The 142,377-nt window shown below is 46.9% G+C and overlaps 2 protein-coding genes, 2 long non-coding RNA genes and 5 gene segments (V, D, J or C); 1 reads left to right on the top strand and 8 right to left on the bottom strand.

Annotated features, from left to right (window-relative positions):
- The window catches only part of LOC139682822 (T cell receptor delta constant-like), a 6,940-nt gene extending 2,718 nt beyond the window's left edge, over positions 1-4,222 (bottom strand). The window contains 1 exon segment of the C gene segment in view: positions 4,056-4,222. Coding sequence covers positions 4,056-4,125 — 70 coding nt within the window.
- Positions 4,056-29,119, bottom strand: LOC139682821 (uncharacterized). 3 transcript variants are annotated; one of them, XM_071577435.1, is made up of 6 exons: positions 28,977-29,119; positions 28,608-28,755; positions 28,217-28,305; positions 26,012-28,005; positions 23,277-25,563; positions 17,094-18,626 (listed from the first exon to the last, which is right to left on the bottom strand). In XM_071577435.1, exons 1-4 carry the CDS (start codon positions 29,032-29,034, stop codon positions 27,479-27,481), a joined length of 822 nt encoding a protein of 273 aa, XP_071433536.1. In that variant the 5' UTR covers positions 29,035-29,119; the 3' UTR covers positions 17,094-18,626; positions 23,277-25,563; positions 26,012-27,478. The 3 variants fall into 3 exon arrangements, with proteins under 3 accessions (XP_071433538.1, XP_071433536.1, XP_071433537.1); XM_071577436.1 differs by having other exon boundaries at positions 23,277-24,036; XM_071577437.1 differs by lacking the exons at positions 17,094-18,626; positions 23,277-25,563 and adding an exon at positions 4,056-4,248.
- LOC139682825 (immunoglobulin heavy variable 3-11-like) lies at positions 17,094-20,165 on the bottom strand. The segment is given in 2 exon segments: positions 17,094-19,579; positions 19,801-20,165. Coding segments are annotated over 2 exon segments (519 nt in total).
- Positions 29,120-40,207: 11,088 nt separating the features above from the next.
- On the bottom strand, positions 40,208-41,449 carry LOC139682823 (Ig heavy chain V region 6.96-like). The segment is given in 2 exon segments: positions 40,208-40,705; positions 40,921-41,449. Coding segments are annotated over 2 exon segments (390 nt in total).
- Positions 41,450-85,326: 43,877 nt separating this feature from the next.
- LOC139682647 (Ig heavy chain Mem5-like) lies at positions 85,327-102,623 on the bottom strand. Its single transcript, XM_071577122.1, has 8 exons — positions 102,441-102,623; positions 101,918-102,219; positions 97,076-97,095; positions 92,084-92,133; positions 87,729-88,004; positions 87,074-87,145; positions 86,617-86,733; positions 85,327-85,971 (listed from the first exon to the last, which is right to left on the bottom strand). Exons 1-7 carry the CDS (start codon positions 102,496-102,498, stop codon positions 86,618-86,620), a joined length of 894 nt encoding a protein of 297 aa, XP_071433223.1. The 5' UTR covers positions 102,499-102,623; the 3' UTR covers positions 85,327-85,971; position 86,617.
- A 3,294-nt stretch (positions 102,624-105,917) lies between these two features.
- LOC139682648 (uncharacterized) lies at positions 105,918-109,280 on the bottom strand. The gene is made up of 2 exons (XR_011699660.1): positions 108,653-109,280; positions 105,918-108,204 (listed from the first exon to the last, which is right to left on the bottom strand). It is a non-coding gene; the product is annotated as an uncharacterized lncRNA (long non-coding RNA).
- A 681-nt stretch (positions 109,281-109,961) lies between these two features.
- LOC139682645 (Ig heavy chain V region E1-like) lies at positions 109,962-111,774 on the bottom strand. The segment is given in 3 exon segments: positions 109,962-110,421; positions 111,251-111,398; positions 111,620-111,774. Coding segments are annotated over 3 exon segments (231 nt in total).
- An 11,167-nt stretch (positions 111,775-122,941) lies between these two features.
- Positions 122,942-124,067, bottom strand: LOC139682643 (Ig heavy chain V region C3-like). The segment is given in 2 exon segments: positions 122,942-123,366; positions 123,582-124,067. Coding segments are annotated over 2 exon segments (390 nt in total).
- Positions 123,024-127,640, top strand: LOC139682649 (uncharacterized). The gene is made up of 2 exons (XR_011699661.1): positions 123,024-124,559; positions 124,718-127,640. It is a non-coding gene; the product is annotated as an uncharacterized lncRNA (long non-coding RNA).
- Positions 127,641-142,377: the final 14,737 nt, after the last annotated feature.

Raw genomic sequence — 142,377 nt, 5'->3', positions numbered from 1 at the left:
TCATGATGGATTTTACTGCAAGCATGCCTGAGAGATAAGTCATGAAAAATCATTGATAATCCAGGTGTGACTAATTTGTATCATTATCAATGACTAACTGGTTTTTTTCTTTTCTCATTAGTTCTTGCTGTTGATTCCAAAATATCAAATTAAAACAAGAAAGGGTGTATGGAGTAGATATTTTATAGGAGCTCTAATTGCACAGGATCTCAGCTTCCTTTTGCCAAACTTGTGCTTGTAAGTGAATTTGTTCCTGTAAGTGGATTCTTTATTTTATAAGGGACCTGAAAATGAGAAAGGAACTTTTATGCATGCCACTCCAAGAGTCCAATTCCTCTGCTTTCTCAACAATTTAGATCCAAACAATGTCAGTTCTATGAGGACTGCCTTGCAATTCGAGACATGAGGGGACAACTGTTTTTTTTTCCTTTACTCTCTCTCCCCTCCCGGAATCTCCTGTTGTGGTTAAAGGTGCAACCACAGCAGCAGTGGCAGGGAGAGCAGAAGTCAGTTTGTTGCCTCGCTGCTGTGCAAGGCTCCCCCTCTGAGTGACCTGCAGAAATGAAGTCCTGCTGTTGGAGTGGGGGACAAAATTGATCTTTTCAATAACAAATGCTCAGATGTCAAAAAGGTAGGAGAGAAGCAATCAGCTGTGTGTGAATTGCATATCTCTGCACAGAATCAGAGAATCACAGAATGGTTTGGGTTGGAAGGGACCTTAAAGACCAGCAGGTTCCAGCCCCTGCCATGGGCAGCGATGCCACTCCCTTCATCAGCTCCAGGACTTCCTGACAAGGTCAAGAACTTTCATTGTGGGGGAGGTTGTCCTCTCTAGATATTGCACAAGGTGTAAGACATTCCAGCCAGACTTCAGGCAATGAGAATAGACTGGTCCTTGGTTCAACAAAAACTCCTGTGCCTCTTCCGAAAAGTGTGACCTTACTCATGCCTGTGCTGTGCCGTGTTATCAGACCCTCTCGGCTCCAGGGGCAGTGAGAACTGTAATGCAGAGTTTGTTTAACAAACTAACTGGAAGGAAAGAATATCCTGGGGCCTTTTGTTCATGGGCAAATTTTACAATATTCCTTAGGTTAGTGTAATAACCCTCCATGGTGGTCCTTTGGCACTAAGAAACCAAAAAACGTCAAGACATGGAAATGGGAGTTTTGAGAGAATCTAAAAGATGCTGCTAAGTTTTCAAAGAATTTCAGATCCGTGTTCTGATCTTTCAGAAATTTGGTTACATTGAAAATATTAAATGGTTTTTTTTTTTCAGTTTTGAAAGAATTTTAGAGTTGAATTCCCCAGGAAATACATGAATGACAAGGGATTGACAACTACAACAGGCTGAATTTCAACGGTATAGCAGAAACCTTCTCTGGGAATTTTCTGTAAGACATACAAATAATGAAATGAGATTGCTTAGACTTGCAGGAGCTGTCTTTTATGGTAACAGATGGGGTGAGAAGAATTTTGTAGCCAACAAGTCATTGTGATACCATGGGGATTTTTTTAAACAAAATGTCTTTTGTCGTCAGGTTAGATCATATGTGGAGAATCCAGGATGATTTCACATACCAATGTCAGGACTTAATTCAGATTAGAATTATAGTAAAAGCATGGGACTCTATCAACCATCTTTGCCAGGAAGGCTCAGCTGATGAAAGACCATCAGACATACCAAAAAAGATTTACATATCTAATTGACAGGAGCATCCTGATGGCTCTCTTTTCTAAAGAGAGGGGCATTAGACTTTTAATTTTGTATGGTGTCTGCCTTGCAGTCTGGTTCAGGAATCCGTCAGGTCAAATATCTTGTTCATCACAGGGCACTTCATCTAGGTTTGATCAAGGGGCTCTGATTTTACACTCTTTCCCTGTCACCCTATCAGTGAGGAACTGAGATGAAAGCCAAGTTTTGCACAAAAACAGGCTAAACTACACTCTTACCCACACCTAAAGCAACCAAATACTCAACAGAAATCATTCATTAATTAACAGGAAAAAAAGGGAAAATTCAAACAATAACAACTCAGAAAAGATAATGCATAAAAGACACCTACTTGGCTCCACTGTCAGTTGCGTTCCTTTCCCAAAGACAAGAGCAGCAGTGACACACAGTTAAAACACACAGAATAAAAAAGGCTCACTTTTCTATTCTTCCTACACACATTTCCTTCCCAGGTGTTGTAACATTTTTGTGCCAGAGCACGTTAGTCCTGTGCATTCTGTGTTATCTGAGAAGATCTTTAAAGGTCTTTCATGTTTTCTCCTCTCCAGTTTTCCAAACCGCCACTGCACTAACAAGCTGCTTCTCTGCAATAACTCACTGGGTAAGATCTTCAGCAAGAAACAATGTACACATTGCAACGATAGTTAAAAAAGCAGAATCATTTTTTTTATCAGGCCCCAGAAACCTTATCTGAGTCCCATCTGTTTGCTTTACTTGAAAATACAGCCATGAATTCCTATCACTGCTTGGATTTGGGAGGGATTTCTGTATTGTGTTCTTTCATTTTCTTAGGGCAGAAAGCTACTTCTCTTCCCTTTAGTCTTACAAAGTTACAGGAAGAACCATACATTCCATAAAGTCACCAGCCTTAGTATTCTTAATGGAAATTTTATCTGGATTAAACCAACCCACACCAAAACAAAAACTTTGTCTGTCTTTGGCTAAAACCTCAAGAGAATATGGTTGGGGTATCCTATAGTGACTACCAGTGGTTGTTATTCAATGTCCTTTTGATTTGAGGTAGTTCTCAAAAGCTTGGAATAATAAAGTATACCTGCTCTTAATATCCTAAAATGCATATGAGTAGCACCCAAAGAAATCCAAAACCAAAAGGGTGAGGTTCCTCTCATTCTGGAAATTTGGGCATCAACTTATTAAGTATTTCAACAGGCACTGAGGGACTTAGATACTTAAGGGCCAATGTCGTTTACTGTCAAACATAATCCTGATGTCTTTGTGTAGCCTTGAAAATATCCCAACTTTATCTAGAGAAAGAAAATCATCGCACAGCATAGAAAGATCTTTCTTCAGAATAGTAACTTGGCATTCCTTTGTCCCTTCAAAATTGTGAGGGGACTGAGATTGTTCCAAAATAGACATTTATTCTCATGCAACACATCCTAGAGTCGTGGGCAGATGCTGGGCAGCTCCTAAGAGAGTCCCATGCCATTCTGGGATGAGTGCAGAGTGTTTCAGGAATGTAAAATTATATGGGACATTTTTTCAGCACTTTCAGGACATGCAGACCTCTGAAAGCAGAGCAACAGGTCCTAAGGGATGCACCTGGATCTTTGGGATAACACAGAGTAACCTGACCAACTCCTCTGACACCACAACATTCACATTCCCATAGAAAAGCATTGGGTGACATCCACCTTTTTTCTACAATATAAAGACAGGAATAATTGTGGCTTGTTATAATCCCTACTCCCCACATCTGTTCTTTCAATGTCCAGACAACCTGGGAGCCAATTGTCTTTCATTCTAGGAGCTCTTGGATGTGGGCACTTGTGAAAATTGAAGCCCAAGGGTATTGAAATCCTTCCTCCTCTGTCTCCATGCCAGTGGAATTCCTTCCCTGGTGACACGATGAGTGTGGGGCCAGTGTGAAAACTTCTCCAAGCAGACAGCTAAAGATATGTCTCAAATCTTCTCCCAGCTGTGAGCTCCTCACTGAGATGTGCATTCCTGCCTAAAGGGAGTCAGTGAAGATCCACTGGAGAAGAGGACCCTTCACAGTCCATTTGGGCCAGAGTGCTGTCCACACTGACAGTGAATTAGAACATGTTCAGTACCGCACATCTGCTGTTTGGGGAACATGGAATAAAGGTGATACACAGAGTTAGCCCAGTGGCTCCTGTGAAACCTTTCTAAGCGGCTCCAAGCTGAAGATTTGGCTGGAAAGCCTGGCTGGAGAGAGAGTGCACTCAAGGGACTACTGCAGCAGAAAACTCTTACACTGAACATAAACCATTAGATTCCTTTTTCCTTCTACACCTTAATTTTAATAAAAGTTTTAGAAATAAATAAAATATGTACTTACCTGGTACAACTGTGAGAGTGGTCCCTGCTCCAAACACAAGCTTATCTGTCCTCACAGAGCTAATATTCATTCCAATAAATCACTCTTTCCTCATGGTATTCAAAAAGGTTGAAAAAACAGGAGATGAAAAGCCAGACATTTGTCCTAAATATCCATGTGGGCAAGTCCATGAGCGTATCCAGAGGCACATTTTCTTCCAAAACAGGAAAGGGAAAAACAATAGTTGAATAGTTCAGTGGTTTCAAATAGCTTGACGGAGTATAGAACTTCCAAGTTCACCCTTTCTTTCACCTTTTAGAAAGCCCGTGAGCTCTAACTTTCCAAGACGAACAGAAATATAAAAATAAAATTGTCTCTTTAATCATTACCTTCACTCACCCTTTTTCCTTCCCAAAATATATTGCCTTTTCTCCTTCCTTGGGTTTTTGTACAGGGCCCTGTGCTGTTTATATCATTGTGGTACTCCAGCTCCTGTACACAGTGATGTATTTCATTGCAAAAACGGCCTCTCTTCCATTACACAGAATTTTGGATTTTACAGGCAGTCACATGACTTCTCAAGTGGTTTAAGACCCAACATACCACATGAAGAAACATGATATGGGTTTCAAGGAACGGTCTAAGATAATATCAGAAATGTTGAATTATAAATGAAAACTTAGGGATTACATGACACCTCTTAAAACTGGAATGGAGTTAAGCAGCATAGAAGGCAGGAAAAAAAAATTAGTACTTTTAGTGTTATTTTGAAGTATTTCTGAGAATTTTTCTGACTTGCAGGAAGCTGTCTATTTTGTCACCTTTCCTTTGGTGTCAGTGCTCATTAGCAAAAGGACTGAAACTCTCTCAGCTCTTAGAATGGATGTCTGGGGGTCATTTAACACCTTAGAAAGTCTTTACACTGTTTTAGGTAAGATGGGAAAGTCGGCAAAAGAACAGTTTTTTGTTCAGTAGAGGCACTGTACCTGTGGGAGTGACTATCACAGAGGGAAGGAGCTGTTGCAGATTGATCAAATCCTTCATAATGATCAACTTCTGCATTGTTAACTTGATCTGGACTTTGATGGGAAGAGATGGACTCAACCACTGAGACTCTGCAGCTTCAAGAGCCCACTCCCTTTGCTAACAAAGAAGAGGCAGGTTGAGTCTATGCCCATCAGGATGGGAAATGGAAGTTCCCATGATGACAAAGGCTGGAAGCTTCTGGCACCAAGGTGAAGGCTTTTGCTTCACATGAAAATTTGCAGCCGCAGAGTAGACTCAGTGCTGTCCTGGCAAATGAGGAGTTGAGATCTCTGACAAACAAGGTGTCTGAGCCCATCGACCACAAGCCAAACAGGAGCACCAGAAAAAGTGGTGAGTGACAGAAATGGAAGACTCTCCATGCTGCTGGACTAGTCATCTCTTTGCCATGGACTAGAACTGGGGATGCTTTTAATGGACTTGCCAAACTCATTGCACTTGCAGTCTATTCTCCCTCCTTCTCTTCCTTGGGGGTATTAATGACAGTGTCACAGGAGTTCTGGGAAGTAGCAGGCAAGCTCTGGGAGTGTTGGGAGCAAAGGGATAAAAGCATAAGACTGGTGAGAAGGATTGCAAATCACTCAAGTGACCTTGCAGCTGAGAATAACCCTTGATAACCCAGAGTGAACTGCAGCTCCTGATCTTCCAGCATGGACCGAGTTCAGAGGCCATGTCTCTGTTTGCGCCTCCCTGGGTGTTGCTTCAGGATTCCCAGGGCTATCAAGATAATGGAAACAAATTTACTCTTTTTTGTTTAGTCCTGAGTTTGTGACTGTTCCAGCTGCCTGTCTGTGCTGACTCACATCGGGTGATGGCCCAGGGCACGTGGGCCCAGATGGGATTCTTGTTGATCCTGCTGATGAGGAGGGAGGTGAAGAGAAGGAGTAGTGGATGAATCCAGCTGGTCAACAGTTGGTTACATAGCTGGCATTGACAAATGGACTTGGTTTCTATGATGATGGGATCCTTTTTGAGGACTGAGAACTGTTTGGAAGAGATGGGACCCACCTGATTCAATAAGACAAAAATGTTTTTGCCAACAGGTTGGCCAACCTGGTAAGAGCTTTAAACTGGGAACGACAGAGAAGGAAGAAGATGATAAATAATCAAGGGAGAAAGTCATTGGAAATACTGGTACAAAACATGGGAGGAATGGGACTATCAGGACAGGTTTCATAATAAAAAAAGAAAAAAAGGCTAAAAGGGGTGCACTTCAGGAGCATGCACTAAATAAGGAACTATCTATGGGGAAAAAGAAATTGCTCTGGGAAATTAACATGACTGGGTGCCTCTTTACAGTGCCCGTGCAGGAGTGCATGCAGTATGGGGATCAAGCAAGGGAAATTAAGCTCCAACAGCAGCTGCAAGTCCATAATCTCATTGACAGTAGAGATGTGGTGGGACAGCTCACCAGACCCAAGAACTGGAAGGGGTGATGCAGTGCAGGTTAGTGCACATTGCCTGGGCTCCTCTCCAATAGGGAATCCTAGAATGGTGTGGGTTGGAAGGGACCTTAAAGATCACCCAGTTCTGACTGCCTGATGTGGGCAGGGACACCTTCCACTAGACCAGGTTGCTCCAAGCCCCATCCAACCTGGCCTTGAACGCTCCCAGGGATGGGGCAGCCACAACGTCACTGGGCAGCCTAATATCCCACCTATCCCTGCCCTCTTTCAGTGGTAAGGCATTCCTTACCTGCTGTCAGTCCAGGCCCTTTTCCAAAGTCCGTCTCGAGCTCCTTTGGAGCCCCCTTAGGCACTGGAAGGGGCTTGAAGGTCTCCCTGGATCCTTCTCTTCCCCAGTCTGAACAAGGCCAGCTCTCCCAGCCTTTCAGCTTTAACACTGGTTTCAGAGCTGCGGGATCATGGAGATGTGGAGGGATACCATTCAGCAGTATTGTAGTGACTGAAGTCAGGCTGATTATGAAAGTCAGACTGGGAAGGCAAGTGAGTTGCAGAAGCTATTGAGAGACAAGGTGGATCAGGTCAGATTGCAGAGCTGCAGGCTATCCAGTTGGCTTTAGATGTCACTGAACAAGAAAAATGGCCAGAGCTCTACCTCTCACCTGACTTGTGTATGGTGGCAGATGCTCTGTGGGATGGCTGGAACAATGGAAAAACACAAACTGGCAGCACAGAGGGAAACTCATCTGGGCTGCTGAATTGGGGCAAGACATCACTGCCTGCACAGAGAAGCTGGCTGTGAAAGTCTGTTGTGCAGATGCACAGGTACCCAAATCAGGCTACTGAAGAGCATTGCAACAGTGGACAGGTAGATTGAGCTGCCAAGATCAAAGTGTCTCAGGTGGATCTGTTAATTATTTCTGGCTTAGTGGGCCCAAGACCCCTCAGGTCATCAGGAAGGGGTGCAACATCCAAATGGGCTTGTGATTGAGGTGTGGATTTAACCATGGACTCCATCTCTCAGGTTATACACAACTGTGACACGTGCTGCAATGAAGCAAAGTGAGTGAAGCCCCTGTGGTGTAGTGGACAAGAGCTGAAACATAATCTGGGGAGGCCTGGCAGATTGATCCCATCACACTCCCCAGACCAACCAAGGCAAGTGCCACATGCTGACAATGGTGGACACAAACCCTGGATGGCTGGAGACGCATCTTGTGCCTCAAAGCACTGCCTGGTACACCATACTGTGCCTGGAAGAGCAAGTCCTGTGGTGACACGTCCACTCAGAGAGAATTGTGTCACACAACAGGACTCATTTTAGAAATAGCCTCATTGACACCTGGGCCAAAGAGCACGAGACGGAGTGAGTGTATCATATTCCCTGTCATGTACCAGCCTCTGGGAAAGTTAAACAGTAAAATGGGCTGTTAAAAACCACATTGAAAACAATGGGATCTACATTTAGTAAAGGCCACCTGGTTACTCCACACCTGAGGCTCCACCAGTCGAGCTGGGCCTGCCCAGTTCAATCCTCCACATCCCACTGCTCTGAGTGGATGGTTTAAGCAGGAGGATTAAATTGGAGAATACCATTCCTAAACTGTGTAGTTTGGGATTATTATCTAAATTCTCTCCCCTGCCACTTAACTGCCCAGGCCAGCGGTTAACAAAAGAAGCAGTTAACTGTTGATTGCTCGGGTGGGGGCAGGTTTGTCTCTTTTGGGGTTTTTTTTGGATATTCTTCCTTGTCTTGGCTCGGCGGAACGCGGGAGTGGGGGCTCCAAGGAGGCAGGCTGCCCTGCTGGTTACTGCTGGGTTTTTCCTGGCTGTCTGGCTGCTGCCTACTCCGGACTACTTTTCGTGCCACGCTGCTGCTGCTGCCTGCCTTGGATTTGCTTCTGGTTGCTCGTACCTTTCTGCTTCTTGGACGGGGAACACAGGGGGAAGAGACTGAGTCCATCTGAAAGCTCACTGCTCGTCTGTCTCGCTGGAGAGGGACTGAAACTCACTCTGCAGCCAGCCGGGCTGTGACATGGACACTTAAGTATAATCTTTTCTCCCGGAGGAAAACCTGCTGGGTTTTGTTGTTGTTTTGTTTTTTTTTCTTTCTCTTGTGGTGTTGAGGAAAGTGGGTTGCACTAGTCTGTTTATATATATATATATATATATATATATATATATATCAGTTATCCTTCTTGTATTAAAATTCCTTTTCTTAAATTTGATAAAGAGTGGTGTGATTATCGTGGAGGAGGCCCCTCCCCTGCTTGTGGGTAAAACATTTTGGTTTTTTTCCCCTTCAAACCGAGACATAAACCATGACCACCTCCTACTTCCAAATGAGAAAGAATTTCTGGTGGCTGCGAGATGCTCAGGGGCAGCAATGTTTGAGCTCAGGATCCAGAGAGTAGAGAGCAATGCAAAAAAGAGGAGTGAAGCCCTGGACTTCAGGAGAACAGAATCTGGGCTCTTCAGGGATCTTTTTGGAGGAATCCTGTAAGTTTTGGTCCTGGACAGAGGAGGGGTCTAGGAGACCTGCTCATTTCCAGAGATTAGCTCTTTCAAATTCAAGAATGATTCATCTTGACAAAGCACTAAGTCAAACAAAGGTTGCAAAAGGCAAAATGATGAACAAAGGGATCCTGAATAAACTAATAAATACAAATCAACTGTACATGGTTCAAAGTCCTTGCTCTGATGTTTCTAGCTGGGACATTGCTAGTGGAAAGTGCCCTTTCTGGCCTCCTGTTCTTGTTCCTCATCCATCTGCTTCTGGCCACTGTTGGCTATGAAGGTAAAAGGATCTTTGTTCTTGCCAAAAACCTCTTCTGTGCTCTGAGATGAAGAGAAGAACATAATGCTGAGCTTTAAGGGAAACATCTAAATACACTAAGTTAATGCCCTCTTGTTCAACTTCACAATCAGATGTCTAAAATGACATCAGATCCAAACCTTGAAGAAATTGGTCTTGCATAAAAATGTTTTTTCTGCTGTTTGAGTAATTCTGGATGTCAAATTTTTCTTTGTCCACACAGTTGTCTGAGGAAAAATAGACCATGTAAGGCACCATGTTTTCACATTCAGGAGAAAGGAGTGAGAGGACAATTCATGTGTGGTGGTTCAGTCACTTTCAATCACTGTGGTACGTAGTTCACACTGTGGTAGACAGTTCTACAAAAATATTTAGGGGGTCTTTTTTCAGTGCCAGGTGATGTCTGCTCTTTTATGTCTTTGAAGAGCTGGCTTTTATTTTCCTGCTCCTCTACAATGTTCTACTTCTGAACATCTAATACAGTTCTAGAGGATGCTCTGCACTACAAGTAACATTATCATTATAGTTTTATTTTCTGACAGACAGCATTGTTAGCTTTAATCTCACTAAAATATTGTCCATACTTCTCAAAAAAGAATATTACTGTTAGACTTGTTCTCATTGATAGGATCTGATTACTTGCTTGTGTTTTAACAAACACCAAGAGAATTAGGGTGAAATATTCCAGAGTATCTGTAGCATCTAGGTATTATCTGTAGGCTTGCTAATTTTCAATTTATTTTCATTCTGTATTTCCTAACTGTTTTCGGGCCTCTAAGCATATTTGTTCTCAAAGCCCATTTGCATGACAAACTAATAATCACTCCATGTTTATGAATTCTTTAGAAGTTATTTTGGTTTAGCTGATGGTGGTTCAATGGACTCCATTTACCTTAATGTGCTAACGTTGCTTATTTACTCAGATATTGTACTTTTAGTGTTTCTGAGTATAGTTTTTGTAAGGGTCACATAATTTTTTTTCCTGATTGTATGCACCATTCCTTTTTCTAAGTCTCTTTAATCTCATGAACTGATTATTTGACCATGGAGTTGTCCGTGGTTCAAAGTTTTGATTTATTTGTATGTGCCTTTCACTGAGTGTGAAGTTGAGGAACATCTGGTTTTTGTTGACTGAAGCTGGCTTATAATTTGATTTTTGTCTTACTTTAATGATCTTGAATGATAACTTGGAATTGTGTAGCAGTTTCCTAGTCCTCAGATCCAGTTCTAGGACATGAAAAAGAAATAGCATTATTTCATCCAGTTTGCATTATTGTTGTCATTGAGTACAAAGGTGTATTTCTCATTTTTAATCACTGTTCTAAATCCCAGTCCTGCTATTTTCCATTGTTAACATAAGCATGTTCATCTGCTATTTCCTTGAGTGTGTCAAATTGTTTTCTCCTCCTTATTGCTTCTCTCCTGCATGAAAGCTGTAGAATGTGCTGACCTGACCCTTTCAGCCTGTTCAGCTGTTGGCATGACAGAGAGAACAAGCTCTAAATACCTCCTCACCCTGCTTGTCTCCGAGATCTCAGAGGCCATTGCACAGCCTGTTTCCATTGCAGTGGCCACAGAGCACAGCTGTGCTCACAGACTCCCACAAGCCACGTGCTTGAGTCTCTTTGGCTTAAAAATTGAGTTCTGCCTTTCTTCTTTCCATCTCTGTCCTGGTGCAGGTCCTTCAAAACATTCCAGGAGATGCTCCAATACCATCAGTGATGTGCTGGAGAGAATGTTTAAGCTGTGTTCCACTAAGTCACACTGAAGACCCGTATTTGAGTTCTGCTTCAGAGGAAATGGGAACAGAGGAAGTCCCCCTCTCCTCCAGAAGAAATGTGTCCTAGGCAGATGAAGACACATTTCAGAGGCTGTTTGAATTCCTTCAGCCCTTGCTGAAAGGTGTATGTTGGAAGAAATTTGAACTTAGAAGCTTTTGTGCACAGCCCAGGCCATGGAGAGGGAAACGAGGCCTCTGTGTCCTTGAGCCTGCTTCAAGAAGAGCAGGAAACAATAGATAGAATGCGGCAGCCGTTGGGAGAAGCAGGTAAACACATTGATACAGAAAGGCATAGTTTTGAGAGAAGCACCAACCCGGCTGGTAGCACGCCCTGGCCACTGACCAATAATATTCCTGTACTATTTGTAGACTGAGAGAATATGCGATATGTGTGTGTGTAATGTAAACAATAAATCAGAGCACAGATCATACTCCTATGGAGGTTACATCGTGATTCTCGCGCCGGAACCCGGGGAGCTCAAAAAACCGACATTTTTTACTTTAATTGGTGGAGAATCGCAGGCTTAAATGCGGTGATTGCGGATTCTTACATGTCGGTCGGAGTCTGGACCAGGTAGCTGAGATCGGTACCGGTGGAGCTGGGCTGATCGTTCACGCTGAGGAGGCGGGGTAGGAGAGGCTGCTGACGGAGCGAGGTGCACGGACCGTGGTAAGCAAAAGCGACGGTCGCTCCCTCCCTCCTACCGGGGGTCTTGGCTTACTGAACAGATGGAAGCCGAGACAGCTGCTGCGATCTGGCTTTTGCTAAGCATACTAGCTAAGCGAAGTGAGGCAGTCAGTGGACAATTCTTTAAAAAGCTCGTTGTATGGGCTAAACAGCAAGGCTTTTTCCAAAGCCCACCCACGTTATTTATGTGGGAAGCTATGAGAAAGAACCTCTGGTATGAACTCAGAACTAACAGGAAACTTGCAAGGGACGCGTGGCAGAACGTAAAAGCCGAAAGGACTGGTGCGTTTTTCCGTACTAGCTGCGATCGGCTCCTGTTCCCGCCGCCGCAGCCCCCGCTGCAGCCACCCTGGGGGGGACACCTTTGGAAGTCGCGCACAACTGCTGGCTTTCCCCTCGCTCCTGCTGCTGGTTCTCGCCGGCCTGGAGCGGGCGTTGCGGGACCGGCTCCGGTCTCTGTGGAAAGCTGCTGCCACCTCTTTATGCCCTCAGCCCTGGCCAACACCGCTGCGGCTCCGGCTTTCGCCGTTTTTGGGCACTGCTGCGCGACCGCCCCACGCCGCTCCCGCCCGCTGCGGTTTTCTTTTCACTGCCTTGGGATCGCCGCTTTTCCCCTCCCGCCACCCCTCCCTGCATTACACACAATCCCAGAGTCGGCACAAGAAAGAGAGCACAGAACGGGACACGGGACACGGGTCTGTACTTGCAAAGGACAGTGCAGCCCGATCGTACCACGTGGGCTTTGTTCTGTGTGGTCTCCGAACTCCACACATTCTCTTCAGCCTGCAAAAAGCCGTGAGTTGCCAAAAACTGCTCTCTTAACTCTGTTTTGCTTCGTTTTCATCTGTGGAGGCTGCAACACCTGCTGCCAGTTGTATTCCAGCTTTCCGATGCAAGAGAATTTTTCCCGCGTAGTTTGAAAAAGGCGCTTCCTGCTCCGGGATGGGAGGGGTCGGCCGGCCCCCCCTCCGATGGGGAGGGGAGTCTCGCAAAGGACTCTGGTTGTTGTGGTTTCAGCTTACCCCTGACAGTCTGCAAGCCTGTCGGTTAACCAGAAAGCAAGAACTTGAGTGACCTCGCTTTAACAAACATCACCCCAGCTTGCCTTTGAGACAACGGAGCACAGGCACCCGATGCCCTGCGGTCACAGCCTTACAATACATCATGCACAGACAAAATGCAGCATCTTTCTCCAGCAATTCAGAGAGCAGCAGAGAAGCCTAGGAGAGATCTGTTGAACTGATTTCTCTGTTAATTTTTGGCTTTTCTTAAATGGTTATAGAGTGTTCTAAGCATTTAATAATTTGGAGAAAAGTTTCTATTTTTGTCTCCACAGGTTGAAGTCAGCGATGGATAAGAACAGCCAAGTTCCTCTGACTGAATCAAGATCAGTTAGCTGAACATCTGAGTGGCTGATTAAAGGTTTAAGTTTGATCCCTCAGATTCAAGATTCATAACGCCTGGTGATGCTTGATGTGTCTCCATCTGTTAGTTTTAAGCATTTTCAAAACAAGCTCTTTTTAAAGTGCAAAAGTGAATTAAGACAAATGATGGTTTTAATTATAAAGCATTAAATTGGTTAAGACATGTTCTTTTAAATACAAGAATGCATATTTACCATAACACTGGGATTGTAAGACTTAGAAGTGTTAAAATCTGTTTTTATGAATGTAAACCCCAATGCGACATAACCAGTTTATAACAGTAATGTTGTGTAGTGTTGTTATATTTCTGTTAAAGTTTTTAAGTTTTTCTTGATGCATCAGTGGCAGTGCCTGCAGAAATGTTTTTTCATTTGTTACAGATAATGATGTTAAGCAAATAGAATAATGTTTGGGTTTTTTCTTTTGTTAAGACAATTAATTTGTTAAGCTGATAGAATAATATTTTTACTTTGTTAGAGGGTTAAGATGTTAAGCAGAATAAGTTAAGAGGGTGTTAATTGAGTTAGCAGAGTAATGTTAATTTGGTAATGGTTTAAGTCATTACAGTAAGGTTACATTTATAGCTTTGACTGTGTTGTTAACTGGTACTTTTCCTATTTAGGGTTAAGCTTGCTACATTGCAAATAGAGCAGCATTTAAGTTACTTGTTCTAAAAATAAAAAGGGGGAGAGGAGTGACAGTAAAAGTGAATGACAGACTGAATAATAGAGTGAAAGATAAATAAAAGTAGCTAAACAAATTGCTTCAAAATAGACTATAGATAGATTATAACTAAAAAGTTTTTATCTATAGTGAGAACTAAATTGGAGATTTTTTGTAATTGTGACACTTGTGCTGTAGTTAACACCAAGTGCAACTGGTCTTCTGCAAGGGCCCTGCAGAAAGCTGTTGTTGCTATTTTTTTATGGCACAATTACAAAAAGGGAAAATTGTCAGAATGACAGTATGTGTGTATCTATTTTCTGATGTTTGTAATGACTGATGAATGTGTCTTTAAAAGGCCAAAGAACTACCTGAAGAATTTAAATGCCCTGCAGATGGACTCAAGCTGCTCAATCTGCTCCTGCTGCCCCATCTTCAGATGAGCCTGTTCACACTCCCAGCGACAACGAGGAGGACGGCAGCTGGACGTGACCGAACCCACGGCTCTACTAAGCCCCTCAAGTGGAATCCTCGTTGCTGTGAGTTGCTGTGACTGTATAAGATCCTTGGTCATAGGGGACTGGGTGAAGTGTGGGAATTCAGCATCTGGTAACAGTTGCCATCCAGGGTAGCCTCTGTGAAGAGTGTTTTTGAGAAAAGCCTAAGTTCTATAGTGCATCCACAACTTCCTGTAATATCCTAATTAGAGTAGTTGAAGTGAGTTTGTTTTTAGACGCAATGGGTAAGGAAATTGTTAGTTGCTTCTGTTGTGTATATCTGCTGTGTGTTTTAGTTAGTCCCGGTACAGCCTCAATCCTTCACAAAATAGAGCCTAATAACAACATTTGGGTTACTATTGCTAAGGAGACTGGAGAAGATTCCTTCTCCACACCCAGAGACCCGTTTAGGACCTGCCTGATAGTAGACCCAACATTTGCCCCAAAATGGTTTAAGGGATATGTAAAGAATGAAACACTGTGCACAATGAGTGATGCCACAGCCAAGGCCACCAAACCAATATTTGCGTACAATTACACTGCTTGGTGGCAAGGCGTGTTAATTATGTCATTAAATAGAGCCATAGCAGAACCCCAGGAGTTAGACCTCATGGCATCAGGTCCCCCAAGTTTTGGAGCTGTGCTGTTCAAGGGAAATAAAAAGACTGCTACCCTGCTGAAGTCCAGTAAAGTTCAATTGTCATCTGTGCAGACAGTATCACCGAGGCCTTCTGTCTATAGAAAGGTTCAAGAAAACAACTACTGTCCTCCAAAATGTCTGTATTCCGACGTTTGGGGGAATAACACTATGGGTCTAGCCTTGCCAGAAGGTCTGTTTTTAATTTGCGGAGATAGAGCATGGCCTGGTATCCCCAGTAATCCAGTTAGAAGCCTTTGCTATCTTGGTAAACTTACTCTGTTCAACCCTACCATAGCTCAAATGCTGAACAACACCTTATGGAATCGCACCAAAGCATTACATAGTAAACGATCAGTATACCAACCAGGGCCAAACTCTGACAGCAGGGTAACCTTTTGGAGCACTCCCGTCAATATCATCACATCGATAATAGCTGGAATAGGTACTTCGAAATCTTTACGGGTAATTCGACAGCCTGCTGGACTGGGAAAAAACTAAACATAACATTCAAAGTCCTTTCGGAATTGACCACTGATGTAGATGGCGACAGGCATGCAGTCCTGCAAAATAGGGCAGCCATGGACTTGCTGCTGTTAGCTCAAGGACATGGGTGCAAAGACTTTGAAAGAATGTGTTGCATAAATCTATCTGATCATTCCCAATCTATACATAAAAGCCTTGAGCAGTTGCAAGAAGGTTTCAAACAACTGACAGTTTCAATTTCTCCTTTCAGTGATTGGCTGAAATAGTTGGGTATTAGCGTGTGGTTACAAGATTCACTTAAGTAAAGTGTTGTGTGTTTAGCTACTATTGTAATCTGCTTGCTTGTGCTTAGCTGTGCCTTAGGTTGTATAAAACGGCTAGTGGTAAAGTCAGTCAACCAGGCCTGAGCTGTGCAAAAAGAAAAAAGGGGATTTGTTGAAAGAAATTTGAACTTAGAAGCTTTTGTGCACAGGGAGAGGGAAACGAGGCCTCTGTGTCCTTGAGCCTGCTTCAAGAAGAGCAGGAAACAATAGATAGAATGCGGCAGCCGTTGGGAGAAGCAGGTAAACACATTGATACAGAAAGGCATAGTTTTGAGAGAAGCACCAACCCGGCTGGTAGCACGCCCTGGCCACTGACCAATAATATTCCTGTACTATTTGTAGACTGAGAGAATATGCGATATGTGTGTGTGTAATGTAAACAATAAATTAGAACGCTGATCACACTCCTATGGAGGTTACATCGTGATTCTCGCGCCGGAACCCGGGGAGCTCAAAAAACCGACATTTTTTACTTTAGGTGTACACTGCTGCTTTCCAAAAGGAACTCCTGGCCCTTCCAGCATAATTATTTTTATCCCCCCTGAAATCTCCATTTGTATTTTAACAAAATTTTCTCCTTTTTTGGCAGGGAGATGTGGGGGTGAACAGCTCGCTCTGAGCCTGTCTCCCAGCACATCCACCTGATTTCATCAGACATTTACAAGAGCTTTTGTCCATGGCTTTTTTATTGATGGAGAACTAGTTCTAGGATACCTTGGTCATGGAAGTAACTTTTCTCTTAAAGGCTGTGTGGGGATTATGTTCTTCTGTTGAGAGAACCATCCCATTAAACCTTTCTTCCAAATAAGGGATGTTACTGGTCACAGAGTAACAGGTGCTCATAGGAAACTAGATATTTAGATATTGAGCATAAAACAGTAACTCACAATGTTCCTTATGGAGAGGACACTTAAAAGCAGTGATTTGAAAAGTGAGCTACAGTATCTGCTTGTGGAAGTCCCCGAGCTGCTGATACCTACAAGAAAAGAAGGAGGTAACAGAAGAAATAAAGTGGCCTTTCCTTTGTGTCTGTAGCCTTTGCAAGACATTTGACGTTGGCCTGACAGGCAGACTCCTGTGATGAATGGCAATAGATTAATGCACTGCAGCAATCCTTCCCTAGAGTCAGATGTGGTAATCGGGACAAAGTCTGAGAACAGCTGACTCTCTGGCATATGCAGCTCTTGTATAGGATGCCTCGGGCACTCTGCTTGTGAACACAAGCACATGGATGCATTTGCTTAAGTCTCCAAACATCTTCCATGAAAATCTATACTTCCAAATAAACAGTCAATCCCGAGAATAAGAAAAAAGTTTTTATTCACATGAACCCAAATTTAGGAGTGTAGAAAAGGAATTTTTCATCATGTCCTGGGAAAAATCATCTTGGCAGGGCAGCTCCTGGTGCAGTGCCACTCTCAGATACAATTAATTGACTTTTGCTACATGTTATGACAACATTACTGTGAGACTCCCTACACAATGTGAAGTATCCAAATGCAGTTGAGTTCTGCCTTTCCACTTTAAAATTTTAACTCCTTCCATGCTCATTGTGTTTCATTGTCATGGTTTCACCACAGGTGGCATCGAAGCTCCTTTCCTTCTGGTTGGATGGAGGAGAGAGTAAAAGTGAGTAAATTGTGAGTTTAATAAATGACTCATCAGTCTCATAAATAAAACAAATACTTTGTGTACAAGCAAAGCAAAGCAAGGAATTCATTGCCTTCTTCCACTGAGACACACTGCTCAGCGTATCCAGAAAAGCAGGGCTCCATCATACAGAGCAGTCACATGGAAATACAAATGCCATCACTCAGTGTCTCTCCCTTTCTCTTTCTTCACCCATCTTTATATGCTGCCCATGATATGATGTGGTCTGGAATACCCCTTTGGTCAGTTAGGGTCAGCTGTGGGCCATTGACTTAGGAGTTGGACTCGATGATCCTTGTGGGTCCCTTCCAACACAGAATAGTCTGTGATTCTGATTCTGATTCTGTGAACCAGCTGTGTTCCCTGCCAAATTCTGTGCACCCACAGCTATTCACTGGCAGGGGGTATGAGGAGCAGAAGACGCCTCAACTCTGCCAGCTCTGCTTAGCAGTAACTAAAACATCCCTGAATTATCAACATTGTTTTCAGCACAAATTCAAAACATAGTCCCATTCTAGGTACTGTGAAGAAAATTTACTCCAACCAAACCCAGCACATTCTTTAATTAAAAACAAAACCAAAACTAACCAGCCTCTTTCTCTGGCTCCTTCTGCCTGTAGAAGATACTGAAAAGGAAGGAAGAAGTTAACAACATGTTCATGGTTTGGGGTGTGCTTGTGGAAGGCTGCTGCTGCTATTGTTATTATCGTGTCTGTTTCTGGGGAAAGAAAGCACAGACTAGTCTTGAGAAGTTTGGGATGAGCCTTGCCTTGCAGCAACCACAAAAGACCTTGCTGGATTAAAGCCCCTCCTTCCAGTTCTGCCCTGGCCCTGCCCGTTTTTTAAGCACTGTGCCCTTTTCAAATTCTCTGGTGCTGCAGAAATAGGTGGCCGTGTCTGCAGCTGCTGGTGAGAGTATTTCCAGCAACAGCTGGTTTCTAGAGGGGTCTGCAGAGCTGGAGACTCGGGTCTGGAAGGATGAAGCGATGTGCTGGAGTTCTGTGTAAGGATACTGCAGTGCTATGTGCTGCAGCTCTTTGCCAGGAGTCTGCCGGATCCAGTCCCATGCATAGCTGCTATCAGTGATGGGGACACCAGAGATGTAACAGGTAAGCAAGACAGATTCTGAGGTCTTCCCTAATGTAGGGCCTGAGGCCTCTGTCTGCACCCGGGAAATGCCATCTGCAAATCCAGGAGACAAAGATGAACAGACAGGTACAGTTGCAGCAATCACTTCAAGTACTCCACCACCTCCCTGGCTTTCTGCATGTGATCTCCAGGATCCAGCAGCAAACAAACACACTTTCAAACCCTTGCTTCCTTTAGAATCTCAGATCTGGGAAAGAAACATAGGCTTCCCTATTCTCCCACTAAGCTCCCAAAGGAGCTTCTTGAATTTCCCCATTTCCTCTGCTTACCCCTCAGGGAGCAAAACTCATGGGCTGAACTCAGTGGACTTGAGCTGTGCCCAAAACCACAGCAGGGCTGTTCACACACCTCAGCATTTGCACTGGGTGCCCATAATAGTGGGAAACGAGGGGAACTGGAAAAGTTTCCAGAGGTGAAGCAGTTTGGGGGGATGGGTGGTGAGTTGACAGGACGCATGAGAAGACGACAAGTGTAAGTGTTAGAGCTCATATGGGGACAGCAAAAGGTAGGACGTCCCTACTAGAATCAAACATTTGCAAACTCTAAGCTGTGATTACAAGACTCTTTGGGAGCAACCCTGTATATCTGTGGGATAAAGCCCTTTCCAGCTCCGAGGCAGAGAGCCGGGACACTGACGGGTGGTTTGTGTTCAACCTCAGTCGGATTTCGTGTCTCTGTGCAAACAGCACAGAAGTAGCAGGCACAGTCCCCAGCGTGCAGGAGATGCAGGTTGAGAGATGCCTCAGAGCGGGAATTGTCCCGGGAGGCTGTGGCTCGACCCTCCACTGCTGGACTAAACTGAATATGTGATGAATAATGGCTTATCCAGGACACCCACTCGAAGTCCCCTTTGGGTGCCTGGCGGTACCAGCGAATATAATGATTCTCGAAGGTGATACCGGACCCACGGCAGGAGAGGCGCACGGACTGCCCGGGCGCTCGCAGCCCCCCGCCGGCTTCCTCCAGACTCAGCTGCGCCCGCACCCCTGCAGAGGGAGAGCGCAGGCACCGGGCAGGGCGCGACCACGGGCCGAGGATGTTCCCGCACTGCCCCGGAACCCCCGGCGCCGGCACAGCCACAGCCACCACCCTTCCCTTCCCCCCGCTTTTGTTCCAGTATCTGTCCTTGTCCCTGCTCCTGCCGCTCCCTGTCCCGCTTTCTCCTCGCGCAGCCCTGGGCTCGCTGCCCTCCCCGCCCGGCTCTCACCTGCCGGCCCCAAGGCCAGGGCCAAGCCCAGCAGCCACGGCCCCAGCCCGGCCGACATCGTGCCCGGCCGCGGCCGAGGGCTGTGCTGGAGCCGCACACGAGCCGAGCGGAGCCGCGCTCGGGCACCTCCTGCCCGGCCCCGCCTCGCCGGGGCAGCGCCGGCGCCTCTGCCCGACCCCGACAGAGCCGCCCGGCCCGCCCGGGACACGAGAAGGGGCGGGCACGGGATGCCGCGGACACAAAGCAGCGCCGAGGAGGTGGAGAGCACATTGTCAGAAAAGGACCCGAGAGCTCTTGTGGACAGCTTGCCCAGAAATTTGCTCTTGGAGCAAAGAAGTTCAACGGGATCCTGCGCTTCGTTAGGCAAAATACTGCCAGCAGGTCAGGGAGGCGATGGGTTCTCCCTGCTCAGCCCTGCTGAGGCCACAGCTGGAGTATGGGGGGCACATTCTGACTCCCACAACGAAGGAGAGTTAGATCTGCTGGAGAGAGGCCAGGGAAGGGACTGGGGTACCTCTTGCAAGAGCAGTGTCTGAGGGACTGGGACTGTTTACCATGGAGAAGAGAAAGTCTGGGGTTTGGAAAGGGGAGATGTTCTTTCATAAATATATAGAAAAAGAGTTTTAGATCACAGACTAGTTGGGGTTGGAAGTGAAATTTAAAGGCCATCTAGTCCAACCCTCCTGCAAATATCACACACATCTTCAACTTGATCAGGTTGCTCAAGCCACACCCAATCTGATATTAAATGTATTCAGTGTTGGAGCAGATCCACTTACAGGGGGCAATTTGTTTAATCACCCTCATTATAAAAGATTTCTTCCTTGTACCTTGCCTGAATCTACCCTCTTTTTGTCTAAAACTGTTACGACTTGTCCTATCACTATAGACTGTTTTAAAAAGTCTTTTCCCATGTTGCTTTTAAGCCTTCTTTTTATAAAAGAGACATCTTTCCAACTCACCCTTTCTGTTATCCTATGAAATACTCACAGGCCCATTCACACCTCTGTAGGTGATATTGGCTCCGGGCAAAGGAGAAAACTTACTTTGCAATGTCTGTCAGTTCCATGCCTCCCGAGGGGAGAGGCAAGGACACTTAGCATAGAATTACCATTAGAAATTATTTTTTTTAATAATTCAGATATGCACATGACTTTGGAAAGATGGGAAAGAACATTCTTATTTGACTAGTCACATGACTGCTTCCTGGAGCCCAAGAGGTCTATTGCTGGCCATGGCATATTGCTAGAGGCTGTGTGACTGGGCAGAGTAGACAGGAGGTTATTCAATCAAGAAATGATGAGAAGAAGCTCTTCCTTTCCCCCTCACAGCCACTTAAAGGTCACTGGTAGAGGATTGCTGGAGGTACATGTGACAAATTTCTCCCACAGCAACTTCTTCTCTACACTAAACCAACCCAGTTCTCCCAGGCTCTCCTCATATATCAGCTGCCCCTTTCCTTGTCTTCATGGTTCTTCATTGCATTGGTTTTTGTATGTCCATGTCCTCATCCTGGGAAGTCCATGAGGGGACACAGGAGTCCACAGTCTCACCAGTGCTGAGTACAAGAGGATTCTTCCCCAGTGAGCAAGGAGTCAGGTCAGCATGCCAGGAGGCTTCTTGGATAAACGAGGCCAAGGAAAATGCAGGCCCACTGCTGAATGGGATGGGGATCTGGTGACACAGGACATGTGTCCGAGTTTCAGCCAGGAGAGGGTTAATTTTTTACCATAGCCGGGAGGGGGCATGGCCAGCCCCTACGGTTATTTTATACCATCTGAAGTTCCTGTACTCAAGTAAGGCTTTCCCTCCCTCATTTCCGGGGGAAGGGGAAGGTGACATGGAGGTGAGCAGTCAGAATATGGGTGAAATGGTCAGATAGTGTTTTACTGTCCACGTAAATTGTTTCTTTGTCTCATACCATTTGTTATTAATATTGTTGCTCTTACTGGTCCTTTCTTATCTCTTTGCTGTTTCCAGTAAATATATCTATCTCAACCTGTAATTATCAGCTTGTCTCCAATTCTCAACTCCATCCCAGGAGCCAGAAGCAGGAGAGCAAGAGGGAGGAGCGAGCAAGCAGCATCTGGTTTAGGAGAGTCTCAGTGTGGGGCAATGAACTGGGGGGTACTATTCCTAATTCACAACAATGTGGAAAAGGGCTGAGGTACTGAATTTACCTCAGGCTTTACCAGACAGAACAGTCTTCAGGAATCCCAGGTCCCAGAGTCCAGTGGGAGAGGCTGAAGCAAGGAACATGTACCCTGGAACAATTCATGTCACTGAACCCTTTCCTAGGCCATAGTAAAGGACATTGTCCACATCGTGTCCAGGGAAGTCAGTGCTGAAAGCAGAACTAAATGAAGAATCCACAACATCCACTCCCTCCTCAGTCTAGTGACAGAGAAGACTGCAACCTTCAAGTTCAGTGTGAGCGCTTGTGGAACAAGTAGAAAGTTCAACAGCACAACTATGACATATGAAAATGAGGTACTCTATTTCAGACCTGGCAATGATACACCAGTGTCCAAAATGAAATTTGTCTGCTTGTATGCAGTCAAGCAGACTGTTGGTGTCTAATACAAATCTAAGAAGACCCCACTGCCTCATATTAAGCCAGGGTTTGGCTCTCTTGCTCTTTCAATGAAGATTTTCAAAGAGAAATTGTATTCAGAGCCCTACCAGGAATGGAAATACCCTGTGGTAAAATATTTGAGGGGGTCACTGTATTTTAAAGTTGAACTGCTCCAGCCCAAAGACGCAAGACTGGAGCTGAATCTGGATGACTGTCAGGTTACGAACTCCCAAAGCCAGGTCAGCTTTCCACAGTGGCCCATCCTTAAAAATGGGTGTGAAAACAGTGAAGACTCCTATAGAACTGTCTTCCATGAAGTCAACTATAGCCTCAGAGCAGAATTCCCTCAGCACCTAAGGAGATTTGAAGTGAGGATGTTCACCTTTGTACAGGGCTCAACTCTGTTACAGGAGCAGCTGTATTTCCACTGCAGTTTGGTGATCTGCAACACTAAGCAACAGCCTTTAGACTTTCTTTGTCCAAGGAGATGCAATCCTGGGAAACATGGATTTGCCCGCACTCTCCACCAATTGAAAACCTGTCTTGGTTTTGTCCTGGTCTCCAGCTCAAGCCGCCCCCCTCACCCCTTCCCTCTCCTTCTCCCTCTGCTCCCCGAAGCAGGGAAAAGCAAAGGAAAAAAACTTGAAAGAAGCTGAGCCAAGTCAAAATATATATATGTATATTCTCTAAATACCTACAATTATATGTATAAAATTTACACCCACAATAGGGAAAAGGGAAAGGGGAGGGGAAAGGGAAAGGGGAAAACAGGGGCGACAAGAAGAGAGAGAACAAAAAACAACAATGGGTGAGGAAGAACACCCCCGCCCACCCACCAAGTAATCCAGTACAACACAATCCCACCACCACTCTTAGAAAAAACCCAGCTTTTTCCTCTCACTTGGGAGGGTCTCACTCATGCTACTTCCCCGATCCTCTGTGTGGCTCTGATAAGGGACTGAGCAGTAGCAGGGAGACGTCTGCCCTTCATCTCCACCGGAAACCCAAGTGAGCTAAACTGCTTGTCCTCTGTTTCTCATCCAGTGGGAGGGGAAAAAATGAGTGAGGAATACCTGGGAGATAAGCCCCTCCCTAGTTACATCTGATTACCAGGGAAGACCCTGTCTTAAACTATTACATCCACCAACACCCATTGTCTGATTTTAGGAGGCTGTAAATGTAGTTGAGCACTATTTCCACTTCAGAAAGCCATGGTGACTGTTCATGAGGAAGGAGGGGCAGGAGGTGCTCCAGAGGCCAGAGAGATTCCCTGGCTGCCCATGATGAAGACCAGGGTGATGCAGGTTGTCCCTTTGCAGACAATGGCAACTGATGGTGGAGCAGATATAGACCCTGCAGCCTGTAGAGGAGCCCACACTGGAGCAAGTGGACATACTCTGGAAAGATCTGTGACTTCCTGGAGAGCACATGCTGGAGCAGGCTCCAGGCAGGAATGATGCTCCCATGGAGTGAGGAGCCCACACTGGAGGAAGTTTTCTTGCAAAACCTGTACTCTGTGGGACCCGTGATGCAGCAGGGGGATACTGAAGGACTGCACCCTGTACACGGGACTCAGGATGGAGGAGTCTGTGAGGATCTGCAGTCAGAGAGAAGAACCCAAGTTGGAGAAGTTTCTGGAGAAAGGTCTTCCATGGGATGGGCTCCACAATGAAGGAAAAGAGCATGAGAAGGAAAAAGCAGCAGAGAAAATGTGTTATAAACCAACTACAAGCCCTATTCCTCAACTCTGCAATGATTAGGAGAAAGAGACATTTCTGTATTTGTCCTCATTTCTCATTATTCTACTCTGATTTCATTTGCAATAAATGAAATCTGTGAGGGTCAATAAAACTACTTGACCCCAGATATGGGGGTAGAAAATGGAAAGGTTTATTGAACATGTAACATGCAATTTAAAGGCACTGGAGCCAGGATATGTTAATAAGGAGGATAGACTATGGTAACATATGTTAAATAGGGGATTATACAAGTTTCGTCTATGTTGCACAATTAGTTAATAATTTTTTATACCCTGGATTTATTGGGAGGAAGAAAACAAAGGGTTTTAACATGAATTGATAATAATAATCTTAAAGTCCATCTTTATCTTGGAACCAGAGACAGTTAATCTACATGGCTGAACATCAACAGGCCTTGTCGTCCTTAGTGATGAGATTTGCCTCAGCCTCTGCTGACCAAAGGTTACTGTTGAAGCTTGTCAGTTCTTTTTGTGCTTATTCTTAAAAATTTCAATTCCTACAAAATCCTTTTTCCCAAATGGAAATTTCCCAAAATTTCTTTGCCTATGATGGGAACTGCTGGGACATCACCCTTTCTGTATCTTTGCCAAAAGCCTTAAATTGCATGTTTTCCCCTCTGCTTAATTGTAGAGGGGAACTGAGAGAGTGACTTGGTGGGCACCAGGGGAACAGACAAGGTTAACCCACCCCACCTTCTCTACTTCTTTCTAATCAGGTGGCCTGCAGCAGCCACAAAAAGCAGTGGTATTTCTGCTTATCTGTCTTTCCGAAACAGCCTGTCTCCATCCCACATAGCATTCTGAAAGCTCCTGCAACACAACTCCATCATCCCATGACTGCAGCCAAGCCACAGAGGAAAAATGGGGCTGTGCTGGAGAGGAGCCCAGGCAACACACACTAAAACTGCATTTTCCTAAACAGCTTCTGAAGTTCTCAGAATAGATCCTCCTGCATCATAAATGGTATCAGACCTTCTACCACACTTCCCTCTTTTAACTGCCACCTTGCCAGAGGTCAGTTTCGTGCATCTACCATTGCCTGACAACAGCCCCTGGTGAGCAGCTGCCAGAAAGAAATGCTGAGAGATCTGTCTTCCCATCAGTCAGTTTTTGTTCCGCTCTGCTGCAGAGCTGCTCCAGGGTGATGCTACTCCACAGTAGTACAATCCTGCATCCTCTGGCTTTGCAGCCAGGATCTGCAGTGTGAAACTGTAGCTCTCCACTGATCCCTTAAAGCGATCTTGGAAGCCTTCTCCATAGCTATCACCCTTCATGTAAATCCATTCCAAAGTGCCATGTGGGCCCTGATGGTACCAGTACATGTTGTAATTCCACCCCAGGGTCATACTGCACTGGAAACTGACTCCACCTCCTTCTTGCACAGCCAGTTCCCTGGGGTGTTTCTTCAAGGCTTTCTGGCCAACTACTGCTGTGGAGAGAGAGAACATTCCAACATCCCTTCAAGACGACTCTTCTGTCAATGAAACTGCTCTGAATGAGCACAGGAGGAATAAGAACCTCTCCCAGGCAAGTGGGGCATAGTCCCTGTGCTGCCATCCCCAAGCTGGGCTTTGCAGGATGGGTGGCAGTGCCCCATGAGCAGAGTGTCCAGTGCAAGCACAAAGCGTTTGGCCCCAAGAGCTGAGTGCAGCAGGGACGTGCCCTGCCTGTCCCCACCCTGCAGAAGAGGCAGCTTGGATGGAGGTAACATGGTCCCAGCTAGAAGAGGAGGAAGGTGGTTCCCACTGTGCTCCCCAGGGATGGTGGAACACATCAGGCCTGGAACATGTCAGGCTGCAAGCACAGCTCCACAGAGACATGCAGAGCACACAGGCATGCCCAGATCCTGGGGCGCATCACCCCTTCCTTTCACTTACCTAAAATGGGCAAGAACCCCATACACAGGACAGTCCACATGGCCGGGCCAGCTCTGTCTTGCCTCTCTCCAGCTTCTCTCTGCCTGCAGTACAGCTCTGCCCACACCTTCCCTGCCTCTGCCTCTGTCACTGCACTCAGGCTCAGTCCCTCCCAGTCCCTCCCTGTATCTTTGACATGAGTGAGAGTGAGAGGTGGGGACTGGAGGAGCAGAAGCTTAAGCTGTTGGGGCACTCCCGGGTGTCTCTCACCTTGCAGGGTGTAAGAACAGAATTCATTTGGCAGGAAAAGCTCTGGTGTGCAAAGGGTGATGTGTTGCCATGGTGTCACCCCTGATCTTTCTCTGAGGAAGTTTTGCAGGGTGATGCTGGGACTTTGGAGCTGACCTGGCAGGGTGACACCTTGTCCTTCCCCTGGCCTCCTGGCTCTTGCTGCTTCTGAGCTGCTGCTCCTACATGAGACCCAGAATCCCAGCTCCACCTGGACAGGGCATCCTGAGGTAAAAGTGCTCCTCACCCTGCTCCCTCCACTCTGGCCCAGCACTCTACTCACTCCCATGATGACATTTCTCCAGCTGTCTCTTCTTGTCAAAGCTCTCCAGCTCTCCCAAGGCACAAAGAGAGCCCAGGACTCAGCCAGGACCAAGCTGAGGGGACTGCTCAGCAGAGCCAGGACACTACTCAGCAGGAACCCAAATCCTTCTCATGACCATAGAATGGGACACCTATGACCCTGACACAGTGTCACCATCCTGGTTGTCACCATCATTTTAGGGAGCATTGCCCACTCCACAGTGGTGCTATACAGACTGGCTGAATCCTTTCCTTTCCCCCTCTCTTTCTGGGTACTTCAATTCCCCTTGTGCAGGGGATCCTGAGGACAGAGATGGGAAAGGGAGTTGGAGAGGGTAGAGAAGCCCACTGAGAGTGAAGGCTTGAGGCTTGGAGAAGGAGGGGGATGCAGAACCAGGCAGAGCTATGTTGCCCTGGGATATGTGGGGCTGTTGCAGCATTGTAGCAGTTACTCTGAGATTAGCTCAGTTTGTTAGGGCATGGTTCTAATAGTGCCAAGGTCACGGGTTTGATCCCTGTACAGGTGGACTTGATGATCCTTGTGGGTCCCTTCCAACTGAGAATATTCTGTGATTCTGTGACATCCCAGATTCTCTAATGCCTCAAGCCCATTGAGGCCCCTTAAACTTCCCTCAGCTTGTGGGGAGAAAAAGCAGAGAGGGAATTTCTCCCTGTTACATACTGAGAGAACATGTGGCAATGGTTCAGAGCTGCACCAGAGGAGATGAGATACAGGCTGGATATTAGAAGGCATTTCTTTACTGAGAGGTTGATCAAACATTGGAACAGGTCTCCTGGATACGTGGTCAATACCCCAAGACTGACAGTGTATAAAAGGCATTAGGAAAACACTCATTCAGTAAAACAACTGGCACTACATTTGGTTGAGGCCAGTCCTTATAGCTCACTTTCAGTTGTCTCTCCTGTGCCCCTCTCCCCCTTTCCACTGAGAGCACCAAGGCACAATGTGACCCCATTTTCTTTGATCCCAGGCACAACTGTCTCACTGACTGCCCCCTTGCATGGGCTGTGTCCCGTGTGAACATGCAGGAGGGGAGGGCAGGAGGGGAGGAAGTTGATCTTGTTCAGGCGCACCCCAAGTGTCTCTTGCTGTGGTCCCTGCAGGCTGCAGTAATAGAGTGCACTGTCCTCCAGCTTCAGCCCTGTTATGCTCAGTGTCCCAGAGCTCTTGTCAGCCTGGCAGGAAAACCTCTTATGGACAAAAGGGGCTGTGTGCCTGTAGGAGCCTCCACGGCCCTGGCACTGCAGCAAGTACTGCAGGGGTCCACCAGAACGCTGCCGATACCAGAATATGTAAATATAGGAGGCACTGGAGCTGTAAGTGCATCGTAAGGTCCCAGAATTCCCTGCTGGCCACCACACTGCAGACCTTGTTGCTTGGATCTCATTACCCTGAAATGCACCTGAAACAAAAGCCAGCCCATTCTCATCAATGTTTTTCTCTCCCTGATGCCAGAAGATGGCCCATAAAAGGGTCAAAGGAAGCAGGCAAAGGTGTTGTCAAAGCCCATGGGCTCTTAGTGTCCCAGGGAAGAAGAGGACCAAGAAAGGCAGAGAGGGGCAGGAGCCAGCAAGTCATTTGGCTTTTTGGATGACTGAAACACTTTAACCTACCTCTACAGAACGGAACACTGCAACTGGGACTCGGGTGAAGGAAATTGTCAGTGTTAGGAAAGGAACTCTCACAGAAAGTCCAAGACCACCTGCAATGTGCAGGAATAGCCTTTGATTCTTTGGGAACAGCCCTGAACAACCACGGAATTCTCCATGTCCAAATCTCGTGGACCCTGTGCCAGGCCCCAGCAGGTTTTGTTAAAGCTCAGCTGGTTTCCCTGTCCCCGTGTGAACCGCACAGCAGTATCGGGCAGAGTCCCAGGACTGCAGGGCCCACAGGGACAGATAAGCCTCGAACTTGGAACTATCCCAGAAGGCTGAGGCCCGACCCTCCACTGCTGCCCCATACTTCTGTATAGTGCCCAAGGGGGAGTTGAACAGGGACACCCACTCGAGGCTTCCTCCGAGTGCCTGGCGGTACCAGCGAATATAATGATTCTCCAAGGCGATACCGGACCCACGGCAGGAGAGGCGCACGGACTGCCCGGGCGCTCGCAGCCCCCCGCCGGCTTCCTCCAGACTCAGCTGCGCCCGCACCCCTGCAGAAGGAGAGCGCAGGCACCGGGCAGGGCGCGACCACGGGCCGAGGATGTTCCCGCACTGCCCCGGAGCCCCCGGCGCCGGCACAGCCACAGCCACCGCCCCTCCCGTCCCCACGCTTTTGTTCCAGTATCTGTCCTTGTCCCTGCTCCTGCCGCTGCCTGTCCCGCTTCCTCCTCGCGCAGCCCTGGGCTCGCTGCCCTCCCCGCCCGGCTCTCACCTGCCGGCCCCAAGGCCAGGGCCAAGCCCAGCAGCCACGGCCCCAGCCCGGCCGACATCGTGCCCGGCCGCGGCCGAGGGCTGTGCTGGAGCCGCACACGAGCCGAGCGGAGCCGCGCTCGGGCACCTCCTGCCCGGCCCCGCCTCGCCGGGGCAGCGCCGGCGCCTCTGCCCGACCCCGACAGACCCGCCCGGCCCGCCCGGGACACGAGAAGGGGCGGGCACGGGATGCCGCGGACACAAAGCAGCGCCGAGGAGGTGGAGAGCACATTGTCAGAAAAGGACCCGAGAGCTCTTGTGGACAGCTTGCCCAGAAATTTGCTCTTGGAGCAAAGAAGGTCAACGGGATCCTGCGCTTCGTTAGGCAAAATACTGCCAGCAGGTCAGGGAGGCGATGGGTTCTCCCTGCTCAGCCCTGCTGAGGCCACAGCTGGAGTATGGGGGGCACATTCTGACTCCCACAACGAGGGAGAGTTGGATCTGCTGGAGAGAGGCCAGGGAAGGGACTGGGGTACCTCTTGCAAGAGCAGTGTCTGAGGGACTGGGACTGTTTACCATGGAGAAGAGAAAGTCTGGGGTTTGGGAAGGGGAGATGTTCTTTCATACATATATAGAAAAAGAGTTTTAGAATCACAGACCAGTTGGGATTGGAAGTGAAATTTAAAGGCCATCTAGTCCAACCCTCCTGCAATGATCACACACATCTTCAACTTGATCAGGTTGCTCAAGATGCACTCTATCAGTTTTATGGATTGGAGCAGATCCATGTTCAGGGGGCAATTTGTTTCATGATCTTCATTAAAAACAATTTCTTTTTTGTATCTTGTCTGAAACTGCCATATTTTTGTCTAAAGCTGTTACACTTTGTCCCATCACTACAGTCTGCATTAAAAAATCTGTCCCCTGTTCTTTTAAGCCCTCTTTGGATAAATGAGGCATCTTACAAATTCACCCTGTCTGTGATTCTGTGGAAGCCTCACAGGCATATTCATGTCTCCATGAATGATATGGATCAGGGGAAAAGAGAAAACTGACTCTGCCATGTCTGTCAGTTCTTGGGCGCCTGAGGAGAGGAACAAGAACTTTTAGCATAGAATTACCAAGGGAAGTTATTCATTTATACTTTAGAGCTGTGCCCTTGCCTAGTCCATAGGAGATCCTGATACAGAGAAAAGCAGGTTAGATCTGTGTCTGATTAGCCACTATTGCTCACATAATCAATATATGCTTGTCCTGTGCTGGATCTGCACATACTTGTCCTGTGAAGTGGTACAGACAATTGATCACTGGTATAGGAATCTTCATTTTTCCAAACCTAGGCCTTGTGTAGAGAGTGGGTCATGCTTGAAGTCTGGTTTCATTGAGGGGTAAATCTTCTACTGTTTTTTGTGTTGTTTTTTTATGGGGTATTCTGAGTTGGGAAGAGCTGCTTTCAGGTACGTGTTGAAAAAACAACCCTGAGGTAAGAGCTCTTAGTCTCAGGTACTGCTCATTATTTTAAGCAAGAGAATATTGCAGTTTGCATCTTCCCTTTCACAGCTGCTCCCCTAAGGACTTCCAGAAACACTCTGTGTTATAGTAGTGTTAAGGAAAACTTTCTGTCCTCCTTTGGCTACAAGTTTCAAAGCTGGAAAGGAACAGAGAAGCACTCAAGGGATACAAAAGTAATTTTGGTGGTTAAACCAGTGGCACATAAAGGAGTGAGGAGAGCTATTGAGCATGGGGTTGTTTTCTGTATTTCTGTTGTTTGGTGTATTTATGCTGTGTGGTCTTCTATTAGAACTTACAGTGTGCTGTTCTTCTGTAAGGCTGCAGATAGAGGTAGAGGCCCATGTGACAGGGTTGTACAACTCTGTACACAAATCCTGATCCTGGCTTTGGAAGGATGGGGAGTAAGATACATTCTCATTTGACTGGTGGACTGACAGGCTGCTACCTGTAGCCTGAGAGGCCTACTGTTGTCCATGGCTTGTTGCTGGAGGGTGGGTGAGGAGGATGGGAATGAAGAGGACAAAATTTGTTTTGGAAAAAGATTAGTTCTCCTTTTCTCTCTCACAGCCACCCAAAGGCCACTCTCCTGGGACTGTAGGGGGCACACGTTGGTGTGCTTGCAGTGCATGAGGTCAAGAGGAAAGACTGGACACCTTCCTCATTAGAAACTCAAGAACTCAAAAGCACTCCCAAACAATTTCCAGGTCCCAAAGTTCTCTCATAAATTCTCTGACAGGGCATCAGACCTGATTCTGGCTCTCCAGAAAGGACGTAAGTGTGTTGGTTTAAAGGTAAACTGGCCAGAGATATAAACCCAACACAAAGGAGATTATAATTACAGTTTAATAAAAATATTACAATAAATGCAATAATACAAAGAGAAATTAGTTTTAATCCACAAAACCCAGAAGTATAACCCAGCGCTCCAGGGTACAAACAGAATGGTGTTCTTTAGCCCCAGTGCTGAGACCCACCAGTCCAAAGTAAAAGGAAGGGAAAAAACCTGTTGGTCCAGATGAGGGTCACTGTCTGGTCGAGAGTGGTGGTTGCAGTCCTGTCGAGGTTCTGGTCCTTCTCTGGATCCAATGAGTGGTACCAGAAGTCACCAAACCCCAAGATTATATATCCCCTGGTTCAGGTGGGAACATCCAGTACCTCCCCCAGGGCAAGCAGTTCCACAATGAGTGACCTGACTCTGTGAGTTCTGGGATAGTTTTGGAATCGTTGCTGGCCCATTAGCAGACATGGCCCCTCAGGCTGGGTGTGAAGGTGCTAATGACTCCTCTGAGGAGAGTTATCCCAGCTCCTGTCTCACAGGTCTCTTTAACACCCAGCTTGCAGCCTGAGGGGTCAGGTGTGCCCTGGGCAGTTGCTGCAAGTGGTCCATTGTTAACAGTTCACGAGAAATGGCACAGAGGGTGTGGAATACACAGTTTAGATTGTGGCAGAAGACCTTGATTATGAACAGTGGAAGAGGTTCCAGGAAAAATGGGTTTACAGTGATGATGACCATGTGGATGCCAGTTCCCCAGAAGAGGACCAGGAAAGAGATTTTAATATAATATAAAACTGCACTGTAACATGGCTTCCTTAGTTCTATTTTCCCCTTAGTAATTCCCCATCCAAGTTCTTCTTCCAATAATCCCCTTAAGGCTCCTTTCCCACCAATTTCAGCCTGCCATTCTGCAATTGTCTGCTATCCCTGGTATATTATTGGTTTGTTAATGTTGCATTCAGCTTTGTCATTGTTGTGAATCTCAATCCTCCTATCATCCAATGAGGATTAGGGTTCCACCTAGTTTCTGGAAGTTTCCACCCCTGAACACTATTTAAGGCCGTGTTTGCCTTCAATAAAAGCTTCTTCTGGATCCTTCATCCTTGGCTCTGGTTGTCTCTGCAGTGTATCCTTGGGAGCAGGACCAGGGCAGCCATCCCTTCACCCTCATCGAACCAGTGAACCTTGGATCAACGGCCCCACATTTGGTCATGCCCACACAGTGATAAACTGGTCCTGGCTGCTGAACTAGGACATTAAGGAAAGGGGAGTAGAAAAGGAGCCAATTTTGCTGCTGGGATGGTAGAAGTTTTGAGGCTGTAATGAATTTCTAGGAAAGGACTCGTTCAACCCTCCTGCTTGAAGCAGGGTCAGCCAGTGTAGGTGTGCTGGGTCTGGTTTGGTGGGAGCTGATTTCTTCATAGCAGTCCATCTGGGCAGCTGCTCTGTTTTGTGCCCAAAGCCATGTGGATAACACAGCGATGACTTAGCAATTGCTGAACAGTGCTTACCCGGCACCGAGTCTTCTCTGCTTTCCATGTTGCCTGCCAGCTGTACAGCTGACCACAGCTGGCCAAGGGACAATTCCAGACTACATGAAATTGTGTCATGCAGGAAATCTGGGGGAAAGAAGGAGGAAAGGGGGAAATTTGGAGTTATGGCATTTGTCTTTCCCACTTAAGTGCTATACATTGTGAGGGCTGTCCTAGAAATGACTAAGCATCTGCCTGCAAATGGGAAGCCAGGAATTAATTCCTTATATTGTTTGGTTGCTGTGTGCAGCTTTTACTTTGCTTATTAAATTCTCTTTGGGTCAACACACACATTTTCCCAGTCTACCCTTCTCTCTCCCAATCCCACTGCAGGTGACTGAGGAGCAGCTGTGTGGGGCCAAGCTGCCTAACGGGGATAGGGACAGTAGGTGCCTATTCAGTTCTGAATGTGCTCAAGAATGGAAATTACACAGTCTCGGGTATTTAAACAAAGTGACTAATCCGCCCCAGCAACTTCTTCACTACACTAAAGAACTCAGATCTCTCAGTCTCTCCTCATATATCAGTTGCCCCTTTCCTTGTCTTCATGGCCCTGCCCTTCATTTGTTCCCATATGTCCATGTCCTTCCCACGCTGGGAGGTCCAGGAGGGGACACAGTAGTCCACAGTCTCACCAGTGCTGAGTTCAAGAGGATTCCTCCCCAATGAGCAAGGAGTCAGGTCAACATGCCAGGAGGCTTCTAGCATAAACAAGGCCATAGAAAACGCAGGCCCACTGCTGAATGGGATGGGGATCTGGTGACACAGGACATGGAAAAGGGCTCAGGTACTGAATTCTTTGTTTACCATAGTCTTAAACAGTCTTTAACTCTCTTTCAGCCTTCAAGAATCCCAGTTTCCAGAGTCCAGTGGGAAAGGTTGGAGCAAGAAAAATAAACCCTTGTACAATTCCTGTCACTTTTCTAGTCCATAGTAAAGGAATTTGTCCACATCACGTCCAGGGAAGTCACTGCTGAAAGCATAACTAAATGAAAAATCCACAACATCCACCTTTTCCTTATCCATCAACCCCCATCATCTTACTGTAGAAGGCTGTAAATGTGGTTGAGCACTATTTCCACTTCACAAAGACATGGTGACTTTCCATGAGGAAGGAGGGGCAGGAGGTGCTCCCAAGGCCAGAGAAGAGATTCCTTGATGAAGACCAGGGTGATGTAGGTTGTGCCTCTCAGCTGATGTTGACTAATGGTTGAGCAGATATTGACCCAGCAGAGAGCGGAGGATCTAATGTCACAACCATTGGACATGCTCTGAAAAGATCTGTGACTCCCTGAAGAGCTCACACTGGAGCAGGCTCCTGGCAGGAATGGCGGTTCCAAGGAGGGAGGAGCCCACACTGGAGGAGGTTTTCTTGCAGAATTTGTGCTCTGCGGGGGACCCTCAGTGCAGTAGTGTGTTCCTGAAGGACTGAACCCTGTGGAAAGGGCCCAAGATGGAGGAGTCTGCAAGGAACTGCAGTCAGAGGGAAGAACCCAGGTTGGAGAAGTTCCTGGAGAAATGTCTTCCATAGGTTGGGCTCCACAATGAAGAAGGAGAAGAGCATGAGAAGGAAAAAGCAGCAGAGAAAATGTGTTATGAACCGATTACAAGCCCCATTCTCCATCTGTCTGAAATGGCCAGGGAGAGCAGAACTTTTCTGTATTTGTCCTTATTTCTCATTATCCTGATTTAATTTGCAATAAATCAATTGATTTTCCTAAGCCTCTCTGTTTGTCAGGATGGGAACGGTTGGGACATCTCCCTGTCCTCATCTTGACCCACAAGACTCAAATCGAAATTCTTTGCCCTGTCCCGTTCTGAAGGAGGGAAACTGAGAGAGTGGATTGGTGGGCATGTGGGGAACAGAAAAGGACAACCCTGCTCTATTTCTTCTTCCTGATCAGATGACCTGTAGCAGCCAGCAACAACAATGTTATCCATGCTGATCTGTCTTTCCTAAATAGTCTGGCTCCATCGCCCACAGCTACTGAAACACATCTCCCGGATCTCATGACTCTGCAGCCAAACCACAGAGGGAAAATGAGGCCATGCAACGCTCACTAAAATTGCACTTTCCTAAACAGCCTCTGAAGCTCTCAGAATAGATCCTCCTGCATCATAAATGGTACCAGCCCTTCTACCACACTTCCCTCTGCTGCCTTTTGCTGCCACCTTGCCAGAGGATTGTTTCCTGCACCTGCCATTGCCTGACAACAGTCCCTGGTGAGCAGCTGCCAGAAAGAAATGCTGAGAGATCTGTCTTCCCATCAGTCACTTTTTGTTCCACTCTGCTGCAGAGCTGCTCCAGGGTGATCCTTGCTCCACAGTAATATAATCCTGCATCCTCTGGCTTTGCAGCCAGGATCTGCAGTGTGAAATTGTTGCTCTCCACTGATCCCTCAAAGTGATCTTGGAAACCATCTGCATACTTATCACCCTCCATGTAAATCCATTCCAGAGTGTTATGCGGGCTCTGACGGTACCAGTACATGAAGTAATTCCACATGTTGCCTCCACTCATGCTGCATTGGAAGGTAACTCTATATCCCTCTTGTATGGTCAGTCCCCTGGGGTGTTGCTCCAAGGCCACTTGGCCAGTGACTGCTACAGAGAGAGAGAACATTCCATGATTACTCAAGACATTGAGGAACAACCCTCATCTCTCCCTGAAACATCTGTGAAGGCACCTGAGAGAGAGAAGGACCTCTCCCAGGCTAAGTGGGGCATAGTCCCTGTGCTGCCATCCCCAAGCTGGGCTTTGCAGGATGGGTGGCAGTGCCCCATGAGCAGAGTGTCCAGTGCAAGCACAAAGCGTTTGGCCCCAAGAGCTGAGTGCAGCAGGGACGTGCCCTGCCTGTCCCCACCCTGCAGAAGAGGCAGCTTGGATGGAGGTAACATGGTCCCAGCTAGAAGAGGAGGAAGGTGGTTCCCACTGTGCTCCCCAGGGATGGTGGAATACATCAGGCCTGGAACATGTCAGGCTGCAAGCACAGCTCCACAGAGACATGCAGAGCACACAGGCATGCCCAGATCCTGGGGCGCATCACCCCTTCCTTTCACTTACCTAAAATGGGCAAGAACCCCATACACAGGACAGTCCACATGGCCGGGCCAGCTCTGTCTTGCCTCTCTCCAGCTTCTCTCTGCCTGCAGTACAGCTCTGCCCACACCTTCCCTGCCTCTGCCTCTGTCACTGCACTCAGGCTCAGTCCCTCCCAGTCCCTCCCTGTATCTTTGACATGAGTGAGAGTGAGAGGTGGGGACTGGAGGAGCAGAAGCTTAAGCTGTTGGGGCACTCCCGGGTGTCTCTCACCTTGCAGGGTGTAAGAACAGAATTCATTTGGCAGGAAAAGCTCTGGTGTGCAAAGGGTGATGTGTTGCCATGGTGTCATCCCTGATCTTTCTCTGAGGAAGTTTTGCAGGGTGATGCTGGGACTTTGGAGCTGACCTGGCAGGGTGACACCTTGTCCTTCCCCTGGCCTCCTGGCTCTTGCTGCTTCTGAGCTGCTGCTCCTACATGAGACCCAGAATCCCAGCTCCACCTGGACAGGGCATCCTGAGGTAAAAGTGCTCCTCACCCTGCTCCCTCCACTCTGGCCCAGCACTCTACTCACTCCCATGATGACATTTCTCCAGCTGTCTCTTCTTGTCAAAGCCTTCCCAGACCCCCAAGGCCCAAGGACAGACCAGGACTCAACTGCTCAGCAGAGCCAAGACACTCCCTTCTCTGTGTCCTCCTACTCAGTGGGAATCCAGATCTCTTCCTGCAACCACAGATGGGGGACACCTGTGAGCCCTGACACAGTGTGATTACCCTTTTGGGGAGCATTGCCCACTCCACAGTAGGCCTGCACACTGTCCCTCCACAGACTGTACTGGGTACTTAAATATGGCCCCTTGCAAAAGGGATTGTCAGGACAGGGTTGGGAAAAGGGAATTGGAGAGGGAAGAGGGGCCCACTGAGAGTGGAGGCTTGAGGCTTGGAAAAGAAGCAATGGGATACAGAGCCAGGGAGATCTGCAGTCCCCTGGGACACCTGGGGCTGGTCCAGCATGGCAGGAGATTAAAAGTTCCCTCGGCCCAAAGCCCAAGTTTGGAGAAGGCTGAGGGACTCCCTCATCCTCCTCTCCAGTTCCCGAGGAGAGGAAGTAGAGAGGAAGGTCCTTTTTCGTATATAGTGGTAGAACATCTGGCAGTGGTTCAGAGCTGCATTAGAGGATTTTTAAGCTGGATACAAGGAAGCATTTTACTGCGAGAGTGGTCAAACAGAACAGGTGTCCTGGAGAGGTGTTCAATGCCCCATTCTGACAATGTGTAAAAGGCTTTTGGACAACATCCATGCAGTACAAGCACATGCTTTACCTTTGATTCATGGCTGAGCTCATCAAGCATTTGGACTAGATGGATGTTGTAGCTCCCATTGAACTGAGACAGTTTTTTCTCTCGTCTCCCTTGCCCTTCTCTCCTCTTCACTGAGAGCACCCAGGCACAACGAGACCCCGTTTCTCTGACCCCAGGCATAGCCCACTCACTGACTCCTCCCTTGCATGGGCTGTGACCCACATGAACACACTGGAGGGATTGTACCCCAGCCCAAACCAGCACAACAGTGCTGAGGTCATTCTGTTTTACTCACTGCCTCAACAGTAAGATGGGGTTGGGCAATAAGCAGGGATGGGACACCACAGCACATTGGATACTGTTATTGTTTCGAAATCTTTCAGGGAATTTTTCTCTCCCTTTCTATCACAGATGTTTTGGGAGCTGAAGAGCCAGGACAGATAACAAAGAGGTGCTTGACAGCTCTGCATTCCAGCTTGATGGCAGGGGGAGGTGAAGCGGGGAGGGAGAGAGGTTTCTTCCTGGTGCTGGCCACACTGCTCTGGCTGCTGTGCAGGTGCCAGCCACAATTGCTGGGCTGGTGCAAGCACTTGGAGGGAGCTCTCCTGGCTCGGGCCCCCAGCTCTGCATGGCCTGAGCTGTTCTCTCTCGAGAGAGGGAGCAGTCAGTGCTAGCTGGATTTGCTACAGACTCCCTGAGGGCCGAAGCCATCTGCAGTGGAGTTGCTAACCCTCCACCCCCTGCCAGTGCTTTCAGACGAATGATGAAAAGAGAGTCTCTACACTGTCCACGGGAAAGGTTTCACCCCGTGACTTCCATTTTCCCATGTGAGTTTTTTGGAACTACTCTGGCGGGAGCCCGGGAGTGACTTTCGTGGCCACTGCATCCCGAGGGGCGGTATCGTCCCCTGCCGTCCGTAAATATAACTGTACCAAAAGGGGAAGAGAGAAAGGACTTAACTGGTTTGAAAATTTTGGTTACGGTGGTGTTGTTTGTTCTGTTCTGGTTTTCGTTATGTATATATTTGTGGTTAAGAACTGTTATCCTTCTCTACACATTTTCTGAGTAAAGTATTTTAATTTCAAAGGTTGTGGTGGTTTTTGCGAAGAAGCCCCGTTTCCTAGTCCAGATAGACATCTGAGTTTCTTTTAAACTGAGACAGATACCGACTGAGCAAAGGATTACTTCACATGTGTCATAGGTTTACCTAAGTGGGCCTAAATTTAGGCTTTAGATCTAGAAGTGGGCTTGGAGCTGTCAGCTGACTGGAGTCAGGCTGGGCTAGCAGCTGACAGCTTCTGGCCAGTAGTATTGTATTCCATACCATATTACGACATCCTTTCCAAAGAGAATAAGAAGCAGTGTAGGAGTGGCTTGGGGCAGTTGCTTCATGGCTGTGGTTCCTGGGACGGTGTGCTGTGCTGTGCTGTGCTGAGAGAGATGGGGGAAGCCCGGGCCGACAGCATCGGCTGACCACCATACAACCCTAGGGAAGTAAAATGTTTGTTCTTGAGTCTGTCTTTTTGAAGATTAAGTCTTTTAAAAGTGAGTTGGGGTTAAAACTGTATGCTTTGTAGTTCACTAGAAGATGAAAGATTGTGCCTTGCTGTTTTTTTAACTTGTGTAAGTGTGTATCTGTACCTCTTTCTAGTTCTCTCTTTCTTTTCTGTGAAATATATGTAGTTTTAGCATAAATGTAGTTTGAAGGGTTTTTTCCCCCCTTCCCTCTTCTCTTTTTTCCCTCGGCAGGCAGAAGACAGCTTTTCTCTCTGTACTTGGGGGGGAGGGTTGGCACTTAGCTAACTCAGACCAAGACAACACGTAACACACCATTCTCAGAAATAAACCTTAGGGAAAGAAATAAGATACTGGGATGTTTTAAGTTACAGACTTTGCGTTCCAAAGCAGTTGTTCAATGTGAAGAAATCTGAATTTCCTGCAAATGGCTGAACACCTGCCTGCCAAGGGGAAGAATTGGCTTGGCTTGTGAAAATGACTTGTTTTTCACCCCTTAATCTGACTTGATTTCAACCCACAAGTTTTCTCTCTTCTACCCTTCTGATTCTCTCCCACATCCCTCTGAAGGGACAGGGTGTGAGCAGCTGCACAGGGTTTGCTGCCAGGGCTTAACCCACAATAGGAGGGAAAGGCAATAGTGGCAATATGGCCAGGCTCTTCTCAGAGATGCCCGGGGACAGGGCAATGGGCACAAACACAAAATTGCAGGATGTTTTCTCTGAACATCAGAGAACACTTTTTTCACTGTGTGAGGGTGGCTTAGGTTGCCCCAGCACCTTGTAGAGTCTCCATACTTGGAGATCTTCACAAGCTCTTTGGTCATGATCCTGGGGAAGTGGAACCTGTGGAGAGCCCAGGCTGGAGTGGATTGACTCTTGTGGGGGTTGGGAGGGCCGTGCACAAGAAATGGTCGAGGAGGTAAATGGTTTGGAAACTTCTCTTTGCTCAGGAAACCTGTTGTGGCTAACAGAAACATACGTTGAGAGAACGTGTGAGAACAACTACTCTTTGTCTTTCCCTCAGAAACTGTTTCTCAGCTAAGCTAACTCTTCGCAGCATAAGAAGCATTCCTTTGCTCACAAGTGGAGGAAGAGAAGAGAAGGGAAGTGGTATAGCTCAGGAAAGCAGCACTGAGCAGGTCAGAAAGCCCCTTCATATTTATAGCCCCGAAGACCTGCAGCCTCTGTGTGTGTTTTTACCAGCCAGCTGTGAATTCTGGCAGCTGTGTAGTGCTCCCAAAATAAACTTTCTTTCTGTTTTAAAATTCAATGGCTTAGCTCTGAGATTACCTGGGTGAACATTGAAGCCTGCAGTTCTGAAAGACTGCAGCCCTTGTGAAGGAACCATGGTGAAGCCATTTCTGAAAGATTGCAGACTGCAGGAGGGAACAAGAAGCAAGTGATGAAGACTAGGGATTAAATACTAAGAAATGACTCCATGCCCCACTCCCAATTGCCATTAGTCTTTTGGGGAATAGAAGTAGTGAATTAATGAACTGATTGAGGGTGAGCCTGGGAAGAAACAGGGATAAAGTGGGGGCAAGGCATTTTAAAGTTACTTAAAATTCTACTCTTAGTTAAACTGGCAGTAAATGGGAATCCCTGCAGTGTGCAGTAAGGGCCAGGAACATCTGTGGTGCACAGTGATGGCACCTGACTCCTTGAGAACAGCCCATTAGCTACTGGCCTCTGGCAACTTCACCTTCCCCTCATCCCCTGTGTCAGGCCTCAGAGGGTTTGTGTTAAAGCGCAGCTGGGTTTCCTGTCCCTGTGTGAATGGCGCAGAAGTATCGGGCAGAGTCCTGGGGCTGCAGGGCTTGCAATGACAGGTATGTCTCAGACCGGGCATTGTCCCGGGAGGCTGTGGCCCGATTCCGTACTGTTGCCCTGTTGTGCTGTTCATGGCCCGAGGGGCTGATAAAGGACACCCACTCGAAGCTGCCTCTGGGTGACTGACGGTACCACCAAACGGTCCCCAAGTTGAAGCCGGACGCGCGGCAGGAGAGGCGCACGGACTGTCCGGGCGCTCGCAGCCCCCCGCCGTCCTCCTGCAGCCTCCACTGCGCCCACAGCCCTGCGGGGGGAGAGCGCAGGCATAGGGCAGGGCGCGATCACGGACCGAGGATGTTCCCGCACTGCCCCGGAGCCGCCCGCGTTGGCACAGCCACCGCCCCTCTCGTCCCCACGCTTTTGTCCCAGTATCTGTCCTTGTCCCTGCTCCTGCCGCTGCCTGTCCCGCTCCCTCCTCGCCCAGCCCCGGGCTCGCTGCCCTTCCCGCCCGGCTCTCACCTGCCGGCCCCAAGGCCAAGGCCAAGCCCAGCAGCCACGGCCCCAGCCCGGCCGACATCGTGCCCGGCCGCGGCCGAGGGCTGTGCTGGAGCCGCACACGAGCCGAGCGGAGCCGCGCTCGGGCAACTCCTGCCCAGCCCCGCCTCGCCGGGGCAGCGCCGGCGCCTCTGCCCGACCCCGACAGACCCGCCCGGCCCGCCTGGTACACGAGAAGGGGGGATTCAGGAGAAGGGGGCACTCAGCGGAAGGAGGTCCCAGCGAGGGACGCGGGCAGGGCCGTAGGACAGAGGGGCAACGGCGCCCCGGGAGTTGAAGGCTCCTTTCCCGGGTCTCCCAGCCCGGCTCCAGCGCTGTCCCAGCTTCTCGCCCTGTGAGCCCCTCAGAAGGTGACCACGCCTCGGGTCGGTGCAGCCGGGGCGGACCCATCCCTGGCCCCAGCGAAGGAACGGGCTGTCGGCCAACAGCGTCCCCTCCAGGTCCCTCCCCGAGCTCTCATCCCCGCCCGCCCTGGCATCGTCCCATCCCCTGCCCGTGGGGACCAGGAGACAGGTAGGTTTATGCTGCAAGTCAGCGATAGTCAAGACTTCTTACTGTGGAGAGGGGAGGGCATCTTACCACTGTATAAAAAGGCGTGAAGAGGGAGTGCAAAGAAGACGCGATCAAAGTGTTCCAGTGGTGCTCACTTACGGGTCAAGGGGCAGTGCACACCAGCTGAAACACAGGATGCTCCTTCTGAACATCACCAGGCACATTTTCACTGTGATAGTGACTGCAGACTGGCACAGGTTGCCCAGAGAGCTTGTGAAGACTCTGTGTTTGAGATATTCTGTAGCTGTCTGGACATGGTCTTGGGCAACCACCTCTAGCCGAGCCTGCTTAAACAGGCAGGAGGGACCAGATGATCTCCTGAGGTACTTTCCAACTTCAGTCTCCCTGTGATTCTGTGAAGCTCTCATAGGCGCATTCAAGGCTTTGCAGGTAAATTGTGCAAGGTGTGGCAATGACCCTCCCACTCCTACCCCTTGGCCCACACACCTTCTTCCCACAGGACACAGATACCTGTCCACCACCCAGCCCTCAACTACTAATCTTCCCTCCGATATTTTGCTACATGTTGCCATCTTTGTTTCCTACAGGTCTGTCCTGATGGGGATGACTGCCACCAGGCTGTCTGTTGCCTCATTCCATACAGAAAAAACAGCAGGTGTGGGTGGACAGTGGGGGATGCTGATAGGGAGGTGCTGAGGCTTCATGGACATGCCAAAATCCTTAGGAGCTGTGTCTCCCCATCCTGTTTTCCCAGGGTGGAAAAACCTCCACAGAGATGGAAGTCCATGTAGCCACAACTGCTTCCTCTCACCTTCCATAACTTGTGACCACATTTTGCCTGTCTGCACCCCTCTCACCCCAGCCTGGCCCACCATCACCCACGTCCATGCTCCAGGCACAGCCTCATTACTGCCTTGGCACTGCTCAGGCCTGTGACAATTCTAATGCCAGGAAGTGCTAACGAGCAAGTAGTTGACATCGTCAGGGCACCCTTGGGAGTCCTCTCTGTCGATCCCACCAGGACACTAGAAGGTGTACTTCTGTTCCAGTGGGGTGACGCCCAGCATAGGGCAGTTATGGTCAGCCTTGTGGGAAAACTTCTTGTGAGCAACAGGACCTGTGAGGCTGCTGGAAGACCTTGGCCCTTCCTCAGCATCATGTTCTGCATAAACACATTGAGATGTTTCTAGGACCAGGTCTCAGCAATATAGTAGATATTGGACCTGAAAGTACATCACAGTCAGGACAGGCTCATTCCTGCATGGCAGATCCCATCACCCTGAAACATGCCTGAAAATGCAGCAGGGGTTTACACCCATCACTTCACTCCAACCTGCTCATGGCAACAGACAAAGTGCTTTGGGTGCCTTCAGTGGTCCTGACCAGAAGACCGTTTTCCAGAAACAACTTTGCGAAACCTTTAGTAAGATGACAAATGGGAGGGCACAGGCTTTTATTGGATTGCACCGAGCTCAGGACAATCTGCAATGAACTGTGCTGTAGATTTCCCTGACACGGGATGAACTCAGCTGCAAATCTGAGTGGAAGTACCTGAAACTGCCACCCACGTGGTGTCTGTCCTGACACATGCTCTTATCTTTACCACAGTTTCAGATGCTGAGGGACTGTTACCCTGGTGCATTAGCTGGCTGGCTGAACAGTTGTCACTGTTTCACAGATCGATGCCACCTGTAATGCCTGCTCATCCCACAACTGCCCTGTCCACATGGGAAATTGCTGAAAAGAAAACAAAGGCAATGTTTCCTGTCATTGAAATGTCAGTGCCCATTTCTCCTCACAATGGGTCAGTTTGTTGGTGGCAAAGCAAATCCAGAGATTGGCACCTGCAGCGGTCAGACTGCGAACAGCTGCCTTGGCAGCATCTGGCAGCGTGTAGCCCAGAGAATGCGGGGCTGAAGGGGCGTGTGCCAGGGCATCTGACCTAAACAATAGTCACAGGTGCTGCATGTCGAAGTTTGCAACTGGCTGCTGTGAAACAAGAGTGTCCAAGCTGTGGAAGTCACCACTGGTTGGTCTCTCCAGGATTTGGAAAATGCTGCCTGCATCTGTAGGCCAAGGGCTTCTAAGCCAAATTCTTCTACCAACACAACCTCAATATCAGGAACCTAAGGGACTGATCAGCTTCTGTGGTCACTAAGTTCGTGTAGGCATTGTCCTGCAGGTGACATTTGCATGAAGTCTTTGGGCACATGCATTACTTATTACATGGATAGACTCTTCTACACTATCTCAGTAGCCATTTAAAGATGTCAGTAAGGAGCTGTTGCTACAGGCTCTTGAAATGGTGCCACAGAAGACCCTTGCATATCCTGCACCAGGCAGCAGACATGCACCTACTGGATGAAACAGCATCACACAGAAAGGGAAAATTGCTACTGCAATCTTCCTCTGTTAGTCTAGTGATAGTCAGACTTCACCCATATTGCACACAGGGACCTACTGTGGCCACGAGAGAACCTTTACATACAGAGAGAACAGTAATAATGATAGAAAAATAGATCCAGTCCTAGTAATGTTAGTAAAATAGCAACCATTACTATAAATAGAACTATAGAAATCATGACAGTGCCATCAGTTAATTAAGCTGTAATGATCTCTCCTCAAAATGTTAGGCACTAGAGGCTTCTTAAACAATATACTTCCTTTTTCTAGAAATTTGGACCATGAAACACTGTCCTTGCAGGAACTGATGAACAACACAATAAGGAAGAGGTGTTAAGTCTGCTGAATGAGCAGCTCACATTGCTGTTGACAGTTGGTGGGCCATCTCTGGTGGTTTTACTTCCAGCACCACTGACATTCCACACCTGTTCTCATGCCCATTATTTGTTTCACTTGCCACTCTACTGGTGTAAATATTTACAGCAATTGCTCCATATGTAAGAAACCTTTTGGCTGCCAACAAGAGCTGGTAGTTTCTCCATCTAACCTGCAAATTACAGTACCCTTAAACAGGTCAGCAGTGTGAGAAATAAAGAGAGAGGGTTCGTTGTGGGAGGTGTGGAGTGAAGGGGTTTTGGTTAATGATAACAGTTGAATTAAAAAGTTCTGTGTTAATTGCTTTTTAGGAAAAGTGGGACTGGCCCTTTAAGGGGGGATTTCTCCACATACAGGTTAGACAGGCGAATGTGGCGGGAAGTCTGTGAGGCAGCAGTCCCAGCAGGGGAGGCTGTTGCCAGGGCTTGCGGCCGGTGTGAGGGCCTGATAGGGTGACTGGACGAGCCAATCCGCGTTGATGGCGCAGCAAGAAATTGCCCAAAGAAGGCAGTGAAGAAGTGAAGTGATGGTGTAACCTCGAATCAGCGTGCAAGGTGTCAAACATGGACTACGGAGGGCTGGACTCCAAGAGAGGAGGGAAGGGGGTGTTGCATGAAGGAAATAAATTGGGGTGACCCCCCCTCCTCCGTGTGCTCCCCGGCGACTTCGCTGTGGCGAGGCACCCTGTGCGTGCAGTTTGGTCAAGAAACCCTATTTTGCTTTGCTCCTTCAACTCGTATCTCTAAACATTCTTCGAGCCAAGATTTTTTTCTCACAATTTTGGGGGCTCGTCCGGGATCCAAAGTCCGCCGTCCTGAGTGGGGATTTGATGAACCCCTGGAAGGCACACCCCGCCGATTTCGGCGGTCTGAGGACCCAGGTCCTCTGCCAGGAGGGGAGCGACAGAGGACCTGAGACAGACGAGGCAAAGGAAAAGGCTAAAAGAAGACTGGATCCAGCAATAGGGGAACCCGCAGGCAACGAGGGATAGGAACACCACCTTCTGGAGTTATTTGGTGAGGCCGGGACAACAATCCCTGAGTCGTACTGGGGAGAGAAGGTGGGGAGGGAATAAGAGGGAGTGTGCGTGAGTGTGCCTGAGGGGGGGATGTAGTCCTCAAGCGAGTGTGGAGCTCTTCTGTACCCCGCAGACGGGCTTGGTCAGCGAAGGGGCAAAGCGACTCCAGTGGGGTGGTTTGAGTGAGACTCCTCAGGGGAGGAGGGAGAAGGGAGGGGGCCCTTCAGAGCTGTTTTAGAGCTGTAAAGATTCCCAGCGGGGTGCCTGAGGACCCGTGAGGGGGAAGGGTGTGCCCTTGATAGCGGCAATTTACGCCACTAATCGAGCGGTTTTGGGAGCGGCGCAAAAAGGCGCCGTGCGAGTGGTTCGGGGAAACTGCAGAGGAGGGGGGGCTTGTGCCCTTGCCTTGATCGCTGTGTTCTGGGGAGAAGGTTCCTGAATGGGGGACAGAGCCTCTAGAGTTGGTTGCTCGGTTACCGAGAGAGGCAGTGCCTGGGGAGGAGTTTGGTTGCTCAGATACCAAGAGAGGCGGTGCCAGAGGAGGAGTTTGGTTGCCCGGTTACCAAGAGAGGCGGTGCCGAAGAAGGAGTTTGAGGGTGTGGTCACTGGAGGGGTGGCGACGAGAGGCGGCGATGTCGCAGTGGGCGGTGATTCAGACAGTCAGGGGCGTGTCTGGACCCCGTGGGGTGGAAACTCAGAGCGTGGGAACCGGTGGGCGGAGACTGATAGGTTCCAAACCCTAGACGGGAGGTGCCGTACCTTGCTGGTACCCCGTCGGGCCCTGGTAAGGGGGAGATGCTGAAGTAGAGAAAAGCCAGAACCTAGGGGATTTTACTGAAAGCCCCCAACTTTCCGGGGAGTTTCCAAGAGATAAGGTTTAATTTACGGAAGACATCTAACTCTCAGTGAAGTCATAATTAAAGATCCATTTAGCGAACAGGTTAATCCCAAGAAAGAAGCCAGAGCACCAAGTTTGGCAAGACCCACTGCAAGAATCAGCAAAATCAGACCGAGTTGAAAAGTTCATGAGGCTGAAGAGCAAAAATACGACCACCACCAGATGAAGTAACAGGATCTCCCCTCATAATATTCCTCAAAATGGACAGCTCCGCCCCAACTCCGCCTGCTATGAATATTATAACTAGATATTGCAATATTATAATTGTGCATGACTATGTAGGTAAAAATATTGTAATCCCTCACTAGAAATGTGTAAATACTGTAGCTTCTCACTGTAGACTTTGGAGCTCTTTTGTCCAATACTAATCGGAGGGTTCCCCAACGTTGTCTTAATAAATACCTTGCTGTTTATTGACTAAAACTTTGTCTCTAAACAGTTTGTTCTGCCTCTTTGGGCATCATATTCTGGCGACCCAGATGGGACCGTCCGGCTTCATCGGTGCTGAAACCCGAGGGCTGGGGACGCTGCAGGGGGCCCCACGACCGAGTTTGCTGTTGGACAGTCTCCCCGACGCCTGGTCTCATACACCGGTGAACAAGGACCTCTCAAAGGATCAAAAGATATTTATAACTGTATTTGAATGAAGGAATAAAGGTGCACTATAAAACTAAATTGAACAGGACAGGGAGGTCGCTCCCAGGTCTGGGGTTAGAGTCCCCAGAACCTGAGTCCTGAAAGGGGTTAGAGTCCCCGATTTTAAGCTTTTTTGGGGGGATTGGAGTCCCCTCAAGGACATGGGTTAGAGTCCCATTAAACTTATTACCATATGTGATGTTGCTCTGTTTGAACCATATGTGATGTTGCTATGTATGTTGAGTGTAGTGCTGATAATTGTGTTGATTTAGCTGTTTGAACTATATGTGATGTTGTTATGTATAGTGTGGTGTTAATAATTGTGTTGTTTTAGCCTTTTGAACTACCAAAAAAAAAAAAATCTGCTAACTAATTCCTGTAAGCTATTAGATTTCAATAGTTCTGTATGGGAAAAGGCACTGAAAAGCTGACTGTAGAAGGACTTTTTTCCTCTGAGCCTCTGATAAAAATTTGTCCTATCTGTGACTGTTCCCTGTTTATGATTGCTAGATGTAATTTCTGCAGTGGCTTGATCTTTGAAGAAAGTCATTTACCAGGAGTGTCATATATAAGGTGTGACCATTGTTTCTCAGACCAAGCTCTGCATACGGTTAAGTGGGTGGAATATTTCTGTGAAAGAACTCGAGGTTTAGTGTTTGTTCAAATACTTCCAGACTTCTTGTAATTCAGGAACACGCTGCACATTGCCAAGAGACCACCTGAAAATCCTGCGGTCTACAGCGACATCTTGTGGCCTCTCCTGGTAACATCATTATTTTGATCCAATATTAAGGGGGGCTCAGGGGAGTACGAAAGAGTGCGAAAGTGTGTGAAAGAGACGCAGTCTGACTGAGAAGTGAGTGCGGAGTTCCAATCTGCGTTTCCGTGCTCTCTGAGAGGAAGCTGGCCAGAGACGAACGAAAACGATTGACAATCTAGTGGGAAAGTGAAGTTATATAAATATTGACAATGGGCAGTCAACCAAGCAGGGAAAGTAAAGAAATGAATTTAAAATCCCCCCCTTGGGTGCATTCTGAAACACTGGAAAGAGCTGGGAGGGGTCCCAGGCAAAAACATGAGTAAAAAGAAGTTGTTAAAATGCTGTCAAGACTGGTGGCCGTTGTATACCTTAGATGAGGGAGAGAAGTGGCCCCCTGAGGGTAGCTTGAATTATAATACAATGCTGCAGCTCCTTCTGTTCCTCCGTAGACTCGAAAAGTGGGATGAGGTTATATACTGCCACATGTTCTTCACGTTGAGAGACAAACCAGAATGGCAGAAAGATTGTAGGATAAATATCCCACCCCATGACCCTTTCGTGTTAGCACTGGAAAAGGATCAGAAGAAATCTAGAGAAAAAACCACTGTTGCAATGCCTGTAGTATTGGAAAACAATGTCTCAAATATAGAAAGAGACGAGATAGCGATAGTGAAAAGGAAAGCCTGATGGACATAACAGACTTGATACAGAGATTTCAGATATTTGAGGCTGCCACAAAAACAAAGACAATAAAAGGTGCTCCTGTAACGCCGAGGATGGTAGAAAAACAGGATAGTGAGGAGGACACTTCAAGCGACACACCACAGGAAGAAGATAAAACAGAAATTGCTAATGCTGTAGAAATTGGGACATTACCAAAAATCCCTAAAACAAGGAGAACAAAAGACAAAACAGAACCTGAAAGCAGCAGTGACAGTGACGAATTAGAAGGTACAAGCCATTCATATCAAACCAGATCAATGAAGCGAAAACGCAGTAAAGGAAAATCAGGAAAGAAAGCAGATAATCATTTAGTTGCGCCTCTTAGGCAAGTAATAAATCTCAAAGGAGAACAAGGAAGAAAAAGGTCCCCTTTTCATCAGGAGAGCTGGATAGATGGAAGGAGGCTGTGAAGAATTTCAGGGAAGAACCAGAAAGTATAGCTCAGAGATTTGAACTAATAGCTAGAAACCAAGACATTGATTGGGAGAATACGGACCTGTTGTTAAATGCACTCACTCCCACCGAAAAGGAGTTGGTGCTAAATGCGGCTAGGACCCATGAGAGGTCCTTACAGGGAGATTTAAGAGACATTTTCCCTAGAGAAAACCCGAGATGGAACGTGAACCAACCAGAAGACTATGCAATGTTGAAACAATATCGAGAAATCATTGCAGAGGGTTTAAGGAATGCAATTCCTAAGGCAATAAATTGGGCGGCCCTATATCAAATCAGACAGGAGACAGGGGAATCGCCTACAGACTATCTAGATAGACTTAGAAAGGCAATGAGACAATATCTTCCCTTGGATTCCGCTTCAGAAATAGGTATAGCACAACTGGTAGGGCTATTTATAGGGCAAAGTAATCCAGACATAAGAAGAAAACTGCAAAGATTAGGTCACCCAGATGATAAAAATCTGGAAAAATTGATGACGGAAGCCTGGAGAGTGTATAACAATAGAGAAGAAATGAAACCAGCAAGAAAACCACCTCATTTGGTAGCTATGACCCAGGAATTCCCTGAGATATATGGTCAATACCCTGCAGGGCCCGGGGGCAGGGTCCCTAGACCTAACATAGGAGGAAGGGGTCGTGGTAACTTCATGCGAGGAAGGGGAGGTGCACAAGTATCGCAAAGAATAGGACCAAATCAGTGTTCCCACTGCCTGCAAATAGGTCACTGGAAGTGGGACTGTCCCCTTCTGGCAATAAAGAGTGAGAATTCTGCCACCACCATTGCACATCAAAGTAATCAATGAGGAGGACCGGTGGGCTGTTCCCTGGTGGACCCACTGGTTAAAATAACGCTAGGGGAGGGTAACAAAGAACTGGATTTTTTAATTGACACTGGAGCAACGTTTTTGGTTTTAAATCAAAAATTGGTACCAAAAAGTGACGAGTCTGTAAGGGTCATAGGTGCAACAGGCCAACCAGAAAAGGCATTCTTCCTAAAACCTCTAAAGTATAAAATTGGGAAAGAGATGGGAATACACCAATTCTTGTATTTACCTAATTCTCCTAAGCCTTTATTAGGGAGAGATTTGTTGGAGAACTTGGGAGCAGTCATTAAATTTAGTAAAGGAGAACTGGAATTTTTAGTTGATGAGGACAGACGGATAGCTGCTCTTAGCTTAGCTATGAGCAGCGTTGAGCCAGAGCGAAACAATGAAAATAACAAGCGAATCATGAACGAAGTGTATCCCTTAGCTTGGGCAACGGACACACCTGGGAGGTCAAAACAGGCAATACCCATAAAGATCGAATTAATACAAGGGGCAAAGCCAGTAAACAAAAACCAATATCCACTAAGGCTGGCAGACAGAGAGGGAGTAACACCCATAATAAAGAAATTTTTAGAATTAGGATTGTTAATAGAATGTGAATCCAAATTTAATACACCCATCCTGCCAGTAAAGAAACCAAATGGAACATACAGATTGGTACAGGATTTGAGAGCTGTAAATGAAATTACAAGAACTATACATCCGGTAGTGGCCAATCCATATACCCTTTTAACCAAATTGAAAGATAACTTAATCTGGTTTACAGTGTTGGATTTAAAAGATGCATTCTTTTGCCTTCCCTTAGCATCAGAAAGTCAGAAAATCTTTGCTTTTGAGTGGGGATCTATTGAGGGAAGAAAATTAACTTGGACGGTGTTGCCCCAGGGTTACAAGAATAGTCCCACAATTTTTGGGAACCAATTGGCTAAAGAGCTAGAACAACGGGAACGGCCACCAGGAGATGGCGTTCTTCTACAATATGTCGATGATCTGATCCTAGGAAACGAGAAAGAAGATTGTGTTCAATGGACAATTTCACTTTTAAATTTCTTGGGATTAAATGGATACCGAGTTTCCCAACAAAAAGCGCAGCTAGTACAAAAACAAGTCGTGTACTTGGGATATGAAATCTCAAAGGGACAAAGGTCTCTGGGAACAGCAAGGAAAGAAGCTATATGCCAGATGCCTAAGCCAGAAACACCTAGAAACTTACGAGCCTTTTTAGGAATGACGGGATGGTGCTGGCTGTGGATATACCAGTACGGGATACTAGCAAAGCCACTATATGACTTACTCAAAGACACCAAAAAGGCTGTCGAGTGGACTCCTGAAGCCGAGGCAGCATTCAAAAGATTGAAACAAGAACTCATGAGAGCCCCGACCCTGGGTTTGCCAGATGTGACAAAGCCTTTTTGGCTGTATTCTCATGAATGCCAGGGAATGGCCCTGGGGGTGCTAGCCCAACAGTTGGGACCATATAAAAGGGCTGTGGCATATTTCTCAAAGCAACTGGATGAGGTGAGCAAAGGATGGCCTACATGTCTAAGGGCAGTGGCTGCTGTAATTCTGAACATTGAAGAGGCCAGGAAGCTCACCTTGGGACAAAAGATGACAGTGTTAGTATCTCATACTGTATTGGCAGTATTGGAACAAAAGGGTGGGCATTGGCTGTCACCCTCGAGGTTCCTGAAGTACCAGGCAATACTGGTCAAATCTGATGACATAGTAATTCAGGTGACTAACATTGTCAATCCAGCTTCATTTTTAGAAGGAAGGACACCAGAGAAACCACTTGAACATGACTGCATAGAAACTATTGAAGCAGTATATTCCAGCCGTCTGGATCTCAAAGAGGTACCAATCCCAGAAGCAGAGAACTGGTTCTCAGACGGCAGCAGCTTTGTGAAGCAAGGCGTGAGGATGGCCGGATATGCGGTAACCACTACGGAACAGGTAATCGAATCAAATCCTTTACCTGTGGGGACCTCTGCACAGAAGGCAGAGCTGATAGCCCTCACCCGAGCTCTTGAATTAGCAGAGGGACAATGTATAAATGTGTGGACGGACTCTAAATATGCCTTCTCTGTAGTGCATGCTCACGGAGCGATTTGGAAAGAACGGGGATTATTAACTACCCAGGGGAAAGTTATAAAACATGCAGAGGAAATCCTACGACTGCTGGAAGCCGTCCAGCTCCCGGAGCAAGTGGCTGTAATGCATTGTAAAGGACACCTGAAAGGTAACACCGTCCCAGAAATAGGTAATGGGAAAGCTGACGCGGAAGCCAAGTTAGCTGCAACAAAGGATCAAGAGCTACTAGTAACTGCATTAGTACCTGGAGAGTTGGATACTGACTTCCAACCGGAATATCGAGAAACAGATCATAAGTGGATACAGAGAAATAAGGGCAAGCTATTAGATAGTGGATGGGGTCAATTGGAAACAGGGCAATTAATATTACCAGGAAAATTAATGTGGCAACTCGTAAAGACGTAGCATGAGAAAACTCACTGGGGTTTGGATCCCCTCTACCAGTATCTTAAAGCTAGAATAGCAGGACCAAAATTATATACTACCGTAAAACAAGTGACCTCCTGGTGTGAGCGCTGCCTGAAAAACAATCCAAACACTGAAACAAAAGTACACTTGGGAGCAATTAACAAAGGGAAATTCCCAGGGGAAATGTGGCAAATTGATTTCTCTGAACTCCCAAGAAAAAGGGGGGGTATCGATATATGTTAGTTTTAACTGATACATTTTCTGGATGGCCTTGAAGCCTTTCCATGTAAGACATGTAAAGAGAAAGAAGTGATTAAAGTGTTACTGAATGAAACAGACCGGGGAACACATTTTTGTGCAAAGATTGTTAAGGCAATAAGCAAGGCACTACAAATCAAATGGCAATTACATACACCCTATAGGCCACAAGCCAGTGGGCAAGTAGAAAAAATGAATCATCTTCTTAAACAACAAATTGCTAAAATATGTCAGGAGACCAACCTGCACTGGTACCAAGCCTTGCCTATTGCCTTGATCAGATTAAGGGTAAAGCCGAGATCAAAAGAGAAGCTGAGCCCATTTGAAATCCTGTATGGGCGACCCTACGCAATGCAAATTGTAAACAGTGAAGCTATAGATCAGATAGGCAACCAATATGTATATGATTACATTACTGCGATAGGGAAACATTTTGACCAAAATGCCACTATAGTAATAGGACAGTAGCCTAAACAACCTGACAGCAAGTTGCATCCCTTTAACCCTGGTGACTGTGTGTATCTTCAGAATCTTTTAGGAAAACCCCTACAAGAGAGATGGGAGGGACCATTCCAGGTATTGCTGACCACCTTCACGGGTTAAGAAAGCCTCGGAACCTAAACAAGAAAACTCTCTCTCAGAAAATGGAACTGGAACGGAATTTGACTAAAATACAGAGGCAATGCTGGATAAGAGCCCTGTCACCAATAGTTAAAGAAGTTAAGCCAAATGTAAAAGCATGGGGAGTAATATCCCTAGCTCAAAAATTAGCCCACACGGGAGGAAGGAATTGGTCAGAATCATCACAGATCAGAAAAAGAATATCAGAAAGACCAAAATATTTTTGTGGATGTGGGAAGGATGGGTCCCCCTACCTCTGGTACAAAGTGTTTTGTAGTGGGTGTCAGAAAATTGGGTGGGTACACCAAAATCATTACAGAAACTATGGTACATGTGTGAGTTGTGACCGTGAATTTAACCGGGCTTTCATAGACCGCTATAGAGATGTGTTACAACAACATTGGTCACTGCTAGATGTGGAGAATTTAGATAAAATGTCAACATTAGTAGTAGAAAACATGGATCATTGGTATTTAATGAATCTAGAACACTGGACTAGGAAAGCGGTGCGAAGGATTCTTAGTGAAGATAAAACCTGGGCAATAGCTGAATATTGTGGGGCAGGAGTCAGGGCTTACTATTGGCAAAATTATGATGAAGAAACCTGGGAAAGAATAACGGGAATGCCTGTTTCAGGAGTAACTGTTTTTGCCCCCTCAACTCCCTGTAGCCTGGACCAGGACTTTCAAGGAATGACTCTCGACTAAAGGAAGAAGAATCCAGAACGACGATCCTTAAAGATGGATTTAACCATGCTCCTCGCAATAATTTTGGGACACTGGATAAGTATAACTTTGTCATTGCAAGAATTTGAATCAAAATGGCCCTGGTCTAATGCACGAATGAAGAAGGCGCTTATGTGGTCTGATGCGGATGATCCACAGGCTAGCTCAGAATCCGACCCGTTTTTAGCTATTTATGTCTTGCATAACAACCAATCATATACGCCATATGATTGGCAATACACCGAGAGTCAAGGAAAACTAATGAGTGTAACTGGGAAAAGAGGGGAAGAGATACAGATAGGATGCAAACCTGCCAATTTGGTAAGTCAGGATAATGGACAAGTTAGACTAACCATAACCCCAAAGAAAGGATCAATCCTTACATTTAGTAAAAAGATACAACATCCAGTATGGATCGAGAGGGAAGGATCGGCTAGTTGCTCATGGGAAACAGCAAGAAGCAGTGGGGAGGAAAAATGTGAACTCAAAATGATTTTAACTCAGTTTGTCACAGTAACTTGTATATGGTTAAATAGAAATCGAATGGTATCAGATCAGTTTATGATCCTGGTTGCAGAGGACACCACTACTACTATTCCTACAGAAACTCCCAAAACTCCCGCAACTTCAGTACTTCTTAGTCCAAATTGTAGAAGGATACATAATCTAACTTTTATTGGACCCCAGGTAATAAGGCATTCAAATGGGCAGAAATTGTTATTAGACCCCGCATACTCACTAAAAAGAATTCAACTTAATGTCCAGGTAAATGTTTCACAATTACAAGGGGAATGCCAGCCCTTTATTCAGCAGAGCCTCACAGGCTGGAATGCATGGCTGGCAGCTAGATCCTATCCCCAGCGAGTCCGTAGAGATGTAACTGGATGGTTAGGGACGGGATTAGGAGTACTGAACATGATTGATCAGGAGGTATTAGTAAATAAGTTGAGCTCAGTAACTTCAAATCTGGGGGAACTTAGAGTTCCAATAAGCTCATCTATGTTGGCCTTGGCCGAAACACAATCAGTAGCAGTCCAACTGTTAACCCTAGTAGCTAACCACATGGCTGAGGATTTCCTTAAGATTGCAGACTATGCTGGGGATATTGGTAGGACAGTTGCACTTGCTGTCCAGTGCATCCAAACACAACAATGGGTACAGTCCGTAACTGCTGGAATTATAAGGGAAGGAGTCTCAGGAATTTTGCCTCAAGAAATAAGAGAACTAATAGCTAAAAACAATTCCACTACTCAATTCGAAAGAGATCATCAAGCCTGGTGGCACCTAGTGAATTTTACCTACAATCCCCAACATGAACAAATTGAAGCATATGTGCTCACTATTAGTGCTGCCAGGGAACAAGCTATTTTTCCTGTCCTGACTCTAGGAACAATGCACCAAAACATTTTAGTTTGACCAATTAATCATAACCTCTGGGCCAGTTTTGATTACATTAAGGGGAAATGGATAACAGTCAGCTTAGAAACATGCATCTCTAAAGGACACTTAGGTTATGTCTGTGAGAATACTATTGTAGAGGGAGAAGACCTGTGCTTGGACACTGAAAATAATGTATGTACCTTCGAGATGCTACCCCAGAATCAAACAAAATCGCAGGTATATTATATCGGCAATGGATGTGTATGCCTTAGGACCCTCTCTGCTGAACTCACAATTGACCATTGCCGAGAAACAACTAATGGTACTAACTTTTGTGTATGTAATTTTAGTCACATTATAGGTTGTATTTTAACTACACTGTTCTGATAACTACTAAACAGTTGATAGAAGTAGAATATAGTCTGTATCATAATATACCACACTTGCAAATAGGTATGGATACTGAGCTTCCTAAGAAAATGCTTAGACACCCTGTTATGGGTTCACCTAGGTGGGCCTAGATTTGGGCTCTGAAGTTTGGATTAGGCCGAAGCTGTCAGCTGACTTGAGCTGGGCTGAGCTAACAGCTGACCTCTTCTAGCCAGTAACTTTGTATTCCATACCACATTATGACATCATCTCCAGGGAAGTAGGAACCAGTGTGGGAGTGGTTAAGGCAGTGACTTCTCAGCCCTCCTCTTGGGAGGACGCACGATGCTGTCCCAGGGGGGATGGAGAGGACCAGGCCCACCACTGGCTCACAGGGTACCTCAGGAAAGTAAATTGTGTTGTTCTGGGTCTCTCCTTTCTGCTTGAGTTTGTCTCCCTGGGGAATAAGCTTCTTCTTAAGTAATGTGTAGTTAGGACAGTAAAGTTTGTGTGTTCGTTAAGAAGTGGGAAATTTGTTGTGTGTTGCAGACTTGTGTGAGTGTATATTTGTACTCTCTTCTAATTGTCTCTTCCTTTCTGTATAAATATATGTAGTTTTAGTATAAACGCGGTTTGAAGTGTTTTTTTCTTTCCCCTCTCTTTTCCTCCCTTTCCCTGGTGTTAGGAGGGAGGCTTTTCTCTCTGTGCTTGGGGGGGTTGGCAGTTGCTTATCTCAAACCAAGACAGTTAATGGTGCCGAAACCCGGGAATGAAGGAGGACCTTGGCGGGTGTCCCAGAATCTTGGCAGGCTTCCCGGGAGGATTGTTGTAGAAACATAGATTGATAATTGCCTTGTTTAGGTACATCCAGAACGGATAAAATACACAACTCTCCCTTACTGCTGAATGCTCGTTTTCACTGTTTCACTGTCTTTGTGAGTTCAAACAGCTCGACTGGTGCCTGCTGTGAATGTAGCCACTGCAAAAAGAGAGGCCCATGTAAGCTGTTCGTGTGTGGCAAGACACGGCTGTTTGAGTTGAATCCCTGAGGACTCATCATGTGAATGCTGATGTGCCCAGGAGCCGAGCTGATGAGGAGCATCTCACCTGGACTGGCATGGGGAGGTGTTGTTCCTGGCTCAATGGCCCCATGGTGCCTCAGGCCACCTGTAGGTGGATAAAGTCGAGGGGTGGATTTAACCGTGAACACTATTCTTAAGGTTATCCACAGTTGTGAAGCGTGTTTGCCGTTGTGAGACCCCAGTGAACAGGGAAAAGAGGAGCTGCGGAACCCCCTGCAGAGAACCCTACAGATGCGGCGCCTGGAACCAGCGCCCGCAGTGCTGAGCGACCCGCAGGAGCCAGAGCTGTCACTGGCGGGGCTGCTGCCAGGGCTGCGAGTGAGCCGGGGGAGGCTGCGAGCCGTGAGAGGCTGTGAGCTGTGAGTGGCTGTGAGCCGTGAGTGGCTGCAAGCCGAGCCAGGGCTGCGAGCGAGCCAGGGCTGGCGAGCCGCCGGGGCTGCTCCTGCCTCTGCTGCTTGCTTGTGCTGCTGTCGGGACTGCTTCCGAGGCTGCCAAAGCTGTTAGGACTGCTGCTAAGGGGGATGGGTCACATGGTGAACTGTAGTAACTTCTGTGTGACCGAGGAGAAAGACATGAAGAGAAGCCTGCGTAAGCTGTTGATGTGTGGTGGGACACTGCTGTTTGAGTTGAATCTTTGAAAACCCGTCGTGTGAGTGTTGATGTGCCCAAGAGCCGAGCCGATGAAGAACATCACACCCTGGACTGGCTGGGGGAGGGTTGTTCCTGGCTCAATGGGCCTATGATGCCTCAGACCACCTGTAGGTGGATGAGGCCAAGGGGTGGATTTGACTGTGAACACTATTCTAACCCCAGTGGGAAACTAGAGACTCCTGAGGAGAGGATGGTAACCCTACTGAAAGACATGAATCATCAAATAAGATGACCTGAGTTGAACTGCTTTGTTCCCATCTGAAATATCTACCCCATCCTAATGGACTCTTAGCCACATTATGGAGGGGTGGGAAACAGCCCTGGAAAAATAAAGAGTGTTTAAGCATGAGAACCTAAGATATGAGTGACATAATATGGTATGGAATAAGGGGTGGAGAATTTTATGGGTTCACCTAGGTGGGCCTAGATTTGGGCTCTGGAGTTTGGACTAGGCCGAAGCTGTCAGCTGACTTGAGCTGGGCTGAGCTGACAGCTGACCTCTTCTAGCCAGTAACTTTGTATTCCATACCACATTATGACATCATCTCCAGGGAAGGAGGAACCAGTGTGGGAGTGGTTAAGGCAGTCGCTTCTCAGCCCTCCTCTTGGGAGGACGCACGATGCTGTCCCAGGGGGGATGGAGAGGACCAGGCCCACCACTGGCTCACAGGGTACCTCAGGAAAGTAAATTGTGTTGTTCTGGGTCTCTCCTTTCTGCTTGAGTTTGTCTCCCTGGGGAATAAGCTTCTTCTTAAGTAATGTGTAGTTAGGACAGTAAAGTTTGTGTGTTCGTTAAGAAGTGAGGAATTTGATGTGTGTTGCAGACTTGTGTGAGTGTATATTTGTACTCTCTTCTAATTGTCTCTTCCTTTCTGTATAAATATATGTAGTTTTAGTATAAATGTGGTTTGAAGTGTTTTTTTCTTTCCCCTCTCTTTTCCTCCCTTTCCCTGGTGTTAGGAGGGAGGCTTTTCTCTCTGTGCTTGGGGGGGTTGGCAGTTGCTTATCTCAAACCAAGACACACCCGGACATAGTACAAGAAGTAAACAGAAGTACACAACGCACCTTATGGCATGTAGAACACGATACGGCCAAGATAAAGACTATCCTGACAAAGGCAGAGCGAGAGGGAGAACAGCATTGGTGGGATATTCTAACAGGACGTTCCCCTACTGCAACTCAGGTATTCAATTCTCTAGTGCATCCAATGATAGCTATAGCCATAAGTACCATCCTGCTAACACTACTGAACGTGTACTTGTGGTACAAGATAAGCACCGTCATTAAGAGAACCCAAATTTTATGGATTATGATGCGAACAGCGCAGAATTCTTTTGGGCTTGGCGGAACAATCCACAAGCCCTAAGAAAAAGGGGGGAATGAAGTAGAGAAAAGCCAGAACCTAGGGGATTTTACTAAAAGCCCCCAACTTTCCGTGGAGTTTCCAAGAGATAAGGTTTAATTTACGGAAGACATCTAACTCTCAGTGAAGTCATAATTAAAGATCCATTTAGCGAACAGGTTAATCCCAAGAAAGAAGCCAGAGCATCATGTTTGGCAAGACCCACTGCAAGAATCAGCAAAATCAGACCGAGTTGAAAAGTTCATGAGGATGAAGAGCAAAATTACGACCACCACCAGATGAAGTAACAGGATCTCCCCTCATAATATTCCTCAAAATGGACAGCTCCGCCCCAACTCCGCCTGCTATGAATATTATAACTAGATATTGCAATATTATAATTGTGCATGAATATGTAGGTAAAAATATTGTAATCCCTCACTAGAAATGTATAAATACTGTAGCTTCTCACTGTAGACTTTGGAGCTCTTTTGTCCGATACTAATCGGAGGGTTCCCCAACGTTGTCTTAATAAATACCTTGCTGTTTATTGACTAAAACTTTGTCTCTAAACAGTTTGTTCTGCCTCTTTGGGCATCAATACTTACCCGGTGGTGCGTCACCATTAGGCCTGTGAGGAGGGGATATAATAACCTTGGCGGTGGTGGACAGACAGCACCACCGATAACGTGTCTGGGGTCCTCTGAGAGGGGGAGATACCGGGGCTCTTCCGAGAGGGGGAGAATATTGGGCTCCTCCAGGGGGGAGGGGAGGATAGTTGGGCCCCGTGGTGAGGGGGGGGTATAATCCTTGCCAACTGATAAAGTTATGGTGCGATTGTGGGAATAAGTAAGATGGGTTTGTCCAAAAGTAAGGATGCGGAGGAAGAATGGGAAGAGGAAATGACCATAGATAATATTCCCCCAGATAGTCCACTGGGACAAATGTTGGAAGCATGGCATAGGACTCAGTGGACTAGGGATTTGGATAAGGCAAAGATGATAGACTATTGTGTTGTGAAGTGGACAAAATATCCCATCAGAAGAGATGGGATTCGATGGCCTCCCTATGGGTCCTTTGAGTTCTGGCTGTGTCAGTCTTTGTATACCTATGTGCATAAGAAGTGTGCTCGAGAGGATGCAGAAATTGGATATGCAGAATGCTGGACTAAAAGTGTTGGAATATTTGCGGTACAGGAGGAAAAGGGAGACAGTGAAGGAGAGAAGGGGACAGGACCCAAGAAGAAGGGGACCAGATGGGACCCCTTGGAATATATGGAGAGTGGGAATTTGTTTAATCCTCCACCATATAACCCTGGGGCGGAGGGGGGCAGGATTTGGAGGAGGAAGCTCCAAGGCCCCCAAGAACACAGAGCATAACTCGATGGGAACGAGAGAGAGAACGGGACCCAGAACTGTATCCCCTAAGGGAGGTCCCCATGCAAGGAGTCCAAGGGGGAATCGGGTTTATAAATGTACCTCTGACCAGCTCAGAGGTACGGGAGTTTAAGAAATCGATGAAAAAACTGCTGGAAGATCCTGTGGGATTGGCTGAGAATCTGGATCGGTTCTTAGGGCCTAACATGTACACATGGGAAGAGATGCAGTCTATATTGACCATTTTGTTTTCAGGGGAAGAAAGATGATTAGGCAGGCTGGTGTCAGAGTATGGGACAGGGAGCACCCTGGTGGTGTTGAATGTCTAAGGGAAGAGCACAAGATGCCTTTAGCTCGCCCCCAGTGGGACCAGAATACAGTTGAAGGGCGATGGAATATGTCAGAGTACAGAGCACGTATTGTAAGGGGGATAAAGGAGATGGTGCCAAAAATTAGTAACATGTCAAAGGCACTTGAGGAGCAACAAAGTAAGGATGAGACCCCTACTGAATGGTTGAACAGGTTGAAAGCTAGTATGCAGAAGCATTCAGGGTTGGAAATGGGTTCAGCAGCTGGTCAGGAGTTGTTAAAGATGATTTTTGTGACGCGGTCATGGCTTGATATAACAAGAAAGCTAGAAAAAGTGGAGAATTGGCACGAGAAGGAGTTAAGTGAATTAGTGAGGGAAGCGCAGAAGGTGTATGTGAGGCGTGATGAAGAAAGGTACAAGAATAAGGCTCGAGTTATGATGGCTGTAGTACGTGAAGTGAATGGACAGGAAGGGGTTATGGGTAAGGATGTATTTGAGGATGGGAGTGAGAGCAAGAGGTCTATGGGCTCTGAGAAGAAGGGAGGCGGAGACAGGAGGAATAGGAGAGTAACAGATGGAGAAGTTGGATGTCTGAAGGCAGAGGGCTGGTGCTTCTTTTGCAGAGAGCGAACTCATACTAAGAAAAACTTTCCTAAGATGAGGAAGGAAGCCAGGGTCTACCAGGTCCAGGATGAGACTGATGATTAGGGGGGTCAGGGGCTCCATTTAATAGGGGCAGGAACACCACAGAAGCCCTTGATAAATTTGAAGGTTGGGCCCCAAAAGGAAGAAATTTTGTTCTTGGTAGATACAGGTGCACAGCACTCTTGTGTTGTAAAGTTACCTAAAGGTTTGAAGTTATCCAATAAGAGTGTGTGGGTAACCGGGGCAAAGGGGGAAAGGTTTGAAGTACCATTGTTAGAAGAAGTTGAAATTAGAGGAAACGGAAAACAGGTGATAGGCAATCTATTAGTGGTCTCTAACGCTGGAGTTAATTTGTTGGGGCGAGATTTAATGGGACTGTTAGGGGTTGGAGTTATTCCAGAGGGAGATGGAGTAGCAGTAAAGTTACTCATGCTGGAAGAAATCTTGGGAATAGACCCTAGGATTTGGGCCGAGTCGGGAGTAAGAGGAAAATGGATATTAATCCTATTAGAGTGAGTTTGTATATGCAAAGGCCAGTGAAAATTTGACAGTATCCGATACCCCTTGACGGACGGAAGGGCTTGAGTCCTGTTATTCAGGGACTCTTAGAAGATAAACTAATAGAGCCATGCATGTCTCTGTACAACACCCCGATATTACTGGTACGGAAGGCTGATGGGACATATCGGCTTGTGCAGGACTTGAGGGAAGTTAATAAAGTGGTCAGGACCAGACACCCTGTGGTACCCAACCCCTACACAGTGCTGGGGAGAATTCCTGCTGGCAGCAGGTGGTTTTCAGTGTTGGATCTTAAGGATGCTTTTTGGACTTGTCCACTAGAAGAGAGGTCTCGAAATATTTTTGCTTTCGAGTGGGAGTGTCTGAAAACTGGGAGGAAACAGTAGTACCGGGGGACAGTTCTTCCTCAGGGATTTTCTGAGGTGCCCAATTTGTTTGGGCAGGCTCTGGAGCAGGTCCTAGTAGGGTTCCAGTTGGAGCATGGGGTGGTAGTGACTTGCAGATCACTTGCTGTTGGCAGGAAAAAGTGAAGAAATTGTGAAGAAGGAAACTGTTAGGCTCCTGAATTATCTGGAGGAAAAGGGATTGAAAGTATCAAGGAGAAAGCTTCGGTTCATGCAGAAAGAAGTTAGATATTTGGGACACATACTGACGGAAGAGGGAAAGTGGCTGTGTCCGGAAAGGTTGCAAGGGATCTTGGCTGTCCCAGTTCCTAAGAACAAACGAGAGGTTCAGAAATTTCTGGGGTTACTCGGGTTCTGTCGGATGTGGATAGAAAATTTCAGTGAACGGGTCAGATTTATGTATGAGAAATTGACAGAGGATGTAGGAGAGACAGAAGAAATAATCTTTAAGACAGAAGAGGAGTGTCCTAGGTTGAGCTGGCAAAACGCCAACTGTCCAGGACAGGGTGAAAAGGGTTCCTCCCCCCCCTCCGACCAGCCAAGGGAAGAGAGGAGGGAGAGAGGAAAGAAAACTTCCAAAGTCAGGTTTATGCTGAAACTAACTACATGTATTTATACAGAAAAGAGAAAATTAAGAGGAAACTACAATATCACATACAGTTACACAAGTTACATATATATAACAAGGAATAACTTCCCACTCTCCAGTTAATACAAAGCCCATTACTCTAAATTCATAAGCACTCCAAAAGACACTCAGGAAGAAAGAGAAAGTATAACAACAAAATATTTCTACTTCCCTGAAGGCAAACAAAATGCAAGCAGAGGCAACAGAAGCAGGGCCTAGCATAGTAGAGGAGCTGCTAGATGTCTTCCTCTTAGTGCAGCCATGATGCAACTAACTAAGCCACTCCCACACACTGGATTTTACACCCTTTGAGATGATGTAGTATGGCATGGAATACAATATTATTGGCTGGAAGAAGTCAGCTGTTAGCTAGCTCAGCCCAGCTTAAATCAGCTGACAATCCTAGGCCTAGCTGAACTTTAAAACCTAAGTTTAGGCCCACCTGGCTAAACCCATAACAAGGAGAAATGGTTTGAAGAGCTGAAAAGAACTTCCCTAAAGGTGCCCGTGTTGGCCTTGCCAAATTTGGACAAAGTTTTTGATCTGTTCGTGAATGTGGATAGTGGAGTTGCGAAGGGGATCGTGACACAAGATAACGGAGGGTCTAGGAGACCAGTGGCCTATTTGTCTAAAATCCTAGATCCGGTGGTAAAGCGGTGGCTGGTTTGTGTACAGGCAGTGGCAGCAGTTGCTGAACTTGTGAAGGAAACCAGGAAATTGACGTTTGGGGCAAAGACAATCGTTCATACCACTCATAATGTGAGGGCTATTCTGAACCAGAAGGCAGGGAGATGGATGACCGATACATAGATATTGAAATATGAGGCCACCCTGATGGAAAAAGATGACTTGCAGTTGGTAAGCAGCAGTGTTGTCAATCCCTCACAATCCTCACAATTCCTATATGGGGAGAGTGAAAAGGAAATGGGACAGCTGGGACATGACTGCTAGGATCTGGTAGAGTATCAGACCAAAGTTAGGGAAGATTTATTGGAGGAGCCAATTGGTGAGGGGAAACACCTATTTGTTGATGTATCAGCTCGGGTAATTGAGGGAGAATGAAAGAATGGTTATGCTGTAATAGACGGGGACAGTTTGGAAGTGGTGGAAATAGGGAAGTTGCCTAAAGCCTGGTCAGCTCAGACATGTGAAATCTATGCATTGATAAGTGCCATCTGAGCTGTTGGTGAAGGGGTAGGAACCATATACACAGATTCCAAGTATGCTTGGGGTGTAGTTCACGTATTTAGGAAAATCTGGAAGGAGAGGGGGATGGTTACATCCCAAGGGAAGAGGTGGCTCATTGGGATCTGTTGGAAATGTTGCTGAGGAATTAGCGGTGGTCCACATAAGGGGCCATCAAGGCAGAAAAACGTGGATCGGAAGGGGAAATGAGGAGGCTGACAGAAGGGCAAAGGAAGCGGCGACCAATGAGGAGGTACCAGAGGTGCCCATAATGGTGCTGGTTGCAGATATAAACCAAGTTCCTCATCAGGTATTCTCCCAGAAGGAGGAGGAGATATTAAAGAAAATGGGGCTGAGTGTAACCCAGAAGGAGAATGGAGAATGCAGGATGGCTGGTTGGTGTTGTTGAGTGCCATGGCCTGAGAGGTGGTGAAAACCATGCACAACGGAACACACTGGGGAGTTCAGGCCTTGGTAGATGCATCCCTGAGGGAATTTGTATGCCTGGGAATATATACAATAACAAAACAAATACTTGTGGGATGTTTAGTGTGCCAAAAAGTTAATAAGCAAGTTCAAAGGAGTGGTCAGAAAGGTGGAAGAGGGCTGGCACTGAGGCCCTTCCAAAGCGCTCAGGTGTATTTCACAGACCTGCCCCCACAAGAGAGGTGGAAGCATCTACTGGTTATTGTGGACCATTTGACCCGTTGGCTGGAGGCCTACCCTGTGGTGAAAGCGGATGCTAAAACGGTTGCAAAGATATTGGTGGAACAAATAGTTCCACGGTTTGGGCCACCGGAGATTGTGGATTCTGATCAAGGACCGCACTTCGTAGCCAAGTCATTGAGAGCCTTATGTGAAGCTCTGGGAACTAGATGGGAACATCACACTCCCTGGCACCCTCAGAGCTCTGGCAGAGTGGAAAGAATGAATCAAACACTGAAAAATACTCTGACTAAACTGATGATGGAAACTGGGTTACCTTGGGTAAAATGCCTCCCCTTGGCATTATTCAGGATTAGAACTGTGCCTCGAAAGGACCTCGGTGTCTCTCCGTATGAGATGCTGTTCAGTATGCCATACCCTCTGGTGCAGAGACAGATGAGAATGCCCAGTTTGGAACTTGGGCAATAGTATTTGAAAGATACTACAGGTGATATCAACCAGACTGGAAAAGTTACGGGAACAGGGTCTGTTGCCTCAGACTGTGCGGGTGGAGGGTAAGGTGCACAGAGTGAAACCAGGTGACTAGGTATTAATATAGCCATGGATATAGCCATAATATAGCCATGGGTATTATAATATAATATAGCCATGGGTATTTATATAGCCATGGAAGGAAAAACCTTTGGAGCCCAGGTGGGAGGGTCCCTATGAGGTATTGTTACCAACTGAATCAGCAATAAGGACCAAGGAGAAGGGATGGACTCATCATACTAGAGTTAAAGGTCCGGTAAATCCCACAGTGAATAAAACTGAAGACTAATCAAAATTCTATAGTTGACAGGTGACAAAGCAAAGGAGTGAGACAAGAGGTCTCAGCTGAATAGCAACATGGAAAGATTGTGATGCGAAAGGTAAAAAGGTATCCACTACCCTGGGAAACATACTTAATTCGGCCACGAGGAAGGAGGGCAAGACGGGATTGACCTCTTCCCCTTGCCGCAAGAAGATACACAAACCTGGTGTTGGAGGCAACCCAATAGCCATGATAGGCAGAAGGGAATGTCATACCAGACCTCCTTTGAAACTCCTAGTATCATTAGTGTTATTAGCTGGAATCTTCCGAGTGACCGCAGGAAAATGTCACCGGTGTTATTATTATAAAGGCGGGGTAGTGAAAACCTTTAAATCCCACACCCCCATATAAGCCGGTCTTGTTATGACCAACACTTGAAGGCTGGGTGTGAGGATGGGAATGTTCAATATAGGATGGCTGGAAATCTGAAGCCTAAACCTGGAGATGAGCCCGAATTGGAATGTCCGCAGAATAAAGAATAGTTCTGCTGGTTCATTTACCAGAACAATGAAGCAGAAGAAACAGAAGACAAAGTCAGGTATAGGACGGCCTGGTGGAAAAAGGCTGGAATTACTGTTCTCTGTGTTTGTCCAGGATTAGTATATCTCCCCTGTTTGATCCCTTAGTTTGTGAGATTAAATATATCAGTTGTTCAAAGCACACAGGAGGTCACGATGGCTGAAAGCGATGGCCGAAAGCTCAGCAGAATCCCAGGTCCGGAAATCCTGAAGGCAGAGACTGGTCAGCCAAAAAAAAAGAAAAGAGCAGAGAAGCTTCTCAAAGTGTGGGAAGATGAGCGGCAGAAGTGTGAAAATGAAGTTTAATACTCCAAGACCAACAACGAACACTATGATGAAAAGCAAAAGGGGGAATCTGTGAGAAATAAAAAGAGAGGGTTTGTGGTGGGAGGTGTGGAAGGAAGGGGTTTTGGTTGATTTGAACAGTTGAATTAAAAGGTTCTGTGTTAGTTGCTTTTTGGAAAAGTGGAACTAGCCCTTTAAGGGGGGGTGGGATTTCTCCACATACAGGTTAGACAGGCGAATTTGGCGGGAAGTCTGTGAGGCAGCAGTCCCAGCAGGGGGGCTGTTGTCAGGGTCTGCGGCCGGTGGTAGGGCCTGATAGAGCGACTGGATGCGCCAATCAGCGTTGATGGCGTAGCAAGAAATTGCCCAAAGAAGGCAGTGAAGAAGTGAAGTGAGGCAGTAACCTCGAATCAGTGTGCACAGTACCATACATGGACTACGGAGGGATGGACTCCTGGAGGGGAGGGAAGAGGGCGTGGCGTGATGGAAATAAATGGGGGTGACCTCCCCCTCCCCCAGGTGCTCCCCGGTGACTTCGCTGTGGCGAGGCACCCTGTGCGCGCAGTTTGGCCAATAAACCCTATTTTGCTTTGCTCCTTCAACTCGTCTCTCTAAAAATTCTTTGAGCCGAGATTTTTCTCACAATGGTGATCAGTGGCATGAGGTGTAGTTGGAAGCCAGGATGTAGCAATGCACCCCAGGGGTCAGTGTTGGATCCAGCCCTCTTTAAGATCTGCAGCCGTGACTTGAAGGACAGAAATAAAGAACCCCAACACATTCCTTAATGAAACCAAACTGAGGAGACACTGCTACATGACATGGTTGTGCTGCCACCCAGAGGGACCTTGGCAGGCTGCAGAAATGGTCAGGAACCTGAGGCAGTTCAACAAGCTGTGCTAGTTTTTAGTGGGGTAAAGTTTTTTACATAGTAGCTTGCACAGTGCTGTGTTTTCTATTTCAGATCAAACAGCACTGGTCACACTGACAGGGGGATGTTTTCACTGCTGCTCTGTAGTGCTCAAGGCAGTTAAATGCCACCCTGACTCCTGATCCCGTCAGATCTCAGAAGCTAAGCAGGGTCAGGCCTGGTTAGTACTTTGATGGGACATCTCCTGGGAAAACAGGGTAGTGTAGGTTCAAGTGCCGAGGACTTCACTGTCACCATCTAAGGTCACTCAGCTGTGGCAAATGAACCTTAGGAGTTAAAGGGTGTGGCCAGTTTTGTGCACACTGTGCCTCACCTAAAAACTCCACTGTGCAGGCTCGAAGGACACACCTACATGGGTGGAGTCCTTCCAAAATCTTCGTTCTCAAAGCCTAGCGGTGATGATGATAGTGCTCACAGAAGATCAAGGCATTCTCTAATTTTCTTGCTGCCCCAACAGGTACTCAGCTCTGGATGCAGGACACACTTAGAAGAGAAACAGCCAGGACAGTTGATGCCAGCTGAGCAAAGAATTATTCCATTCAGTAATACATCAGTGTCGCCTCCGGGGACACCCCCTTGTTGCAGGGGAGAAGCTTGCGTGCCCTCTTGAGGTTGAGAGCTATGCTGGAGGTGGTTTGTGCCGCCGGTAGGGTCTCCCATGCCAGACAGGTCTCAGCTGAAGGGTCAGACAAAGTGTGTCCACGGGCAGGATGGGCTCGCTAGCTGTCTGGCAACCATCCTAGGAGAAGGACAACTCCAAACCCAAACCCGGGCAGATGGAGCTCACTTAGCCCTGTAAGGCCATCCATTTAGAGAAGGATACTCTAACCAAACCTACGTCCTGAGGTATTCGCTCTCACTGTCCAAGCTCGCTAGGCCGTGGCAGATGAACCTTAGGAGTAAAGGGTGGGGCCAGTTCTGCGCACGCTGTGCCTCACCTAAAAAATCCATTGCGCAGGCTCGAAGGGTTCACCCACATTGCAAAGCCCTGTAGCGACAGGTGAGGGTCGAAAACGGCAGGTGATAGGAAGCAGCTGGAAGCCGCAGACCCAACCCTGCATGCAGGCGGTTCAGGATATTGGTCATTCGAGACTTGACCCTGGAGATGACAGTCTCTTGAGGCAGCATCCTGAATGACCAAGCAGCCTTTTCTAGGGACAGCACTGCTTGCTCCACACGGAGAGGGGCCTAGCAAGGGTGGCCAAAACAAATCTCATCTCCACACTGGTTGGATAACTGCGGCCAACCGGCATCTTCCATGTGGTCAAACAAAAACTAAGAGATTTCAAAGGCATACACCTGTCTGTAAAGGTGTGTTCAAACTAACACTTGCATGTTGGAACATCAGAACTATGCTTGATACTGGGGATAGTGGACATCCTGAGCGTCGTTCTGCTCTAATTGCCCACGAACTGTCACGGCTCAACATCGACATTGCTGCTCTCAGTGAAGTTCTTCTTCATGAGGAAGGGGCAGCCTTAAAGAACATGGTGCTGGCTACACACTCTACTGGTCAGGCAAACCCAAAACTGAAAGACACCTTTCAGGAGTTGGCTTCATGATTAAAAACTCCATTGCCTCCAAACTTGAAAATCTGCTGACAGGTCATTTCGATCGCATTATGTCCTTACCCCTCCCTCTACACAACAAGCAACATGTTGTTCTTTTTAGCATATATGCCCCAACTCTCTAAGCTGTCCCAGCAGAAAAAGACAAATTCTACACAGACCTGTGCCGCCTCACTCAAAATGTTCCTGCAGATGATAAGTTCATAATCCTTGGTGACTTCAACGCCAGAGTAGGTAAGAATTCTGAAGCCTGGAAAGGAGTCCTGGGCAAGCATGGCGTTGGAAACTGCAACAACAACGGACGCCTCCTGCTAGAGTTTTGTGCAGAACGGCAGCTCACCATCACCAACACTATCTTTCAACAGAAAGACAGCCTGAAGACAACCTGGATGCATCCTCGATCCAAGCACTGGCACCTCATTGACTATATCTTAGTACAACAGAGAAATGTCAGCGATGTCCGTCATACTCGTGTGATGCCGAGTGCAGAATGTCAAAGAGACCATCGCCTTGTGCATTGCAAACTTAACCTCCACTTCAAGCCCAAACCTAAGAGAGGCGGCATTCCAAGGAGGAGGCTCCAAGTCAGCAATCTTCAAACAGCCACAGTGAGAGACAGCTTCCAGGGAAACCTTCAAACTAGACTTAAAGATAATCCCATAGATCCCTCTCCTGAAGCCCTTTGGCAACATATCAAAAATAGCATCCTGCAGGCCTCTGAAGAGTCCTTAGGGTTCTCCTCCAAGAAAAACAAAGACTGGTTCTATGAAAACAATCACGAGATCCAGGAATTGTTGAAGAAGAAGAGAACTGCTCACCAAGCACACCTTGCTCAGCCATCTTGCCATAGAAAAAAAGCCGCCTTTCGTCTTGCATGCAGTGAGCTCCAACAGAAACTTCGAGACATCCAGAACAAATGGTGGCTCAACCCAGCAGAAAAGGCACAACTATGCACAGATTTAGGTGACCAAAGAGGTTTCTATGAGGCCCTGAAAGCAGTGTACAGACCCATACACCAGGTTCAAAGCCCCCTACTTAGTGCAGATGGTCAAATGCTTCTAACAGATAAAACCTCCATCCTGAACCGATGGTCTGAGCACTTTCAGACTGTCTTCAGTGCCAACCGTGTAGTCCAAGGCTCAGCAATTCAGCACATTACACAACAACCGGTGAAAAATGAATTGGATGCAACCCCTACTATGGGAGAGATACTCAAGGTCATACAACAGGTGAAAACTGGCAAGGCAGCTGGGGTTGATGGAATTCCACCTGAAATCTGGAAGCATGGAAGTCAAGCACTCCATGCCAAACACCACGAGCTTGTTGTGTGTTGCTGGGAACAAGGGGAACTACCATCAGATCTCTGTGATGAAGTCATCATCCCCCTAGAAGAAGAAAGGAGAAAAATCAGACTGCTCAAATTACCGAGGTATTACTTTGCTCTCCATTGCTGGTAAAATCCTTGCAAGAACACTTCTGAACAGATTAGTACCCACTATTGCACTGAAAGCCAGTGTGGTTTCAGAGCCAATAGGAGCACCACAGACATGGTGTTTGTTCTCAGAAAACTGCAAGAGAAGTGTAGGGAACAGAACAAAGGTCTCTATGTAACCTTCGTTGACCTCACCAAAGCTTTTGACACTGTGAGCAGAAAAAGCCTGCGGCAGATCTTGGAACATTTAGGATGTCCTCCCAGGTTCCCCAAAATGATCATCCTGCTACATGAGGATCAGCATGGACAAGTCAGATCTGGCGATGCACTCTCTGAGCCCTTTCCAATAACCCATGGTGTGAAACAAGGTTGTGTTCTTGCACCAACTCTATTCACAATCTTCTTCAGCATGATGCTCCAAAGAGCCACAGCAGACCTCGATGTAGCAAACGGCATCTACATCCGATATCGTACCGATGGAAGCCCATTCAACCTAAGGTGACTGAAGGCCCACACCAAGACCCTGAATCACCTTGTCCATGAGCTGCTTTTTGCTGACGATGCCGCCCTCGTTGCTCACACAGAAGCAGCTCTGCAGCGCTTCACATCCTTCTTTGCAGGGGCTGCTGAGCTTTTTGGGCTGGAAGTCAGCTTGAAGAAGACAGAAATTCTCTACCAACCTGCACCTCAAGAAGTCTTCCATCATCCTCACATCACCATAGGCAATTCAGAGCTTAAGTCAGCCCAGCAGTTCACCTATCTGGGAAGTATCATTTCCTCAGATGGTAAGATTGACAAAGAGATAGACAACAAGCCAGCAAAGGCATACAGAGCCTTCAGAAAACTCCATAAAAGAGTCTGGTCCAATAAACACCTGAAGAAAAGGACAAAGATCAGTGTCTACAGAGCCATTGTACTGTCTACTCTTTTATATGGGTCTGAATCCTGGGTCATCTGTCACCACCACCTGCAGCTCCTCAAACGCTTCCATCAGCGCTGCCTCCGTTGAATCCTAAACATCCAGTGGTCTGTTACGTGACCAATGTGTCCGTTCTTGAACAGGCAGGGGTCAGCAGTATCGAGGCCATGCTGATGAGAACGCAGCTGCGCTGGGCAGGGCACATCTCCAGGATGGAGGATCACCCACTGCCTCCTGAAGATTGGCCTTTTTAGGCTTGCAGCAAGGGTAGTGCCCTTCCCAAATCTTCATTCACGAAGCTTAGCCATGATGATGATGATGATGATGATGATGATGATGATGATGATGATGATGATGATGATGATTTCAATGCTGGAAAGAGGAATTAGGATTTCCTATCCTTAACTCCTTCAGGCTTTCTTCTTACCTGGTTTCACTGTCAGTTGCCTCCCACTTCCAAAGATCGCTTTCTTGTTAGGTGCTGAATTCACACAGTAGTACATTCCCTGACAAAAACCACACACAACTGTTGGTCCACAGAAATATAGGTGTTTTTTAAAAGAGTTCAAGAGGGAAAACAGATGTCACCCTTGTCACATACCTTTGACTCTAAACTAAGATGTCTTTCTAGCTGCATACCTCTGATCTTTCCATGGAATTCCAATAGAAACAATTCTGAATGCAGTAGAAAACCAAGCCCAGTTACCTCTTAGCGTAATGCAGCTGAAGTTCTTGCACAGTTTTTAAAGCAGAACAATTTTTGTCAGGATTAAGATGTAGGAGAACCTGAGCTTTGAACTTATAATATCAAATAACTATTTGTTTTAAGATATATTTGATTTCCGAATCAGTTTTGTGCCTCTCCTGCAGGCGAGTTTCCAGGAAGACTCTGTTATCCCACAGTAACCAACTTTTATACAAAAATTCTAAGGGAGAGAAACTTCAGTCTTTAATAGCCAGAGCAGGCTGATAGATATTTCAATGGGGGATGAAATTTCCACCACTTTTTAAACAATTACCATAGCTTTATCCAAAACTTCTCATGGTCTAACAAAGGATTCAGACAGATCAGCCAGCTAGTTAAGCTCAAAAGCTAAGCAAGGGACTACATCTATAAGAGAAAGAAGCCACGAAAAATTAAACAGAAGGAAACTTACAATGGAAACTAATCTAAGGTCCTGTTTTACTTGTTTATTTCATTGCTAAAGAACCCAGTAAGGGATTTAAACCCTTACTTGGTTTTATAATAACTCTTGTTCCTTGTCCAAAAGATATTTTCCCAAATTTCCTGTATTCACACACCCAGAAAGTGCTTTACAAAAACTATCCAGAGTAAGATTTGATTTTTTAACTCCTCCTTTCCTAGAAGATAAAGAACTGCAGATGGGAGTAGTAAATTGTGATATCCACAGTTTATTATGGAATGAGCCTCGTGGCTTAACTAAAGACATCACCATCAACCTGTTACACATAACTGAACATGTCCCCTTCTTTTCTTTCCCCTTTAAACTGGAAACTTATTTCTTTGACTAAGGAGTAATTATCACTCCATCTTGGTTATATATCTGCTTTAAGCTATAAAAACACTTGCAAGACCATTCCTCACTCAGAAAAAATACCTGTTTTCACCATTAATTTATCCACATTCCTGAGGGGGAGTTACCAGGGGCAAGGAGAACTCAGAGTAATGATATATACAGTATTAAAAACTTCAATGGACTCAGTTTCTACTGGTACCTCATTTGCTGTAAAACACATGATCAGCTCTGGCTTAAAATTCAAAGCCAGCTGCTCCTTGTGAACTTTGCCAAAACATGCTGCAGCAAAATGCTTTCCCTTCTGTGTAAGGATTGTGGCACGTCCAGTCACACAGGCAGGAATAGTCTCATCCAAAATATTGAGTTATTGTAATTGAAATGAAACCAATTTTGGAAAGTCACCCAGAGAGAAATGCAGGTGGGTACTTCTGGAAAACACTAAGTTCTTACCTACATCTGTGTCCAGTATGGTTATCTGCCTTGGGACACAAACCATGGACACTGGTATTTTCTGAACACTAAAAATGCTTATTGTCAAAACACTAAGAAAAATTGTTGGAGGATAAAGAGACTCAGCAACAATTTTTGTCAATAGATTTCAGTGATCAGGGACAGGCAAGGACATGTATAAATTCTTCACAGCCTCTGATATCCCAGTGCTTTTGAAGCCTAAGTAATATATATATTAAAAGTGAAATTTCTTGGACTATTGAAATGTAAGTACTCACATGCCAATCTCCATTTCTATTCTGGAAACTTAGAATAAAAAATTACCCAAATCATCAGTTAAACTCTGTGGGGAACTGCTGTTGGACATCTGTGGCCCAGATCTACCTCCATGCAATCCTCAGAACCACAGGCACTTGCTTCCTAAAGCCTTTTGCAATTCTTTTAGGCTGACATGGCTTAATTTTATGTGCATTCCTCATTCCCATTCAAGCTCTTGATTTCCACCTCCAAAGTTACACCTTGGAAGAGCTTTGCAAAATCTTGGCCTTGGAAACTTCTGATCCATTACACACTTTCTCTCTACTTATTAAATGCTCTTTCATTTTCTACATGTAAAACTCATCAAGACCTTCATTTGAAAAGAACCTGACACTCTGAACTACAGGTTCAGGAAAATGAGCTGTCCTGAGATGCCAGGAACACATCCTACACACATGAGGTATGTAAACTTACTACAGATGTCCCAGTGTTCCTTATAACCAATAGAAAAATATGGGCATTTTTCAAGCACGTTCTTTTCTTGAAGATATTGCCTCAAAAAAAAAAAAAAACAAACCAAAAAACCCAGAAAAACCGAAAACAAACAAACCACAAACAAACCAAAACAAAAACATACAAAAAAAAACACTTCAAAAAGCACTGATAAAAATGGAAGGAAAATCCCCTTGGACTGGCAGATTTGACCTTGAATGTTTTGTATGGAAGAGAGTAAACTGGACTCACAAGTCTGACAATTTTGAGATGAATATTCTTATTCTTTATAGGAAAGATGACACATATACTAACAATTGGTAGTCAAAAAGCTTGTAGTCAAGGCGAAAAATTATCTTTAAATCACTAAATCATAGAATAACAGAAAGGTCATCTCTTTTCAGCCCCCTGACATGGGCAGGGACACCTTTCACTAGTCCAGGTTTCCCAGAGCCTCATCTAGCCTACATTGAACACTTCCAGAGATGGCCAAAGCTCAGCTCAGTATCATCAAGCTCAGCTTTGTGACATTTATTTCTGGAACTTACTTGGATGAACACACAGTTTTGTCCCTTTTCCAAAAGTCAGATCTTTGTAGGTGGCTCTGAAGATTCACTGTGACAGAGAACTTTACCAAAACAGCTGGCGGTAGCTTTTAACTAAGGGGAGTTTCTTGACTTTGATGGGCATTCATAGATCTCTCAGGCTCTTTCTTCTCAAGATTCCTAGATCAAAACCCAGTGAGTAATCGGGTCTAGAGGAAGGTGTTCCTGCCCATGGCAGGGGTGTTGGAACAAGGTGATCTTTAAAGTTGCTTCCACCCAGACCACTCTATGATTAAAATGCTTGAAAAAATTCTGCTGACAATTCCCTACATGAAACCCAGAGCCATGGGATCCTATCTCACCAGCCCAACTCACATCTATCACAGAGGAAATTGCAGTTCCATCCTTCTGTGTTAACAGCAACTGTAGAAGTCAGAATAATTAACTGTGAGTGGAAATTTCCCTACAGCACTTGGTCTGTCCACCTCAGTGCTTATCTCATCCCAGCTTGCACCAGCCTGCAGCATCAGACACCTCATATCAAAACTGTCTAAACTCATGCAAGTGTTTCCCATCCCCTGCACAACACCAAAAGGATGATGAAGCCTTAAGGATTTACTCCTCTCTAAGATATGAATATTGAGTGATAAAGCACTAAAGTAACGTTAAAAGCAGTACAAACTTGGAATTTCCAGGACACTGGGTTATTGCTAATGATTTACTGAGGACAACAACTGATTTCTTTTGCTCCTGTCTGTCTAGCTTAGCTGTAAACCAAGAGATTTTGAGGAGCTATTTTCCCCATTTGGACTTACTTGGAAGTAATTGATCCTATAGAGTTCTGCGTATATCTCATATTTTATAAGAAATAGCCAGTCTTTTAGGCAAAACAACAAACCAAAAAAATCTCAGGAGTTCTTATGCTGAGTGGGATTTGGTGTCAGGTACATCCCCTTGACAAAAAGTTGGTTGGAATTTGCCCCACGAGTTTTCAGTACTATAGAAAGATTTGCAAAAAAAAATTTATTTGAGCTAAAGAAAAATAAAGAGGAGGAGACTGAAGAATCTCATTATTTTTTCATCTTCTGCAGTAGTTCTAAGGGTTTTTTGAACCTGCTGATGTCCAGAAAAGGAGCATTGTAGGATTTTAAATCCCAATTTTCCTTACTTAAATGTAACTTCAAATCCTTCCATGGAGGACAAACCACTCTATGTGGTGTCTCTGCCTCTGAACAGGCAGAAGCTTCCAACCGCTTTCTCATGTAAGGCTGGACTGGCAACCACAACCAGTTTGTCCAGGCAGAAAACAGGCCTGAATTTGCAGAATAACATCAAACTGAAAACACAGAATTCAGTAGCAAGAATCTCAGCTGTCAATGGTCTTCAAAAGTTAAATGAACTTGAATAAAAATAAAATTTAATTAAAAAAATCTAAACCATAATTTAAACATTTAAATTATAATTAAGAATAAGTTAATTAAAATAACATTAACTCAAAATTAAATTTTGCATCTGTGTATATTAAGTTCATTTAAATGCACAGGGAATAATGTTATCTAATTTCCTCACATCCGTTCATTTGCAGTGGGTTTTCCCAATCTTTTTTATCTGCATTTTCTGTTCTGAATGGCACCTCTGGAGAGCTGCTTCATGGATTTGTTAGAAATAGCTTTCAAAGCAATTGCTGCAAGCAGGATTTTACTGATTATCTGCTTTTTATTTCCCCAAATTGGCTGCTATAGAAAGCAGGGCAGGGATCTGTGCTTTAAAAAATCAATCTTTTCACGTTTTGCAATTGTAAATAGGAGCAAGACCCTTGAGAATGCCATCCTCGTGTTCCTCCAGCTAAGCAGGAGCAGCTCATCTGAAGACACTGTCAGCTGAAGTCCAGGTACAAACTTGAACCTCTCAATGAACACGCCCACAGCAGCTCAGTCCTTTACAAAAACACCACCTCCAGGCCCTCCTGAAATGTAACATTTCCCCAGCACATTGGGATTTTTAACTATTCCTTATGACATAGAAATACCAATGATGATTACTCTAAAGCAACCTGATAATTATGCACAGGGATTAAATATTCAAAGCCATGAAAATCTACTAACACATTTGGCACCTCTAAAACCAGCCAAAACCCCCCATTTGTCTGTGTGGTAACACTGATTCGATGAAATCAAATAATTTGGTTTGATTTGATGAAATCAAGAACTCTATACTAGTTTCTAAAATAACTGAATACGTGCAGATTTCCCTTAGAGCAAAAAGAACATTTATTCAAATCTTTTACTTTTCCCAGGAAAGCAATCTTTCTCTGTCCCACTCCATAGAGAATAAAAACATTTTGAATGGATTTTTAGGATCAGATGAAAAGAAATCTGGGCATCCCCTCCAGAGTATTTTCATCTGTCACATCCACTCCAGTCAAGTCTCAAGCATGTTTACTTGAAGCAAATTAAAAACATTAGAACCAGCAGCTGATGGTATTTTCTTCTCTGTGGCAAGCACAGCAGGGATTGTGTCTCTATTCGGAGTGACAGTGGCTAAATTAAAGAGTGTTTGTGGTTGTTGCAGAGCAGTCACTCCCAGCATCACAATGGGACAGCATTTCACTAAATAATCCTTTATTCCCAAGTCCAGATGAGTTTTTCCCTATAAGTCACCACAGCACAACTGGCATTTCAAATTTTTCCTTTAAGTGACATTGCCAAAATTATTGTACAGCATGGTGAGGAAGGAAGAAAGGCAGGAGGGAAGGAGGAAAATAAGGAAGAGAGGGAGGGAAAGAAGGTGGAATTACTATTCAAATTGTAAGTTCAATGCTGGGAGACCTTTGTGCCTGTCCATGGAGAAATGATTTCTATGCAAACTCATTAGCTTTTCAGGCTTCTCTGTATGTGCAATTCCTACTAAAGTCAAATATTTTCAACAAAAAGCTGGCTGAGATGAGGGAGAAAAAACTACCCAGTTCACCAGGGGCTGAAAAGCAGCAGCTCATGTCACTGAACAGTTTTAAACATCTCACCCAGAGTTCTGAACACAAACTTGTTCAACAAATGGAAAGTCTTCCACTGCTGATACTGTAACATATAATGGGAACACTTTGCATATTTATCTAAAATAGACAGAAAATTTTACATTCATTTAAAAACAAGAACAGACCAATTCTGTCTCTGTAAGTCATTCATCCTCCTCCAAGTCCTTGCAGCATTTTGGTACAGAGGAAGTTTAATGTCTCTCTCCTATTCACAGAGTGGATACCAAAGGATAAGATATTTTAAACCCACCCTCCCCTTTATTGTCTGTACCGTGGACACCCTCACACCTATTCAAAGCACTCGCTCAGGATTCTCTCCTAAACAAGAGAAGGACTCCACGGTATGGCACCCTGAATTCCCAGATGGATTAAATTAAATTATTATAGCCCCAGGTATGTGCCATGCAAACAGATTTACTTGTGTGCAGAAAGAGCCAGGTCCACGGGCAGAACCTGATGTGAGAAACCCCCTCCACAGACCTATCATAGCTCGAAGAACTGGAGCCTCTCCAGGGCACAGCTCCTGAGGGCACCTCAGCTGCAGCCTTCCTGCATGGAACAGCTTCCCACAGTTCCCTTACCCCAGGACATCAGGCACTCTGGCACTTGCACTCTCCCATCTTCTTATCAGCCTCTTCAGTGCCTGAAGCCAGAAAGCCTGTGCTGCATTCCTTGCTGGCTCAGACTTTCTCCTTAGTTAGCAAGACATCCAGACCTCTGGAAGACCTGAGTGAGACATATCAGTTTTTCTGGGGCACACACACATCCCTTTAATCCCAGCAATACATCTTTCCTTCAGCCTAGGGCATCTTAAGCACCACGTTCTTGAATAACTTACAGTTTAAAGCTCCTTTAGAAATACTAATGAATTGTGAAAGCAGTTCTGCACCTGCTTTAGTTTGTATCTCCAAATAAAGCTTCTCTGAATCTTACTTATTCATCTTCTTTCAGTGTCCTGTGCCTGCACTTCCCAAAGCCTCTGTGTCACACAGCAAGAGTTTCCATCTGCACCTGCTGCCAAGGCAAGAGTGCACATGAAGAGCAAAGGAGTTCGATCTGTGGCAAGTGCAGAATAGACACTTAACTGTGGGGCTCGGTTGTTTGGGTTTTTTTTGGTTGGCTGATTGGTTGGCTAATTGGTTGGCTTTTTGGTTTTGTTTTTTTTTTTCTTTCTGTTTGACCTATCTACTGGCTGTCACTAAATGGAAAATGTTAAGAGAACTATAAAGACCTTGGCCAGCAGGTAGCAGGAGAGATCAGAGAAAGAAATTCACTTTCTATCAACAGATGCAATTTTATCAGGAACTTTTCAATATTTTGGGGAAACAGAACAAACGGCTGAGATTACAGCCAGCAGATGCAGAAATATGATTATTGCATAGTATTTTTGATGCTATGTAAGACAACAGAAAGATTCAGCTGTAGAAAAAGCTATTTAATATTTACTATTCTCATGAAGTTTGATATTGTCTAAATTAGAAACAAATAAACCATAAGTTAATAATCTTATAAAAATATCTCTAAAGGGTTATATGACCAGAAAGTGGAATAAAGTCTGTTTTATCACCTCAACTATAAAGCTGAAATTGAAAAGTATATTCTGAATAAAGTTGATTTTAAAAAAGGGGAGGCATGGGGTGTGATACTTTTTTTCACCTCATTCCATATACTCCGACTGCATGTATGAAATAAATACTCACCAAAGTTTTGAGATTTGCTTTGAGTATCCTTTAAAATACATGTACACTGTTCTTTCCAAAGGCAGACCTTGCACAGGGGTTCCAGCAGACACAGTGACAGGCACAGACAGAGCTCTGACAATCAGCCATGGACACAGTAGGAAGAAATGAGCAGCACGAGCCACGTCACAGCCAGACCTACTTTAACAGCAAATGGGAGCAAAATTCCCACTCTCCTCTGGCAAAAGGGAACTAAATAAAGCTCAGGGCAGGGTGCTGTGCAGGGCACAGAAGAGACTCTAGGGGGAGGAATTCTGGCCCTACAGGACTGTGGGGGATCACATGAAAAAATCCCAAAGCTTTCTGCAAGGGTAAGACTGAGGCTTTGATCTGTGTGTGTTCAGAGGACTGAGCTGGAAAGGGGAACAGGCAATACAGAGATGTTGATCCAGTCCCTGAACTTCTCTTTCTGGGACATTCTCACTGGCTCTGAGAAAGCCAATACACTGAGGAATGAGACTGGGAATCCTGCCTGGTGCTGCCAGAGCCTTTCTGGCTATGAAGCTTCACTATCCTTTGTGTCTTGGGCACTGAAGCCTTTCACATATTGAATATTGATTGGGTTATTCCCATACATTTCTGCAGAAGTGAAATGTGTAGACTGGAAGCATAAACACTCCTCTCCCCATACATAAATAAAAATAAGAAAGAAAATGCAAAGTATTCTCTCTGCTATTTGGATTTCCTTGTTCTTTGTGACACTTTTCCACTTAGTCTCTTGGAAAGGTGTTGTAGTAGTTTTGGCTTTAGTTTCAGCTCGGCCTTAGTTAGGCCTCAATTCAGCAAGCCCAAAGGATGTGACATAGATCAGAAAGGACAGGCATCATCTGACTTAATAACCCAAGAAGTATTTCACATCATTTGACATCATCAAGAAGTGTCAAGAAGTATAAAAAGAGAGGGAAGTAAAGCTTCTGCCTCTTTTAGTCTTTGCCTCAGACCTATGAAGACGAACTGCCCTGCCCTACTGACATCAGGCCTTGCTGCCATCTGCACAGTGTTATCTAGGGAGGTGAACATTTTCTTGTTAATTTTTCTCCTCTCTTGCTGGGAGTTTTCTCTGAAAGAGTTTTTAAGAGGTTTTGTGGGGTTCAGGTGGTTAAAATCTGTATTATTTAGTTGGGTGACTCAGTAGCTATTGTTGTTAATTTGTTTTTTCTCACATTTGTGTATATATATAATATATCATATTCTATTTTTAATTGTCTTTCTTCTGTACAATATAAGAAGCTTGCTACTACAGGTTTTAGTTTTTTTCCTCTCCCTCCTTTTTCCCTGGCTGGGGGGGGGGACCCTTTCTCTCTGTGTTGGGCAGTTGGCATTTTGCCAGCTCAACCTAACACCGATGTTTATTCTTTCAGAGTGTTTTTAATGTTCTCTGCCACAGGAGAATGCACAGGAAAATGCTCTCACCATTTTGACTTGCTCAGCCGGACAGACCTTAGATACTTGTCTAATAGGGAGCAAGATTAAACTTGGTGTGCTGGATGTGAAAATTTGCCTAAAAGTACTTAAAAGGTTTTATTTAAGTTCACATTTTGAGTGGTATGTGTCCTTTTAAAATAAGAAGCCACAAAACATACTGTGCCATGACCTGCTGGCAGCAAAAGGGCTGAGAAGGTGTTTGGAGGTGTTTTGAGAGTCAAGTCTACAAGTTTGTGGTGACTGCAGCAGATTCACCCTCTGTAAAACCAGAAGAGGCTGAAAAATGAATGGCAAGACCTTGGTTTTCCCAGGCCACGATTAGCTTTCCAGCAGTGATGAGTGAAGCTCTTGTGTCTGATAAACTGCACATGCCTCTAGTCCATAAAAATGCAGGTGTTGCACCTTCTGAGCCCTCCTGGGCTCTGTGACCTCTCTGCATTCCCACCCTGTCCACAGTAGCCCTGAAGGATAAAGGCTTCTGAGAAACATTCCCAGCTGGAGGAGAAGCTGCCAAAGTGCCAAGCAGCAGATCCCCAGGAGGAAGGTGAGGGTGGAACATTTGCACACAAGGAGCTATAAGCTTTTGCCAGAGAATGCCCTGAGGCTTGGTGGCCCGCAGAAAAGAACTGCAGACTTAAATTTGGATAAGACACTGTTTTCAATGGGGATTTAATGCTTCCAACAGTTCAAAGTGGTCTGAAGTCTCCCTGATCCCTGATCTAGGATGTGAGTTGAGGACTACAAAGGAGTAAAACAATGACTGAGCACAACATGTGGACCTTACTAGGTTAAAATAAGAAAACAACCAAAAACAAAAAAAGAAAACAGATTGGAGCAGAACAGTCATGACAAAATACCAAGCAAAAACACAAATCTCAAATTTCCTTGTGTTGACACTTGAAGTACTACTGGTAATGAAATGTTAACCAGCTCAGCCTATCTAAAACTGCTTCCAGTAGTGTCCAAGTGAAGAGATTTTCAGGAGCTACTGAAGTAGTTTAGATTTTCACTTGAATCTTGACATCTTTATCATGTTAGTTAACTCTTCCAGAGAAATGCAAATTAGTTTTGTGAAGAGCTGGACCGTAGAAATTATTCTACAGCTAACATTGCTCTAGTTACACAAATGGCCATGCTTAGACAAACATGAGAGACCCTGAAAGAAAATAAAATGCACAGTAAAAGCCTATACAACCATTTGAAATATTCAACCAAATTACTTAAATGTACCAAAAGTCGTCATAAAATGTAAGTTGACTAAATATTGTAAATATTGACATTGTGTGTAAATAAAAGTGCTGATGGTGAAATTGGTTCCCTGTGCTCTTTTTCCAAACTGGGACTGTATTGCACCTGATAAGATATAGAAATACTGAGAAAAAATACAGCAATTACGGTCTGTGATAGTAAAAAGTGCCATACTTTCTTCCACATACTTAGTAGGGGATGGTGTGTTAAATGCTCTTACCCCTAAACCACCTGACTCACTTGGAATCCTTTGAGAAAACCCTGAATTATCCAACAGGTTGGGCCAAGTATTCTCTAAAGTTTTGACCCTGAATCTGATGCTGAACACCCTGAGGATGCAAGAGATCCTGAACTTGAAACTACCAAATACTTTAACTGCCACTTTACAACAGACCTTGAGGGTTTTTAAGGTGTCTCTTTTGCACATCATAGGGGTGAACATCTCAGATCACCAAGGTACACAGAAGGAAGAATAACTCTTCTGCAGGTGAGTCCTCTCCCAAGATGCCAAAGTAGATACAGACATTGTCCACACTCCGGGTCCCTCCGGATGTCTGTGACTGCCCAGCAGCACCAGCTGCAACACTGAAAGGTCAGTGTGCCCCTGGGATGCTGTGGCTGCTCTGGGATACCTCCTGTTTGCATCTGGCTTGGACTCCTGGGGGCTTCCTGTGCTGCAAACTTGTCTGTTTTCCAAAAGTGCCTGGCTCCTGGAATTGGGAAGTAGGAAGTAGCCAGAGAAGGGCAAGCAACCGGCCTGCTTTGGATAAGAATAACAAATACATGAACATCTGACTTTTTCCTACCATTAACTGAAGATAAAAAGCTGCAACTTGTCCTGCAGGAGGCAGACAGGAGGTTTCATAAAGCAAAGTAGCAGGGAAGGGAAGCAAAAGTCCCTTGCTGACACATGGCAGAGAAGGAGGGAAGTATTTTTGAGGAGCTGTTCTGAGCAACCCATACAGAATTTCACTGGCAAAGGACTTGCCTTATTGTGCCTTATTTCTTGGGTAACCAGCTGTAATGTTATATCAATGGGGTCCAATCCAAGGGCTTTTAAATTCATCTAGGAAGCAATGCACTTTGTCTTATTCAATGCAGTAAGTATCTAGAACTTCATTTATAGCTCTGTGAGTTCCGGGCCTGCTGCTTACTGGTATGGACCAGAAGGACATCTTTTGTGACTCAGGTTTCTTAGGGCTACATTAAAAGAAGAATTGGTGTGAATCAGAAACTTAAGCAAGACCCCACAGGCCGACAGGAGTTGCAGAGAAGAGGTGAGGAGAACAACTTCCAGGCACGTGGGTCCTTAGTCTGACACACATATGACCTTTACCTACTAAGATGAAGGCATGTTTATTTTGTGACTCAGTATGACCCAGATCTGGTTAACAGACCTTTAGGGCCAGGGGTGAGAAGGGCCAAGAGCATTGAGAAAATGGAAGTCCACAGACTCTGCAGCTTGGACATGAACACTTGCATACAGAGCCATGTGTTCACATCAGCTGTTTCCAGTCTCTGTCACTGGGAAGAGAGAGGCTTGACTTGGGGGAGTGGATCTCTGAAGGTTTTTCTTATTCTGAAATGGTGACATCCCAACACAGGTTCCCCAGAGAAGCTGTGGCTGCCCCATCCCTGGAAGTGTTGAAGGGGCTTTCAACAACCTGGTCTAGTGGAAGGTGTCCCTCTCCATGGCAGGGGGCTGGAACAAGAGGAGCTGTAATGTCCATTCCAACCCAAACTATTCCAAGATTCTATGAAAACAGCAACAGTCTTGGGAGAAGTTTTTAAACAACTAGGCTGGCCTTTAGTGTGAAGAATACTCCCTTAGACAAAAATGGTGCAATCAGATGGACAGGAGGGAAAGGTCAAAGCACAGTCAGCATTAGGGATTTTAGAATCATTTTCTGTATTATGAAAATGCTCATTTATACCTTTGAATAACTACCAGCCCTAATAATTGCAATCTTAAGCTAGAGGTTCTTCTTTGAAATTTCTAGACAAAATTATTTGTATAAGAAAGATATCACAGTAATACAGAATGATTGAGGTTGGAAGGAACCTCAGGGGGTCATCTGGTCTCTCCTGCTCAGGCTGGACTATCTGGCACTGTTCGCTGAGGATCATGTCCAGGTGGCTTTTGAATATCTCCAGGGACAGTGGCTCCAGCCGTGGTAATATTCAAAGGCTCTCTGAACACAATCAAATAAGGATGCAATTAAATCTGAAGGACAATATAGGTAGTGCTATTAAAAGGTATTGTGCTAAAGCCTTCTGCTTGTAATCATCCTCCATTATTTCTGGTATCATTGGATCTCTTACAGGGCAATATGTCTTTTTCTGATTCAGGAGTAATTCCAAATGCAAAGGTGCTTGTTTTGATAGACGGTATTTTACTGTAAAGCACAATTTCTCTACACATTTTCCTTAGCTCATATCACCTGGGAGAGCTGGAACCTCTATCCTCTTCTGTGGAATTAGCCACACAAACACAATCTTAATATTGGACTGTACAAAATCTCCCCATTGTGGGATTTCTTCTGGAGAAATTATATTCCCCTGGGTGTTTTAAGTTGTATGTTCTGCATTGCAACCGTAAAGAGTAAAGCCACTGCTCAGTGGGAGGCAATCAGGAGCCTTTCATGAAATGAGTGGCTCAGATCGATTAAACACTCACTGTCAAAGGTGTCACCAAAAGCAGGTTTCATATAAATTTGCAAAAGCTCAGCAAAGTCCAACAGTAACACTCACTCTACTGCTTAATACAGGGATGAAACATACACAGTAATATTGAATTAGAATTAATTTAGAATGATTTATGTGGAGACTGGGGGCAAAAAAAGAGGTAGAAGTATCGGAGAGAGACCCTCCCATTGAGTTATGAGGTACAGACAGGACCCCCTTGTTTTCTAAACTCCTTCTCAGAGGAGGTGTGGATCAAGCCAATGCTAGTCCCAGACTTGATAAGCAGGTTATGCAAGGGATTATGGCAGCACTTAATCATTGACCTTTCTCTCCTCTCCACCTGATTACATCATTTTTTTTGTCCAAAGGAGTATTTTTCAAATTTAAATGTGCGTGAGAGATTGGGAAAAGGTGTGGAGTGCAAGATAAAAAGGTTCAGGGTGTTATCAGAAAGGCAGGATAAAAACTGGTGAGCAGTTCCTGCTGATTTACATTGTGATGATAAAATGCACTGAATAAGCATTTTGCTGGATTTGGATTTGCCATGCAAATTTCACTTATCTGCTGCATAGGGTGAGGGTCTTGCTCCAGGTGTCTGCAGGGTCTGAGGAACTAACCTGACAAAGCTCAAGAAAGCACACCTTGTTCTCTGCAGAGCCTGTCTTGAGGCCAGCAGTACCTCGGTCAGTATGAGAAAAGCCTTATTTCCCCTCCAGGATGTGGTTAACTTGTTTTTCCAAACAAGGGGAGGGTTTATCTTGCATGGTGTGACTGAGTCAGAAATGTTGACCACAACATCCTGCCTGCTGCTTGTGAGAGAAAGATGAGATGGGGAACGTGTGTGATGGGGTCTATTAGTTCGTAACCAGGTTGCTGTGGAAACTATCACCCCATCAAACCTCCTCACATTATTTCCTGTTGGCCTCTGCCTTGTATTGCTGATTGCAAAAAAGCAGCATGTGTTCTCTTCTGCTCTGTATATTACAGCAAACTGCCTCAACTGAAGCTTCTCAATGTCCAAGGACATTTTCCTTCACAAAGTCTAGAAAAGACAAATCCACCCAAGGGGAAATCTGGGTTGTCAAAATCTTGTTTCTACTCTCAGTAGTCATTAGGACAGTTGGATTTCAGCAATGTCCATTCCAAATTCCAAAGAAAAAGCTCAGAACAAACCACAGCTTTTTGGCCTAGGAAAACTTTATTTTGGTCACTATTACAGGAACAAAAAATGCATATGAGATATATTTTGCAGAAGAAATACAGGTTTAATAAAGAAATGTTTCTATGGTTGAACCTTGTCTGGTTGAATTGAATCACTTCACGTCCAACAGAGGTCTTCTCAGCTACAATAGGAAATTATTGTTATTAAATGTATCTAAAAACAGAGCCATAAATGGCAACTACCGTTCTTAAATTCCCTCAGTTCTACAGAGAGTTACACAACATGCCTGTGAAAAGTACTTTTAAAAAGTAATCTATATCTATATCCATATATATAGTGAGTATGGGATTTTTCTAAACTGTTGAAGCAGGTTGGACACTTCTATGCAAATGCCAGAATAGCGGTGAGATCTATTCCACAGGAGTATGAAGAGAAATACACTCTCCTCAGTGCACCAAGAGAAAGAAATAGCAAAAGCAGTTATGACTCTTAAATCTAAATGGACAGGATGGGCAGGATTGAACTGTATCAACTGTCTACAGGGAAAGGGATGTGTTATGTTCTGGGTGGCCACTGTCAGGAGATCTGGCACTGGTTGTTCAGGCCATTGTGCTGCTGATTCACATTCTTTCCAGCTGTTCTTCACGTTCCTGTTGCCTTGATTCCCCCTGTCAGGAAGAGCAAAGCATGTTTTAAACTACATTTAATGAAATTGGGCCTAAACACCACTGTTTGAGAGCTGTCAGAAATAACACAGGTACACTCACAGAACTTAGGCCAGACTATATTTTGTGCCTATTTGGACACTTTAATTTAAAAGTCTCCCCTACCTCCCTTTTCTTTACTTTTACATGTTTATGTTTCAGGATCATTGTTTTTGAACCCTTATTTGTATGGATTTTTTCACAGGCTTTGTGCTCTGTCACTTGAAATAGTCATGGACTCACCTCTTAGGACCTTCAGTTAATAATCTGAGTTGCTCTGGCAAAGAAAATTTGGGAACGAGACATGAAGAACTGAGCTCTGGATACAGAAAAGTGCTGTTTTCTTTTTCATTTATGAGGCAGGGTGGGCTTTTCTCAACCTTTTTTTTTTTTTAGTGGGGGGAGGGGGAGAGGCCTAGCGGGGAGTTGTGGGTTTTGAGCATCATTGTTGGTTTATTTCCCCAGAAACCTTCAAGAGCTGATCAATGGAATTAGGAGCAGATGAACAGACATCATTACCTGTGGGGTTAGAGAATTACACACAGACAGGCAGTCGCTCCTGGCATGTGCTTCCAGTATTTCTACAAATCAAGCTGTTTGCTTCCTTACCTCAGAAAAGAAACAACTTGATACTCATGAGTGTATTGAAGGCGATGCTTTTGGCCAGCAGGACTCTCAAACCCAGCACAGTCATAGACAGCATGTTCACTGTCTCCACTTTGGTACCTGCTCAGTGACAGAGGAAAGGGAAGAGATCACAGTCTAGGCTTGGATGTTGTGACCTTGGCAGAAAGTGGAAAAATCCACAGGTAATAGTTTTGGGGCAAGGAACAGCAGCAGAGGAACTGATGACAGAGAACATGGCAACAACAGGGGAGGAGGGTGTCTGTCTCCATTGTTTTTTGCTTCCTGTTGCTTGTGTGTTCCCACAGCAACAACTTTGAAAAAGCAGGTCATGTTTGATGAATATGTTGTATTCTGATTCCTCTGCCCCTGAGAAAATATATTTCCATGCATTTATCCCTCATGCAGCAATGTAACTTCGTAATCTATTTTGATCACTAACCTTGGGCGGAGATGTCTGTGCTGTTGCAAAACCTGCTACTGGTCCTTGTTACTGGTTCTTCAGCCTTCTTTTCTGTATCATGATAGGAAAAAAGAATTTTAAACTGTATCTAAATTTTATAAGGCATAAAAAATCATTCATATGACCCTTCTCATAGGAATATGTGGGAAGTACAATCTGGGGCTCAGATGATCAGTCCCTAAGTATTAACTTGAGGAGAGGATTTCTCCATGCAATTGCAGAAAACAAAAGAATTATTGAATTGCTTTGGGTTTACTATTTGAGTGACTTTCAGTATGACAAAAACAAGCCCACAAAATCTAAAAAGAAAAGCTAATCACACCACAGTTTGAACTTTTTCTTGGTTTTAGAAAGGTTGTTTCAGGTTTGCTGAGGGAAGTTTGCTGCTGCTTGGTGAAACATGAATCATTTCCAAAAAATAGATTGTGCCTTCCCTCCTCCCTCCAAAAAAATTTAATAAACAGTTGAGATCATTTATTTTAGATGCCTTTAAACAGCGTTCATCTCTTCCCTGATTGAGTACCAAATGTCTGTCCCCGTTCTGCTGCCTACCCAGGGTGGTGCTGACTATTCGGGAACAGCAGCACCACAGGACACTGCACAAACCCGTTCCAGCTGTGCCACCAAATTGTACCTGGTAATGCTGTAAAGGTGCTGTTGCCAAAATGGGCCTTGCAGGTCACCTCTGTGTCTTTTGCCACACTGACCACCTTCACTGCACTGTACAAACCCTCTGACGTCAGAACGGGTGTGCTCTGTTCATACGTGACCTCATCAGAGGACATCTCCAAGCTCATGTTCTTTGTATCGGAATTCCTTGCCAAACAAGCTGCTTTCCCAGTGCTGCCACCTTCTTCCAGTTTCTTTGATTTCATCATAATGACTTGTGGGGTGGAACTTTTTTTATTGTCTGTGGAAAAAAGCAAGTTTTCCACATGCTTGCAGTAAAATCATGATGGATTTTACTGCAAGCATGCCTGAGAGATAAGTCATGAAAAATCATTGATAATCCAGGTGTGACTAATTTGTATCATTATCAATGACTAATTGGTTTTTTTCTTTTCTCATTAGTTCTTGCTGTTGATTCCAAAATATCAAATTAAAACAAGAAAGGGTGTATGGAGTAGATATTTTATAGGAGCTCTAATTGCACAGGATCTCAGCTTCCTTTTGCCAAACTTGTGCTTGTAAGTGAATTTGTTCCTGTAAGTGGATTCTTTATTTTATAAGGGACCTGAAAATGAGAAAGGAACTTTTATGCATGCCACTCCAAGAGTCCAATTCCTCTGCTTTCTCAACAATTTAGATCCAAACAATGTCAGTTCTATGAGGACTGCCTTGCAATTCGAGACATGAGGGGACAACTGTTTTTTTTTCCTTTACTCTCTCTCCCCTCCCGGAATCTCCTGTTGTGGTTAAAGGTGCAACCACAGCAGCAGTGGCAGGGAGAGCAGAAGTCAGTTTGTTGCCTCGCTGCTGTGCAAGGCTCCCCCTCTGAGTGACCTGCAGAAATGAAGTCCTGCTGTTGGAGTGGGGGACAAAATTGATCTTTTCAATAACAAATGCTCAGATGTCAAAAAGGTAGGAGAGAAGCAATCAGCTGTGTGTGAATTGCATATCTCTGCACAGAATCAGAGAATCACAGAATGGTTTGGGTTGGAAGGGACCTTAAAGACCAGCAGGTTCCAGCCCCTGCCATGGGCAGCGATGCCACTCCCTTCATCAGCTCCAGGACTTCCTGACAAGGTCAAGAACTTTCATTGTGGGGGAGGTTGTCCTCTCTAGATATTGCACAAGGTGTAAGACATTCCAGCCAGACTTCAGGCAATGAGAATAGACTGGTCCTTGGTTCAACAAAAACTCCTGTGCCTCTTCCGAAAAGTGTGACCTTACTCATGCCTGTGCTGTGCCGTGTTATCAGACCCTCTCGGCTCCAGGGGCAGTGAGAACTGTAATGCAGAGTTTGTTTAACAAACTAACTGGAAGGAAAGAATATCCTGGGGCCTTTTGTTCATGGGCAAATTTTACAATATTCCTTAGGTTAGTGTAATAACCCTCCATGGTGGTCCTTTGGCACTAAGAAACCAAAAAACGTCAAGACATGGAAATGGGAGTTTTGAGAGAATCTAAAAGATGCTGCTAAGTTTTCAAAGAATTTCAGATCCGTGTTCTGATCTTTCAGAAATTTGGTTACATTGAAAATATTAAATGGTTTTTTTTTTCAGTTTTGAAAGAATTTTAGAGTTGAATTCCCCAGGAAATACATGAATGACAAGGGATTGACAACTACAACAGGCTGAATTTCAACGGTATAGCAGAAACCTTCTCTGGGAATTTTCTGTAAGACATACAAATAATGAAATGAGATTGCTTAGACTTGCAGGAGCTGTCTTTTATGGTAACAGATGGGGTGAGAAGAATTTTGTAGCCAACAAGTCATTGTGATACCATGGGGATTTTTTTAAACAAAATGTCTTTTGTCGTCAGGTTAGATCATATGTGGAGAATCCAGGATGATTTCACATACCAATGTCAGGACTTAATTCAGATTAGAATTATAGTAAAAGCATGGGACTCTATCAACCATCTTTGCCAGGAAGGCTCAGCTGATGAAAGACCATCAGACATACCAAAAAAGATTTACATATCTAATTGACAGGAGCATCCTGATGGCTCTCTTTTCTAAAGAGAGGGGCATTAGACTTTTAATTTTGTATGGTGTCTGCCTTGCAGTCTGGTTCAGGAATCCGTCAGGTCAAATATCTTGTTCATCACAGGGCACTTCATCTAGGTTTGATCAAGGGGCTCTGATTTTACACTCTTTCCCTGTCACCCTATCAGTGAGGAACTGAGATGAAAGCCAAGTTTTGCACAAAAACAGGCTAAACTACACTCTTACCCACACCTAAAGCAACCAAATACTCAACAGAAATCATTCATTAATTAACAGGAAAAAAAGGGAAAATTCAAACAATAACAACTCAGAAAAGACACCTACTTGGCTCCACTGTCAGTTGCGTTCCTTTCCCAAAGACAAGAGCAGCAGTGACACACAGTTAAAACACACAGAATAAAAAAGGCTCACTTTTCTGTTCTTCCTACACACATTTCCTTCCCAGGTGTTGTAACATTTTTGTGCCAGAGCACGTTAGTCCTGTGCATTCTGTGTTATCTGAGAAGATCTTTAAAGGTCTTTCATGTTTTCTCCTCTCCAGTTTTCCAAACCGCCACTGCACTAACAAGCTGCTTCTCTGCAATAACTCACTGGGTAAGATCTTCAGCAAGAAACAATGTACACATTGCAACGATAGTTAAAAAAGCAGAATCATTTTTTTTATCAGGCCCCAGAAACCTTATCTGAGTCCCATCTGTTTGCTTTACTTGAAAATACAGCCATGAATTCCTATCACTGCTTGGTTTTGGGAGGGATTTCTGTATTGTGTTCCTTCATTTTCTTAGGGCAGAAAGCTACTTCTCTTCCCTTTAGTCTTACAAAGTTACAGGAAGAACCATACATTCCATAAAGTCACCAGCCTTAGTATTCTTAATGGAAATTTTATCTGGATTAAACCAACCCACACCAAAACAAAAACTTTGTCTGTCTTTGGCTAAAACCTCAAGAGAATATGGTTGGGGTATCCTATAGTGACTACCAGTGGTTGTTATTCAATGTCCTTTTGATTTGAGGTAGTTCTCAAAACTTGGAATAATAAAGTATACCTGCTCTTAATATCCTAAAATGCATATGAGTAGCACCCAAAGAAATCCAAAACCAAAAGGGTGAGGTTCCTCTCATTCTGGAAATTTGGGCATCAACTTATTAAGTATTTCAACAGGCACTGAGGGACTTAGATACTTAAGGGCCAATGTCGTTTACTGTCAAACATAATCCTGATGTCTTTGTGTAGCCTTGAAAATATCCCAACTTTATCTAGAGAAAGAAAATCATCGCACAGCATAGAAAGATCTTTCTTCAGAATAGTAACTTGGCATTCCTTTGTCCCTTCAAAATTGTGAGGGGACTGAGATTGTTCCAAAATAGACATTTATTCTCACGCAACACATCCTAGAGTCGTGGGCAGATGCTGGGCAGCTCCTAAGAGAGTCCCATGCCATTCTGGGATGAGTGCAGAGTGTTTCAGGAATGTAAAATTATATGGGACATTTTTTCAGCACTTTCAGGACATGCAGACCTCTGAAAGCAGAGCAACAGGTCCTAAGGGATGCACCTGGATCTTTGGGATAACACAGAGTAACCTGACCAGCTCCTCTGACACCACAACATTCACATTCCCATAGAAAAGCATTGGGTGACATCCACCTTTTTTCTACAATATAAAGACAGGAATAATTGTGGCTTGTTATAATCCCTACTCCCCACATCTGTTCTTTCAATGTCCAGACAACCTGGGAGCCAATTGTCTTTCATTCTAGGAGCTCTTGGATGTGGGCACTTGTGAAAATTGAAGCCCAAGGGTATTGAAATCCTTCCTCCTCTGTCTCCATGCCAGTGGAATTCCTTCCCTGGTGACACGATGAGTGTGGGGCCAGTGTGAAAACTTCTCCAAGCAGACAGCTAAAGATATGTCTCAAATCTTCTCCCAGCTGTGAGCTCCTCACTGAGATGTGCATTCCTGCCTAAAGGGAGTCAGTGAAGATCCACTGGAGAAGAGGACCCTTCACAGTCCATTTGGGCCAGAGTGCTGTCCACACTGACAGTGAATTAGAACATGTTCAGTACCGCACATCTGCTGTTTGGGGAACATGGAATAAAGGTGATACACAGAGTTAGCCCAGTGGCTCCTGTGAAACCTTTCTAAGCGGCTCCAAGCTGAAGATTTGGCTGGAAATCCTGGCTGGAGAGAGAGTGCACTCAAGGGACTACTGCAGCAGAAAACTCTTACACTGAACATAAACCATTAGATTCCTTTTTCCTTCTACACCTTAATTTTAATAAAAGTTTTAGAAATAAATAAAATATGTACTTACCTGGTACAACTGTGAGAGTGGTCCCTGCTCCAAACACAAGCTTATCTGTCCTCACAGAGCTAATATTCATTCCAATAAATCACTCTTTCCTCATGGTATTCAAAAAGGTTGAAAAAACAGGAGATGAAAAGCCAGACATTTGTCCTAAATATCCATGTGGGCAAGTCCATGAGCGTATCCAGAGGCACATTTTCTTCCAAAACAGGAAAGGGAAAAACAATAGTTGAATAGTTCAGTGGTTTCAAATAGCTTGACGGAGTATAGAACTTCCAAGTTCACCCTTTCTTTCACCTTTTAGAAAGCCCGTGAGCTCTAACTTTCCAAGACGAACAGAAATATAAAAATAAAATTGTCTCTTTAATCAATACCTTCACTCACCCTTTTCCTTCCCAAAATATATTGCCTTTTCTCATTCCTTGGGTTTTTGTACAGGGCCCTGTGCTGTTTATATCATTGTGGTACTCCAGCCCCTGTACACAGTGATGTATTTCATTGCAAAAACGGCCTCTCTTCCATTACACAGAATTTTGGATTTTACAGGCAGTCACATGACTTCTCAAGTGGTTTAAGACCCAACATACCACATGAAGAAACATGATATGGGTTTCAAGGAACGGTCTAAGATAATATCAGAAATGTTGAATTATAAATGAAAACTTAGGGATTACATGACACCTCTTAAAACTGGAATGGAGTTAAGCAGCATAGAAGGCAGGAAAAAAAAATTAGTACTTTTAGTGTTATTTTGAAGTATTTCTGAGAATTTTTCTGACTTGCAGGAAGCTGTCTATTTTGTCACCTTTCCTTTGGTGTCAGTGCTCATTAGCAAAAGGACTGAAACTCAGCTCTTAGAATGGATGTCTGGGGGTCATTTAACACCTTAGAAAGTCTTTACACTGTTTTAGGTAAGATTTTGTTCAGTAGAGGCACTGTACCTGTGGGAGTGACTATCACAGAGGGAAGGAGCTGTTGCAGATTGATCAAATCCTTCATAATGATCAACTTCTGCATTGTTAACTTGATCTGGACTTTGATGGGAAGAGATGGACTCAATCACTGAGACTCTGCAGCTTCAAGACCCCACTCCCTTTGCTGACAAAGAAGAGGCAGGTTGAGTCTATGCCCATCAGGATGGGAAATGGAAGTTCCCATGATGACAAAGGCTGGAAGCTTCTGGCACCAAGGTGAAGGCTTTTGCTTCACATGAAAATTTGCAGCCGCAGAGTAGACTCAGTGCTGTCCTGGCAAATGAGGAGTTGAGATCTCTGACAAACAAGGTGTCTGAGCCCATCGACCACAAGCCACACAGGAGCACCAGAAAAAGTGGTGAGTGACAGAAATGGAAGACTCTCCATGCTGCTGGACTAGTCATCTCTTTGCCATGGACTAGAACTGGGGATGCTTTTAATGGACTTGCCAAACTCATTGCACTTGCAGTCTATTCTCCCTCCTTCTCTTCCTTGGGGGTATTAATGACAGTGTCACAGGAGTTCTGGGAAGTAGCAGGCAAGCTCTGGGAGTGTTGGGAGCAAAGGGATAAAAGCATAAGACTGGTGAGGAGGATTGCAAATCACTCAAGTGACCTTGCAGCTGAGAATAACCCTTGATAACCCAGAGTGAACTGCAGCTCCTGATCTTCCAGCATGGACCGAGTTCAGAGGCCATGTCTCTGTTTGCGCCTCCCTGGGTGTTGCTTCAGGATTCCCAGGGCTATCAAGATAATGGAAACAAATTTACTCTTTTTTGTTTAGTCCTGAGTTTGTGGCTGTTCCAGCTGCCTGTCTGTGCTGACTCACATCGGGTGATGGCCCAGGGCACGTGGGCCCAGATGGGATTCTTGTTGATCCTGCTGATGAGGAGGGAGGTGAAGAGAAGGAGTAGTGGATGAATCCAGCTGGTCAACAGTTGGTTACATAGCTGGCATTGACAAATGGACTTGGTTTCTATGATGATGGGATCCTTTTTGAGGACTGAGGACTGTTTGGAAGAGATGGGACCCACCTGATTCAATAAGACAAAAATGTTTTTGCCAACAGGTTGGCCAACCTGGTAAGAGCTTTAAACTGGGAACGACAGAGAAGGAAGAAGATGATAAATAATCAAGGGAGAAAGTCATTGGAAATACTGGTACAAAACATGGGAGGAATGGGACTATCAGGACAGGTTTCATAATAAAAAAAGAAAAAAAGGCTAAAAGGGGTGCACTTCAGGAGCATGCACTAAATAAGGAACTATCTATGGGGAAAAAGAAATTGCTCTGGGAAATTAACATGACTGGGTGCCTCTTTACAGTGCCCGTGCAGGAGTGCATGCAGTATGGGGATCAAGCAAGGGAAATTAAGCTCCAACAGCAGCTGCAAGTCCATAATCTCATTGACAGTAGAGATGTGGTGAGACAGCTCACCAGACCCAAGAACTGGAAGGGGTGATGCAGTGCAGGTTAGTGCACATTGCCTGGGCTCCTCTCCAATAGGGAATCCTAGAATGGTGTGGGTTGGAAGGGACCTTAAAGATCACCCAGTTCTGACTGCCTGATGTGGGCAGGGACACCTTCCACTAGACCAGGTTGCTCCAAGCCCCATCCAACCTGGCCTTGAACGCTCCCAGGGATGGGGCAGCCACGACGTCGCTGGGCAGCCTGTGCCAGGGCCTCCCCACCCTCACAGAAAAGAATTTCTTCCTAATATCCCAGCTATCCCTGCCCTCTTTCAGTGGTAAGGCATTCCCCCTTGTCCTGTCAGTCCAGGCCCTTTTCCAAAGTCCGTCTCGAGCTCCTTTGGAGCCCCCTTAGGCACTGGAAGGGGCTTGAAGGTCTCCCTGGATCCTTCTCTTCCCCAGTCTGAACAAGGCCAGCTCTCCCAGTCTTTCAGCTTTAACACTGGTTTCAGAGCTGCGGGATCATGGAGATGTGGAGGGATACCATTCAGCAGTATTGTAGTGACTGAAGTCAGGCTGATTATGAAAGTCAGACTGGGAAGGCAAGTGAGTTGCAGAAGCTATTGAGAGACAAGGTGGATCAGGTCAGATTGCAGAGCTGCAGGCTATCCAGTTGGCTTTAGATGTCACTGAACAAGAAAAATGGCCAGAGCTCTACCTCTCACCTGACTTGTGTATGGTGGCAGATGCTCTGTGGGATGGCTGGAACAATGGAAAAACACGAATTGGCAGCACAGAGGGAAACTCATCTGGGCTGCTGAATTGGGGCAAGACATCACTGCCTGCACAGAGAAGCTGGCTGTGAAAGTCTGTTGTGCAGATGCACAGGTACCCAAATCAGGCTACTGAAGAGCATTGCAACAGTGGACAGGTAGATTGAGCTACCAAGATCAAAGTGTCTCAGGTGGATCTGTTAATTATTTCTGGCTTAGTGGGCCCAAGACCCCTCAGGTCATCAGGAAGGGGTGCAACATCCAAATGGGCTTGTAATTGAGGTGTGGATTTAACCATGGACTCCATCTCTCAGGTTATACACAACTGTGACACGTGCTGCAATGAAGCAAAGTGAGTGAAGCCCCTGTGGTGTAGTGGACAAGAGCTGAAACATAATCTGGGGAGGCCTGGCAGATTGATCCCATCACACTCCCCAGACCAACCAAGGCAAGTGCCACATGCTGACAATGGTGGACACAAACCCTGGATGGCTGGAGACGCATCTTGTGCCTCACAGCACTGCCTGGTACACCATACTGTGCCTGGAAGAGCAAGTCCTGTGGTGACACGTCCACTCAGAGAGAATTGTGTCAGACAACAGGACTCATTTTAGAAATAGCCTCATTGACACCTGGGCCAAAGAGCACGAGACGGAGTGAGTGTATCATATTCCCTGTCATGTACCAGCCTCTGGGAAAGTTAAACAGTAAAATGGGCTGTTAAAAACCACATTGAAAACAATGGGATCTACATTTAGTAAAGGCCACCTGGTTACTCTACACCTGAGGCTCCACCAGTCGAGCTGGGCCTGCCCAGTTCAATCCTCCACATCCCACTGCTCTGAGTGGATGGTTTAAGCAGGAGGATTAAATTGGAGAATACCATTCCTAAACCATGACCACCTCCTACCTGCAAGTGAGAAAGAATTTCTGGTGGCTGCGAGATGCTCAGGGACAGCAATGTTTGAGCTCAGGATCCAGAGAGTAGAGAGCAATGCAAAAAAGAGGAGTGAAGCCCTGGACTTCAGGAGAACAGAATCTGGGCTCTTCAGGGATCTTTTTGGAGGAATCCTGTAAGTTTTGGTCCTGGACAGAGGAGGGGTCTAGGAGACCTGCTCATTTCCAGAGATTAGCTCTTTCAAATTCAAGAATGATTCATCTTGACAAAGCACTAAGTCAAACAAAGGTTGCAAAAGGCAAAATGATGAACAAAGGGATCCTGAATAAACTAATAAATACAAATCAACTGTACATGGTTCAAAGTCCTTGCTCTGATGTTTCTAGCTGGGACATTGCTAGTGGAAAGTGCCCTTTCTGGCCTCCTGTTCTTGTTCCTCATGCATCTGCTTCTGGCCACTGTTGGCTATGAAGGTAAAAGGATCTTTGTTCTTGCCAAAAACCTCTTCTGTGCTCTGAGATGAAGAGAAGAACATAATGCTGAGCTTTAAGGGAAACATCTAAATACACTAAGTTAATGCCCTCTTGTTCAACTTCACAATCAGATGTCTAAAATGACATCAGATCCAAACCTTGAAGAAATTGGTCTTGCATAAAAATGTTTTTTCTGCTGTTTGAGTAATTCTGGATATCAAATTTTTCTTTGTCCACACAGTTGTCTGAGGAAAAATAGACCATGTAGGGCACCATGTTTTCACATTCAGGAGAAAGGAGTGAGAGGACAATTCATGTGTGGTGGTTCAGTCACTTTCAATCACTGTGGTACGTAGTTCACACTGTGGTAGACAGTTCTACAAAAATATTTAGGGGGTCTTTTTTCAGTGCCAGGTGATGTCTGCTCTTTTATGTCTTTGAAGAGCTGGCTTTTATTTTCCTGCTCCTCTACAATGTTCTACTTCTGAACATCTAATAGAGTTCTAGAGGATGCTCTGCACTACAAGTAACATTATCATTATAGTTTTATTTTCTGACAGACAGCATTGTTAGCTTTAATCTCACTAAAATATTGTCCATACTTCTCAAAAAAGAATATTACTGTTAGACTTGTTCTCATTGATAGGATCTGATTACTTGCTTGTGTTTTAACAAACACCAAGAGAGTTAGGGTGAAATATTCCAGAGTATCTGAGTAGCATCTAGGTATTATCTGTAGGCTTGCTAATTTTCAATTTATTTTCATTCTGTATTTCCTAACTGTTTTTGCGCCTCTAAGCATATTTGTTCTCAAAGCCCATTTGCATGACAAACTAAAAATCACTCCATGTTTATGAATTCTTTAGAAGTTATTTTGGTTTAGCTGATGGTGGTTCAATGGACTCCATTTACCTTAATGTGCTAACGTTGCTTATTTACTCAGATATTGTACTTTTAGTGTTTCTGAGTATAGTTTTTGTAAGGGTCACATAATTTTTTTTCCTGATTGTATGCACCATTCCTTTTTCTAAGTCTCTTTAATCTTATGAGCTGATTATTTGACCATGGAGTTGCCTGTGGTTCAAAGTTTTGATTTATTTGTATGTGCCTTTCACTGAGTGTGAAGTTGAGAAACATCTGGTTTTTGTTGACTGAAGCTGGCTTATAATTTGATTTTTGTCTTACTTTAATGATCTTGAATGGTAACTTGGAATTGTGTAGCAGTTTCCTAGTCCTCAGATCCAGTTCTAGGACATGAAAAAGAAATAGCATTATTTCATCCAGTTTGCATTATTGTTGTCATTGAGTACAAAGGTGTATTTCTCATTTTTAATCACTGTTCTAAATCCCAGTCCTGCTATTTTCCATTGTTAACATAAGCATGTTCATCTGCTATTTCCTTGAGTGTGTCAAATTGTTTTCTCCTCCTTATTGCTTCTCTCCTGCATGAAAGCTGTAGAATGTGCTGACCTGACCCTTTCAGCCTGTTCAGCTTGTTGGCATGACAGAGAGAACAAGCTCTAAATACCTCCTCACCCTGCTTGTCTCCGAGATCTCAGAGGCCATTGCACAGCCTGTTTCCATTGCAGTGGCCACAGAGCACAGCTGTGCTCACAGACTCCCACAAGCCACGTGCTTGAGTCTCTTTGGCTTAAAAATTGAGTTCTGCCTTTCTTCTTTCCATCTCTGTCCTGGTGCAGGTCCTTCAAAACATTCCAGGAGATGCTCCAATACCATCAGTGATGTGCTGGAGAGAATGTTTAAGCTGTGTTCCACTAAGTCACACTGAAGACCCGTATTTGAGTTCTGCTTCAGAGGAAATGGGAACAGAGGAAGTCCCCCTCTCCTCCAGAAGAAATGTGTCCTAGGCAGATGAAGACACATTTCAGAGGCTGTTTGAATTCCTTCAGCCCTTGCTGAAAGGTGTATGTTGGAAGAAATTTGAACTTAGAAGCTTTTGTGCACAGCCCAGGCCATGGAGAGGGAAACGAGGCCTCTGTGTCCTTGAGCCTGCTTCAAGAAGAGCAGGAAACAATAGATAGAATGCGGCAGCCGTTGGGAGAAGCAGGTAAACACATTGATACAGAAAGGCATAGTTTTGAGAGAAGCACCAACCCGGCTGGTAGCACGCCCTGGCCACTGACCAATAATATTCCTGTACTATTTGTAGACTGAGAGAATATGCGATATGTGTGTGTGTAATGTAAACAATAAATTAGAACGCTGATCACACTCCTATGGAGGTTACATCGTGATTCTCGCGCCGGAACCCGGGGAGCTCAAAAAACCGACATTTTTTACTTTAGGTGTACACTGCTGCTTTCCAAAAGGAAGTATCCTGGCCCTTCCAGCATAATTATTTTTATCCCCCCTGAAATCTCCATTTGTATTTTAACAAAATTTTCTCCTTTTTTTGGCAGGGAGATGTGGGGGTGAACAGCTCGCTCTGAGCCTGTCTCCCAGCACATCCACCTGATTTCATCAGACATTTACAAGAGCTTTTGTCCATGGCTTTTTTATTGATGGAGAACTAGTTCTAGGATACCTTGGTCAAGGAAGTAACTTTTCTCTTAAAGGCTGTGTGGGGATTATGTTCTTCTGTTGAGAGAACCATCCCATTAAACCTTTCTTCCAAATAAGGGATGTTACTGGTCACAGAGTAACAGGTGCTCATAGGAAACTAGATATTTAGATATTGAGCATAAAACAGTAAGTCACAATGTTCCTTATGGAGAGGACACTTAAAAGCAGTGATTTGAAAAGTGAGCTACAGTATCTGCTTGTGGAAGTCCCCGAGCTGCTGATACCTACAAGAAAAGAAGGAGGTAACAGAAGAAATAAAGTGGCCTTTCCTTTGTGTCTGTAGCCTTTGCAAGACATTTGACGTTGGCCTGACAGGCAGACTCCTGTGATGAATGGCAATAGATTAATGCACTGCAGCAATCCTTCCCTAGAGTCAGATGTGGTAATCGGGACAAAGTCTGAGAACAGCTGACTCTCTGGCATATGCAGCTCTTGTATAGGATGCCTCGGGCACTCTGCTTGTGAACACAAGCACATGGATGCATTTGCTTAAGTCTCCAAACATCTTCCATGAAAATCTATACTTCCAAATAAACAGTCAATCCCGAGAATAAGAAAAAAGTTTTTATTCACATGAACCCAAATTTAGGAGTGTAGAAAAGGAATTTTTCATCATGTCCTGGGAAAAATCATCTTGGCAGGGCAGCTCCTGGTGCAGTGCCACTCTCAGATACAATTAATTGACTTTTGCTACATGTTATGACAACATTACTGTGAGACTCCCTACACAATGTGAAGTATCCAAATGCAGTTGAGTTCTGCCTTTCCACTTTAAAATTTTAACTCCTTCCATGCTCATTGTGTTTCATTGTCATGGTTTCACCACAGGTGGCATCGAAGCTCCTTTCCTTCTGGTTGGATGGAGGAGAGAGTAAAAGTAAGTAAATTGTGAGTTTAATAAATGACTCATCAGTCTCATAAATAAAACAAATACTTTGTGTACAAGCAAAGCAAAGCAAGGAATTCATTGCCTTCTTCCACTGAGACACACTGCTCAGCGTATCCAGAAAAGCAGGGCTCCATCATACAGAGCAGTCACATGGAAATACAAATGCCATCACTCAGTGTCTCTCCCTTTCTCTTTCTTCACCCATCTTTATATGCTGCCCATGATATGATGTGGTCTGGAATACCCCTTTGGTCAGTTAGGGTCAGCTGTGGGCCATTGACTTAGGAGTTGGACTTGATGATCCTTGTGGGTCCCTTCCAACACAGAATAGTCTGTGATTCTGATTCTGATTCTGTGAACCAGCTGTGTTCCCTGCCAAATTCTGTGCACCCACAGCTATTCACTGGCAGGGGGTATGAGGAGCAGAAGACGCCTCAACTCTGCCAGCTCTGCTTAGCAGTAACTAAAACATCCCTGAATTATCAACATTGTTTTCAGCACAAATTCAAAACATAGTCCCATTCTAGGTACTGTGAAGAAAATTTACTCCAACCAAATCCAGCACATTCTTTAATTAAAAACAAAACCAAAACTAACCAGCCTCTTTCTCTGGCTCCTTCTGCCTGTAGAAGATACTGAAAAGGAAGGAAGAAGTTAACAACATGTTCATGGTTTGGGGTGTGCTTGTGGAAGGCTGCTGCTGCTATTGTTATTATCGTGTCTGTTTCTGGGGAAAGAAAGCACAGACTAGTCTTGAGAAGTTTGGGATGAGCCTTGCCTTGCAGCAACCACAAAAGACCTTGCTGGATTAAAGCCCCTCCTTCCAGTTCTGCCCTGGCCCTGCCCGTTTTTTAAGCACTGTGCCCTTTTCAAGTTCTCTGGTACTGCAGAAATAGGTGGCCGTGTCTGCAGCTGCTGGTGAGAGTATTTCCAGCAACAGCTGGTTTCTAGAGGGGTCTGCAGAGCTGGAGACTCGGGTCTGGAAGGATGAAGCGATGTGCTGGAGTTCTGTGTAAGGATACTGCAGTGCTATGTGCTGCAGCTCTTTGCCAGGAGTCTGCCGGATCCAGTCCCATGCATAGCTGCTATCAGTGATGGGGACACCAGAGATGTAACAGGTAAGCAAGACAGATTCTGAGGTCTTCCCTAATGTAGGGCCTGAGGCCTCTGTCTGCACCCGGGAAATGCCATCTGCAAATCCAGGAGACAAAGATGAACAGACAGGTACAGTTGCAGCAATCACTTCAAGTACTCCACCACCTCCCTGGCTTTCTGCATATGATCTCCAGGATCCAGCAGCAAACAAACACACTTTCAAACCCTTGCTTCCTTTAGAATCTCAGATCTGGGAAAGAAACATAGGCTTCCCTATTCTCCCACTAAGCTCCCAAAGGAGCTTCTCGAATTTCCCCATTTCCTCTGCTTACCCCTCAGGGAGCAAAACTCATGGGCTGAACTCAGTGGACTTGAGCTGTGCCCAAAACCACAGCAGGGCTGTTCACACACCTCAGCATTTGCACTGGGTGCCCATAATAGTGGGAAACGAGGGGAACTGGAAAAGTTTCCAGAGGTGAAGCAGTTTGGGGGGATGGGTGGTGAGTTGACAGGACGCATGAGAAGACGACAAGTGTAAGTGTTAGAGCTCATATGGGGACAGCAAAAGGTAGGACGTCCCTACTAGAATCAAACATTTGCAAACTCTAAGCTGTGATTACAAGACTCTTTGGGAGCAACCCTGTATATCTGTGGGATAAAGCCCTTTCCAGCTCCGAGGCAGAGAGCCGGGACACTGACGGGTGGTTTGTGTTCAACCTCAGTCGGATTTCGTGTCTCTGTGCAAACAGCACAGAAGTAGCAGGCACAGTCCCCAGCGTGCAGGAGATGCAGGTTGAGAGATGCCTCAGAGCGGGAATTGTCCCGGGAGGCTGTGGCTCGACCCTCCACTGCTGGACTAAACTGAATATGTGATGAATAATGGCTTATCCAGGACACCCACTCGAAGTCCCCTTTGGGTGCCTGGCGGTACCAGCGAATATAATGATTCTCGAAGGTGATACCGGACCCACGGCAGGAGAGGCGCACGGACTGCCCGGGCGCTCGCAGCCCCCCGCCGGCTTCCTCCAGACTCAGCTGCGCCCGCACCCCTGCAGAGGGAGAGCGCAGGCACCGGGCAGGGCGCGACCACGGGCCGAGGATGTTCCCGCACTGCCCCGGAACCCCCGGCGCCGGCACAGCCACAGCCACCACCCTTCCCTTCCCCCCGCTTTTGTTCCAGTATCTGTCCTTGTCCCTGCTCCTGCCGCTCCCTGTCCCGCTTTCTCCTCGCGCAGCCCTGGGCTCGCTGCCCTCCCCGCCCGGCTCTCACCTGCCGGCCCCAAGGCCAGGGCCAAGCCCAGCAGCCACGGCCCCAGCCCGGCCGACATCGTGCCCGGCCGCGGCCGAGGGCTGTGCTGGAGCCGCACACGAGCCGAGCGGAGCCGCGCTCGGGCACCTCCTGCCCGGCCCCGCCTCGCCGGGGCAGCGCCGGCGCCTCTGCCCGACCCCGACAGAGCCGCCCGGCCCGCCCGGGACACGAGAAGGGGCGGGCACGGGATGCCGCGGACACAAAGCAGCGCCGAGGAGGTGGAGAGCACATTGTCAGAAAAGGACCCGAGAGCTCTTGTGGACAGCTTGCCCAGAAATTTGCTCTTGGAGCAAAGAAGTTCAACGGGATCCTGCGCTTCGTTAGGCAAAATACTGCCAGCAGGTCAGGGAGGCGATGGGTTCTCCCTGCTCAGCCCTGCTGAGGCCACAGCTGGAGTATGGGGGGCACATTCTGACTCCCACAACGAAGGAGAGTTAGATCTGCTGGAGAGAGGCCAGGGAAGGGACTGGGGTACCTCTTGCAAGAGCAGTGTCTGAGGGACTGGGACTGTTTACCATGGAGAAGAGAAAGTCTGGGGTTTGGAAAGGGGAGATGTTCTTTCATAAATATATAGAAAAAGAGTTTTAGATCACAGACTAGTTGGGGTTGGAAGTGAAATTTAAAGGCCATCTAGTCCAACCCTCCTGCAAATATCACACACATCTTCAACTTGATCAGGTTGCTCAAGCCACACCCAATCTGATATTAAATGTATTCAGTGTTGGAGCAGATCCACTTACAGGGGGCAATTTGTTTAATCACCCTCATTATAAAAGATTTCTTCCTTGTACCTTGCCTGAATCTACCCTCTTTTTGTCTAAAACTGTTACGACTTGTCCTATCACTATAGACTGTTTTAAAAAGTCTTTTCCCATGTTGCTTTTAAGCCTTCTTTTTATAAAAGAGACATCTTTCCAACTCACCCTTTCTGTTATCCTATGAAATACTCACAGGCCCATTCACACCTCTGTAGGTGATATTGGCTCCGGGCAAAGGAGAAAACTTACTTTGCAATGTCTGTCAGTTCCATGCCTCCCGAGGGGAGAGGCAAGGACACTTAGCATAGAATTACCATTAGAAATTATTTTTTTTAATAATTCAGATATGCACATGACTTTGGAAAGATGGGAAAGAACATTCTTATTTGACTAGTCACATGACTGCTTCCTGGAGCCCAAGAGGTCTATTGCTGGCCATGGCATATTGCTAGAGGCTGTGTGACTGGGCAGAGTAGACAGGAGGTTATTCAATCAAGAAATGATGAGAAGAAGCTCTTCCTTTCCCCCTCACAGCCACTTAAAGGTCACTGGTAGAGGATTGCTGGAGGTACATGTGACAAATTTCTCCCACAGCAACTTCTTCTCTACACTAAACCAACCCAGTTCTCCCAGGCTCTCCTCATATATCAGCTGCCCCTTTCCTTGTCTTCATGGTTCTTCATTGCATTGGTTTTTGTATGTCCATGTCCTCATCCTGGGAAGTCCATGAGGGGACACAGGAGTCCACAGTCTCACCAGTGCTGAGTACAAGAGGATTCTTCCCCAGTGAGCAAGGAGTCAGGTCAGCATGCCAGGAGGCTTCTTGGATAAACGAGGCCAAGGAAAATGCAGGCCCACTGCTGAATGGGATGGGGATCTGGTGACACAGGACATGTGTCCGAGTTTCAGCCAGGAGAGGGTTAATTTTTTACCATAGCCGGGAGGGGGCATGGCCAGCCCCTACGGTTATTTTATACCATCTGAAGTTCCTGTACTCAAGTAAGGCTTTCCCTCCCTCATTTCCGGGGGAAGGGGAAGGTGACATGGAGGTGAGCAGTCAGAATATGGGTGAAATGGTCAGATAGTGTTTTACTGTCCACGTAAATTGTTTCTTTGTCTCATACCATTTGTTATTAATATTGTTGCTCTTACTGGTCCTTTCTTATCTCTTTGCTGTTTCCAGTAAATATATCTATCTCAACCTGTAATTATCAGCTTGTCTCCAATTCTCAACTCCATCCCAGGAGCCAGAAGCAGGAGAGCAAGAGGGAGGAGCGAGCAAGCAGCATCTGGTTTAGGAGAGTCTCAGTGTGGGGCAATGAACTGGGGGGTACTATTCCTAATTCACAACAATGTGGAAAAGGGCTGAGGTACTGAATTTACCTCAGGCTTTACCAGACAGAACAGTCTTCAGGAATCCCAGGTCCCAGAGTCCAGTGGGAGAGGCTGAAGCAAGGAACATGTACCCTGGAACAATTCATGTCACTGAACCCTTTCCTAGGCCATAGTAAAGGACATTGTCCACATCGTGTCCAGGGAAGTCAGTGCTGAAAGCAGAACTAAATGAAGAATCCACAACATCCACTCCCTCCTCAGTCTAGTGACAGAGAAGACTGCAACCTTCAAGTTCAGTGTGAGCGCTTGTGGAACAAGTAGAAAGTTCAACAGCACAACTATGACATATGAAAATGAGGTACTCTATTTCAGACCTGGCAATGATACACCAGTGTCCAAAATGAAATTTGTCTGCTTGTATGCAGTCAAGCAGACTGTTGGTGTCTAATACAAATCTAAGAAGACCCCACTGCCTCATATTAAGCCAGGGTTTGGCTCTCTTGCTCTTTCAATGAAGATTTTCAAAGAGAAATTGTATTCAGAGCCCTACCAGGAATGGAAATACCCTGTGGTAAAATATTTGAGGGGGTCACTGTATTTTAAAGTTGAACTGCTCCAGCCCAAAGACGCAAGACTGGAGCTGAATCTGGATGACTGTCAGGTTACGAACTCCCAAAGCCAGGTCAGCTTTCCACAGTGGCCCATCCTTAAAAATGGGTGTGAAAACAGTGAAGACTCCTATAGAACTGTCTTCCATGAAGTCAACTATAGCCTCAGAGCAGAATTCCCTCAGCACCTAAGGAGATTTGAAGTGAGGATGTTCACCTTTGTACAGGGCTCAACTCTGTTACAGGAGCAGCTGTATTTCCACTGCAGTGTGGTGATCTGCAACACTAAGCAACAGCCTTTAGACTTTCTTTGTCCAAGGAGATGCAATCCTGGGAAACATGGATTTGCCCGCACTCTCCACCAATTGAAAACCTGTCTTGGTTTTGTCCTGGTCTCCAGCTCAAGCCGCCCCCCTCGCCCCTTCCCTCTCCTTCTCCCTCTGCTCCCCGAAGCAGGGAAAAGCAAAGGAAAAAAACTTGAAAGAAGCTGAGCCAAGTCAAAATATATATATGTATATTCTCTAAATACCTACAATTATATGTGTAAAATTTGCACCCACAATAGGGAAAAGGGAAAGGGGAGGGGAAAGGGAAAGGGGAAAACAGGGGCGACAAGAAGAGAGAGACCAAAAAACAACAATGGGTGAGGAAGAACACCCCCGCCCACCCACCAAGTAATCCAGTACAACACAATCCCACCACCACTCTTAGAAAAAACCCCAGCTTTTTCCTCTCACTTGGGAGGGTCTCACTCATGCTACTTCCCCGATCCTCTGTGTGGCTCTGATAAGGGACTGAGCAGTAGCAGGGAGACGTCTGCCCTTCATCTCCACCGGAAACCCAAGTGAGCTAAACTGCTTGTCCTCTGTTTCTCATCCAGTGGGAGGGGAAAAAATGAGTGAGGAATACCTGGGAGATAAGCCCCTCCCTAGTTACATCTGATTACCAGGGAAGACCCTGTCTTAAACTATTACATCCACCAACACCCATTGTCTGATTTTAGGAGGCTGTAAATGTAGTTGAGCACTATTTCCACTTCAGAAAGCCATGGTGACTGTTCATGAGGAAGGAGGGGCAGGAGGTGCTCCAGAGGCCAGAGAGATTCCCTGGCTGCCCATGATGAAGACCAGGGTGATGCAGGTTGTCCCTTTGCAGACAATGGCAACTGATGGTGGAGCAGATATAGACCCTGCAGCCTGTAGAGGAGCCCACACTGGAGCAAGTGGACATACTCTGGAAAGATCTGTGACTTCCTGGAGAGCACATGCTGGAGCAGGCTCCAGGCAGGAATGATGCTCCCATGGAGTGAGGAGCCCACACTGGAGGAAGTTTTCTTGCAAAACCTGTACTCTGTGGGACCCGTGATGCAGCAGGGGGATACTGAAGGACTGCACCCTGTACACGGGACTCAGGATGGAGGAGTCTGTGAGGATCTGCAGTCAGAGAGAAGAACCCAAGTTGGAGAAGTTTCTGGAGAAAGGTCTTCCATGGGATGGGCTCCACAATGAAGGAAAAGAGCATGAGAAGGAAAAAGCAGCAGAGAAAATGTGTTATAAACCAACTACAAGCCCTATTCCTCAACTCTGCAATGATTAGGAGAAAGAGACATTTCTGTATTTGTCCTCATTTCTCATTATTCTACTCTGATTTCATTTGCAATAAATGAAATCTGTGAGGGTCAATAAAACTACTTGACCCCAGATATGGGGGTAGAAAATGGAAAGGTTTATTGAACATGTAACATGCAATTTAAAGGCACTGGAGCCAGGATATGTTAATAAGGAGGATAGACTATGGTAACATATGTTAAATAGGGGATTATACAAGTTTCGTCTATGTTGCACAATTAGTTAATAATTTTTTATACCCTGGATTTATTGGGAGGAAGAAAACAAAGGGTTTTAACATGAATTGATAATAATAATCTTAAAGTCCATCTTTATCTTGGAACCAGAGACAGTTAATCTACATGGCTGAACATCAACAGGCCTTGTCGTCCTTAGTGATGAGATTTGCCTCAGCCTCTGCTGACCAAAGGTTACTGTTGAAGCTTGTCAGTTCTTTTTGTGCTTATTCTTAAAAATTTCAATTCCTACAAAATCCTTTTTCCCAAATGGAAATTTCCCAAAATTTCTTTGCCTATGATGGGAACTGCTGGGACATCACCCTTTCTGTATCTTTGCCAAAAGCCTTAAATTGCATGTTTTCCCCTCTGCTTAATTGTAGAGGGGAACTGAGAGAGTGACTTGGTGGGCACCAGGGGAACAGACAAGGTTAACCCACCCCACCTTCTCTACTTCTTTCTAATCAGGTGGCCTGCAGCAGCCACAAAAAGCAGTGGTATTTCTGCTTATCTGTCTTTCCGAAACAGCCTGTCTCCATCCCACATAGCATTCTGAAAGCTCCTGCAACACAACTCCATCATCCCATGACTGCAGCCAAGCCACAGAGGAAAAATGGGGCTGTGCTGGAGAGGAGCCCAGGCAACACACACTAAAACTGCATTTTCCTAAACAGCTTCTGAAGTTCTCAGAATAGATCCTCCTGCATCATAAATGGTATCAGACCTTCTACCACACTTCCCTCTTTTAACTGCCACCTTGCCAGAGGTCAGTTTCGTGCATCTACCATTGCCTGACAACAGCCCCTGGTGAGCAGCTGCCAGAAAGAAATGCTGAGAGATCTGTCTTCCCATCAGTCAGTTTTTGTTCCGCTCTGCTGCAGAGCTGCTCCAGGGTGATGCTACTCCACAGTAGTACAATCCTGCATCCTCTGGCTTTGCAGCCAGGATCTGCAGTGTGAAACTGTAGCTCTCCACTGATCCCTTAAAGCGATCTTGGAAGCCTTCTCCATAGCTATCACCCTCCATGTAAATCCATTCCAAAGTGCCATGTGGGCCCTGATGGTACCAGTACATGTTGTAATTCCACCCCAGGGTCATACTGCACTGGAAACTGACTCCACCTCCTTCTTGCACAGCCAGTTCCCTGGGGTGTTTCTTCAAGGCTTTCTGGCCAACTACTGCTGTGGAGAGAGAGAACATTCCAACATCCCTTCAAGACGACTCTTCTGTCAATGAAACTGCTCTGAATGAGCACAGGAGGAATAAGAACCTCTCCCAGGCAAGTGGGGCATAGTCCCTGTGCTGCCATCCCCAAGCTGGGCTTTGCAGGATGGGTGGCAGTGCCCCATGAGCAGAGTGTCCAGTGCAAGCACAAAGCGTTTGGCCCCAAGAGCTGAGTGCAGCAGGGACGTGCCCTGCCTGTCCCCACCCTGCAGAAGAGGCAGCTTGGATGGAGGTAACATGGTCCCAGCTAGAAGAGGAGGAAGGTGGTTCCCACTGTGCTCCCCAGGGATGGTGGAACACATCAGGCCTGGAACATGTCAGGCTGCAAGCACAGCTCCACAGAGACATGCAGAGCACACAGGCATGCCCAGATCCTGGGGCGCATCACCCCTTCCTTTCACTTACCTAAAATGGGCAAGAACCCCATACACAGGACAGTCCACATGGCCAGGCCAGCTCTGTCTTGCCTCTCTCCAGCTTCTCTCTGCCTGCAGTACAGCTCTGCCCACACCTTCCCTGCCTCTGCCTCTGTCACTGCACTCAGGCTCAGTCCCTCCCAGTCCCTCCCTGTATCTTTGACATGAGTGAGAGTGAGAGGTGGGGACTGGAGGAGCAGAAGCTTAAGCTGTTGGGGCACTCCCGGGTGTCTCTCACCTTGCAGGGTGTAAGAACAGAATTCATTTGGCAGGAAAAGCTCTGGTGTGCAAAGGGTGATGTGTTGCCATGGTGTCACCCCTGATCTTTCTCTGAGGAAGTTTTGCAGGGTGATGCTGGGACTTTGGAGCTGACCTGGCAGGGTGACACCTTGTCCTTCCCCTGGCCTCCTGGCTCTTGCTGCTTCTGAGCTGCTGCTCCTACATGAGACCCAGAATCCCAGCTCCACCTGGACAGGGCATCCTGAGGTAAAAGTGCTCCTCACCCTGCTCCCTCCACTCTGGCCCAGCACTCTACTCACTCCCATGATGACATTTCTCCAGCTGTCTCTTCTTGTCAAAGCTCTCCAGCTCTCCCAAGGCACAAAGAGAGCCCAGGACTCAGCCAGGACCAGGCTGAGGGGACTGCTCAGCAGAGCCAGGACACTACTCAGCAGGAACCCAAATCCTTCCCATGACCATAGAATGGGACACCTATGACCCTGACAGTGTCGCCATCCTGGTTGTCACCATCATTTTAGGGAGCATTGCCCACTCCACAGTGGTGCTATACAGACTGGCTGAATCCTTTCCTTTCCCCCTCTCTTTCTGGGTACTTCAATTCCCCTTGTGCAGGGGATCCTGAGGACAGGGATGGGAAAGGGAGTTGGAGAGGGTAGAGAAGCCCACTGAGAGTGAAGGCTTGAGGCTTGGAGAAGGAGGGGGATGCAGAACCAGGCAGAGCTATGTTGCCCTGGGATATGTGGGGCTGTTGCAGCATTGTAGCAGTTACTCTGAGATTAGCTCAGTTTGTTAGGGCATGGTTCTAATAGTGCCAAGGTCACGGGTTTGATCCCTGTACAGGTGGACTTGATGATCCTTGTGGGTCCCTTCCAACTGAGAATATTCTGTGATTCTGTGACATCCCAGATTCTCTAATGCCTCAAGCCCATTGAGGCCCCTTAAACTTCCCTCAGCTTGTGGGGAGAGAAAGCGGAGAGGGAATTTCTCCCTGTTACATACTGAGAGAACATGTGGCAATGGTTCAGAGCTGCACCAGAGGAGATGAGATACAGGCTGGATATTAGAAGGCATTTCTTTACTGAGAGGTTGATCAAACATTGGAACAGGTCTCCTGGATACATGGTCAATACCCCAAGACTGACAGTATATAAAAGGCATTAGGAAAACACTCATTCAGTAAAACAACTGGCACTACATTTGGTTGAGGCCAGTCATTATAGCTCACTTTCAGTTGTCTCTCCTGTGCTCCTCTCTCCCTTCCTTTCCACTGAGAGCACCAAGGCACAATGTGACCCCATTTTCTTTGACCCCAGGCACAACTGTCTCACTGACTGCCCCCTTGCATGGGCTGTGTCCCGTGTGAACATGCAGGAGGGGAGGGCAGGAGGGGAGGAAGTTGATCTTGTTCAGGCGCACCCCAAGTGTCTCTTGCTGTGGTCCCTGCAGGCTGCAGTAATAGAGTGCACTGTCCTCCAGCTTCAGCCCTGTTATGCTCAGTGTCCCGGAGCTCTTGTCAGCCTGGCAGGAAAACCTCTTATGGACAAAAGGGGCTGTGTGCCTGTAGGAGCCTCCACGGCCCTGGCACTACAGCAAGTACTGCAGGGGTCCACCAGAACGCTGCCGATACCAGGATATGTAAATATAGGAGGCACTGGAGCTGTAAGTGCATCGTAAGGTCCCAGAATTCCCTGCTGGCCACCACACTGCAGACCTTGTTGCTTGGATCTCATTACCCTGAAATGCACCTGAAACAAAAGCCAGCCCATTCTCATCAATGTTTTTCTCTCCCTGATGCCAGAAGATGGCCCATAAAAGGGTCAAAGGAAGCAGGCAAAGGTGTTGTCAAAGCCCATGGGCTCTTAGTGTCCCAGGGAAGAAGAGGACCAAGAAAGGCAGAGAGGGGCAGGAGCCAGCAAGTCATTTGGCTTTTTGGATGACTGAAACACTTTAACCTACCTCTACAGAACGGAACACTGCAACTGGGACTCGGGTGAAGGAAATTGTCAGTGTTAGGAAAGGAACTCTCACAGAAAGTCCAAGACCACCTGCAATGTGCAGGAATAGCCTTTGATTCTTTGGGAACAGCCCTGAACAACCTCGGAATTCTCCATGTCCAAATCTCGTGGACCCTGTGCCAGGCCCCAGCGGGTTTTGTTAAAGCTCAGCTGGTTTCCCTGTCCCCGTGTGAACCGCACAGCAGTATCGGGCAGAGTCCCAGGACTGCAGGGCCCACAGGGACAGATAAGCCTCGAACTTGGAACTATCCCAGAAGGCTGAGGCCCGACCCTCCACTGCTGCCCCATACTTCTGTATAGTGCCCAAGGGGGAGTTGAACAGGGACACCCACTCGAGGCTTCCTCCGAGTGCCTGGCGGTACCAGCGAATATAATGATTCTCGAAGGTGATACCGGACCCACGGCAGGAGAGGCGCACGGACTGCCCGGGCGCTCGCAGCCCCCCGCCGGCTTCCTCCAGACTCAGCTGCGCCCGCACCCCTGCAGAAGGAGAGCGCAGGCACCGGGCAGGGCGCGACCACGGGCCGAGGATGTTCCCGCACTGCCCCGGAGCCCCCGGCGCCGGCACAGCCACAGCCACCGCCCTTCCCTTCCCCCCGCTTTTGTTCCAGTATCTGTCCTTGTCCCTGCTCCTGCCGCTCCCTGTCCCGCTTCCTCCTCGCGCAGCCCTGGGCTCGCTGCCCTCCCCGCCCGGCTCTCACCTGCCGGCCCCAAGGCCAGGGCCAAGCCCAGCAGCCACGGCCCCAGCCCGGCCGACATCGTGCCCGGCCGCGGCCGAGGGCTGTGCTGGAGCCGCACACGAGCCGAGCGGAGCCGCGCTCGGGCACCTGCTGCCCGGCCCCGCCTCGCCGGGGCAGCGCCGGCACCTCTGCCCGATCCCGACAGAGCCGCCCGGCCCGCCCGGGACACGAGAAGGGGCGGGCACGGGATGCCGCGGACACAAAGCAGCGCCGAGGAGGTGGAGAGCACATTGTCAGAAAAGGACCCGAGAGCTCTTGTGGACAGCTTGCCCAGAAATTTGCTCTTGGAGCAAAGAAGGTCAACGGGATCCTGCGCTTCGTTAGGCAAAATACTGCCAGCAGGTCAGGGAGGCGATGGGTTCTCCCTGCTCAGCCCTGCTGAGGCCACAGCTGGAGTATGGGGGGCACATTCTGACTCCCACAACGAGGGAGAGTTGGATCTGCTGGAGAGAGGCCAGGGAAGGCCCACAAAGACGATTATGGGACTGGGGTACCTCTTGCAAGAGCAGTGTCTGAGGGACTGGGACTGTTTACCATGGAGAAGAGAAAGTCTGGGGTTTGGGAAGGGGAGATGTTCTTTCATACATATATAGAAAAAGAGTTTTAGAATCACAGAGCAGTTGGGATTGGAAGTGAAATTTAAAGGCCATCTAGTCCAACCCTCCTGCAATGATCACACACATCTTCAACTTGATCAGGTTGCTCAAGATGCACTCTATCAGTTTTATGGATTGGAGCAGATCCATGTTCAGGGGGCAATTTGTTTCATGATCTTCATTAAAAACAATTTCTTTTTTGTATCTTGTCTGAAACTGCCATATTTTTGTCTAAAACTGTTACACTTTGTCCCATCACTACAGTCTGCATTAAAAAATCTGTCCCCTGTTCTTTTAAGCCCTCTTTGGATAAATGAGGCATCTTACAAATTCACCCTGTCTGTGATTCTGTGGAAGCCTCACAGGCATATTCATGTCTCCATGAATGATATGGATCAGGGGAAAAGAGAAAACTGACTCTGCCATGTCTGTCAGTTCTTGGGCGCCTGAGGAGAGGAACAAGAACTTTTAGCATAGAATTACCAAGGGAAGTTATTCATTTATACTTTAGAGCTGTGCCCTTGCCTAGTCCATAGGAGATCCTGATACAGAGAAAAGCAGGTTAGATCTGTGTCTGATTAGCCACTATTGCTCACATAATCAATATATGCTTGTCCTGTGCTGGATCTGCACATACTTGTCCTGTGAAGTGGTACAGACAATCGGTCACTGGTATAGGAATCTTCATTTTTCCAAACCTAGGCCTTGTGTAGAGAGTGGGTCATGCTTGAAGTCTGGTTTCATTGAGGGGTAAATCTTCTACTGTTTTTTGTGTTGTTTTTTTATGGGGTATTCTGAGTTGGGAAGAGCTGCTTTCAGGTACGTGTTGAAAAAACAACCCTGAGGTAAGAGCTCTTAGTCTCAGGTACTGCTCATTATTTTAAGCAAGAGAATATTGCAGTTTGCATCTTCCCTTTCACAGCTGCTCCCCTAAGGACTTCCAGAAACACTCTGTGTTATAGTAGTGTTAAGGAAAACTTTCTGTCCTCCTTTGGCTACAAGTTTCAAAGCTGGAAAGGAACAGAGAAGCACTCAAGGGATACAAAAGTAATTTTGGTGGTTAAACCAGTGGCACATAAAGGAGTGAGGAGAGCTATTGAGCATGGGGTTGTTTTCTGTATTTCTGTTGTTTGGTGTATTTATGCTGTGTGGTCTTCTATTAGAACTTACAGTGTGCTGTTCTTCTGTAAGGCTGCAGATAGAGGTAGAGGCCCATGTGACAGGGTTGTACAACTCTGTACACAAATCCTGATCCTGGCTTTGGAAGGATGGGGAGTAAGATACATTCTCATTTGACTGGTGGACTGACAGGCTGCTACCTGTAGCCTGAGAGGCCTACTGTTGTCCATGGCTTGTTGCTGGAGGGTGGGTGAGGAGGATGGGAATGAAGAGGACAAAATTTGTTTTGGAAAAAGATTAGTTCTCCTTTTCTCTCTCACAGCCACCCAAAGGCCACTCTCCTGGGACTGTAGGGGGCACACGTTGGTGTGCTTGCAGTGCATGAGGTCAAGAGGAAAGACTGGACACCTTCCTCATTAGAAACTCAAGAACTCAAAAGCACTCCCAAACAATTTCCAGGTCCCAAAGTTCTCTCATAAATTCTCTGACAGGCCATCAGACCTGATTCTGGCTCTCCAGAAAGGACGTAAGTGTGTTGGTTTAAAGGTAAACTGGCCAGAGATATAAACCCAACACAAAGGAGATTATAATTACAGTTTAATAAAAATATTACAATAAATGCAATAATACAAAGAGAAATTAGTTTTAATCCACAAAACCCAGAAGTATAACCCAGCGCTCCAGGGTACAAACAGAATGGTGTTCTTTAGCCCCAGTGCTGAGACCCACCAGTCCAAAGTAAAAGGAAGGGAAAAAACCTGTTGGTCCAGATGAGGGTCACTGTCTGGTCGAGAGTGGTGGTTGCAGTCCTGTCGAGGTTCTGGTCCTTCTCTGGATCCAATGAGTGGTACCAGAAGTCACCAAACCCCAAGATTATATACCCTCTGGTTCAGGTGGGAACATCCAGTACCTCCCCCAGGGCAAGCAGTTCCACAATGAGTGACCTGACTCTGTGAGTTCTGGGATAGTTTTGGAATCGTTGCTGGCCCATTAGCAGACATGGCCCCTCAGGCTGGGTGTGAAGGTGCTAATGACTCCTCTGAGGAGAGTTATCCCAGCTCCTGTCTCACAGGTCTCTTTAACACCCAGCTTGCAGCCTGAGGGGTCAGGAGTGCCCTGGGCAGTTGCTGCAAGTGGTCCATTGTTAACAGTTCACGAGAAATGGCACAGAGGGTGTGGAATACACAGTTTAGATTGTGGCAGAAGACCTTGATTATGAACAGTGGAAGAGGTTCCAGGAAAAATGGGTTTACAGTGATGATGACCATGTGAATGCCAGTTCCCCAGAAGAGGACCAGGAAAGAGATTTTAATATAATATAAAACTGTACTGTAACATGGCTTCCTTAGTTCTATTTTCCCCTTAGTCATTCCCCATCCAAGTTCTTCTTCCAATAATCCCCTTAAGGCTCCTTTCCCACCAATTTCAGCCTGCCATTCTGCAATTGTCTGCTATCCCTGGTATATTATTGGTTTGTTAATGTTGCATTCAGCTTTGTCATTGTTGTGAATCTCAATCCTCCTATCATCCAATGAGGATTAGGGTTCCACCTAGTTTCTGGAAGTTTCCACCCCTGAACACTATTTAAGGCCGTGTTTGCCTTCAATAAAAGCTTCTTCTGGATCCTTCATCCTTGGCTCTGGTTGTCTCTGCAGTGTATCCTTGGGAGCAGGACCAGGGCAGCCATCCCTTCACCCTCATCGAACCAGTGAACCTTGGATCAACGGCCCCACATTTGGTCATGCCCACACAGTGATAAACTGGTCCTGGCTGCTGAACTAGGACATTAAGGAAAGGGGAGTAGCAAAGGAGCCAATTTTGCTGCTGGGATGGTAGAAGTTTTGAGGCTGTAATGAATTTCTAGGAAAGGACTCGTTCAACCCTCCTGCTTGAAGCAGGGTCAGCCAGTGTAGGTGTGCTGGGTCTGGTTTGGTGGGAGCTGATTTCTTCATAGCAGTCCATCTGGGCAGCTGCTCTGTTTTGTGCCCAAAGCCATGTGGATAACACAGTGATGACTTAGCAATTGCTGAACAGTGCTTACCCGGCACCGAGTCTTCTCTGCTTTCCATGTTGCCTGCCAGCTGTACAGCTGACCACAGCTGGCCAAGGGACAATTCCAGACTACTTGAAGTTGTGTCATGCAGGAAATCTGGGGGAAAGAAGGAGGAAAGGGGGAAATTTGGAGTTATGGCATTTGTCTTTCCCACTTAAGTGCTATACATTGTGAGGGCTGTCCTAGAAATGACTAAGCATCTGCCTGCAAATGGGAAGTCAGGAATTAATTCCTTATATTGTTTGGTTGCTGTGTGCAGCTTTTACTTTGCTTATTAAATTCTCTTTGGGTCAACACACACATTTTCCCAGTCTACCCTTCTCTCTCCCAATCCCACTGCAGGTGACTGAGGAGCAGCTGTGTGGGGCCAAGCTGCCTAACGGGGATAGGGACAGTAGGTGCCTATTCAGTTCTGAATGTGCTCAAGAATGGAAATTACACAGTCTCGGGTATTTAAACAAAGTGACTAATCCGCCCCAGCAACTTCTTCACTACACTAAAGAACTCAGATCTCTCAGTCTCTCCTCATATATCAGTTGCCCCTTTCCTTGTCTTCATGGCCCTGCCCTTCATTTGTTCCCATATGTCCATGTCCTTCCCACGCTGGGAGGTCCAGGAGGGGACACAGTAGTCCACAGTCTCACCAGTGCTGAGTTCAAGAGGATTCCTCCCCAATGAGCAAGGAGTCAGGTCAACATGCCAGGAGGCTTCTAGCATAAACAAGGCCATAGAAAACGCAGGCCCACTGCTGAATGGGATGGGGATCTGGTGACACAGGACATGGAAAAGGGCTCAGGTACTGAATTCTTTGTTTACCATAGTCTTAAACAGTCTTTAACTCTCTTTCAGCCTTCAAGAATCCCAGTTTCCAGAGTCCAGTGGGAAAGGTTGGAGCAAGAAAAATAAACCCTTGTACAATTCCTGTCACTTTTCTAGTCCATAGTAAAGGAATTTGTCCACATCACGTCCAGGGAAGTCACTGCTGAAAGCATAACTAAATGAAAAATCCACAACATCCACCTTTTCCTTATCCATCAACCCCCATCATCTTACTGTAGAAGGCTGTAAATGTGGTTGAGCACTATTTCCACTTCACAAAGACATGGTGACTTTCCATGAGGAAGGAGGGGCAGGATGTGCTCCCAAGGCCAGAGAAGAGATTCCTTGATGAAGACCAGGGTGATGTAGGTTGTGCCTCTCAGCTGATGTTGACTAATGGTAGAGCAGATATTGACCCAGCAGAGAGCGGAGGATCTAATGTCACAACCATTGGACGTGCCCTGAAAAGATCTGTGACTCCCTGAAGAGCTCACACTGGAGCAGGCTCCTGGCAGGAATGGCGGTTCCAAGGAGGGAGGAGCCCACACTGGAGGAGGTTTTCTTGCAGAATTTGTGCTCTGCGGGGGACCCTCAGTGCAGTAGTGTGTTCCTGAAGGACTGAACCCTGTGGAAAGGGCCCAAGATGGAGGAGTCTGCAAGGAACTGCAGTCAGAGGGAAGAACCCAGGTTGGAGAAGTTCCTGGAGAAATGTCTTCCATAGGTTGGGCTCCACAATGAAGAAGGAGAAGAGCATGAGAAGGAAAAAGCAGCAGAGAAAATGTGTTATGAACCGATTACAAGCCCCATTCTCCATCTGTCTGAAATGGCCAGGGAGAGCAGAACTTTTCTGTATTTGTCCTTATTTCTCATTATCCTGATTTAATTTGCAATAAATCAAATTGATTTTCCTAAGCCTCTCTGTTTGTCAGGATGGGAATGGTTGGGACATCTCCCTGTCCTCATCTTGACCCACAAGACTCAAATCGAAATTCTTTGCCCTGTCCCGTTCTGAAGGAGGGAAACTGAGAGAGTGGATTGGTGGGCATGTGGGGAATAGAAAAGGTCAACCCTGCTCTATTTCTTCTTCCTGATCAGATGACCTGTAGCAGCCAGCAACAACAATGTTATCCATGCTGATCTGTCTTTCCTAAATAGTCTGGCTCCATCGCCCACAGCTACTGAAACACATCTCCCGGATCTCATGACTCTGCAGCCAAACCACAGAGGGAAAATGAGGCCATGCAACGTGCACTAAAACTGCACTTTCCTAAACAGCCTCTGAAGCTCTCAGAATAGATCCTCCTGCATCATAAATGGTACCAGCCCTTCTACCACACTTCCCTCTACTGCCTTTTGCTGCCACCTTGCCAGAGGATTGTTTCCTGCACCTGCCATTGCCTGACAACAGTCCCTGGTGAGCAGCTGCCAGAAAGAAATGCTGAGAGATCTGTCTTCCCATCAGTCAGTTTTTGTTCCACTCTGCTGCAGAGCTGCTCCAGGGTGATCCTTGCTCCACAGTAATACAATCCTGCATCCTCTGGCTTTGCAGCCAGGATCTGCAGTGTGAAATTGTTGCTCTCCACTGATCCCTTAAAGTGATCTTGGAAACCATCTGCATACTCATCACCCTCCATGTAAATCCATTCCAGAGTGCTATGCGGGCTCTGACGGTACCAGTACATGAAGTAATTCCCCATGTTGCCTCCACTCATGCTGCATTGGAAGGTAACTCTATATCCCTCTTGTATGGTCAGTCCCCTGGGGTGTTGCTCCAAGGCCACTTGGCCAGTGACTGCTACAGAGAGAGAGAACATTCCATGATTACTCAAGACATTGAGGAACAACCCTCATCTCTCCCGGAAACTTCTGTGAAGGCACCTGAGAGAGAGAAGGACCTCTCCCAGGCTAAGTGGGGCATAGTCCCTGTGCTGCCATCCCCAAGCTGGGCTTTGCAGGATGGGTGGCAGTGCCCCATGAGCAGAGTGTCCAGTGCAAGCACAAAGCGTTTGGCCCCAAGAGCTGAGTGCAGCAGGGACGTGCCCTGCCTGTCCCCACCCTGCAGAAGAGGCAGCTTGGATGGAGGTAACATGGTCCCAGCTAGAAGAGGAGGAAGGTGGTTCCCACTGTGCTCCCCAGGGATGGTGGAACACATCAGGCCTAGAACATGTCAGGCTGCAAGCATAGCTCCACAGAGACATGCAGAGCACACAGGCATGCCCAGATCCTGGGGCACATCACCCCTTCCTTTCACTTACCTAAAATGGGCAAGAACCCCATACACAGGACAGTCCACATGGCCGGGCCAGCTCTGTCTTGCCTCTCTCCAGCTTCTCTCTGCCTGCAGTACAGCTCTGCCCACACCTTCCCTGCCTCTGCCTCTGTCACTGCACTCAGGCTCAGTCCCTCCCAGTCCCTCCCTGTATCTTTGACATGAGTGAGAGTGAGAGGTGGGGACTGGAGGAGCAGAAGCTTAAGCTGTTGGGGCACTCCCGGGTGTCTCTCACCTTGCAGGGTGTAAGAACAGAATTCATTTGGCAGGAAAAGCTCTGGTGTGCAAAGGGTGATGTGTTGCCATGGTGTCACCCCTGATCTTTCTCTGAGGAAGTTTTGCAGGGTGATGCTGGGACTTTGGAGCTGACCTGGCAGGGTGACACCTTGTCCTTCCCCTGGCCTCCTGGCTCTTGCTGCTTCTGAGCTGCTGCTCCTACATGAGACCCAGAATCCCAGCTCCACCTGGACAGGGAATCCTGAGGTAAAAGTGCTCCTCACCCTGCTCCCTCCACTCTGGCCCAGCACTCTACTCACTCCCATGATGACATTTCTCCAGCTGTCTCTTCTTGTCAAAGCCTTCCCAGACCCCCAAGGCCCAAGGACAGACCAGGACTCAACTGCTCAGCAGAGCCAAGACACTCCCTTCTCTGTGTCCTCCTACTCAGTGGGAATCCAGATCTCTTCCTGCAACCACAGATGGGGGACACCTGTGAGCCCTGACACAGTGTGATTACCCTTTTGGGGAGCATTGCCCACTCCACAGTAGGCCTGCACACTGTCCCTCCACAGACTGTACTGGGTACTTAAATATGGCCCCTTGCAAAAGGGATTGTCAGGACAGGGTTGGGAAAAGGGAATTGGAGAGGGAAAGGGGCCCACTGAGAGTGGAGGCTTGAGGCTTGGAAAAGAAGCAATGGGATACAGAGCCAGGGAGATCTGCAGTCCCCTGGGACACCTGGGGCTGGTCCAGCATGGCAGGAGATTAAAAGTTCCCTCGGCCCAAAGCCCAAGTTTGGAGAAGGCTGAGGGACTCCCTCATCCTCCTCTCCAGTTCCCGAGGAGAGGAAGTAGAGAGGAAGGTCCTTTTTCGTATATAGTGGTAGAACATCTGGCAGTGGTTCAGAGCTGCATTAGAGGATTTTTAAGCTGGATACAAGGAAGCATTTTACTGCGAGAGTGGTCAAACAGAACAGGTGTCCTGGAGAGGTGTTCAATGCCCCATTCTGACAATGTGTAAAAGGCTTTTGGACAACATCCATGCAGTACAAGCACATGCTTTACCTTTGATTCATGGCTGAGCTCATCAAGCATTTGGACTAGATGGATGTTGTAGCTCCCATTGAACTGAGACAGTTTTTTCTCTCGTCTCCCTTGCCCTTCTCTCCTCTTCACTGAGAGCACCCAGGCACAACGAGACCCCGTTTCTCTGACCCCAGGCATAGCCCACTCACTGACTCCTCCCTTGCATGGGCTGTGACCCACATGAACACACTGGAGGGATTGTACCCCAGCCCAAACCAGCACAACAGTGCTGAGGTCATTCTGTTTTACTCACTGCCTCAACAGTAAGATGGGGTTGGGAAATAAGCAGGGATGGGACACCACAGCACATTGGATACTGTTATTGTTTCAAAATCTTTCAGGGAATTTTTCTCTCCCTTTCTATCACAGATGTTTTGGGAGCTGAAGAGCCAGGACAGATAACAAAGAGGTGCTTGATAGCTCTGCATTCCAGCTTGATGGCAGGGGGAGGTGAAGCGGGGAGGGAGAGAGGTTTCTTCCTGGTGCTGGCCACACTGCTCTGGCTGCTGTGCAGGTGCCAGCCACAATTGCTGGGCTGGTGCAAGCACTTGGAGGGAGCTCTCCTGGCTCGGGCCCCCAGCTCTGCATGGCCTGAGCTGTTCTCTCTCGAGAGAGGGAGCAGTCAGTGCTAGCTGGATTTGCTACAGACTCCCTGAGGGCCGAAGCCATCTGCAGTGGAGTTGCTAACCCTCCACCCCCTGCCAGTGCTTTCAGACGAATGATGAAAAGAGAGTCTCTACACTGTCCACGGGAAAGGTTTCACCCCGTGACTTCCATTTTCCCATGTGAGTTTTTTGGAACTACTCTGGCGGGAGCCCGGGAGTGACTTTCGTGGCCACTGCATCCCGAGGGGCGGTATCGTCCCCTGCCGTCCGTAAATATAACTGTACCAAAAGGGGAAGAGAGAAAGGACTTAACTGGTTTGAAAATTTTGGTTACGGTGGTGTTGTTTGTTCTGTTCTGGTTTTGGTTATGTATATATTTGTGGTTAAGAACTGTTATCCTTCTCTACACATTTTCTGAGTAAAGTATTTTAATTTCAAAGGTTGTGGTGGTTTTTGCGAAGAAGCCCCGTTTCCTAGTCCAGATAGACATCTGAGTTTCTTTTAAACTGAGACAGATACCGACTGAGCAAAGGATTACTTCACATGTGTCATAGGTTTACCTAAGTGGGCCTAAATTTAGGCTTTAGATCTAGAAGTGGGCTTGGAGCTGTCAGCTGACTGGAGTCAGGCTGGGCTAGCAGCTGACAGCTTCTGGCCAGTAGTATTGTATTCCATACCATATTATGACATCCTTTCCAAAGAGAATAAGAAGCAGTGTAGGAGTGGCTTGGGGCAGTTGCTTCATGGCTGTGGTTCCTCTGGACGGTGTGCTGTGCTGTGCTGTGCTGAGAGAGATGGAGGAGGCCCGGGCCGACAGCATCGGCTGACCACCATACAACCCTAAGGAAGTAAAATGTTTGTTCTTGAGTCTGTCTTTTTGGAGATTAAGTCTTTTAAAAGTGAGTTGGGGTTAAAACTGTATGCTTTGTAGTTCACTAGAAGATGAAAGATTGTGCCTTGCTGTTTTTTTAACTTGTGTAAGTGTGTATCTGTACCTCTTTCTAGTTCTCTCTTTCTTTTCTGTGAAATATATGTAGTTTTAGCGTAAATGTAGTTTGAAGGTTTTTTCCCCCCTTCCCTCTTCTCTTTTTTCCCTCGGCAGGCAGAAGACAGCTTTTCTCTCTGTACTTGGGGGGGAGGGTTGGCACTTAGCTAACTCAGACCAAGACAACACGTAACACACCATTCTCAGAAATAAACCTTAGGGAAAGAAATAAGATACTGGGATGTTTTAAGTTACAGACTTTGCGTTCCAAAGCAGTTGTTCAACGTGAAGAAATCTGAATTTCCTGCAAATGGCTGAACACCTGCCTGCCAAGGGGAAGAATTGGCTTGGCTTGTGAAAATGACTTGTTTTTCACCCCTTAATCTGACTTGATTTCAACCCACAAGTTTTCTCTCTTCTACCCTTCTGATTCTCTCCCACATCCCTCTGAAGGGACAGGGTGTGAGCAGCTGCACAGGGTTTGCTGCCAGGGCTTAACCCACAATAGGAGGGAAAGGCAATAGTGGCAATATGGCCAGGCTCTTCTCAGAGATGCCCAGGGACAGGGCAATGGGCACAAACACAAAATTGCAGGATGTTTTCTCTGAACATCAGAGAACACTTTTTCACTGTGTGAGGGTGGCTCAGGTTGCCCCAGCACCTTGTAGAGTCTCCATACTTGGAGATCTTCACAAGCTCTTTGGTCATGATCCTGGGGAAGTGGAACCTGTGGAGAGCCCAGGCTGGAGTGGATTGACTCTTGTGGGGGTTGGGAGGGCCGTGCACAAGAAATGGTCGAGGAGGTAAATGGTTTGGAAACTTCTCTTTGCTCAGGAAACCTGTTGTGGCTAACAGAAACATACGTTGAGAGAATGTGTGAGAACAACTACTCTGTGTCTTTCCCTCAGAAACTGTTTCTCAGCTAAGCTAACTCTTCGCAGCATAAGAAGCATTCCTTTGCTCACAAGTGGAGGAAGAGAAGAGAAGGGAAGTGGTATAGCTCAGGAAAGCAGCACTGAGCAGGTCAGAAAGCCCCTTCATATTTATAGCCCCGAAGACCTGCAGCCTCTGTGTGTGTTTTTACCAGCCAGCTGTGAATTCTGGCAGCTGTGTAGTGCTCCCAAAATAAACTTTCTTTCTGTTTTAAAAGTCAATGGCTTAGCTCTGAGATTACCTGGATGAACATTGAAGCCTGCAGTTCTGAAAGACTGCAGCCCTTGTGAAGGAACCATGGTGAAGCCATTTCTGAAAGATTGCAGACTGCAGGAGGGAACAAGAAGCAAGAGATGAAGACTAGGGATTAAATACTAAGAAATGACCCCATGCCCCACTCCCAATTGCCATTAGTCTTTTGGGAAATAGAAGTAGTGAATTAATGAACTGATTGAGGGTGAGCCTGGGAAGAAACAAGGATAAAGTGGGGGCAAGGCATTTTAAAGTTACTTAAAATTCTACTCTTAGTTAAACTGGCAGTAAATGGGAATCCCTGCAGTGTGCAGTAAGGGCCAGGAACATCTGTGGTGCACAGTGATGGCACCTGACTCCTTGAGAACAGCCCATTAGCTACTGGCCTCTGGCAACTTCACCTTCCCCTTATCCCCTGTGTCAGGCCTCAGAGGGTTTGTGTTAAAGCTCAGCTGGGTTTCCTGTCCCTGTGTGAATGGCGCAGAAGTATCGGGCAGAGTCCTGGGGCTGCAGGGCTTGCAATGACAGGTATGTCTCAGACCGAGCATTGTCCCGGGAGGCTGTGGCCCGATTCTGTACTGCTGCCCTGTTGTGCTGTCCATAGCCCGAGGGGTTGATAAAGGACACCCACTCGAAGCTGCCTCTGGGTGACTGACGGTACCACCAAACGGTCCCCAAGTTGAAGCCGGACGCGCGGCAGGAGAGGCGCACGGACTGCCCGGACGCTCGCAGCCCCCCGCCGTCCTCCTGCAGCCTCCACTGCGCCCACAGCCCTGCGGGGGGAGAGCGCAGGCATAGGGCAGGGCGCGACCACGGACCGAGGATGTTCCCGCACTGCCCCGGAGCCGCCCGCGTTGGCACAGCCACCGCCCCTCTCGTCCCCACGCTTTTGTCCCAGTATCTGTCCTTGTCCCTGCTCCTGCCGCTGCCTGTCCCGCTCCCTCCTCGCCCAGCCCCGGGCTCGCTGCCCTCCCCGCCCGGCTCTCACCTGCCGGCCCCAAGGCCAAGGCCAAGCCCAGCAGCCACGGCCCCAGCCCGGCCGTCATCGCGCCCGGCCGCGGCCGAGGGCTGTGCTGGAGCCGCACACGAGCCGAGCGGAGCCGCGCTAGGGCACCTCCTGCCCAGCCCCGCCTCGCCGGGGCAGCGCCGGCGCCTCTGCCCGACCCCGACAGACCCGCCCGGTCCGCCCGGGACACGAGAAGGGGGGATTCAGGAGAAGGGGGCACTCAGCGGAAGGAGGTCCCAGCGAGGGACGCGGGCAGGGCCGTAGGACAGAGGGGCAACGGCGCCCCGGGAGTTGAAGGCTCCTTTCCCGGGTCTCCCAGCCCGGCTCCAGCGCTGTCCCAGCTTCTCGCCCTGCGAGCCCCTCAGAAGGTGACCACGCCTCGGGCCGGTGCAGCCGGGGCGGACCCATCCCTGGCCCCAGCGAAGGAACGGGCTGTCGGCCAACAGCGTCCCCTCCAGGTCCCTCCCCGAGTTCTCATCCCCGCCCGCTCTGGCATCGTCCCATCCCCTGCCCGTGGGGACCAGGAGACAGGTAGGTTTATGCTGCAAGTCAGCGATAGTCAAGACTTCTTACTGTGGAGAGGGGAGGGCATCTTACCACTGTATAAAAAGGCGTGAAGAGGGAGTGCAAAGAAGACGCGATCAAAGTGTTCCAGTGGTGCTCACTTACGGGTCAAGGGGCAGTGCACACCAGCTGAAACACAGGATGCTCCTTCTGAACATCACCAGGCACATTTTCACTGTGATAGTGACTGCAGACTGGCACAGGTTGCCCAGAGAGCTTGTGAAGACTCTGTGTTTGAGATATTCTGTAGCTGTCTGGACATGGTCTTGGGCAACCACCTCTAGCCGAGCCTGCTTAAACAGGCAGGAGGGACCAGATGATCTCCTGAGGTACTTTCCAACTTCAGTCTCCCTGTGATTCTGTGAAGCTCTCATAGGCACATTCAAGGCTTTGCAGGTAAATTGTGCAAGGTGTGGCAATGACCCTCCCACTCCTACCCCTTGGCCCATACACCTTCTTCCCACAGGACACAGATACCTGTCCACCACCCAGCCCTCAACTACTAATCTTCCTTCCGATATTTTGCTACATGTTGCCATCTTTGTTTCCTACAGGTCTGTCCTGATGGGGATGACTGCCACCAGGCTGTCTGTTGCCTCATTCCACACAGAAGAAACAGCAGGTGTGGGTGGACAGTGGGGGATGCTGATAGGGAGGTGCTGAGGCTTCATGGACATGCCAAAATCCTTAGGAGCTGTGTCTCCCCATCCTGTTTTCCCAGGGTGGAAAAACCTCCACAGAGATGGAAGTCCATGTAGCCACAACTGCTTCCTCTCACCTTCCATAACTTGTGACCACATTTTGCCTGTCTGCACCCCTCTCACCCCAGCCTGGCCCACCATCACCCACGTCCATGCTCCAGGCACAGCCTCATTACTGCCTTGGCACTGCTCAGGCCTGTGACAATTCTAATGCCAGGAAGTGCTAACGAGCAAGTAGTTGACATCGTCAGGGCACCCTTGGGAGTCCTCTCTGTCGATCCCACCAGGACACTAGAAGGTGTACTTCTGTTCCAGTGGGGTGACGCCCAGCATAGGGCAGTTATGGTCAGCCTTGTGGGAAAACTTCTTGTGAGCAACAGGACCTGTGAGGCTGCTGGAAGACCTTGGCCCTTCCTCAGCGTCATGTTCTGCATAAACACATTGAGATGTTTCTAGGACCAGGTCTCAGCAATATAGTAGATATTGGACCTGAAAGTACATCACAGTCAGGACAGGCTCATTCCTGCATGGCAGATCCCATCACCCTGAAACATGCCTGAAAATGCAGCAGGGGTTTACACCCATCACTTCACTCCAACCTGCTCATGGCAACAGACAAAGTGCTTTGGGTGCCTTCAGTGGTCCTGACCAGAAGACCGTTTTCCAGAAACAACTTTGAGAAACCTTTAGTAAGATGACAAATGGGAGGGCACAGGCTTTTATTGGATTGCACCGAGCTCAGGACAATCTGCAATGAACTGTGCTGTAGATTTCCCTGACACGGGATGAACTCAGCTGCAAATCTGAGTGGAAGTACCTGAAACTGCCACCCACGTGGTGTCTGTCCTGACACATGCTCTTATCTTTACCACAGTTTCAGATGCTGAGGGACTGTTACCCTGGTGCATTAGCTGGCTGGCTGAACAGTTGTCACTGTTTCACAGATCGATGCCACCTGTAATGCCTGCTCATCCCACAACTGCCCTGTCCACATGGGAAATTGCTGAAAAGAAAACAAAGGCAATGTTTCCTGTCATTGAAATGTCAGTGCCCATTTCTCCTCACAATGGGTCAGTTTGTTGGTGGCAAAGCAAATCCAGAGATTGGCACCTGCAGCGGTCAGACTGCGAACAGCTGCCTTGGCAGCATCTGGCAGCGTGTAGCCCAGAGAATGCGGGGCTGAAGGGGCGTGTGCCAGGGCATCTGACCTAAACAATAGTCACAGGTGCTGCATGTCGAAGTTTGCAACTGGCTGCTGTGAAACAAGAGTGTCCAAGCTGTGGAAGTCACCACTGGTTGGTCTCTCCAGGATTTGGAAAATGCTGCCTGCATCTGTAGGCCAAGGGCTTCTAAGCCAAATTCTTCTACCAACACAACCTCAATATCAGGAACCTAAGGGACTGATCAGCTTCTGTGGTCACTAAGTTCGTGTAGGCATTGTCCTGCAGGTGACATTTGCATGAAGTCTTTGGGCACATGCATTACTTATTACATGGATAGACTCTTCTACACTATCTCAGTAGCCATTTAAAGATGTCAGTAAGGAGCTGTTGCTACAGGCTCTTGAAATGGTGCCACAGAAGACCCTTGCATATCCTGCACCAGGCAGCAGACATGCACCTACTGGATGAAACAGCATCACACAGAAAGGGAAAATTGCTACTGCAATCTTCCTCTGTTAGTCTAGTGATTGTCAGACTTCACCCATATTGCACACAGGGACTCTGTGGCCACGAGAGAACCTTTACATACAGAGAGAACAGTAATAATGATAGAAAAATAGATCCAGTCCTAGTAATGTTAGTAAAATAACAACCATTACTATAAATAGAACTATAGAAATCATGACAGTGCCATCAGTTAATTAAGCTGTAATGATCTCTCCTCAAAATGTTAGGCACTAGAGGCTTCTTAAACAATATACTTCCTTTTTCTAGAAATTTGGACCATGAAACACTGTCCTTGCAGGAACTGATGAACAACACAATAAGGAAGAGGTGTTAAGTCTGCTGAATGAGCAGCTCACATTGCTGTTGACAGTTGGTGGGCCATCTCTGGTGGTTTTACTTCCAGCACCACTGACATTCCACACCTGTTCTCATGCCCATTATTTGTTTCACTTGCCACTCTACTGGTGTAAATATTTACAGCAATTGCTCCATATGTAAGAAACCTTTTGGCTGCCAACAAGAGCTGGTAGTTTCTCCATCTAATCTGCAAATTACAGTACCCTTAAACAGGTCAGCAGTGTGAGAAATAAAGAGAGAGGGTTCGTTGTGGGAGGTGTGGAGTGAAGGGGTTTTGGTTAATGATAACAGTTGAATTAAAAAGTTCTGTGTTAATTGCTTTTTAGGAAAAGTGGGACTGGCCCTTTAAGGGTGGGATTTCTCCACATGCAAGTTAGACAGGCGAATGTGGTGGGAAGTCTGTGAGGCAGCAGTCCCAGCAGGGGAGGCTGTTGCCAGGGCTTGCGGCCGGTGTGAGGGCCTGATAGGGCGACTGGACGAGCCAATCCGCGTTGATGGCGCAGCAAGAAATTGCCCAAAGAAGGCAGTGAAGAAGTGAAGTGATGGTGTAACCTCGAATCAGCGTGCAAGGTGTCAAACATGGACTACGGAGGGCTGGACTCCAAGAGAGGAGGGAAGGGGGTGTTGCATGAAGGAAATAAATTGGGGTGACACCCCCTCCTCCATGTGCTCCCCGGCGACTTCGCTGTGGCGAGGCACCCTGTGCGCGCAGTTTGGCCAATAAACCCTATTTTGCTTTGCTCCTTCAACTCGTCTCTCTAAAAATCCTTTGAGCCGAGATTTTTTCTCACAATTTTGGGGGCTCGTCCGGGATCCAAAGTCCGCCGTCCTGAGTGGGGATTTGGTGAACCTCCAGAAGGCACGCCCCGCAGATTTTGGTGGTCCGAGGACCCAGGTCCTCTCCCAGGAGGGGAGCGACAGAGGACCTGAGACAGATGAGGCAAAGGAAAAGGGTAAAAGAAGACTGGATCCAGCAATAGGGGAACCCGCAGGCAACGAGGGATAGGAACACCACCTTCTGGCGTTATTTGGTGAGGCCGGGACGACAATCCCTGAGTCGTACTGGGGAGAGAAGGTGGGGAGGGAATAAGAGGGAGTGTGCGTGAGTGTGCCTGAGGGGGGGATGTAGTCCCCAAGCGAGTGTGGAGCTCTTCTGTACCCCGCAGACGGGCTTGGTCAGCGAAGGGGCAAAGTGACTCTAGTGGGGTGGTTTGAGTGAGACTCCTCAGGGCAGGAGGGAGAAGGAAGGGGGCCCTTCGGAGCCATTTTAGAGCTGTAAAGACTCCCAGCGGGGTGCCTGAGGACCCGTGAGGGGGAAGGGTGTGCCCTTGATAGCGGCAATTTACGCCACTAATCAAGCGGTTTTGGGACCTGCGCGAAAAGGCGCCGTGCGAGTGGTTCGGGGAAACTGCAGAGGAGGGGGGGCTTGTGCCCTTGCCTTGATCGCTGTGTTCTGGGGAGAAGGTTCCTGAACGGGGGACAGAACCTCTAGAGTTGGTTGCTCGGTTACCGAGAGAGGCGGTGCCGGAGGAGGAGTTTGGTTGCTCAGTTACCGAGAGAGGCGGTGCCTGAGGAGGAGTTTGAGGGTGTGGTCACTGGAGGGGTGGTGACGAGAGGTGGTGACATCGCAGTGAGCAGTGATTCAGACAGTCGGAGGCGTGTCTCGACCCCGCGGGGTGGAAACTCAGAGCGTGGGAACCGGTGGGCGGAGACTGATAGGTTCCAAACCCTAGACGGGAGGTGTCGTACCTTGCTGGTACCCCGTCGGGCCCTGGTAAGGGGGAGATACCTAGTCGGTGGTGCGTCATCGTTAGGCCTGTGAGGGGGGGATATAATACCCTTGGCGGTGGTGGACAGACGGCACCACCGATAACGTGTCTGGGCTCCTCTGAGAGGGGGAGATACTGGGGCTCCTCTGAGAGGGGGAGAATATTGGGCTCCTCCAGGGGGGAGGGGAGGATAGTTGGGCCCCGTGGTGAGGGGGGGGTATAATCCTTGCCAACTGATAAAGTTATGGTGCGATTGTGGGAATAAGTAAGATGGGTTTGTCCAAAAGTAAGGATGCGGAGGAAGAATGGGAAGAGGAAATGACCATAGACAATATTCCCCCAGATAGTCCACTGGGACAAATGTTGGAAGCATGGCATAGGACTCAGTGGACTAGGGATTTGGATAAGGCAAAGATGATAGACTATTGTGTTGTGAAGTGGACAAAATATCCCATCAGAAGAGGTGGGATTCGATGGCCTCCCTATGGGTCCTTTGAGTTCTGGCTGTGTCAGTCTTTGTATACCTATGTGCATAAGAAGTGTGCTCGAGAGGATGCAGAAATTGGATATGCAGAATGCTGGACTGACAGTGTTGGAATATTTGCGGTACAGGAGGAAAAGGGAGACAGTGAAGGAGAGAAGGGGACAGGACCCAAGAAGAAGGGGACCAGATGGGACCCCTTGGAATACATGGAGAGTGGGAATTTGTTTAATCCTCCACCATATAACCCTGGGGCGGAGGGGGGGCAGGATTTGGAGGAGGAAGCTCCAAGATCCCCAAGAACACGGAGCATAACTCGATGGGAACGAGAGAGAGAACAGGACTCAGAACTGTATCCCTTAAGGGAGGTCCCCATGCAAGGAGTCCAAGGGGGAATTGGTTTTGTAAATGCACCCCTGACTAGCTGAGGTACGGGAGTTTAAACAAACGATTTAAAAACTGCTGGAAGATCCTGTGGGATTGGCTGAGGATCTGGATCAGTTCTTAGGGCCTAACATGTACACATGGGAAGAGATACAGTCTATATTGACCATTTTGTTTTCAGGGGAAGAAAGAGAGATGATTAGGCAGGCTGGTGTCAGAGTACGGGACAGGGAGCACCCTGGTGGTGTGGAAGGTCTGAGGGGAGAACACAAGATGCCTTAACTCACCTCCGATGGGACCAGAATACAGTTGAAGGGAGGCGGCACATGTCGGATTATAGGGTGTGTATAATAAGGGGGATAAAGGGGACGGTGCCAAAAATTAGTAACATGTCAAAGGCATTTGAGGAGCGACAAAGTAAGGATGAGACCCCTACTGAATGGTTGAACAGGTTGAAAGCTAGTATGCAGAAGCATTCAAGGTTGGAAATGGATTCAGCAGCTGGTCAGGAGGAGTTAAAAATGATCTTTGTGATGAGGTCATGGCCTGACATAAGAAGGAAGCTGGAGAAAGAAGAGAACTGGCACGAGAAAGAGTTAAGTGAGTTAATGAAGGAAGTGCAGAAGGTGTATGTGAGGCGTGATGAAGAAAGGTACAAGAATAAGGCTAGAGTTATGATGGCTGTAGTACATGAGGTGAATAGACAGGAGGGGGCTATGGGTAAGGATGTACTTGAGGATGAGATTGAGAGCAAGAGGTCTATGGACTTTGAGAAGAACGGAGGCGAAGACAGGAGGAATAGGAGAGTAACAGATGAAGAGGCTGGACGGCTGAAGGCAGAAGGCCGGTGCTTCTTTTGCAGAAAAATCATATTAAGAAAAACTTTCCTAAGATGAGGAAGGAAGCCAGGGTCTACCAGGTCCAGGATGAGACTGATGATTAGGGGGGTCAGGGGCTCCATTTAATAGGGGCAGGAACACCACAGGAGCCCTTGATAAATTTGAAGGTTGGGCCCCAAAAGGAAGAAATTTTGTTCTTGGTAGATACAGGTGCGCAGCGCTCTTGTGCTGTAAAGATACCTAAAGGTTTGAAGTTATCCAATAAGAGTGTGTGGGTTACCGGGGCAAAGGGGGAAAGGTTTGAAGTACCATTGTTAGAAGAAGTTGAAATTAGAGGAAACGGAAAACAGGTGATAGGCAATCTATTAGTGGTCTCTAACGCTGGAGTTAATTTGTTGGGGCGAGATTTAATGGGACTGTTAGGGGTTGGAGTTATTCCAGAGGGAGATGGAGTAGCAGTAAAGTTATTCATGCTGGAAGAAATCTTGGGAATAGACCCTAGGATTTGGGCCGAGTCGGGAGTAAGAGGAAAATGGATATTAATCCTATTAGAGTGAGTTTGTATATGCAAAGGCCAGTGAAAATCTGACAGTATCCGATACCCCTTGACGGACGGAAGGGCTTGAGTCCTGTTATTCAGGGACTCTTAGAAGATAAGCTAATAGAGCCATGCATGTCTCTGTACAACACCCCGATATTACCGGTACGGAAGGCTGATGGGACATATCGGCTTGTGCAGGACTTGAGGGAAGTTAATAAAGTGGTCAGGACCAGACACCCTGTGGTACCCAACCCCTACACAGTGCTGGGGAGAATTCCTGCTGGCAGCAGGTGGTTTTCAGTGTTGGATCTTAAGGATGCTTTTTGGACTTGTCCACTAGAAGAGGGGTCTCGATATATCTTTGCTTTCAAGTGGGAGTGTCTGAAAACTGGGAGGAAACAGCAGTACCGGGGGACAGTTCTTCCTCAGGGATTTTCTGAGGCACCCAATTTGTTCGGGCAGGCTCTAGAGGAGGTCCTAGTAGGGTTCCAGGCGGAGCACGGGGTGGTAGTGATACAATATGCATATGGCTTGCTGTTGGTAGGAAAAAGTGAAGAAATTGTGAAGAAAGAAATTGTGAAGAAATTGTGAAGAAAGAAACTCTTAGGCTGCTGAATTATCTGGCAGAAAAAGGGTTGAAGGTATCAAGATAAAAGCTTCAGTTTGTACAGAAAGAAATTAAATATTTGGGACACATACTGACGGAAGAGGGAAAGTGGCTGTGTCCGGAAAGGTTGCAAGGGATCTTGGCTGTCCCAGTTCCTAAGAACAAACGAGAGGTTCAGAAATTTCTGGGGTTACTCGGGTTCTGTCGGATGTGGAGAGAAAATTTCAGTGAACGGGTCAGATTTATGTATGAGAAATTGAGAGAGGATGTAGGAGAGACAGAAGAAATAATCTTTAAGGCAGAAGAGGAGAAATGGTTCAAAGAGCTGAAAAGAACTCCCCTAAAGGCGCCCGTGTTGGCCTTGCCAAATTTGGACAAAGTTTTCAATCTGTTTGTGAATGTGGATGGTGGAGTTGCGAAGGGGATCGTGACACAAGATAACGGAGGGTCTAGGAGACCAGTGGCCTATTTGTCTAAAATCCTAGATCCGGTGGTAAAGCGGTGGCTGGTTTGTGTACAGGCAGTGGCAGCAGTTGCTGAACTTGTGAAGGAAACCAGGAAATTGACGTTTGGGGCAAAGACAATCGTTCATACCGCTCATAATGTGAGGGCTATTCTGAACCAGAAGGCAGGGAGGTGGATGACCGATACAAGAATATTAAAATATGAGGCCATCCTGATAGAAAAAGATGACTTGCAGCTGGTAAGCAGCAGTGTTGTCAATCCCTCACAATTCCTTTATGGGGAGAGTGAAAAGGAAAGGGAGCAGTTGGAACATGACTGCCTGGAGCTGGTAGAGTATCAGACCAAAGTTAGGGAAGATTTATTGGAGGAGCCAATTGGTGAAGGGAAACACCTATTTGTTGATGTATCAGCTCGGGTAATTGAGGGAGAATGAAAGAATGGTTATGCTGTAATAGACGGGGACAGTTTGGAGGTGGTGGAAATAGGGAAGTTGCCTAAAGCCTGGTCAGCTCAGACATGTGAAATCTATGCATTGATAAGTGCCATCCGAGCTGTTGGTGAAGGGGTAGGAACCATATACACAGACTCCAAGTATGCTTGGGGTGTAGTTCGTGTATTTGGGAAAATCTGGAAGGAGAGGGGGATGGTTACATCCCAAGCGAAAGAGGTGGCTCATTGGGATCTGTTGGAAATGTTGCTAGAAGAAATTCACCATCCTGAAGAATTAGGGGTGGTCCACATAAGGGGCCTTCAAGGCAGAAAAACGTGGATTGGAAGGGGAAATGAGGAGGCTGACAGAAGGGCAAAGGAAGCGGCAACCAATGAGGAGGTATCTGAGGTGCCCATAATGGCGCTGGTTGCAGATATAAACCAAGTTCCTCGTCAGGTATTCTCCCAGAAGGAGGAGGAGATATTAAAGAAAATGGGGGCTGAGTGTAACCCAGAAGGGGAATGGAGAATGCAGGATGGCTGGTTGGTGTTGTTGAGTGCCATGGCCCGAGAGGTGGTGAAAACCATGCACAACGGAACACACTGGGGAGTTCAGGCCTTGGTAGATGCATCCCTGAGGGAATTTGTATGCCTGGGAATATATACAATAACAAAACAAATACTTGTGGGATGTTTAGTGTGCCAAAAAGTTAATAAGCAAGTTCAAAGGAGTGGTCAGAAAGGTGGAAGAGGGCTGGCACTGAGGCCCTTCCAAAGCGCTCAGGTGGATTTCACAGACCTGCCCCCACAAGAGAGGTGGAAGCATCTACTGGTTATTGTGGACCATTTGACCCGTTGGCTGGAGGCCTACCCTGTGGTGAAAGCGGATGCTAAAACGGTTGCAAAGATATTGGTGGAACAAATAGTTCCACGGTTTGGGCCACCGGAGATTGTGGATTCTGATCAAGGACCGCACTTCGTAGCCAAGTCATTGAGAGCCTTATGTGAAGCTCTGGGAACTAGATGGGAACATCACACTCCCTGGCACCCTCAGAGCTCTGGCAGAGTGGAAAGAATGAATCAAACACTGAAAAATACTCTGACTAAACTGATGATGGAAACTGGGTTACCTTGGGTAAAATGCCTCCCCTTGGCATTATTCAGGATTAGAACTGTGCCTCGAAAGGACCTCGGTGTCTCTCCGTATGAGATGCTGTTCAGTATGCCATACCCTCTGGTGCAGAGACAGATGAGAATGCCCAGTTTGGAACTTGGGCAATAGTATTTGAAAGAATATGTCCACGTGATACCAACCAGACTGGAAAAGGTACGGGAACAGGGTTTGTTGCCTCAGACTGTGCGGGTGGGGGGTAATAATCCAAGACCCACAATGAACCCAAGGATGAAAAGAAAAAGGGAGGATTTGTAAGAATTAAAAAGAGAGGGTTTGTGGTGGGAGGTGTGGAAGGAAGGGGTTTTGGTTGATTTGAACAGTTGAATTAAAAGGTTCTGTGTTAGTTGCTTTTTGGAAAAGTGGAACTGGCCCTTTAAGGGGGAGGGGGCTTTCTCCACATACAGGTTAGACAGGCGAATTTGGCGGGAAGTCTGTGAGGCAGCAGTCCCAGCAGGGGGGCTGTTGTCAGGGTCTGCGGCCGGTGGTAGGGCCTGATAGAGCGACTGGATGCGCCAATCAGCGTTGATGGCGTAGCAAGAAATTGCCCAAAGAAGGCAGGGAAGGAGTGAAGTGAGGCAGTAACCTCGAATCAGCGTGCACAGTACCATACATGGACTACGGAGGGTTGGACTCTTGGAGGGGAGGGAAGAGGGCGTGGCGTGATGGAAATAAATGGGGGTGACCTCCCCCTCCCCCAGGTGCTCCCCGGTGACTTCGCTGTGGCGAGGCACCCTGTGCGCGCAGTTTGGCCAATAAACCCTATTTTGCTTTGCTCCTTCAACTCGTCTCTCTAAAAATTCTTTGAGCTGAGATTTTTCTCACAATGGTGATCAGTGGCATGAGGTGTAGTTGGAAGCCAGGATGTAGCAATGCACCCCAGGGGTCAGTGTTGGATCCAGCCCTCTTTAAGATCTGCAGCCGTGACTTGAAGGACAGAAATAAAGAACCCCAACACATTCCTTAATGAAACCAAACTGAGGAGATACTGCTACATGACATGGTTGTGCTGCCACCCAGAGGGACCTTGGCAGGCTGCAGAAATGGTCAGGAACCTGAGGTAGTTCAACAAGCTGTGCTAGTTTTTAGTGGGGTAAAGTTTTTTACATAGTAGCTTGCACAGTGCTGTGTTTTCTATTTCAGATCAAACAGCACTGGTCACACTGACAGGGGGATGTTTTAGCTGCTGCTCTGTAGTTCTCAAGGCAGTTAAATGCCACCCTGACTCCTGATCCTATCAGATCTCAGAAGCTAAGCAGGGTCAGGCCTGGTTAGTACTTTGATGGGACATCTCCTGGGAAAACCGGGTAATGTAGGTTCAAGTGCCGAGGACTTCACTGTCACCATCTAAGCTCACTCAGCTGTGGCAGATGAACCTGAGGAGTTAAAGGGTGTGGCCAGTTTCGTGCACACTGTGCCTCACCTAAAAAATCCACTGTGCAGGCTCGAAGGACACACCTACATGGGTGGAGTCCTTCCAAAATCTTCGTTCTCAAAGCCTAGCGGTGATGATGATAGTGCTCACAGAAGATCAAGGCATTCTCTAATTTTCTTGCTGCCCCAACAGGTACTCAGCTCGGGATGCAGGACACACTTAGAAGAGAAACAGCCAGGACAGTTGATGCCAGCTGAGCAAAGAATTATTCCATACAGTAATACATCAGTGTCGCCTCCGGGGACACCCCCTTGTTGCAGGGGAGAAGCTTGCGTGCCCTCATGAGGTTGAGAGCTATGCTGGAGGTGGTTTGTGCCGCCGGTAGGGTCTCCCATGCCAGACAGGTCTCAGCTGAAGGGTCAGACAAAGTGCGTCCACGGGCAGGATGGGCTCGCTAGCTGTCTGGCAACCATCCTAGGAGAAGTACAACTCCAACCCCAAACCCGGGCAGATGGAGCTCGCTTAGCCCTGTAAGGCCATCCATCTAAGAGAAGGATACTCTAATCAAACCTATGTCCTGAGGTATTCGCTCTCACTGTCCAAGCTCACTGGCCATGGCAGATGAACCTTAGGAGTAAAGGATGGGGCCAGTTCTGTGCACGCTGTGCCTCACCTAAAAAATCCATTGCGCAGGCTCGAAGGGTTCACCCACATTGCAAAGCCCTGTAGCGACAGGTGAGGGTCGAAAACGGCAGGTGATAGGAAGCAGCTGGAAGCCGCAGACCCAACCCTGCATGCAGGCGGTTCAGGATATTGGTCATTCGAGACTTGACCCTGGAGATGACAGTCTCGTGGGGTTGCATCCTGAACGACCAAGCAGCCTTTTCTAGGGACAGCACTGCTGGCTTCACATGGAGAGGGGCCTAGCAAGAGTGGCCTAAACAAATCTCATCTCCACACTGGTTGGATAACTGCGGCCAACCGGCATCTTCCATGCAGTCAAACAAAAACAAAGAGATTTCAAAGGCATACACCTGTCTGTAAAGGTGTGTTCAAACTAACACTCGCATGTTGGAACATCAGAACCATACTTGATACTGGGGATAGTGGACGTCCTGAACGTCGTTCTGCCCACGAACTGTCACGGCTCAACATTGGCATGAGGGAAGGCAGCCTTAAAGAACACGGTGCTGGCTACACACTCTACTGGTCAGGCAAACCCAAAACTGAAAGACACCTTTCAGGAGTTGGCTTCATGATTAAGAATTCCATTGCCTCCAAATTTGAAAATCTGCCGACAGGTCATTCCGATCGCATTATGTCCTTATCCCTCCCTCTACACAACAAGCAACATGTTGTTCTCTTTAGTGTATATGCCCCAACTCTCCAAGCTGTCCCAGCAGAAAAAGACAAATTCTACACAGACCTGCGCCGCCTCACCCAAAATGTTCCTGCAGATGATAAGTTCATAATCCTTGGTGACTTCAACGCCAGAGTAGGTAAGAACTCTGAAGCCTGGAAAGGAGTCCTGGGCAAGCATGGCGTTGGAAACTGCAACAACAACGGACGCCTCCTGCTAGAGTTTTGTGCAGAACGGCAGCTCACCATCGCCAACACTATCTTTCAACAGAAAGACAGCCTGAAGACAACCTGGATGCATCCTCGATCCAAGCACTGGCACCTCATTGACTATATCTTAGTACAACAGAGAAATGTCAGCGATGTCCGTCATACTCGTGTGATGCCGAGTGCAGAATGTCAAAGAGACCATCGCCTTGTGCATTGCAAACTTAACCTCCACTTCAAGCCCAAACCTAAGAGAGGCGGCATTCCAAGGAGGAGGCTCCAAGTCAGCAATCTTCAAACAGCCACAGTGAGAGACAGCTTCCAGGGAAACCTTCAAACTAGACTTAAAGATAATCCCATAGGTCCCTCTCCTGAAGCACTTTGGCAACATACTGAAAATTGCATCCTGCAGGCCTCTGAAGAGTCCTTAGGGTTCTCCTCCAAGAAAAACAAAGACTGGTTCGATGGAAATAATCAAGAGATCCAGGAATTGTTGAAGAAGAAGAGAACTGCTCACCAAGCACACCTTGCTCAGCCATCTTGCCATAGAAAAAAAGCCACCTTTCGTCTTGCATGCAGTGAGCTCCAACAGAAACTTCGAGACATCCAGAACAAATGGTGGCTCGACCCAGCAGAAAAGGCACAACTATGCACAGATTTGGGTGACCAAAGAGGTTTCTATGAGGGCCTGAAAGCAGTGTACGGACCCACACACCAGGTTCAAAGCCCCCTACTCAGTGCAGATGGGTCAAATGATTCTAACAGATAAAACCTCCATCCTGAACCGATGGTCTGAGCACTTTCAGACTGTCTTCAGTGCCAACCGTGTAGTCCAAGGCTCAGCAATTCAGCACATTACACAACAACCGGTGAAACATGAATACGATGCAGCCCCTGCTATGGGAGAGATACCCAAGGCCATACAACAGGTGAAAACTGGCAAGGCAGCTGGGGTTGATGGAATTCCACCTGAAATCTGGAAGCATGGAGGTCAAGCACTCCATGCCAAACTCCACAAGCTCGTTGTGCGTTGCTGGGAACAAGGGGAACTACCATCAGATCTCTGTGACGAAGTCATCATCCCCCTAGAAGAAGAAAGGAGAAAAATCAGACTGCTCAAATTACCAAGGTATTACTTTGCTCTCCATTGCTGGTAAAATCCTTGCAAGAACACTTCTGAACAGATTAGTACCCACTATTGCAGAAGATCTTCTACCTGAAAGCCAGTGTGGTTTCAGAGCCAATAGGAGCACCACAGACATGGTGTTTGTTCTCAGACAACTGCAAGAGAAGTTGGGAATAGAACAAAGGTCTCTATGTAACCTTCGTTGACCTCACCAAAGCTTTTGACACTGTGAGCAGAAAAAGCCTGTGGCAGATCTTGGAACATTTAGGATGTCCTTCCAGGTTCCCCAAAATGATCATCCTGCTACATGAGGACCAGCATGGACAAGTCAGATCTGGCGATGCACTCTCTGAGCCCTTTCCAATAACCCATGGTGTGAAACAAGGTTGTGTTCTTGCACCAACTCTATTCACAATCTTCTTCAGCATGATGCTCCAAAGAGCCACAGCAGACCTCGATGTAGCAAACGGCATCTACATCCGATATCGTACCGATGGAAGCCCATTCAACCTAAGGTGACTGAAGGCCCACACCAAGACCCTGAATCACCTTGTCCATGAGCTGCTTTTTGCTGACAACGCCGCCCTCGTTGCTCACACGGAGGCAGCTCTGCAGCGCTTCACATCCTGCTTTGCAGGGGCTGCTGAGCTTTTTGGGCTGGAAGTCAGCCTGAAGAAGACAGAAGTTCTCTACCAACCTGCCCCTCAGGAAGTCTTCCATCATCCTCACATCACCATAGGCAATTCAGAGCTTAAGTCAGTCCAGCAGTTCACCTATCTGGGAAGTATCATTTCCTCAGATGGTAAGATTGACAAAGAGACAGACAACAGGCCAGCAAAGGCATACAGAGCCTTCGGAAAAGTCCATAAAAAAGAGTCTGGTCCAATAAACACCTGAAGAAAAGGACAAAGATCAGTGTCTACAGAGCCATTGTTCTGTCTACTCTTTTATATGGGTCTGAATCATGGGTCATCTACCGCCACCACCTGCAGCTCCTCAAACGCTTCCATCAGCGCTGCCTCCGTTCAATCCTAAACATCGACTGGTCTGATTATGTGACCAATGTGTCTGTTCTTGAACAGGCAGGGGTCAGCAGTGTCGAGGCCATGCTGATGAGAACGCAGCTGCGCTGGGCAGGGCACATCTCCAGGATGGAGGATCACCCGCCGCCTCCCCAAGATTGTGCTCTATGGTGAATTCGCCACCGGCTGCCGCAAGAGAGGAGCCCCGAAGAAGAGATACAAGGACTCCCTGAAACAACACCTCAGCCTTGGCCATATTGACTGCCACCAATGGTCCACTCTGGCCTCCAGTCAGGATTCATGGAGACACACCATTCACAACGCTGCTGCTTTCTTTGAGAATGCGTGGAGAGTCAGTCCTGAGGAGAAAAGACAACGCAGAAAGAACCATTCCTTGCCAATATCACCTAGGGAGACGTTCCACTGTGCCTTTTGTGACCGGACCTGCCTATCCCGTATCGGCCTTTTTAGCCACCATCTTGCTTGCAGCAAGCGTGGATAGTGCCCTTCTCAAATCTTTGTTTGCAAAGCCTAGCCATGACATCAGTGTCAGAAAAAAAAACAAACTCAGGGAAAGAAAGCGGAAAGAGGATGTTTGGAGTCGAGGCGTGTGGTACCCACACTGCAGCCTCGCAGTGTGAGTGTGACCAAGTACTGAAACAGGTTGACTAGGCACTCTGTGGAGTCTCCATGGTTGGATATATTCACAAGCTATTTTGTTGTGATCCCGGGGAAGTGGAGCCTGTGGAGAACCAAGGTTGAAGCAGGTTGATTCTGAAGGAAGGTCTCCTCCTTATCTGTCTTGGTTTGAGATAAGCAACTGCCAACCCCCCCAAGCACAGAGAGAAAAGCCTCCCTCCTAACACCAGGGAAAGGGAGGAAAAGAGAGGGGAAAGAACAAAACCACTTCAAAGCATGTTTATACTAAAACTACATATATTTTTACAGAAAGGAAGAGACAATTAGAAGAGAGTACAAATATACACTCACACAAGTCTGCAACAACAAATTTCCCACTTCTTAACAAACACACAAATTCTACTATCCTAACTACACATTACTTAAGAAAAACCTTATTCCCCAGGGAGACAAACTCAAGCAGAAAGGAGAGACCCAGAACAACACATTTTACTTTCCTGAGATACCCTGTGAGCCAGTGGTGGGCCTGGTCCTCTCCATCACCCCTGGGACAGCATCGTGCGTCCTCCCAAGAGGAGGCTGAGAAGCGACTGCCTTAACCACTCCCACACTGGTTCCTACTTCCCTGGAGATGATGTCATAATGTGCTATGGAATACATAATTACTGCCTAGAAGAGGTCAGCTGTCAGCTCAGCCCAGCTCAAGTCAGCTGACAGCTTCAGCCTAGTCCAGACTTCAGAGCCCAAATTTAGGCCCACCTGGGTGAACCCATAACATTATCCCTGGTTAGGTCAGCCAGATGTTCACCAGAAAACAGGTGCCTGACATCATCTACTCCTCTCACAATTATCCCCACACTCTTGGAATCCTCAAATATTATCATGGGCTGGTAGGGCGGTCCCATGGTGTAATGGAGAGCACTCTGGACTCCGAATACCAAGGTCCTGAGTTTGAGTCGCAGTAGGGATCATCTGCTGGCAGTTAAATGCCTTCCTGACATCCGATCCCGCCAGATCTCAGATGCTAAGCAGGGTCAGCCCTGGTTAGTACTTGGTGCTGTAGACAGTCTTGAGGACTTCACTGTCTCACTGTCCAAGCTTGCTCAGCCATGGCAAATGGACCTTAGGACTTAAACAGTGAGACCAGTTCTGCACACTCTCTGCCTCACCTAAAAAACCCACTGTGCAGGCTTGAAGGGCACACCCATGTGAGGAGAGCCCTTCCCAAATCTTTGTTTGCAAAGTTTGGCCATACACATAACATACATACATACATCATGGGCTGGTAATATCACAACTAACATGTCTAGCATGCATGAGTGGACCCTTGGCTCCCTTACCTCTGGCTCAGGCTTCATAGAATCATAGACTCATAGAATCATCGAATCAGTTTGGTTGGAAAAGACCTCTGAGATCATCAAGTCCAACCCTTGGTCCAACGTCAGTCTGTTTACCAGATCATGGCACTCAGTATCATGTCCAATCCCAGTTTAAAAACCTCTAGGGATGGTGAATCCACCACCTCTCTGGGCAGACATTCCAATGCCTGAGCACTCTCTCTGCAAAGAATTTTTTTCTGATATCCAACTTAAATTTCCCCTGGCAGAGCTTAAGCCTGTGCCCCCTTGTCCTGTTGCTGACTGCCTGGGAGAAGAGACCAACCCCCACCTGGCCACAACTTCCCTTCAGGCAGTTCCAGACAGTGCTGAGGTCACCTCTGAGCCTCCTCTTCTCCAGGCTGAACACCCCCAGCTCCCTCAGCCTCTCCCCATAGGACTTGTGCTCCAGTCCCTTTTCCAGCCTCATTGCTCTTCTCTGAACCTGCTCCAGCACCTCAATATCTTTCCTGAACTGAGGGGCCCAGAACTGAACACAGTACTCAAGGTGTGGCCTCACCAACACAGAGTACAGGGGAAGGGTCACTTCCCTGGGCCTGCTGGCCACGCTATTTTTGATCCAGACCAGGATCCCATTGGCCTTCTTGGCCACCTGGGCACAGTGTTGGCTCCTGTTGAGCTTCCTGTCAATTAGTACCCCAAGGTCCCTTTCTGCCTGGCTGCTCTCCAGCCACTCTGTCCCCAGCCTAGAGCGCTGCATGGGGTTGTTGTGGCCAAAGTGCAGGACTCGGCACTTGGCCTTGTTGAACTTCATCCCATTGGAATCAGCTCATCTCTCAAGTCTATCCAGATCCCTCTGCAGAGCTCTCCTGCTTTCTAGCAGGTGGACACTCCCTCCCAACTTGGTGTCATCAGCAAATTTGCTGTTGATGGACTCAATCCCCTCATCTAAATCATCAATAAAGATGTTAAACAGGATTGGACCCAACAATGACCCCTGGGGGACACCACTAGTGACCGGCCACCAGCTGGATGCAGCTCCATTCACCAGCACTCTCTGGGCCCGACCCTCCAGCTCCTGACCCAGCAGAGGGTACACCTGTCCAAGCCATGGGCTACCAGCTTTTCCAGGAGTATATTATGGGAGACAGTGTCAAAGGCCTTGCTGAAGTCCAGATAGACACATCCACAGCCTTCCCCTCATCCACCAGGTGGGTCATCTGATCATAAAAAGAGATCAGGTTGGTCAGACAGGACCTGCCCCTCCCAAACCCATGCTGGCTGGGTCTAACCCCTTGCCCACCCTGAAGGTGCTGTGTGATTGCACTCAGGATGATCTTCTCCATAATCCTGCCAGGCACGGAGGTCAGGCTGACAGGCCTGGAGTTGCCAGGGTCAGCCTTGCAGCCCTTTTTGTGGATTGGGGTGACATTCACCAACTTCCAATCATCTGAGACCTCCTCAGAGAGCCAGGGCTGTTGGAAGATGATGGAGAGCAGTTTGGCAAGCTCTTCTGCCAGCTCCTTCATCACCCTGGGATGGATCCTGTCTGGTCCCATAGACTTGTGAGGATCCAGCTGGCTCAGTAAGTCAGTAAGTATTTCCTCCTGGAATACAGGGGAGCTATTCAGCTCCTCTCTCTACCAGCTCCAGGGGCCAGTTGTCCTGAGGGCCACCTGTCTTACCAGTAAAAACTGAGGCAAAGTAGGTGTTAAGTACCTCAGTCTTCTCCTTA

Source organism: Pithys albifrons, chromosome 25 (assembly GCF_047495875.1).
Source record: "Pithys albifrons albifrons isolate INPA30051 chromosome 25, PitAlb_v1, whole genome shotgun sequence".
Classification (NCBI taxonomy): Eukaryota; Metazoa; Chordata; class Aves; order Passeriformes; family Thamnophilidae; genus Pithys; species Pithys albifrons.
Note: the sequence above shows the minus strand (reverse complement) of the source record. Positions and strands in the feature narration are given on the sequence as shown.

Bases quoted from the DNA above. Each gene is read 5' to 3' on its own strand.
- LOC139682821 (XM_071577437.1), bottom strand. From the start codon at position 29,034: ATGTCGGCCGGGCTGGGGCCGTGGCTGCTGGGCTTGGCCCTGGCCTTG. The intron at 28,756-28,976 runs GTGAGAGCCGGG...CTCCTTCTGCAG, and splicing joins CCTGGCCTTGGGGCCGGCAG to GGGTGCGGGCGCAGCTGAGT. The intron at 28,006-28,216 runs GTAGGTTAAAGT...CTTTTGTTTCAG, and splicing joins CAGTGTTCCGTTCTGTAGAG to GTGCATTTCAGGGTAATGAG.
- LOC139682647 (XM_071577122.1), bottom strand. From the start codon at position 102,498: ATGTCGGCCGGGCTGGGGCCGTGGCTGCTGGGCTTGGCCCTGGCCTTG. The intron at 88,005-92,083 runs GTAAGTACATAT...TTTTTTCCACAG, and splicing joins CACTCTCACAGTTGTACCAG to ACAATAAAAAAAGTTCCACC. The intron at 86,734-87,073 runs GTTAGTGATCAA...GTCACTGAGCAG, and splicing joins CACAGACATCTCCGCCCAAG to GTACCAAAGTGGAGACAGTG.